The sequence below is a fragment of the Anopheles ziemanni genome, chromosome 2 (genome assembly GCF_943734765.1).
Source record: "Anopheles ziemanni chromosome 2, idAnoZiCoDA_A2_x.2, whole genome shotgun sequence".
Classification (NCBI taxonomy): Eukaryota; Metazoa; Arthropoda; class Insecta; order Diptera; family Culicidae; genus Anopheles; species Anopheles ziemanni.
In genome coordinates, this window is record NC_080705.1 from 68,720,646 (window position 1) to 68,861,639 (window position 140,994).

Consider the following 140,994-nt stretch of genomic DNA (forward strand, 5'->3'; position numbering starts at 1 on the left):
GTGACGTAGAGAGCAACTAGGAACCGACGGGGAACAGTATTTTGGGAAAGTCACTTTCGTTAGACAGTCAAATGGCCCACCCCAGGCTCCGGGAAGGATGAGGCTGCCTGTTTTTCACTTCCTACACTAGCAGGATATGCGAACCCTGTTTCATCGTTTTGCTTTATGGAAGTCATTGATCGGCGGTATTAACGGCGCGGTCAAAGTCCGGAAGCTGGGAGGAGGAAAAAAACACATCGCCGTCGGAGGGTAAATAAAACCGACCGAAAGAACCCGAAGGGGTCACGCGTTATGAGTCCATGAACCCATCAACCCCTGTTTATTATGTTCATTTATCTGTTTATGCTTTCCGCAAAAGGATATATTCCCTCTTGCTGCACGCTTCTCTGCATGCGGTTGCTTCCACCGATCTCGGTCTTCGGTAAGGATACGGTAGGGGTTTTTAAAATGTATGTTTCAGTTTTTCCTCCACCACTCTTTCCGGAACAAGTAACAGTTTAAAAACACATTCCCGCTTCGCTCCGGCCCCGGCCAGCCACCTTGGGTATTGTTAGCGGAACCTGTGCGAGCATTTTCCAGTCGGGGTTAGGAAAAACCCTCATTCTAGAATGGATCTTCTCGCAACGGAGGGCGCGGACGACCACATCAAATTAGTCAAATTGAAATATTTCAATAAAAATCGCTGATTAACGCTTTAATTTGATTGCCTTTCCTTCCTCCATTCCGTGGCGGAAAAGGAATCCTTTGCCGAGAACAACTGTTCCGATTTTGGGTAGAAGATGATGAACTTTCTAATTGTGTCCTGCCATACTTTCCTTTTTTGTGTACTTCAACTGCGACATGCACTACTCTTCGCAGTGAAAATCATATCTGTCCTTTGCAGCCGGTGCCAACATCAGTCTGTCAAGTTTCATCTACCAAGCTCCATTTGCAACTGACACATTCGAACTGGCCCAACTATCCTTCGTTTCGGTTTGCTTGGGGCATCACCGTCGCTCCCCGTCAAAACGCCCGACGACAAATGTGCCAAAAGTTCTAATTTGTTGCGGCATGTTGTCACCGATTCGTCTCGGTTCGGTTTCACGCTATTCCGGCCACGGAAAGGGTTTGCCCGGAGGATCCGTCCAGCCCGTGGGCTGTGTGATTTACCCCGGGCGGGTAGGACTTTGAATTCGTAATGAAACCGAACGAACGAGCACCTGAAAGGGGGAATACCCCTTCACAAAAGGGGTTTGCTACAGCATCTGACGGCTTGGTCCGGTGTGTGGTTTGGTTTTCCGGGAAAATCGGAGTCACTTGTCATTCGATAATGGACTGCTAATTGGTGGTTGCCATCTGTACGGGGGAGGAGTTTGATGTAACAATGGAAGAATACTTTACTCAATAGATGTTTCATACACAAAGTAGTGAGGAATTTACTGGTGAAGTTTTCTAAAATGTGTCCCGATTTCATATAGTGCATCAGAAAGAAGAAATTTATTTGAATATTTCGTTATATTCATTTAGAAAAGATTCATGCAACAAATTCAAATCGTGATACTAATCCTGATTATGAAAATAAGAAGTTAAAATAATTTCAGAGCGACTAATTATTGATAACGTAATTCAAAAATATATGGTAATCTACATAAAGTAAATGAAAGTTGGATTGTCTCTCTGCAATAATTGTTAAAGTGATATATTTTCACAAGCTGCGATTACGCCTAAATTACTAGTTCATACTATTTTATAACTTACTTCCTTCTCAAAACGGTAGAAGCTGCACCATCAACTTCTTGTGAAAATTAGAAAATAATGTTATAGCGTCAAAATTATAAAATTATGTTAGAAATACAAACTTCTCTGAGCTTTAAATCGATGCAACAAGATCATCCTTCAACTACTCCTGTAAACCAAATTTTGACTGAGACGATTTTCCTTCAAAATGATTTTCGTGGTGAGTTTTTTTTCCTACAATATTCTCAAGTTTTTTTTGCTCTCTAACTCGAAACAATATTGATCATTGTCTCAATCGATAAAAGTCAAAAGTCAAGCTGTTTGTGTCAAACGCGAACCGACGGCAGGCGGAAAACCATCCCCCAAGGGTGGGAAATTCACGCCGCTCGAAGGCAACAGATTTTCGCAAACAATCACACAATGCCTGGAAAGTGCGTAGCTTAGCGATAGAACCAAAAAAAAATAACCAAACAAACCGTTGAAGCAACAGCGTATTCGTTTGGACAGTGTCAATAAGGAAAAAATAAAACACCCGGGAAGAGACAAAAAAAAAGGCGAGCGGAAATACAAAATTTGCATAATTTCTTAACGCACGACTGGCGCAATTCTGTCACCATGATCGTTCCTTCTGTCTTTGTTCGGCCAGCGAAACCATACGAGCCGCATTTCAGCACCCCCTCACACACCCCGTTTTCCCACCCCTCAGCTGTTTAAGCTCATTTTTAAATCGACGACAGAACGGAACGACAAAAAAGCAATAAATTTGTTTCAAACCGTCGCGGGACCGCAACGATTTTTCCGGATGTTTGTCCACTCGGTCCGACCCGTCGGCGGCGTCCCTCCCGTCGCCGTTTGAAAGTCCTTTTCACGAGTTTCCTTACCGTGATGGTAGACTTTTGGTGGACGGTTTTTCGGCCCACCTCGGGTCGGGTTTTCGGCGGTGCAATTTAAAGCGTTGTGGCTTTTTTCCGCTCCTTCTCGGCCGTTCTTTCCTCCGAAAACCGGCGGCTTCAACAAAATCAATGCATTATTAGCATATTTAATTGAAATAACGAAATCCATGACACTTTAAGGGAATATGAAAAATCGTGCAAACAATGAAAGTCCATCCTACCGCCCGCGACGTTAGCGAATGAAAATGGGAAAAAAAACTCCGAAAAAAACGAAAAACAAACCCCGGGTCGCCGGGAAAAGGAGCGCTTTTCGGTTCATGTTTATCCAGGGGCCTTTCGAAAAGGGTGAGTTTTCGGCCGGATAATCGTCTTCCATTCGATGTCGCCGTCCTGTTTCCGACAGTCGAGGCTACCGAAAGCCTTTCAATCAACCGTACAAATCGCTGACTAAGCTGCCCGGTGCCGACCGGCGGAACAGGCCAGTGCTGCCTATTCAAATTCATCGCCCAGAACGGTGGTGACCGTGTGCAGGGTTTGTTGAAAATTTTCCCCGATTCTAAATACCGGAACCTAAAAAGTCGTCCCGTCCGTTGGTTTGTCCGAATGAATGCTCGGTTGAAGATCAGTAATTTTCACTCGATTCAAACGACACCGACTCTAGAGCCAGGAGGTATTTTAATTTCAATATTTTTCTCCCTTAACCTTCTTCCCACCACATCGTAAAGTCCACGGAAGCACGAGTCCTCCAACCGGGGGAGGGAAAAAAACCCTTTCCATCCCGCTGCAAAGAAGTCTGGTAACACCGAACAGATTATTATCAATTTTCCGCCAATTTGAAAAGCTGAATAACGGTTCGTCAAGTCGCGCGAAAGGCGCCACCAGCACGCGTTCGTCCAAATCACGACAAATCCTTCCAAAGAGGATGTCGAAGGACAATACATTTGCGTAGAACTTGCAACCCGTTGCCCGAAGGTACATGAAAACCCGGTACCGGGTTTTGCTTGCGCTGACAAGTTCGTCCATTCCCAGCGTGACAGGGAAATTCCACGCTCGAGGGCCCATTCTGAATGCCGTTACACGAAAATCCATCGTTGAGTGGTCGAAAAATGTTTCCCTTGTGACGGGAGGGTTTGGTTTTTATTTTCACTCCTGCTTGTGAATGCCGCAGCAATTTCGAGTGCGTGGATTTACGTATTCTAATCAACCCCTCCAATGCCCTTTGATGTGTGCTGGAGTGGCAACACTTGGATCCGCGGTGCTATACGGGAAAATTAAAATAAAAAGCGATTTAAAAATCATAAACGCGTGGTGCTTTTTTGTCGCAAAAAAACTACTCCCCGTTTAATGACGGCTCTTTCGGAAAGAATCCTTGGTAGCAAATTGCTTCCCATTCGACCGAGTTCCATCGCGTCCCATGCTCGGAGGCGGTTCTATCGAGTGGCCCATCGTGTTTGTCAACTCGAAGTCACCCTCACACCATCACCCGCGGGTAGATGGTGATTAATTTCACTCATTATCCAACGCATCGGGTTTCGGTCCGATGCTCCGGCTAAGTGCTCTCCAGCTCTGGTCCCGCCCAATCCCGGCTCATTATTCGTCCGGCGGACGATTTTCCCCCTCTATACGTGATTACACGGCGTATGGCCAGCGGTTCGAATGCGGCTTTATCGGCTCGTACATCCGGCTATGACGACAGACGAGCATTGCGATGCAGCAATTATCCGTCACCGAGGGCGTCAGCCGCGTTTGTCGATTGTCATCCGTCGCGGGGCTCGAAGCATGGAGTGCATACTTTCCGTCGAGTGTCTCATTAGGTGCCCGGACCGGATCCGGACGAGTGCCTCCAGCCATTATGATTTTTCTCCATCTTGGCTTCGATTGTTCGCCACTCATTTGCGACGGTTTGCGTACAAAATGGTTCCGCGTTTTCCACCAGCTTCGTTTTTCAAGCTTCGATTGAAATCGACATTTGACATAAAGTCCACATTTTTTCTACCTTCTATCTTTTGTTTTTCTTTTGTACATACTTGCACACGATTAATTTAAAAGCATGAATTTTCATTTTTATATTACTTTTCAAACGTTGTTTTAAGGTGCTAGATCATCAATTAATTTTATTATTGCATCTATACAAGTACTATGCATGAAAAACAACATTTTCCTCTTTCATCTCGACCGACGCCATTTTGTCACAGTATCCACACTCGATCCAGGATACAAGATGTTTCTTCTCAGGTTCTCTAGCTCTCTCTTTCTCTTTCTATTAATGAAATGAATTCATGGGAAATATATGCTCCAAAGAATCCAATCAATCTCCCTTAATAGATGGATTGCGGTTTTCTACCCGAAACCGTCATCATTTCACCGTCCCTTTGCCTACACGAAACAGAAGGTCGTGAGTATAAGTATGTATGTTTTCTTGATTTCTACGCTCCACCAGTGTTGCCCTCTACCGATGCCCCATAGCCAAGTAGGAACAAAAAACGACGAACGCCACCGGTAAGACGCTCTGGTTCGTGTTTTATTATCCTAGCAAAATGAAAGAAACGATAGATAAATTGGATTCTGACGGCAATCCCGAGCCCTTCGCTCAATTGGGGAAGTGGAGCAGGAAGGGTCGGAGATAACGAACGATTTCAAATTGATAGCGATATCGAGAACGTGTGGTTTTGCTGCGGGGTTTTTCTTCGCCCATTTTTGCCCTTCTACACGATAAATAACAAGCACCAGATCGAAAGATATCGAACCACGAACGCGATCTAGATTCCCGGTGGCCAGAAGCTAATGGGGGAAGGATCGGGGCAGCGGAAAAGATTAAAAAAAATACACGAAACCATCTTGTTGGTTTTCAATTCATTTTTTAAATATAAATGCAGATGAAGCTGCAAATTTGTTCCGCCAACTGGCTTAAGAAGCAAGTACAGCGTCGTCGCTTCGTGTTCCAATATCCTTGGCATCCCGCGCGGGGATGCTATTCCTCGACCAAACCGAACCCAATTCGTTCGGGTTTAGTGGAAATTTGACATTCCCGTCCGCCTACAATGTAAGGCTTTCCCGTGCCGCAAATCACCCGCAAACGCGTTCGCGGACGAACGAGATGGTAATTTTCCACTTTCACGGAGATAAGAAAAAAGTATGCAGAATTATTCCAGGTAAAGAAAAATTTCGCAATTTCCTATCACCATGTGAGTGTCTGCATTTGAAAGTTTATTTACTCAGCTTCGATGCACGGCCAGAATATACGTACGTACGTAACGGTTGATAGGTAAGCTGTGCCGAAACCGTCCCCTAACCTACTCGCTATAGGGTTTTTCCTTACCATTTCCCGTTCTCACCCAGCGCGACCATTTTCAATACATCATTATTCCGCCCGAACAGCAGCATAATGAAACTTCTGATGAGCTGACGCGCTCCGAGGTGCGCTTCGAGGATAAAGGTTCGATGCCGCCGAGGCCGGCGTTTGAAGGCTGCCGCAAATTTGAATGTATGCTGGCGCCATGCGCGATCGGGAAAGTCTCGCTTGCGTGTTCCGTGCTCCTCGACACTCGATCGACACTTTTCCCAACCCACCGGGTACAGGGCTTTTCTTGAGCCACCCCAACACCTTCTCCAGCTCGTCACGTTGACACTTGCGGGGGCGATGGAAAAATTTGCAATCTAAATCATTGTTTGGTCCGCCACACACACACGCACACATTGCACATGGTAAATGTTATCTTGCAGCATTTTTTTCCTCTACGATTTACATATTATTGAACTACGAAAGATGACACGTTCCGGTGCCGCGCCTGGCTGAACGAGATCAAACGATGGAGCTACTGTGGCGGCGATGTCGGCAAAGTAAAGAAAATAACGGCACAAAGCTTTGAAGAAAGCGGGTAAACTAGAAGGTAAAGTATGCCGACAAACCGGATCAAGCGTTTGCGCCGCTCGCTAGTCAATTCTTTCACCCAAGAACGAACGGTAGTATTACACATGCAAGCACCTGTTATGAAACTCTAGTTGAAGGCTCTAAGCATGGGTTATAAGACAAATTAAAAATAATGCAAGTCAGTTATTAAACATATCCAGTCAAAAACCATTTCTCAAATTCCACTTATCTGATAGCGAAATTACGGTGTGTCAAGCTTTTTTCCATGTACGTAGACAAATTCTTTGTTATTTGTTACTTTTTCCAACAAAAAATTGCCAGTACCGAAAGCAGAATTAGATCACGCTAGTGCTTTATAAATAGGAAGTCGAAGTTAAACTTGGTGAATGCACTATATAATCACTTACTAAACCTATATTACTAAAATCATTTACAGAAAACCTAAGTCTTTCAAAATAAATGTCTTAAAAACGTACTAAACTTGCCTCCAAGATACAGTATATATGATATCCGCAAAAGAACCTCAATGAAACAAGTAGCAAGTAAAAAATGCACTGTGAAACGAGCCAGAATAATCCAATACATTATTTGCTTAATAACGGCTAAGAGCATATAATAGTCAGTAAGTTTATTATTCCTGTTTTGTTAATTGCTGTAAAATATAGTTCACAACACCTTACAACAATTTTATCTCCTCGTTATGTCAACGTTAGGGTTAAAAAGACAAACCTTTGATGATCTTTTTTGCCCCTCTTCCTTAAATAAACAACCAAAACAATTGCAAAACATTTATGAATATAATCATTGGTCAAGACAAACCAGTAATATTTTGAGTTAAAAATTCAGTATCGATGGATACGTTATTAAACATTATTACTACTTAATAAACACAACACACAAACAATTCTGAAACAGGGTTTCGTTTTTTTCTGAATGTACCTTTTTTTCTATCAAGTCCCTAGTTTATTTTTAAGCCAAAAAGCAAACGTATGCTTTTTCCCATACCAAGTACATAATTTCGCTTTAAAGTACCATTGACTAATCTACTCATTAGATTCTTGTTATTTCGGCTCGAGATGTTTATTTTGTACCACGGAAGTATAGACGGCTAACACTTACGCTATTTCTTTTGGCAAAACCTACCTTCCTCACGCAATACGTGTTGTGAGAATCCCCATCATCTATTTTATCAGCTCCTAATGATGCACATTTTAGCTTCATTTCATTAACATAAGTCCATTTGACCTCAAGCGCGCTCCTGTGAGTCTGATCTTCTCGTTGCATAACTCTGTTCCCTGTTCCCGTTTTTTTGTGTACGGCATATGGCTTGGTGGAGTTGGCTCGTGTTTTTCTCCCAACCTGGGGGATCTTCCAACACGTCCTCCTAGAGGCAAACACGATGCCGTTCCCAACGCAAGAAGGTACGCTCCCAGCGGCATTGTTAGCTTCTGTCGGCAAGTGTCGGCGTTACCGGTCTAGCTTTTTATTTTCTTATTTTTTCACCTGGCAGCCTGTTTTGCTCGCAGATTGTCGACGGCGACGGCGGCGGCAGCGGCGGGATGAAAGGTTGGAAAAAATTAATTTATTCCACTGTATGTTTTGTCCACAGTGGCCGTGTTGCACTTAAACGCTTTCGGTATCGCAAGCAGTTTTTCTTGCCCTTATTGTTGAGCCCTTTTATCTGTGTCTACGCTTCACCGTAGCAGTTTTCCTTTCGCCTGCCTTCGATCCTGAGGAAGTGTTTGGTTTGGGGTACTTATGGCTCAACACTTCATCCCTTGAGGCGCCGGCTCGATTTGGGGTTTGGCGGAAAACAGTACGCAAGACACTGCAGTTTTATCTAACACCGGAAGAAACGTTCATTGCAGGAGCAAAGGAATTCGGTAAAGACACATTAAACGTGACAAACTAAGGCTATTACGGTAGAACATATAGACTGGGGACAAAACATTCGCTTGGCAACCACATAGAGTTGCCCAAGACACTGAATTAATTGTGCAGTATCCTACGACTTTCGTTGACACTTCTTGCGGTACAAAATAAACAATCACACAAACACTCACACCGCACAGGACGCATAAATTTGTACGAGAATTCATTTCCTACATACGTTTTGTGATACCAAACAGGGTACCACTTCCTGCTACGACTCCATTTATAAAGCCACCCGACTTCCTAGCGCAACCTGTGAAGTTTGCTAATGACTTTGGCATCATGTCAGCTCCCATTAGCACAACACCCATCCCTTGCCGCCCCGTTTGATTCTGAACTGGACTACATTATCTCACCTTTTTTTTCGTTTCGGTTTTTCTCCGTCCCGAATCCTGTTTTAATTTTAATTATTCCTCGATGCTCATTTGCAAATCCCGTGACCATCCCCGCTCCGAATGGGCTGAGTCGTCGGGGAAAATGGCCAAGTATCAGGACTGACTGCCGAGGATTTACGGTCCCCAGGGTCCCTAACGGGAAACCGTGAGGCCCGTCTAACGTACAACTTGACCTGGACGGTGCGCCAAAGGTCGCTATAATCTCGGGTGCTTATGCTTTCCCAGGAGCATACCTTGTGTTCGATGTGTATGTTTGGTTTATTTATTGCACGGATGTCCGGAAGTGTTTGCAAAGGCCGAAAACAAATTAGATAACATCGTACGGCTTCGTGCTGGTATGCGAAGTGTAGTTGTAGTAAATTTGTTCACCGCTATCAGGATGCATTCGAAACGAAGTTGTTGCGCAGCTTATCTTGTTCCTGGAACATTTCCTACCTTTAGCCATTTGCTTTTCTGCTCAATTGCATACGTAGATCATTTCATTCGGCACAATTGAAATTTTTTTTTTAATTTTGCCGGTAAACCGTAAGTTTTCATAAGAGCATTTACTTTTAGTTTGTTTTGAACAGGTTTTATTCATTTTGTTAAAAATCACAATATATTGAAGCACACTTTACCATTCTTCTTATTTGGATTATTTACCTAATTCGTTTAATTATTAATAATGTTCTTATGTTTTCTTATTTGCTCAACCAAATTGTTAAACATTGTTACTGAAAATCATGAAACATTGAGTTGCAGGAGAGTTTAAAAGACTAGTTCGGATCTAACTATTGATTGAAATAGAGTCTAAAGCTGAATGTTTCAGAGGCAAAATTAAGCAGAAACGATTAAGGTAATAAAGGCAACCAACATGTCCATAGTTATGCTACTGAATCGTGACATTTGCAGCGAGCCGTGAGGGCAGCAAACGCGAACTTTAACCACCAACAGTCCCCACCAAAGTCGTGAACGAAACCAGTTTAAGGAGTATAAATAGACATCACGTCCGCGACGCCGTGAGGCGTTCGTAACGGCGCACGACATTCGCTCGGTCCGTTCGCCATGGACCATGGCAGTTACTTTCACAATTTTACAGGTAGAGGGGCTTGGGTTGTGTTTAAAAATCGGCACAAATAGCATGAAAAGCCGATGCTTTCCAACCAGGGGGTGTAGCTCAAATGGTAGAGCGCTCGCTTAGCATGTGAGAGGTACCGGGATCGATACCCGGCATCTCCAACTCGGAAAAACTCTTTTGCTACATAGCCTGGGAATAACATTAAAAATACGTTTCTTCAAAAACCCTGGCAATGACTCTTTCGAAGACATCGGCGCATCAAATCAAAATGGTTACCCTCGTCAACTTTGTCGTGTATCTTGTGTTTGTGGCACCCGAAAGAGAAAACCTGTGCCGCCTCCCACCGAATAAACGAAACACACCCGTCTCGATGAATCATTCCTAGAATAGATAGAATGATAATATTTTCTTATCATCATCATCATCATCGTCTTCGCTGTCGTCGTCTTTGTCGACGAGCGCGTAGAGTCGCTGCGGATAAACATCAAAACCGCAACTCATCGCACCGACACATAAAACACAAGCGTGCGGACGCAAAAAGATCATTTGGTCCATCCGTTGAAGCACGGTGGAAGAAAAATAGACAGTGACACTAACAAACTTTCCTCCTTCCTCTCCCTCGTTTGGCGGTGGCACTGAACCCCGGGGGCGGTACGATGTCCTGCCTGCCGCTGATGGGAGCGATAAAAAAGTCCTTGTTGCGGTTTGTGCAGGTTATTTTTTCCATCGCTCGGTGTCATCATTTTGTTGGCTCGGCGTGGCTTTCGGGGCGTGAGGCTGGCAGTCGCATCGTTGAGAGGGTAACATCAATTTACGCCACAAACGATTTATCTCCCACCGGGGCCAAACAAGACGGAAAGACCAGCCACCGTTAAGAAGAAGAAAAAAACCAACACACACACCGAGACTGACTAACGGTTTCCATTCGACATCGTGCTACTCCCTGGTGGTGGCGCTATCGGCACCGGTTTGATCTTACACCGAAACGACGTGGACATGGACTGTATCAACGGACGTCATCATCCTTGCCCCTAATCCCAGGGATCGAAGCTTCCCCAATCCCTCTCTTCACAGTCCGTGAAGAAGCGATGAGTTTTGATTTATTTTCCATTGACCACCACGAACGCCGCCCGCCGTTACTGTCATAAAAATACAATTTTCCGAATCCCTGCGACCTGCGAGATCCAAGCACGCCAAGACGAACGGGAACGTCGGCAGACCACGGGAGGGCCACGAGGTGTCTTATGATGTGTCAATGACTTTGACTTGCGGTGCGGGAAAACTTCTGGCCAAGGGAAGATCAAACACAAACCCCTCAGAAAGAAAAAAAAAGTTTCGGAAACTTTTGCAACAGAATCGAACGCACGGTGTGGGTTCAGGGCGTACCGAAATCCTTCTCGGTTGGATCAACACCACTGGAAAAGTCTTCAAAAAAAAAGGAAACCAGGCAAGAAAAAAACACACTATCCATCCCCCTAGCGATGACATAGACTGGTCGTCCGTGTTGTCCGTGGGGCGTCGCAATGTGTCATCTTATTTTATTGACATCATATATAATCGGTCGTGTTTGCTGACAGTCTTGCTCCCCCACCTTCCTGCCTCCAGTTCGAACCGATCCGTTAACGAACGGCAGAAGAACCGTCCCTGTACGCTTCATTAAACTTTTGTCATGTAAACTGTCGCCTGCAAACAAAGTGAGACGTTTGAAAGTGATTTGAAGTAATGATCCTTAAAATGATCGCCGATTAAACAGTCAACGTGGTGGAATAGGAAAATGGCGTTGCAAGCGGAAGCCTTGGAAAATTGTTGGAGCGAAATGGAAAGCCTTTATAAATCGTGAAATTATTACAGCATGTTTTAATACACAGATTTTTAGAAAAAGATAATTCCCTCTTAAAAGTCCCGACCTTCACTTCGGGGCCATTGTCTCTTTTGCAAACACGTGGTAGAAAACATTTCACGCACAACTGGCGCCCGTTTACAAACACAAACAGCACCGCAATGGCACCGGCTCGGATGTTCATTTCCCAGCGGCGCTTTTCCATCTGGCGTCGGTCCTGCCAATCCTTTTGCCCCCACCCCTCTCCCCAGGATCGCGGATTGATGGATCGGTGCATGAATGCCCAAACGGATTTTCCCGAGCGCGAGGGCGCGTAATTTAGACCATCAATTCGCACATGCACAAAACCAGACCGTTTCAGTGGGGGAAGAGCGAAGGGAGATGGAGAGAGAATCCACGGCAAATCGTGTGTAACATAAACCGAATCACTTACGCACCACTGGCAAAATGCTTGCGTGCCAGCGGTGCGCTTCCGAAATTCCGCACGGCCATGATTTTCCATCGCGCGAGCGCGCCTCGGTGCGTTACAATAACTAAACCTCGAACGCCGCCACTGTCGGAAAATATGGCGGTGGGAAAATATATGAAATTTTGCAGCATAACAACACACCATTTTACACATCATCAAATCGCGGGCGATATCCTTTTTTTCCCCGCGTGTTCGTGGCGGTTTCGCTTGGAAGGAATAAAAACATACGTTTTTCGCATCATGATTCAAATCAATCTTACACGCACGCTTGCCTTTTTAAGCTGGGGAGGGTGGGGGATAATTTTCCCCCCGGGGTGGAGTACCGATTTTTCCTCCCTCCCGTAAATAGGAAAATATTCGATATCACTCAACCAAACGTTTCAACCCCATCACCTGCTCATCATTGACATTAGCCATTCGGGCGTGGGAAATGCTAAAGAAACAACATTAGAAATTCCATGCTCCACAAAACCTTCTGGCCGAGGGCATATGAATACCGCACGTTCATCGTTCACCGTTCGACGTCATGAAATTTGAACACCCGACCGTTCAACGTTGGCCTGATCGAATTAGAAACCCATCCTGCTGCTCATTTGGTTCTACACGCAATCGAAATGCCGCTTGCCGCTTCCGGGTCTAATTATTTCGACCCGATCGAGCGTGACGTTCGGTTCATCGTCCTTGGGCAAGATTTTCCGCATCTCGATGTGGGTGCAGATCGAGATTCAGCTTTTCGAAGGATGCTATTTTTCCGCCGGCGCTGTGAGATTTCTCCGCAAACGCTCCCCTGTTGCCGGTGGAGTGAATTTTAATTTCAACGCAGGTGTTCTTCGAATGGCAAGACATGTATTGAAGTTCCTATGAGAGCCTCTGTTATCTTCCATTCGAATGTTATCAATGTAAACAATTTTTCTCCCAAAACGAGAAGAGTTTACCATACGCATCTCATTACTGTAGCCTGTTCTACATTGTCCAAAAAATATTGAAAGCACAGGAAGAGTATGTCGAAGGTTGTTTTTTATTTACCAATTCATCTATTTGTTTCAAACACTGAGCAACAGTTTGATGTATCGAGAAAAAATAGGGTCGAAAGCAAAACATCATTTTTAGAGTTAACTATGACTGAAGAATCATTTACAAATTGAAAGGTAAATGCTATAGCATTTGTAATAATAAATTAAAGTCAAAGATGTAAAACTACAACTCAAGCAATATGAAGCAATATTCAAACAATAGATATATTCAGAATCTATCCATCACGAGTTGAACTCTAAATGAAAGCTTGAATGAATGCAGAAGAAGCAAAAAAATACATGAGAACTTTAGCTATCCACATTTGCCAAATTTTAGTATCAAGTTTAAATTACAACACAGTATAATGTTGCCAATCAACAACATCCTCGGGCACGCTGAGTTTCACTGAACTGTGGCGAAGAACTTTAGAATTTAAAATGAGCCCAGCATGGATATTAATTTAATCTCTAATTTTCACCATTCCCGATGAACGCCACCAGCGTTTCGTTTGTGCTTTGGACATCTTGATAAAGAACAATTCTTTTACGCTTAGAAACTTCAGGGCCTCGGATCGTGAGAGCATTGGGCAGAGAGGATCTAGGTCAGGCTCGAACCAATAAATTAATGGTAATCACTAATAAAAGATCATTTTATGGTAATGTTGGACCATTTGCTGTACGTGGAACGCAAATCAACTTCAACAAAGGAGTGTTTCAACTACACGATACTTTACAAGATAAGCAATCGAAAGCGTTTCATCAACTGTTTAAGATCAACCACTTGCAACTCAAATTTCAATTACCCAGATCAAGATGTCTGCACGGATAATCTTTCCGTGCACAAATCACGAAATTGGCCAACCTAATGGCACCAGTTCGGTCAAGCATTCGGATAAGACAACATTGCCGGAATTGCAGACGGCCCTAACGGCGATCGGTCCCGGGCAACAACGGGCTCTGCCCATCAGCATCCACCCCATCGAAAGGAAACCACCCCTGGCAGCGCAAAATGTCATGTGTCCGGACGTAACCGAGGCAAAAAAAAATTAAATAAATAAATAGAAACACATTGTGATCCACTTCAAAGCACCGGCACACTTGTCCGGAAGGCAAGATTTATCTTTCAACAACTTGCAGGCATCGGGTGGAAATTTATGTCTCCTGCGGTGCGCATTGTGTGTGTGTGTGTGGGTTTGTCTTTCGGCGGGGGAATGTGTTTTTCCGCCATACGAGGATGAGCTGAAAAACTAACAAAATAAAAGCAGAACTAAATCCCATTCGTTTCTGTGTTGTGCTCCACCATTGCCATCGTCGGGTTGGCGGACAAAGAGAAGTTACTATAGTGAGTTTATTTAACAACTCGTCCGCAAGATTAAAACCCCGCCATCCTCGGGCGGCCAGTTTCGGGGGAAAACTTGAGCTGCTGGGTGGAATACTTTTTTGGCCAGTTGTTGTTTTCCCGGGCTGATGCATGCCCGGGTGCTCTCTCATGCTCACGGTGGATGAATGTTCTTTTCCTTCGCTATCTGCAGATGCCGGAGTCCCGGGTTGTTTTCTTATTTTTTATGTTCGTCCAGCTACAAAGCCCTCCCGTAAACCTTGGTGCACAAGGGGAAGTAATCCTTGCGGGCGGCAAAATGGGTACTTCTTCGAATGGGGAAATTTATACACCCAAGGCAGGGCAGAAAGCTACTTGGCACCGAATGGAAACCGAAAACCCACATGATCCCCCACACACACCCACACATCCTTGTGACGCGACCACTCATAAACAAACAAAGAAGGTTGGGTTTTTTTTGGTTGGCCCAAAGGCCCGAAGGATAAGACGGTCCGGAAAAATTGTCACACAGCGGGAGCGGAAACGGGGACTTGGTCAATCGGAGCCATTGCTTTTAGCGGTTATTTTTTTGCCCCCCTCTTCCGTCCAAACCGTTTCCCGAAAACCGAACCCGAAGCGAAGCAAAACAATTTCAAAGAAGATGCCCCTTTTGGAAGGTGCAGGGAAGGCAAAAAAAAAACCGGCAACACTCGGAAAAACCGAGAAAAAGTAACGACTCTTGCTACCAGCGACAGAAAGAGGACCTAACATAAAATAAACGCAAACATTTGCCCACAGCGAAGGATCCAATATTGCCCTCGGATTGGAAACCAGAAACCCGAACAAACCTAAAGTGAGAACCTGTGAGACCAGACACACACACACACATACACACACGCACACAAAGGGGTTACGCCTGACCAGATCCGGTTGTCCGGTTTGCTCGACTTCCGAATGGAACGGGAGTGGGAGTAACGATAGGCAACGTGAAGGAATCCTAATGGGATGGAAATAAAAACTAGGAAATAATAAAATTCCCATGACTCTCCAGAGGACCTTCCGCCATTCTTCGTTGCAGTTTTTCCGCATTTTTTTTCTTTCAGTGTCTGAGTCCATCCAACCACAACCGGTGTTCGGAAAAACTGGCGAGAATCCTTGGAGACAGCGGTCAGGGCAGCACGAGGACTGGGAAAATTCAAACAATTACCTTCCTGAGGGGCCACCGAACACCGAACGGCCATTGGTTTTCCCTCGGTTCGTTGAGGGTGGAGGCGAGGGTGTTCGGGAACCATTTCCGTCGACTGGGTTCTCGGACCACACCCCATTTTTTCCTTGCACCCGAAGGTGGAGACATGGACGAAACGTCCACATCCGGTGGCAACAGTTCCTTCATCCTGTTCGCTCCAGTTCAGAGCGCGGGTGACCATTTCTTGCGCAACATCCTTTTTTTCCCCCCGGAGAACGAGCACGAGAGAACGTGGAACATAAATTTTCCCATTTTCATCACGCGCATTATTTCCAACTATCACCGGTCCCCTCCCGGGGTCCGTCATCCTTTACCGTTGGTCCACACACAACGAACTATTCGGTTCGTTCTTTTTCCTCCCAGACCTCATCTATTTATCGGCTACAGGACACACACACCCAGAGAGACGGTCCTCTCCCCAGTTAGCGCCATTAGATGGTGGCTATTTTCATTTTATTTATCTCCATTCGTGCACTTTCGGACGCGAGAGATGGCAGCGTTGGCGAGCAATTTTCGTAGGTGGTCTCACCGAGGGCAATCTTCGCTTTAATCTACGAAAAAGGTAATCAACTACAGTGTCGTCCGTCTCCGCCATTTGTCCATAGCCGTGAACGGGGTATGGAAGACAAACCCGTTTGTTTATTGGAATTGTTTCGCATAAAAACGATGGCAAACAAACGGAATTGCGCAATGCTTTTTTATCCTTATGGTGGGGCAGTCGAGTGGAAGGTAATTGTAGTGTTGCGACCAAATGTGTGGACAGTATAAGTTTTGTTTCGCCAAAGAAAGCCCGAAGCCCAACTCCCTCTATAAAATGTCCCGTCGCATACTTTTATTGGTTTTCGGCCGTTTTTGCTAACATTTCCTCAAAGTGCTTCATGTTAAAAGCATACGCAGAGAAAAGAAATTAATGCAATTTTCCATCCGAAGCTTTATCGAATAAGCGAAGTACTTTTTCATACCCAACAGGAAAAGTCCTTTTCCCGCGCGTTTTTTCGTTCAATCTCGTAATAATCGTAAAGGTGAAGGTACAACAAACACCGATTGTTCGTTTCATTACGGCGTCCGGCGTTCGGGTCGAGTTCTCCAAGGCGAATGTCACCGGTAATCACTGGTTCGTCGAACGTAAATCAACCTGCCCGCTCATTTCCGCCCCGCGGCCGCGGCAGGATAATTGGCTAATCCCTTCCGGCAAACCACCGCCTCCACCACCACTAATCATCTGTCGATGGGTTAACCTGCAAACCTGCCCGAAACCCCTCGTCTCCGTGCGGCCTTTCTTCGAGGGGCGATTGTTTATAACTATTATTTTGTATTTACGATCAAAATCTATTTATTATTCATTTATTAGTGGGCCAACTTTCCCGGGCTCTTCCGTGGTGTGTATTTAACACTCTCTTACACCTGAAGGTGGGGAAAAAGGAACCCGGAATGGCGGACTGCGGGAACTAGGCACAGGACACTGTCGACTGTGGTGGAAAGTTTTAGAAGAAAGTGAGAGCATAAATAAATTATGCAAATTTAATTACTCTATTTCGGGGCATGCCGGACGCTTTCTGCCGATGGGCCAGCTCCACTTTTTCCGGACAGGGAAATGGCTTTCTTTCATCCAGGTGACGAATGAGGAATTAAGCTATCGGGGGAAACGGAAAAAAAATGTCAGCTGCTCAAGGGCAGGGGTTAGCAACAACTGGGAAATCTCAACCCGTGAACCTTGCAATCGAAGATAATCAATATTTGAACAAACATTTGCGAAACATATTTTAATTGAATTAAAATAAGAGTCGTCATTAAAGCGAGTTAGCTTTTCTTACATTATTCAATTAATAAAGTTTGACAACCCCTAACTAAGGTTAAAGCAATGGGCACAGAAGGAAATGTTTTAAAGAAAAGTTAAAGTAAAATTTACCAAACAGAAACAAGAAACTTAAAGGAGTACATAATATTTAACCTCAACGCACAATAAATACATTCACAAAATTGCATTAGTACTTTCGCAATCTCTTTTTGAAAGCAAACCACCAAATACAAAATTTAAATATTGTAAACACTCTAGCGCTAGTTCTCGTCCATATCCGGACGGATCGTGCCTCAAAAACCTGAAACAAGAAATTATGTTGAAACATGGTACCGGTATTTGATTAGATGAGCCCAAAGTCGGTAACTGCGGATTTTCCCTCCATCCTTCGCCTTTCCATGCCGCTTGATTCCTCCAAAAACGGTCATCGAACTGCAGCACCCGGCGTTCTAATTGTCGCGGGAAAATCATGGTACGATTCATAACGCCCCGCGTGGCTCGGCATCTCCTCCGACTGTTTCCTTATTGCCGGGCGTTTATAATCATAGACCACCGAGGTAAATAAAACTGGGCAGAAAACATCGCAATCGTGGCCGTGGCCATTAACCGCGAACTCCACCGCGCGGGAAAGTGAGGAGTTGAGCTTATGTTGTGTCGCATTTTCCACCGTCCACCGGTTGGCGCAAGATTGTTTTGGGTGGCTTTCCTGGCCCACAACCCAACCCTTGCCGGGTCGAAACGTGTACATATTTTGACGCCCGGTTCGGTTCGCGGGGCGGCGTTTGTAACCCATAACCCATCATTAACCCCGAACTGACGCGAGTGGACCGCAAGGAAAAGAAAAGTGTTATGACGAGAGAAAATGGTACCCTCTACCATCGGCCATTCGGTGGTGGGTAGTTTTGCCCTTTGCCTGCCCCCAACAAACGGTTTCCTTTCACCTCGATTCGTTAGTTAGGATTAATGATGGAAAACCCACCGGACGTTGTTCGCGTCCCCATGCGCTCGGCACAGCACACAATTGTGCTCCCCAGAAAAAGTGGTTTCTTTAATTTTTTTGGAACCACCAAAAAAACGGCCTTTGGAAAAACTGCGCAACTAGAGGGCTGGGAGGCTAAGAAAATCATCAAAGGAAAATGGTACCCGCCTAACCTCTTAAACGTGGTGATTAGATTTAATTGGATAACAGATAGTGTTGTACCATATGCTACGCCAAGGTATGTGGAATACTTGTTTTCCCTCTTTGCTATTTTGTCTTTAAAAACTTTCTTATAAATAATTTATTAGAATTTTTAAGATATTAGCTGCCGTCGAAGTGATACACTGTGAGTCGCGTTGTAACTTACTAGATAGAAGTTTCTTTTGGGTTTTGATTTTGAAAGTATAGCCATATCCGGGGAGCCTTTTGATGTTGGCTTCTTTTTCAATTATTTAACACCTTCAAGATTAACTTTTACTTCGTTTTGGCTTGAAATAGATCCTACATTTCAGAGTTGTTTTAATTTTTCGATTGGTTTCACTGCAAATCCTCATGAGATCTGAAAAAAGAACCGTCTTTAGGAACTTTGTGCATTTTCTTGCTGTCTCGCGGTTCTAATTTATGGCATAACATTTGTCCATGAGTGACTGACTACTAAAAAAAAAATATGTACTCGTCGGATACGAACTGTTTAGTTATCCCGTTAGTTCAAAAATTAAATTCTTGGTGTTTGTATTGAAATCATTCAAATCTGGCCCTTTTTTCATTAATATGGCAGTAACAACACTAAGTTCAAAAGCGTCTGCTAGATCCAGTATTAGTAAACTTATTATTATAAGAAAATGGGAAAAAGATTATTCCTAGCATGTTTTTGGCTAAATAACAAAATTTTAAAATGTTTGAACTAATGGAATATGTCTATAAATCCTAAGAGAATTTAACGACTCTGGATTACAAGTTAAGAAAGAAAACTAAATAAATATAATGAAGGCTGAAATCATGTAATATTTTACTTGCATAGTTTTTAAACATGGCAAGAGTTGCAATTAGCAATCTTCATATCTCAATCAATGATGCTCAATTTTAACTTAACTAAATTAAAGAGTTATCTTTTGAATCTTGATAACAGCTAGTTGGCTAGTAACAATCTAAGAGCTTTTAATGTTTTTTTATTACTTTTTTGGTCATAGAAGAGATGTTACAAAACGGGTCTGTGAAAATTTGGAGTTCTTTTCTTCAATGGACTGTGAAAAAATAATGTTGTTCACGTAATGTATCGTGCACCTAACAATAATGTAAATACAAAAATCTTAATCCTTCCCGTAGTCTAGACGTCTACCGTCGTATTCGACGTTGAGATTGATGCATCAAACGAATGATTTGATGCATCGTTGCATTTATTTGTGCTACATGTTCAAGAAAAACTCTACCAATGCAAAAACCATTGCTGTCACCCTGTCGCCGGGCGTGACACCTTGAATTTACGGTCGATTTGCGAATTGTCTGCAACATTTCACACTTCGCACTCGCACAATAATCAGGTGCATTAATCTATAGAAAACTAGGGAGTCCCTTTGGAACAGCACATCGATACTATCGCGAACAAATGTACAACAAATAAAATGTCCTGCAAATGTATTTAAACCTGACTTCAATCCAATTGCAACATGTCCATGCAGCCAGCGAGGGCAAAGTAAAAAACGAACAACAGGTAGGGCTGATCATGGATTACTTGATTTGATTTTCGGTTCCTCGCTAACATATACTAACAAGCAACCCCCCGGGGGGTGGGTTTGGGGCACAACGCCGACTAAGTACACCATTATCCGGCGCGTTAAAGTGACACAAATATAAGCACAACGGAAAGGAAAAAAAGGAAACGGTGCCGACGAGCGAAAACCCCGGAAGATGTTTTGTTGACGACAGCTAGGAACACTTTGCCGCGTTGGCGTGGCATGAAGTAAAAAACTGGAATCGGAATCAAGACAGCAAGTAGTACAACTACGCTGGGGAACACATTTCCACTTCCATCCACAACCCCAAAAGGGACGAGAAATCAGACAGCGAAATCAGCAGACAAATAAATAAAATTTTAAAGCTTTTTCTGTACCCTCTCCCCGCCTTTCGGCTCAACATCCGCGCTTCCCGGCGTTACGGTGGACGTCTTGATCCTCCTCGATGTCACGAGCAGCATGGGGCGCGGAATTTGACGTACACTAGAAGTGGGGAAAACCGTCACGGTTTCGCGGCTCTGACCCTCTGACAAAAAATGAAGGCGAAACCAATCTGCCACACCAGCCGCAAACGCGTGCAAGAAACGGTAACAAACTGTCTAAAGGACTACGGCGCAGTCCAAAAGGACTAAAGGACTACGGCATCTGCGCCGGGAGTTTGTCTGAGTGTCCACGGCAGACGGATGAAAAACGAACGGGGGTCGAGGCGAAAAGACACAACCCCCTGGTAAGCGAGAGGAAAAACTTCCATTTCCTAAGCGTATTCAAATTTTATGCAGATCCAATACGATTTAGAAACATACTTTAAGTATTTTCTATCTTTAGTCCTGCTCCCGGTGCAAGTCTTCCGTCAGCGCCGCTTGGTTGGCCGAAGAATGTTCTCACGATTTTTGCGCCCAGGTTGTATCTGTCCCAGGAAAAAGGGAAGACTTCCCCCCACTCTCTCCAATGCTGCTTTTTTAACACTTACAACAACCGCCAACCGACAAAACCTTGCATTTTGTGCGAGGTGAACGCGGAAGGAAAGTCCCATTCGCACTCACCTGAATTCCGGGGTTAGTTGGTGCTAAAAATCGACAGTGGGTGAAGGAAAAAATACACTCTAAATGAAGACATTGATGTACGCTTTTTATCGTGCTCGATTCAATCCTACCAGCATGCAAAACTGGGAACGAATCCCAACCTTCCACGATAAGCTTGACTGTAAAGAGGAAACCCCATTTCGGCACTTGATTTTATGAACCTCCTCGATAAACCTTTCTCCTGTGCAAAGGATGTAGTATTTTCGGGGAATGTTAAGCCATGAACTTAATACCATAATATGTTTATCTTTTTGCTGGCGTCTACTGATTCGGACATTTCTTGTTGGATGAACTGGTTGTTGTTGGCCATGTGCAGTTGCGTGCCATTAAATAGGAAAAATATATTCGAACTATCGATTATGGTACCAATCAATGCTTCCGGGCAAAACTATTGAATACAGAAAACGAGCGATGCATCGAGCAATGTAGCAGGATAGTTAATCAAAACGGACCCTCTCGAGCTAATCGATTGTAGCCTACGCATTCCTTCTTAAATAAACATGATCGCGTTATAAAATCAACCTTAAATGCAGTTGAAATATCATGTGTAACAGTTAGAAATACTACTGCTGCTGTTATGATATCATCTGAAAATCCCTCTATTACAATGAATAACGTTTCAGTTTCAACGGCTTCAGTTAACTGTCATTTTAAATACAGCGCCATCTGCTGGAAAGACTAATAAATGGTGCATATCTTTGCCGGCTTGTATAGCTTTTCCAAAAACCTTGGCCAGTGAATTTGAAATGAAGAAAAAGGAACAATCTAAAACGTTGTAAAAGTTGTTTGTTTTAAGAAGCCCATTCATTTGAGGGATCACTTGTACAATTTGGGCGAGGTACTACAAAGTTATTCACAAATAAGTTGTTTTAGTTCAAATTGATTGTTTGGAACCACACATTCCAAGATGGCGCTTTGTTTACCTGTCAGTGATCGCACTAGTGATGGGGAAACTGAATCCCTACAGGGATTCGAATCTTTCGATTCAAATCCTTTCTGAGATCCGGATCTTCGAATCCGAATCCCAATCCGTCATATCATACATGCTGTTGCCGTGGGCAAACAAACTAAAAACAGGCGGGCCAGCTGTTCCCTCACGGTTATAAAATAAACGTAAAACTCACCAGCATCATGAGCTCAAGTAATACCGAGGGAATGTTTTCCAATCCTTCGCAATGGAAGAGACCGGAGGATATTCTGAAGATGCAACGATTGAAAAGAAAGCAAAAAGCTTTACAGGATCGCATCAACAATCAGTCCAAAAGTGTAACCACGACGCAGTCGAGTAAAGCTCCCGAGGATCCCATTGCAAGTCGATTCGAAAGCAACACCAAACGGAAGAATCCTTTCTCAAGGTAAGCCCTTTAACTCCATAAGAAATCCTCACGGTAACCTGTGACTCTTTCACCTCCTAGGGCTACCGAAAACAATGCAAAACGACCGAAAGGAGACGTACTGGAAGATCTTACAGCGACCGGGGAAGATTCCGTGTTTGAGCTGCTAAGTAAAACAAGTGCTCCAGTTGTGCCACAACTCGAGGCGCCCGTAGTGAAGCCCTTGGTTGAACAGCAGTTCCTCCAACAGCAATGTCCCGTCGAGCAAACGCTACCCGAGTTGGTGGAAGAACCGCCGAAAACGAGCAAACAAGCACCAATCCACTGGAGCATCAAAAGCAAACTACGTATCATCTGTCGAACACCGATTCCAGGTACCAACTTAAAAACCAACCAGGAAGCCAGCGGGCTAACGTCCTTCGTTCGATGCATCGACCCGAAGGAATCATCTACCGGGTTGGACATATCCCCCGGTGCCCGGTTTTATCAGGCCACCCTGTACTGGCAACATCCGTATCTACCCTGGTTCACCTTGTTCCCACGGAATTCACGAAACAACAACACGCAAACACCACTCGATGAATCGGTCCGGACGGTGCTGGCCAAGGAGTGGGTCACAAGTTTTCGCAATCTGTTCCAGCTAGTCCGGGCACGCCAGTGTCCGTATTTCTACCTCTGTGCAAATTCCTTCACCGTGCTCTTCCGTGCCGCTGGTATCGGTGGAAGAGTGGAAACACACGCCATCATGACGCCAACCTCGAGAGGAATGCGTGCCGCGCTCAAACAAGAGGAGATTGAGTTCACCATGCCACTGAAAAAGTCCTCCAACACCCAGGAAACACTGAACCGCTCGGCAGAGTCGGGGATTGGTAATGGAAGCTTTTCCAACTCGTCCGAGGAACAGTCGCAGACGGCTGCCACCGAGGATGCGTCGGGTGATCGTCTCTCGGACGAAGACGATGACGACGATTTGGATGGCGAACAGTGGTTGGAAAGTCTCGGTGTGGATGCGGCCGAAATCCGCAAGATAAGCGACAACCACACGAAAAAGGTGCAGAAGAGTGAATGCGGTGGAGACTATAGCGATCAATCGCTGGTCCTCATCGAGGGATCCGAGTGTCAGGCATTCTTCAATTTTCTTCTCAACGCCAAGAGTACCATCGCCAAGGTAGGTCGGCTGAGTGGCATTCCGCCAACGCTTCTTGCACCGGTTTCGTTCGTTGGTGCAACGCTCCGTTCGCTGCAAAGCCGATCGACGAAAATTCGCATGGATGGACAGGATTATCACAGTACCGAGCTGCATGGCGTCATCCTGCCACACATCCTACCGTATCTGACCGATTTGTTGTGTGAAAGTAAGGATAAATATAGCGTAACACTGGCTACCGTCCCCAATACTGCCGCTCTTTGTGAAGCATCCCGGAAACTTATCAACGATTCCGATAAAGAGAACGATGCATCTGCCCTGGCAGATCCGGTGTTTGGCAAGGAGAATCTGTCCGATTGTGGCATTAACATGCGCATCGTCGAAACCATGTGCCGTGCGACAAAGGATTCCGTTTTTGATACGGAGCGCCTTCTTTACAACCAAGAAGAGGGTGGGTTTTCGTGGAGCTAACAGTAAAAAGGGATTACGAAATACATTTTTTCTCACCAAAGCATTGAGTTCGTGTGTTTTGGTTAGGGGTCTATATTTTAGTGATAACTTTAACTTAATGATCAATTATGATGAGCTCGTCGATGCTCCAATCTTCGTACGACGAGTCCGGAAGGTAGCGGCGTATAATTATGGGAATTTTCCGTTGTTTCAATTCTTTCATGGCAATTTGCAGCGGATCCGTTTCGCCTTCCAGTTCGACCATGATCGGGGCGCACATGGCAATCTGTAGTGCACGGGTTCCGAGGACTCGCGCTCGCTCGTACTTGGTCATGTACTTGGTGGTAATGCGCTTGTTTTTCGGTACACCGCCACCTGCCTGTCCGGGATTGATGATTTCTATATTATCCCCGTCTTCTTCCTGGTTCAGTTCGTCGATGTTGTCGTCGTCCTCGACATCGTCGAAATCATCCCCGCCGACACTGGTTCGTAAGAAATCAAACGTTAGTTAAGGCTCCACACCTCGAAATAACACCAGCCAGTGATACTTACTCATCATTATCGAAATCTCCATCATCCATTGTGGAGTGTTTCTATTATTTCACAAAATCCGCAAACAAAACTGACCGGATCTACAAAAGCGATTTCAACACATGGAACGCGCAAGAAAATGACGCACAATTTGACATTTTATGTAGAATCGAACTATCGGTTATAAACGTATGTTGTTGTTTATTTCAGGGTTGGCCATAACCCTTCCGGCTATTTTGATAAATTCATGCATAAAATGCCAAAGTTAACTATTACAAACATCAAAAATATAGCAAATATAAAAAGAACCATTTGACCTCATATAGCCCTCCATTTGTTCGTATTTGCCTATTCAAAATAAACATATTTTGAATCTAGTTTGGATAACACAATATACAACACTGCACTGTAAACGTAACACCCGGTCTGTTTTGATCGACTGGGGCTATCAAAACCGCATGTTCGCATGATTTTTTCGTGCAATTTCGGTGATACTAAATAAAATCACTCGTTTTGCTTGTTTGTGATCGTATAAATCAACAATTATGGGTGAGGATGGAGAACACTCCGAGAGCAAGAAAGCTCACAAAAAGCGGCACTCAGGTAAGTTGGATTGTGTTTTAGTAATCGCGTAATTACCACTGAACACAACAATCCACATTGATCCGCAGGAGTGAAAGCGGACAAGAAAAAGGCAAAGAATAAACCGACTGATCGCACCAAAAACCCAAAAGCGTTTGCCATCACCAAGGCCCGGTCGGCCGAAAAGCGTTTCCGGCGCAAAGAGGATATTATTACCAAGAAGCAGCACATTCCGCTGGTCGATAAGACCCCGGAAGAACCACCGCCGGTGCTGATCGCTGTCGTCGGTCCACCAAAGGTTGGCAAGACCACGCTGATTATGAATATGATCAAAAATTTCACCAAAACCAACGTGACCAACATCAAGGGGCCGATCACGGTGGTGACGTCGAAGAAGCGACGAATTACCCTGATCGAATGCAACAACGACATCAACAGCATGATCGACATCGCCAAGTGTGCCGACCTGGTGCTGCTCATGGTCGATGCCAGCTTTGGCTTTGAGATGGAAATATTCGAATTCCTCAACATCTGCCAGGTGCACGGAATGCCAAAGATTATGGGCATCCTCAACCACCTGGACATGATCAAAAACGCCAGTGCGTTGAAGATACAGAAAAAGGTATTAAAACATCGTTTCTGGAAGGAGGTTTACGATGGGGCGAAGCTTTTCTATCTATCCGGGCTGATACACGGTGAATATCTGAAGAACGAGATAAGAAACTTGGGACGGTTCATTTCGGTAATGAAGTTCCGCCCGCTAACGTGGCGCGGTGCGCACAGTTACATTGTCGCCGATCGTATAGAGGACATTACGAATGCGGAGCAGATTCGTCTCAACGCCAAGTGTGACCGCGATGTAGTGCTGTACGGTTACGTTCGGGGTGTGCCTTTGAAGAAGGAAAATATGGTACATATTGCCGGGCTGGGTGATCTACACATCGACGAGCTCAACACGTTGACCGATCCATGTCCACTGCCGTCGGGAGAGAAGAAAAGAAGCCTCCTCGAAAAAGAGCGGCTACTTTACGCTCCCATGTCTGGCGTCGGTGGCATTGTGTACGATAAGGATGCAGTGTATATCGAACTGCAGGGTTCGCACAGTCACAAGAAGGGAGTAGTTAAAAATGCCGAGCAAGAGCAGATCGTTAACTCGTTCATCGAGAAGAAGGAAACGTTCGATGTTACGATCGAGAACCAAGAATTCCGTCTATTCAGTGGAGGGGATGTGATCAAGTCGGGCGATTTTGTCGATGAATCACGAAAGGCAGCCCAAGAGTCGAGTGACGACGATGAAGATGACGATGACGAGGAGGGAGATGATCGAAGTGATGAGGATTCGGGTGTCGAAGAGTCCGAAGATGAAAAGGATTACGTAAAAGGTGCCCGATTAGGCTGGATGCCTGATGAGGACGGTGATGACGATGAGAATGAAGCCGATTCCGATGGCGACGAAGATGAGGACGATGACGATGTGAACGAAGTCGACGCAAGGTCCGCGGGAACGAAGCGCTCCAGTGGATACCTTTCCTCGGACGACGAGGAGGCATCGACTGGCAATAACACAATGTCCTGGAAAGAAGGTCTTGCGAAAAGGGCCCGAAACGAGTACCTGGAGCGTCAGGCAACGAACAAAAGCCTCATGAAAATTGTGTACGGAGTTTTCAGCAAGTTTCACAAACGTCAACAGGGGGAAGCAGCTGCCGAGGACGAAAACGACGAAGACGACGACGATGGGTTGCTCGGTGGCATTTTTAAATCCCTCGCGCAAAAGCAAGCCGAAGCACAGAAGAAAAAATCCGTCCTCGATGTGGACGAATGCAGCTTCTTCGAAGAGTACGGCGATGGGGTGCGCGATTGGACGACGGAGGAGAACAAAGATCTAATCAAGAACTGCTTCGTGACGGGCAAGTGGAAAGCGTCGGAAGATGCGGAGGAATTGCTGAAACTGGACGACATGAGCGATGGGGACAGCGAAGTTTACGGTGACTTTGAAGACCTCGAAACTGGTGAGAAACATCAAGCGTCTAAACCATCCGGTGAAGAATCCGATGGGGAAGTGGAAAAGGAGGAAGACATTAATCGGGGCAAGAGGAAAATTTCAAGAATTGAAGAACAAAACATGTCCCGAGCGGAGCTGATGGCCAAAAAGATGAAGCTGAAGGCAAAGTTCGACTCGGAGTACGACAATCCGGCCAAGGACGACCATCAAATCGAGGGTGATCATCATTACTATGAAAAGCTAAAAGCAGACGCGCTGAGGCAGTCGGAGTTGAATAAGAAAGAATTTGCAAACCTAGACGAGGACGTGCGACTAAATATTGAAGGCCATCGGGCGGGTTTGTACGTGCGGATGAACTTCAAGAACGTTCCGGCAGAGTTTGTCGAGCATTTCGACGCAAGCTATCCGGTCCTGATCGGGGGATTGAACATGGCCGAGGAGAATGTGGGCTTCGTGAACTGCAAGGTGAAGAAGCACCGGTGGTATAAGAAAACGCTCAAGACGGGTGATCCACTGATCATTTCGCTCGGCTGGCGCCGGTTTCAGACGTGCCCGATTTACGCCAAGGTGGAGGACGATTTCAAACATCGCTACCTGAAGTATACCCCGGATCATGTGACCTGCAGTATGAGCTTCTTCGGGCCGGTAACACCCCAAAACACGGGCTTTATGGCTATCCAGTCGGTGGCTTACGACCAGAAGGAGATGCGCAAGTTGGGCTTCCGGGTGGCGGCCACCGGCTCCGTCAGCGAGACGGACAAGAGTGTGGACATTATGAAGAAGCTCAAGCTGATCGGTACACCGTACAAAATCTATCAGAAAACAACCTACGTGAAGGGCATGTTCAACACGACGCTCGAGGTGGCCAAGTTCGAGGGTGCCAAGGTTCGAACCGTGTCCGGCATTCGGGGGCAGATTAAGAAAGCCGTACCTCCGGAGGGATCGTTCCGTGCTACGTTCGAAGATCGCATCATGTTGAGCGATATCGTGTTCTGTCGGACGTGGTTCAAGGTTCCCGTGCCCACGTTCTACGCGCCGGTGACCAACTTACTGCTGCCCCCGGAAAAGAAAAGCCATTGGGTGGGCATGAAAACGCTGGGCCAGCTGAAGCGCGAGAAGAATCTACAGTTTGAGGCAAAGGAGGACAGTACGTACAAGCCGATCGTGCGTGAAAAACTCGCCTTCCGGCCGCTGACGATACCGAAAAGCCTCCAGAAAGCTCTTCCCTATAAAGACAAACCGAAACTTGGGCCTATCAATCCGAGAAAACCGTTCGAAAGTACCCGAGTGGCAGTGGTGCTTTCTCCGCACGAGCAAAAGGTATGCACCTCGCAATGGTGTTGTGTTGATGGTGTTCTAATGTTCTATTTTACTCAATCCACAGGTTGCTAAAATGATGAATATGATAAAAACGAACTTTAACAGCAAACAAGCGAAACAGCATCGTGCGATGCAGGAAAGGTCGAAGAAGTATAAGCAACAGTTGACGGATGAAAACTACAAAAGGCTGCAGCGTCAGAAGGACTTGAAGAAGAAAGTTTTCAAAGCAATTAGCAAAATGGACACGAAGACGGACGAGAAACTAAAAACCGGTAGAAAGTGAACCTCGTCTGTGTATGTTGCATCTTTCTTTTCATGAAATAAAATAATTTTATGATCAAACTTGGTTTTTGTGTTGAAACGTACTTACCAAAAGATTTTAAACCATTCGAATTCATTTTCGAAACGTATTTTCGAAACTAGTCGCCCGATTCTTCAATTTTCCAAAAAAAAACCAACAACTCGTAACCATGGAAACGCCGCAAAACAAATACTTGGCTTTACTTCAACAGCTGAAATTTTCTTTTCCACATTCAGTCCAGTGAGTTGCAGGACCGACGACGTGCTCGCGTGGTTTTTCTCCGAGCTTCCCCATTTGCAGGGTGTTTTTTTTTCAATCGTGTCCGAAGTGAAGCTATTTACCAGCAGCAGCACAGTTGGGAAATCGTTTCGTAAAAGCGCTGGGGAATTTTGAAAGAGTGACCAACTATGTCGACCGCTTTGCGTACTTCGTGAGTATTCGAGAACATCCTGACGTTAATGAAAAATTGAATACATCCTCCAAACGATGAGCAGAGCAAGCTTTGCAAAGGATATTTTCAACGAAACAACTGCTCTTCAAGCTGTTTAATTGTACGTGGTGGATGATAAAATCCACCCTGTGGTGAGTGGTAGATCCAGCGAGGATAATCTTAACATATAGAATGATTAGAAAAACCATCATACCACACGCCTTTCAAACAATCGTCGAATCATGCGTCGCTAAAAAAAAGGGCTCGCTTTTCATGCAACCCATTTAGTGCAGCCAAACCTTCACTTTCCCCTGGTAACGGAAAACTTCCTAACTCACACCATTCTCGCACGTGGTCACACTAACTATCGTCGGGCTCCCGGTAACGACGGGGAGCTTTTATTATTTAGCAGCAGCACAATATGTTAGCGATTGGATGGCAACTGGCGGAGGTTTATTTATCCAAGTAAACATTGCCCTGGTCAGGAGCGTCATTGTCGCACCGACGTTATGATTTCGTTACTTTCACTTATTCAGTCACCGGATGTCTCACTATTTAATCCACCCACCATTCGCAACGGAACCAGCAAATGGCGAAACATGTAGTCTTAATTATGCTCTTGCCACGCGCGTTTTATTTTTAAATATAACGGTTTCGGAAAACGTGAAACTTATTACTAATCTTTGATCCCAGATTTTCTATGCAGAGTATGGAAAGCCTCTATTCGAATAACAGCTCCAAGTTTTCGGCGCTCCATCGACGCAAAGCTGCTGCTAGGCAACCGGCCATCGTACTGACTTCAAATAGCGATGTGCGACACCGGGTGATGTCAGCGCGCATGCTGCGCTTCAAGCAGCTTCAAAATCAGCTCGAGGTGGCGAATCTTCATATTGCGGTAAGCCATGGCTCCTATTACCGTATGCGGATAGGAGCTAATCGTTTCCAACTTGGCCTCCTCGATTTAACAGGAACTGACGAAAGATAATCGCTTGCTGAAGGCTTTGCAAAAGCGACAAGATTCCGCCTTATCGAAGTACGAAAATTCCAACGCTGAGCTGCCCAAACTGCTACATTCACATGCGGAAGAGATTCGCACTTGGCAAACCAAGTATCGGAATCTGCAGAACCAGAACAAAGAGTTGAACAGCAAGCTGAAGGCTAAGGATGCACATATACTCACCGTTACGGACCAGAATAAGCACCTAGTGCAGCTCAATAAGGATAAGTACGTCCTTTTGTCTTTTCAGTTTAATAGGAATGTACATCAAACGATCGCAATATTTTATTTTGCTTTTAGACATCTTGAAGAACGCGAAAGACTGGCAGATAGGGTACGCTATTTAGAAAACCGTATGATGGAAAAAGATAACGATGCCAAACTACTCGCTAGAAGACTCCAGCTGGAGACGAAAAATTTTAAAGCACAACTGCAGCAAGAAGTTCTAAAGCAGCGTGAGATGGCGCAAAAATTGGAACGGGCACATCTCGAGATTAATCGTCTGAATTCTGTTATTGAGGTAATGTGGTAGGATTTGATGTACTACGACAGTTGAACTCATCCGTGAGGAGCTTTCGTTGTTCTGATTTAGATTTACGAGAAACGCACACCATCTACTTTGTTGAAGAATAGTAGCTTTCTGTTGAAGACGCCAAAACCATCATCGGGGCAGCAGCAACAACAGCTGCAGCAGCAACAGCCTCTTGTGCGTTACAGCAATGGAAGTAGTAACAAATCTACTTTTCCGGTAAGTAATCGTTAACGAATGGTATCGAATGACCTCTCATCATGTGGCTTGATTTGTAGAACTTTTCTGAACCTGCTCCTGTGACCAATATGGACGTTACCCCGAAGGCAAAACCACTCCATGAAGGCGAAGGGGATAACGAAGCACCCATTCCAAGCCCACGGATTTTGCAACCGATCTCTCCGCAGGAGGAGTCACCGCCGGTACCACAAAACTCGTCGAAGCCGAGAAAGCGCCACAGTTCGAAAAAGCGGGTCGAACTGCAGGCCGAAGAAGGCGAGGCGAATGAAAAACCACCGGAGGAAGACCAGCACACGTATGATGAGGGCATGTGCTCAGATTTCAATCAGTACGCGTTGGAACAGGAAGCTGAATTCGACAAGGCCATCGCTTCGGAGCTGTTTCGCATGCAGACTGAAATGACCACTGCCGGCTCGACGAAGCTACTGAAGAGCCGGTCCGTTAAAGCGTACAGTGCCACCACCGAGACATCCTACGAGGATGACTACGAGACGGACCAATCGCCGGAGAAAGCGGTCCCCCATTTGAGCGAGATCTTTGAGCACAAGGCACGCATCAAGGAGATCGAGGAGCAGTACAGTCACCTGAGTTCGTCCTCACCTGCAACCACCACCAACGGATATTCACCGCCAAAACCGAGGGTCAGCGTGCGCGGTGGCAAGAAACAACGGTCCACAAACACTTCCGACCTGAACGATACGGACTCAGCGGACAGCGGGGAGCGATCGTCGGCGAAAGATCTGGAGGCGATGAAACAGGAAATGCACCAGAGCATATTGAAGAAGGAAGCTCTGCTGGACACGTTTTGCGAAGACCTTCACGGCAAAGAGCCGATCAAGCCACAGCTGAATCGTCCGAAGCTGGACAACTCGAAGCGAATACAGATCGATCCGAAAAAGAAACAAAACTTGTTGGAAGTGCTGAAGGCAATCGATGGCGACAGTTTTGACAAATGAAATTTCTCCCGGATCGTATTGGATGGTCGAGTGCAGTTCGGGCGCGCCGTTTGAAGACAAATTTGCAGTTCATCCGGCAGCCACAATCCTATTTATAGGCAGCCATACGGAACAGTGTACGAGTATATTTTTAACGCCACAATAAAGGTACTTTTATACGGAAAGTTGTCGAATGATCGTGCATTAAATTTATGGAACACCTTCAGTTGTTTGGCGTTTGGAACATTTTGAGCCATAAAACCTTTGTCAATAGTGATAGTGATATTTTTTATTTTCGGTTACTATTTAGTTTTGTTTCCGACGTACCATTTAGATGTGATACAACTTTTTAGCTTATATTTCCTAGATCTCAAAAGGCACCACCCTCATCTTCCAAATAATCATCATCCCCGTTGTTGGTCTTTCGAGCGGTAAAAAAATCTTCCTTAATAAGAGCACCCTTCCGATTGTTGGGTCGCTTGGAGGAAGAAGCTTCGAACTGTTCGGCCGTCCGTTTCCGCAGTTCGTCCACACCGTCTTCCGGTGCGGCCCATTCCAGCACCAACCGACGACCGTAGAGATGCGTACTGCGGCTGAGCGTATCGAATGCTCGCTTCGCATCCGGTTCTTGGACGAATTCGACAAAGCAGAAACCACGGTGGCTTTCATCTGCACCGGCAGCCATCTTCCTTGGAAGACGCAGCGATTGAATGTCTCCAAACACCCTGAGAATGAACAGCAGGTTAGCAACAACTAAATGGTTAAATGCAAGCTTTTACGCTGTACTTACTTGAACAAATCTCGTATTTCCCGCACGTTCGCCTGGAACGGTATGTTGCGCACCAGAATTTTGCTGCCAGTCTGTTTCTGTGCCTTCTTTGACTTTCGTCCATCCTGGGCTTCGTGGGCCGACTTGAGCGTACGATCGCTCCGGGCCAGTTCCACCGTGCGGCCATCGATTTGCGCGAACTGTAGATTCTTCAGCGCGTGGTCGGCCGATTTGCGAAGCTTGAACTGGACGAACCCATACCCGCGGCTTTCGTTTTGACCCGTACCGGAGAGGTCCTTGCTGCGAACTATCTGCACCGAATGGATTGCGCCCACATTACGGAACCGCTCCCGGATGGCATCTTCGTTGGTGGTGAAGCTAAGGTTCTTGATAAACAGCGTGGTGCCCTCTTCCGGTTCAGTATCGTCCTCCGGGGTTTCAATCGCCGCAGCAGCCTTCGTTTTAGTAGGCTCCGAAGGTGCGGGTGTTTCTTCGAGGCGCTTGAGTTCGTCTTGCGTGGCGGCAGATTTGAACGTGTTCTCCGGAGCCCATTCGAGATAGAGTGGCAACGATTGGAAGACCGTATATGCAAGCTTTTTAAATGCTTTGCGCGCCTCACTGGGATCGAGAAACTCAATAACAGCTGAAAACGTTGGAAACGAAAAACCATTCAAATCAATTGATCAAGATTTACTCTTTCCATCTTACCTGTTACTGCGCTCGGTGGCATCACAACACGTCCAAGAATGCCAAATGGGGCAAAAAGTCGACGCAAATCCTGTACCGTACAGCCTGGGGCAAGATTTTTGGCCAGTATCACCGTGTTCGATCGTTTCCCATTCCCCGCTTCGAAGGAATCCAACCGTATGCCATTTTCCTCCAAAAACTTTTGCATCTCCAGCACAATCTCCGTCTCGCCGAGGGCGAGCCGGACCGCGGCACTCGTGGAGCCGGTACCGTCTGCTGAGATAAGAACCTGTTCCTTCGTCGTGTCGTACTTTCGGGCCACCGCCTCGGCTACAGCATTCTCGCCCATGAATAGTGTGTTCCAGTTGTGGCTGGATTGGGCCGTTTTCTTCAAAAGCTGTTCTTTCTTCTTTTTGAAGTTGCTCCCGTCGGTCGCATCACCCTCCGCTTCTTCATCGTTCTTCACCATTGCGGGAAGAAGATGAAACATCCGACCTTGCAGAAACGTGCCGTTTAACTCATTATAAGCCACAACGGCGTGTTCCGGCATCAGGAACGTAGCTGTGCCGAACCCCTGGAAGGTTAACAGAATGATTAAAGCAAACCCCAACGGAAAGCAGGTTGAAATTATTCTTACCTTCACTCTCCGCGTGACGCTATCGATCGGGACATCGATTTCCACAACAGGACCATACTTTTCAAGCAGCTCTCGTATGTCTTCCTCCTTTACGGAATAGGCTAGGTTCCGGAAGAACAGTTTGCCCGACTCACATATGGTTTCACTGGATTGGTTCATTTTCTGGCGCTCCCATTTGGCTTCTTTGTCTCGTTTCTCCTTGATCTGACTGACATCTCCATTTTGCGCGGTGAAATCGTAAATTTTTACCTGATTTCCACCGAGGAAACTTTTATTCATCAGAAGTGCCTTTTTGAGCTCGGACTCGGTCTTGAACCCTGCATACGCAAAACCCTTGTTGTTCCGAGGGATGCGCACCGAGTATGGTTTGGTGGTTTTGAAGAATCGAATCAAATCCTGCCGCTTCGTGTTGATCGGTATGTTGTGCACTTTGGCAACAAACAGCGGAATCAGATCCTTTTTGGGCTTATCCTTCGAGTCCTTCGACTTCTTCGACTTGGTCGCTGGTAACTCGTCCGCTTCTATGGCCGAGTCTTCGCTGGAAGACTTCCGTTGCGTTGCTGCCGGTTGCGATTCCGGTTCGGCATGCTGGAACTGATTGTCCCATACGGCCTTGCCGGGACGTTTGTGTGCGTCGAGATACTCCTGGAACAACGGATCGTTCTCGTGCTTTCCGAGCACATCCTTTCCCGTCAACGGTTTTGACTTTTCTTTCTCCGGTACTTCGGCTGGTTCCTCTTCGTTTTTCACTTTTTCTGCTTGCTGCTTGGAGTGTTTGCTCCACACTTTCAGGTTCTTCGTTTCGCTCAACGCAACACACGGTTCGACGGAGATTTTGGACGTCCGGATGAAGGTGTTGTTGAAGTGTTTGATCGCTTTGGTCGCCTGGTCTTCATTCTCGTACCCGATGAAACCAAAGTTACGAAATTTGCCCTCCGGTGTGTACTTCAGCTGCACGTCGGTGACGATACCGCATGTGCTGAAAAGATTGCGGAGTTTTGCCTCGTCGAACTGCAAGTGTAGGGAAAGGATACGGGTGAAAGTAGTAGCCACCAAAAGCCACAACGCAGCTATCACCGATACGTACCCCGTTTGGTATATTCTTGATGATAATTCGCGACATTTTTCCAAAACTACATAGAACTACGTGTAACAGCGAAACAACACTTTTTACGCAGTGTCAATAGGCCAAGTTTGACATGAAAACATGCGGTATCCCGGGTCAAGGTTCGTCGTGAGAACTATGTGTGTTTAAAGTGTAGACCAGACAGTTTGACATTTACATACAATTTGACATTTATTTTTACAATTTCTTTATGTTTTATTCAATTGAGTTATGAAAACGAATTGCTGTAAGTCCAAAAGCTATACAAATGAAGCTAAGATTTAATCAACTATTTATGTGGAACGATTGATTCAATTTACATTAGCATATTTTTGTGTGTTTTTAAAATCCAGATCGAGAGGTTTCCAATTGCTACAAATATTTCAACTAAAGGCCAAAGCAAAGCTTCTCTTTGAGTAAGTCTTCTAAGTTTCAGTAAGTTAGAAACAATTAAAAATTACAAGTTTTTTCCTTTCTATTTTTTGTCAGTGTGTCAGGCATGCATGCGCCTGAAAAGTTGTTGCACCGCGAAACAGCTGTCAAACGCCACTTGGATAACATATTTGCATTGTTTCTTCCAACGTTGACGGTTTCGGACGTGCGAACGGTCCGAGTTCGCGGACCGTAGTTTTTCCTTCCCCCAGTTTTACGCTCGTCGTTCGCCTTTATTAGCAGTGTGCAGTGTGTAGAGTAGGTTTGTGTTTGCTATGTTGGGTTACTGTTATTTCGGTTAGCAGCGGCTCGGGAAAATCACCACCCATCGCTCGATTCCCCATCCGACAACGTTCGTATTTGCGGGCTGGCCGTGAAAGAAGTGGTGTGGTGTGTCGCGTGGTAGGTTCTGCCTGTTCTGCTTTTTTATCGCGTTGACGAGAAAAACCATTTCACAAAGTGGAAGGAATCTAGTAAGGGAGCGGGAGCCGTGTGTAGTGCATTCCGAAAGGGCATTTGCCACACAGTACGCGAGAATCGGTGCGGGGTTTATTGTGCAATACTTTGAAGGTGAGATCGCAGCTCGTGGCGCCCTATCGTTTGTGTGCATTATTTTGCAAACACTTACCTCGCCTTTGGGTTACTCGGGAAAACATCTTCATCAGCAACATCGTGCAAGTGCAGCGTGTCTTGTGGAGATGTTCTAATGCTTTTTGTCCTACCCCACAGAGTTAAAGGGAGTGAATTGAAGTAGTGAAAAAAGAAGGCAAGCATGTTGTAAGTGGCACAAAGTGGCACGGGGAATAGTCGTTCGGCCAGCATAATGCGATGGGCCCTCGAGCACTAACTACTTCCGTTCGGTATTAATTTGTGTAGCTTCGATTCTCGGTGTCGAGTGCCAACGCATTTCAATATTACTTCACCTCCTTTCAGTGTATCATTTTTTTTTCGCGTGCGTGGCGCTAAGGACATTTGTGCCGCCACCTCGTAGTAGTGCCAAGAAGAAGTGGAATTCCAAGGGTTTCTGCGATTCGTGTTGAATCGATTGTTATCTGTCAAGCGGGCGAGCAGGCCACGGGTGCCGTAAGCGGTAGTCCTGCAGTCAACCATACAAACGGCTGGCCGTGCGATCCGGTGGGGAGTCTGCCAAATTGTTTACACCTTCCCTGTTCTCATACCAACCGGCTTGAATCATCATGGCTCGGCTCACGGAGGAAATGGTGATTGCCCGATCGAAGCAGTCCGACCTGGCCGCCATCAAGAAGCTAAACTGCTGGTAAGTGGTGGAAGTCCAACGTCATCCCTACTTGAACGATACGTTTTGTTTACATTTCAATCTACCTATCAACTTCATCGGCTTCGTCGAAGTGGCTCTTGTTACGGCCGAGCGTCTCCGAACGCTCGTGCAAGAGTGGAGTCTAATTTTCTATCATCGTAGCAAAGGTTTTTACCCCAAAACCCACCATCAACGCACCCTGGAGCGAGTTAGAAGGAACGGTTCCATGCGCTCTAACGCGCCGAACATTTCGAGACACAGTTCCCGTTACAATCCGGCACGGGGAACGTCGTCAGGAAAATGGAAACGGAACCACAACACAAACACCGATAATCTCACGCGGGAAGTTCATTGGTCGCGGGCAGCGAGTGTGTGGCGCGGGGCGGGGCGATTGCCATTCGCAACAGATGTGCCTGCGCCCTCCCCCCGGGGAGGAGGAGAAGAGGTTTTCTTCGCTTCTCTAGATGGATAGACCAATCATTTCATCATTTTCTATCAATATGGGAGATTTTTGTACAAGGGAATGCGTTTCTTTAATGGTAAGATATGCTTTAGGTGCTCCAAAGGGAATGGTTTTCATTTAAAATCATTATACACGTGAATTTTATTATAGAAATGCAGCATGCCAGGAGCCGGTTTTCATTTCCGTTCAGTTGCTGATCGATATCTAAATCGATCGTAAAATCATAGACTAATTTATTGCAAACATGATTTCACTTCGTGGCTCTTTTTTTGTTCGGGCAATATTCATCACGGTGCTCTTTCTGCAGAGCCGCGGTGTCCAACTACCTCACGTTGGTATCGTAGGTTCGTTGAATCAAATATCAACTTACAACCAATGCAAACCAACCGGTTTGAGACAAGATTTCGCCGACGATACGCCTCCGAGAAAAAACCATTCGCGTTTAGAGCGTTCCGTTCGCGTCCCACGGACCAACGATTTTCCAGTGGCGTACCTTCCCCGTCCCGGGCTTGGTAAGCGCGCTCGAAGGAAGGCAGCGAATGTCCGATCCCATTCCGACTCCGTAGCCCGAGGCGATGGATGAATGACCGGTGGCGGTTTGAATTCTATGCTTGATTGCGGGGATGAAGTAATCCTACACCCTCGAGCGCTGGTTCGCTTCTCGTTCGAGTGTTGATCTTTGGCGAACTTTGTACTGGTTTCCATTCGAATGGTCGATCTACCTACAAGATCGTTCGTTTACGGTGTGTGAGTCATTCATTTCACCGGTTTTGATTGGAGCTACAAAAAATATGTATAACTCCATTTTGATTTGATTGTGTTTGAAATTATGATTTGAATAATCTCTACAATTTCCTCCTTTTTTGTATTAAAATGTTGTCTGTTTGGAAAATGGATATGCCTTCCCTCAATCAACCACTAGCATCAATTAACACAAGTGACTCGAATCGGTCATGTCGTAGTATTGTTCTACATGGAAGTGAAACCGTAAACACAACCCACTTCGTCCGCATCTTTATCAGCTCAGGTCTTCCACCGTGGGTGCTTTATCTTGCCAAAGCCCTTCAAACTACAAGCGCCCTCGTCGGCGTTGTCTTAAGCTGCCGTCGTTCAACGTTCCACTTCAGAAAAACGCTACCGCTTTTACATCGACGTCTTCGACTTTCGCGGATTTTGCAGCGTTCGCTTATCAACGCACAAGCATCGATAATTTAAATCACCCCTAATCACGGTTTCTTTCATTTTCTTCTTTCAGGGGCAGTGAATTGAGCGACGTTTCCATCATTCGGCGCATGCGTGGAGTGGAAGTGCTTGCCTTCAGGTAGGTTTTGGCGCCGCATCCATTTTTTTTTTGGTGGAGAATTTCTTCGTTATCATAACGATTTCGCTTAAGAAGGATGTTCATGCCGCAACCTTTCCGGAAACCGATTCGTGGCCTAGCGGAGGCATTTCGCTACGTGCGTGAAAATTGCCAACAAATTTGTCGTGCCTGGTGTGTAGGGTATTTAAACGGCAAGGTCCAAGGGCATCGGGGATGTTTCAGCAGGTTGGTGGGCAGGTTAACGCCAACACCGGCCGTCTCCGCACCCACAATGGGAGGGAAACTTTTGCGATAAGCGACGAGTGCCACCAAGCCTATCAAGTCACGCAACGCGATTGGAGGCGGACGGGCACCGGGTTCTGCACGGGGCACGGTGTGGAGGTCCGCGTGACGCTTTCGAGGCGCGATTGCTGACGATTTTTAATGGTCCAGTGGCATACCTAAATAAAAACAGTGCATACCTGTGCGAGGTAAGGCTTCGGTCGCTTTGGATCTAATGAGAATCGTACGGGCACTCGAGCATAGCTGACTCTCCTTTCGTGTGGCGTACCGTACGGAATCCCCCAACTTTTTCATTTGATGCATATTTTTAACGCCTCGAATGAGTCGACGAACCAACGCAATCCCGTCTGACGTCTCGAATTCAGCCCGAAACGGTAAACTAATGCGCGGGGTGAAGGAAACGGGGAACTTACGAAATAATTCTGCACGTTAGATGACGTGTTTGGGTTGTTCCTTGCGTTGGCGTTGGTGGGGTTGGTACAAGAACAATGAAACATTTCGTTAATAACGAACAAACACGGCGTGCTTCAGTTACTTATATGAATATTGAGCTAATGAGACTTAAGTGGTCTTATGGTGAATCCTGTGTGTTCCCTTGTTTCCGGAATGCGAAATTGGCACAAGAGTGGTAGTTTGAGCGCTTCTTGGCGAATGAAACTATACTTTTTTAATGATATTATTTATGCTTGTAGTTCACGCATGGGGCGTGTGAGAGTTAGCCTCTGTTTGATGCACACTTTTTATTGCTAATGGCACGGGATGAAGAGGTAAGAAATCACGTAGGTTTACACTTGCTGGAATTGGTATGAGAAGACAAAAATAATGGGGATGTGTCATGATCCTTGACACCATTCATATTTTTGCATTGCTTTCGCCTACGGTTAATTGTGTCTAAAGTTTGACGTGGTCGTCCAGATTGACTCGTTATTATGGAACGATACTTTGCAAACCATCCGAATCTCGTGCGTCCGCAAACTCGAACTCTGTAGGCATGTCCTTTTTTACCTTTCCGAATACTTGGACCCCCAAAACTGGTGGAGTTTACGTTGGCGTTCTTTTGACGGAGGCAAGTGCTGTAGTGGCCACCGAGCAAGACATTGGCTACCCAGTTTGGGCGTGCAGATATTCCCACGAACGAATCATTAGACCTTCTTACATCGAGGTGGGAATGAAGTATAAACATAACGTGGTACGCTTTTGCAAACCCGTCAAATCAAGTACGCCCATATAAGAGGTAACACCTTCAATAAAACGCGATCGATATTGGGAATGCTGGAGTGTATAAACTCGCATCGAATGATCTCACCACGGTGGTGGCGCGTGGATTAAAGTCTAGAGAAAAGAGTTTGCCTCTCGTTGTGTCACCATTTTCAGCATCAGCTCTTTTGTCATACATCATCATACTTCTCGTCATCCGCCGGGGGTGGGTCTTACCATCATGGGCCATGCCGACCAACTGCGGACATCAGGAAGTGTTGGAATGATGTCACCCTCATGCTCTCACACTTGTCCACGCCGTTTGCAACACGGCAGGGGCACGCTAATGGCGCAGGTCTCGCGACACGAGTCAAGGCTCGCAGGGCTCGCGGAAATTGCTTCCGGACAAAAGGGCAACTTTCTCCCAGCCCCACGGTTTGCTGGGCAATATTTGTGTTCTGGGCGGAAAGAGAGAGATTAAAAAAATAAAAAATAAAATATAAAATAAAATATACATAAAAAATCAACTGCATTTCATGCATCCAATAACTGTAGGTTCAATTTGGGAAAAAAGAACTACAAGCTTTTTCCGCATTCGTTTTATTCAAACAAATTGGGCTAACGACCACTGTTTTGTCTTTCCAAAATAAGCAATCCAAAGTCCAAATTGTACTTGGTTAGCTCAGAACTCGTCATTCCATCCAGAGTCTGGCGTAAGGTGGCTGATATCTGACTTTCATTTTATTAGACAATTATTTCCAAAGGTATTTCTTCATTTTACATTTACTTTAAAATGCCCCAAGGCTCGCCGTGTAATATAAAAAAATGTAAGTGGTAACAAATTTGAGAACATGACAATGTTTTTATTATTAATGAAAGATCTGTCATTCCAGTTAAGTTGGAATATTTTTTGCTGTCTAAATGGGACTTTTTTTAAACAATCTCCTCAACAACTAAATCATTGATCGAGTTCCTTTTAGAGGTGACCTATGTGAAATTGATAAAAAATTTTAAATTTCATTTACCAAAGATCATCACGACAAGCCTTACTGGAAACCACACTTGAATGACACACTCGATTGTCCTGGGAAGGATTGAAGTGGACCCCTTCCTGGGCGGATCGATATTGTGTTTCATTTTTCCCTTGTTTTTTTTTTCTTTATACGAATGAAAAACCATGAAAATCTTCCACTTCTCCCGAGTGTGTGCGGCCGGTTTGAGGAAAAGAACGTTTATCCGACAGGCCTGTAAAGCTGTTCTGCGTCGTTTGTTTGCCTGGCTAAACGATGGCCAAACGATGGCACGCCCTTTCGGTGCCATCGGACGTCATCGGTTTGGGCAGCACTCCCGTACATATTAAAGGAGGCCTGCGGACTCGCCATATTTAAAAGGTCCCTTCTGGGAATTGTAATTATGACTACACAGTGTTTGCCGGTAAAGGAAGAACAAATCTTGTCTCGCACCTATAGCATTATTGGTTCAATTTCACAATATTTGCTTTTTTGGGGTCTCCTTAAAGCAATGTTGCCTTGAAAAGGTACAGTTAACAAAAAAAAAAAGAGGAAAACACGTGTAAATTGAAAATTAGCATTACATTGCCCCACAAATCATCGACACGGCCAGAAATGAAACCAAGGCCACACGAGTCGAACGGATTCGGCGTCGTATTTTCGTCCGGTATAAATGTGTGGCTCCCTGGACTCCAACCGGGGCTTTTGGGCGCCAAATGTCGACCGCACGAACCTGCAATTAGGGTTAGTGTTTGCCCATCGGAGGGAACAGCTGTGCGCGTCGCCATGTAATGGAAAACCGTGTCAAACGGACCGACGTTTCCTTCTCCGCTGGGCGATCAATGCTGGGAAGGGCCAGCACGTCGTTACAAACATATTTGCAGCAGAACTGTGTTTCTAGTATCATTTTCTTTCGATCGCGAAATTCCTAGCCGAAGGGAAACAAAGAAACAACACCTCATTTCCTTTTCATCACAAATCATACGTTGTCCCGCGGCGCTCAAAGGAAAGTATGTTGCGGTAGGAAAAACAGACCTAGTCATGCAAGGTGTAATCGCTTCATTTTTTGCACCCTTGTTCCTGATGTGTATGTGTGTGTGTCTATTCTGTGTCTAAGAAAGCTCGAACATTACAAGCTTCAAATACAATGTTTCTCGATAAACCAAGGGATGCAAAATGCATCCTCCCAGCACCTTCGTTGTTGTACAAACAGCGTTTACTCATTGCAACACATCGTCAGTTAAATGCTTTTCCTTTGTGTGAAAAGCTCGCTGTGTTTTCCGTCCGCTTGAAAAGTGTTCATGCTTGGATTAGACTCAACATGGATTTTTTTCTATTTATTAAACGGGCGATTCTCTTCTCGTGCGCATCGAAACGAGAAAAGAACTTTTCATCCATCTCTGCATACTCCGTTCCACCCCCAGGGTTGTAATCTAACCGGAGGACAGTCCCGCGCATGGTGTTGAATTCCTTTTGGCTCTCCTTGTATCATCAACAACGGCATCAGCACTTTGAAGCGTTACGCTACGCTCCGCGGTGCAGATTACGATAAAAAATTCAGAAAAACAGCCCGTCTTGGCTCCTCGCCGGTGGTGAAGCTTTTGATAATGATAATTAGGACTCGGGCGATCTAAAGGAAAGGGGGAGGGAGATGTGACTTTCACGCTAGTGAAAGAAGCATTCGTATTCGTGGTGCGGTTCCTCGGTTAGTTCCTATGCTGAGGAATCGCTCAAGCGCATTCCACTATCGGTGCTGTGAATCTCGAAATTTAAAAGGAGATAAAAAAACCCGCCCTTAAGGAAAACCGGGGAGGCCCTCTGATAAACTTGGGGCCCCGAGGAAAGTGCTGTTAATGAAGACGAAGCTATCTTTGGGGAGGGCGGGACAGAGAGAAACCCGGCAAGATGTGGCCGGTTTTTGGTTGTTAATTAATGGAGTTAAACATAATTGATGGGTTGAGATGGTGGGTGGGTGGGTGTCTCGGGTGGGATTGCAGGTGATAAGAGTGGCTATTTGAACAGCTGGCATAATTAGCGCTGTGCTGTTGATTTTGATCGATTTGATACGCACTCATTCGATGAGCGTTTATTTGGCTTGCTAAAAACCAGCTGCATGAGGTGTGTTTTCTAAATTAAACAACGATAATTTATACATCATGAGTGAAATAAACAATTCCTTATGACCAAACAGTTAAACAAAAACATTGTAAGATAATGAATCGATAATTGATACGTACATAAAACTACTTAACATCTCAATGGACTATTTTGATTTTATTCCAAGCGCTCGAAAAAAGGTAGTAATTGATAGATTTTTAAGAAATTCCAAAGCAGTTAGTAATACATTTTGCTGAATTTAATTGCTTCTCGGTTTAAAAGCACTTGAAAAGAGTTAAGGTATTTCTTTCTTTATTTTTACGTTTTTAAAACGAAAAACGATTCGATTTAATAAAAGATCCTCATGAAGGGTGCTGTTGGAAAGTGTCCCATTTAGAGTTGTGTAGCTCAGTTTCAGATTCATGAATCTGAATGGTTCTTTGCTGTTTAGAGATTCATGAATCTTTTAATGAAAGATTCATGAATCTCAAAGATTCATCAGCTGATGAAAAATGATGAGCAAAAAAGGTGCGTAGAAGGACCTCCTATTTTTTGGTCGCATCATCCAGACCTATGAAACAATCATGGAGATTCGTGATATATCTATGAAAGATTCATGAAGATTCATTAGGGTTTCGAAAGATATTCATAAACGTCTGAAGATTCGAATCCCGAAAGATTTATGAATCCATCTGAATTAATCTTAGGTAAAAGATTCATAGGAATGAATCGCGCCGAAAGATTCATAACGCACGACACTAGTCCCATTGCTATAAAGTTGCATATACAAGTTGCCAAAAACCGAGATCAAGTTGAATTTTAATTTTATAAAGTCTTAATCTACGCAAGGTTATTTTGTCAGGGGCTAGACTTTGCTAGAACTTTGCTAGGGCACTAAACATCCACTATGAGTAAAACGTAAGTCTAATATTGTTAGCTTTCGTTGACACTAACATACAACGGCGTACTGCTTTTGCTCTTGTCGATCTCCGACGAACCAACCTAATTTCCCTCTACAAAGACGTGAATGCATAAATGAATAGACAACGAACATTAACCGGAGAATTAAGATTACGATCATCGCAACTGCTCCACGTTCGGTCGTTTCCTTGCTCGCTCAGGAGGGGCAGAGAAATGGCGAAGACTTTCACGACCACCTCAACCAGTTGTGACTCGTTTTGGGGACAGCATAAATACAGGAACTCGCTAGCTTCTGGTGAAGTCAGATACGATTGCGTGGCGTTTGCTGGAGGTTGCTTGCTGTGCTCACACTTTCTGAAGATAGTGAAAGTGTCGATTGCGTCTTGCGGTGGGACTATCGTCGGGGAACTGGTCGAAATAAAAAGCACCCCGAGTAACGGCTCGCTCGTGGTTTGAAGCATTTTTCTTCGTTTTATTGAACCGGTTCGTTTCCGTGGTCGGTAATAGTTGTCGCTTTTTTTTTGTTTTGTAAAATCAACATCGTTCAACCGGGACAAGTTGTCCACCCGTCCGGCTGTGTCATGGCAGCCGAGGGAACACCTCGACGCTGAAACTAGGAACTACCATAGCCGTCACCGCGGCGCAACTAATGCCTAGTCACCTTTCCATAGCTACAGCCCATGTCAATCCACCAACAGCGTGCCTAACAAACTCAATCGCTCCGACGAACTTCAAACCCTCCGTCGTCCCCCGGGTCGGGTGGACACCCACGCAAAAAACGCAAATATCACCAAAGGTTGTTGCTGTGACAATCGTCTGTGGGGGGAAAAGGGAGTAGGGAAGGGGGTAGGTTGGTTTGGTTAGAGAATTCCGGTTGCGACCGACCCGCAAGATCTCGCACTCGCTCAAACACGCACCTCCGCGACTCCTTGTGGCAACCTTGATTTTGAAACTGATGCTTCCACAACCTTTCCTTTTTTGGCTTGGCTCGCCGGGAGTCGCCGGAGTTGGAGTGTGTGTTGGCTGGGAACAGGTTTTTGGCCCCAAGTTAAGGTTGGCTCGCAAAAGGCGGCGAGGTGTTGGATCCTTCCTTCTTGGACGAAGGCGTCGGTTGGGTTTCATCTCGCTCGCTGTCCGAGCAATTTATTTTAACAGGTAATATCGCTCGGTATCTACGGAAGGGTACGTCACGACCCATAGAAGAAATGGTCATTATCATGAGGTTTTGGCCATCTTGATGGTTCTAGTTCCCTCACGTCCGGGCTGTGTATTATGTTGCATATCGCAAATTTTGTTGTCTAGGATAGATTTGATGAGGGTCTCTTACAAAAAAACTTTTTTTCTCTACATGTTTATGTTTCTTTGAGTAGTTTCCTAAACAAAGGATAAATTGTTTTGAAAACTCTCATAGATCACTAAATTCCAGGGCCGACATCAACCACCAGTCGTTTATCCGAAATACGTGTGGAAATCTCGTGGGAATCATTTAATGAGATTTAGCAGCAATGGCCCATGCATTAAGGTGACTTTATTTTAGCTCCTCTTTCGTGCGTCTCACGATTCCCTTCCCCTTGGGCAGAAGCACGAAGCATAAAACAATTCAATTACGAAACGAACCACACGAGCATAGAAATGAAGTGGAAGCCCCGGTGTGGGTCTCGGGTGTCGATTGCAAAAGATCCATTAAACATGCTTCAAACTTTGTCCTATGCTGTGCGTTGAATTTTTCCCTTCTATTCCATCCACATAGTTTTTTGGTCTTTTTTGGTTTTGGGCGCGGGCAAAGTTGGAGTTTTTCTTGTTGTTTCCTTTGCGCGCCATAGATCGGTCGTAATTCAATTTGTTTCACCCAAAACATTTGACACCACGTTCGGCGGGTGGTCGGTCGACACGCTCGTGTTGTAACATCGTTGCTTAGATGCGTGCGGAGTTGTTAAAATAGTTCAGTTGAGCCGTATGTTAAAGTATCTATATAAAAAAACCCCTTCACGAAAGAATGGGACCGCAACATAACGAACCCGCGGGCAACGGTTAACGACCAATTTGTGGTTCATTATGGAAACGGAATTAGAAAGACTCATCACCGACGAGCTCAACGGCACCGGTCCGGGTGTCGTAGGAAAAGTTTGTGAATGAAACATACCAGATGGGTTGGTTTCGTTTGTTGCCCTCCCTCTTGTGACCACATGTGCCCCAAGCTTCCCGCCAATCAATCAAACATTACACTTCCGTCGATCATAAACATTCAGCGCGCAATTGAATGCTTTTTTGTGTGCGTTCATCTTCGACATCGCGTGTCGGGGATGATCGCGATCGCGATCGTGCGGCTTGGTGTTGTTTTGTTTTCCCCCATAGCCTCTTGAGTCAGTGAGTTTCGTCGTTTCGCGCGTCTCTTTGGCATGCAAAGGCGGTGTTAATCGCGACTGTTTATTACGCCGCAACACTTGACCGTTAGTGTCCAACCCCCTCGCGGACTCGACCAAAGGCAGCACCAGTGCTCTTAGGTCATCCCTCGTACCTACTCTACGCTGCACTACTTTATATGGCAGAGGCGACCTTGAGTGTGCGAGGAGATACATATGAAATGAATTTGGCGCACGTAGGAGTATGTTTATTTCCTGCACGACGCGAGCAGGATGCATTTTGAAAGGGGTAATTTGATCTTACACTAAAGGGATGTTTGAATATGGTAGAGAGGTTTGCTTTTTTCCTTTTAAGGCTACCGAAGGTCAGTTTTGGGTGTCGGTTATTGGTTTGAGTGTGTTCAAATGTGAATAATTGCTCTACGATATATTTAACTTATTAATGATTGATCGAATCTCCTTGAGAAGGATATAAAATAAATAAATAAAGAATAACTGATTGGAAATAATTGTTTAACAGTATTAAATTAATACTGTTAATATTATTAATAGATGTTATGTGCGGACTATTGTCGCTCGTAGTTAATATGTGTATTTTTCATTAATGTTAATATAAAAAAAAAACATAATTTTACAAAACGGGTTTTCGGTATCTGGCATGTACTTTAAAAATTTTTTTTAGAATATTCTCGATTGTAAGAACCTGTTTTAGACCACAAATTACACACACAGCTCCACTTTCCACCAAGCCTAGGGCTTGAAAGGGTTAACACAAGATAATAAATTTTTTAACCACGGGTTTTCAGAAAAATTAAGCTCAAAAAACTTGTAACTCCAAATGGTCCCTCCATTACGAGTCACTTTGCAAATGGCTATAATAGTTTCCAATCCTTTCTGGAACACATTTGATTCGTTTCAGCTGGGCAAAAGGAAGTAAAAGTGCTGAATATGATAAATCACCCACACGTTGCATGCAAATCGAAGCAAATGATGGTAACACTTCCGAACTCCGATATCCCCGCATGCATGGGTCTTCGTCATTCGCGTGAAATGTTCGGTAGCGTCAATTTATTAAATGATGAGTTTTCCCGGCAAACATTCAGCCCCGGCGAGTCGCTTGTCATCCGGTTCAATCCTTAGTCATCAATCAGTGTCTATCGCCTTTGGTCGGTCATCATGGGACCAGCTATATTCCATCGAACGCGACTGTTTGCCGTGGCTTATATTCGACATTTCGTTTATGACCCTGCATGTGTGTCGATCTCGACGGATTCCTAGGCAAAGCGTGAAACAACCAGCGTTTTATCCAGTCCCGGGTCCCCGGTGGAGACCGCGGTCGAGTCCTCACGCACACTCGCGACCACGGCCAGGAAAATATTGATTCAACTAATGAATTATGAATATCAAATTAAGGTTACTTACATCGATTTCGAGTGAAGGGACCTACGGAATGGTAGTTGCTTCAGTAGATGGAAGCAAAGGCAGGGAAATATGAAGGGAAAACATTCTCTTGAATGAAACAGAAAGGCTACAATAAAACACCCTCGTTAAACACACGCATACACAAACACATCGCGGGTCGGCGGTACACAAAGTTATCTGATAATGGTGCTTTCGAGTTCCGCGCGAGTTCCGTTTTTCCTGGCGAGGTTCCTTGTTATGTGTATGTTCGTTTTTGATGTGAATGGGGATGCGTTTTTTTGCTTCCTGTCAAATGGATTACATTTAGTTTAGCAATGAGAAAGAATTCTGGACTGGCTCACGAAGCGCTAGAACGTGCGCCAAGTGGAGAAAATTGTGTACCATGTCACTGACCTCCGCCCATTGGATGGTATTTCCGTAAATAGTAGCGTTTCCCTAAGCACTTACGACAGCAACGCGAATGTCTTTCCTTTTGCCAACTTTTAAAGTCCTACGACCACTTTCGAAGTAGGACCCCCGGTTTTTTTTTTTACTATTTGTCTAACCTTGAGCTGAAACTAGTTTCTTTTGGCCCCAAAGTGCGGCGCGATGGCACGCGAAAAGCACCGAGCCCGCCGCGAGTCCTGTGATTTAGTGGGTGTTTACGTTCCCAATAGTGCAAACATACAATTACCGCGAGTGTGCCGGAGAAGGTCATACCCGTTCGTGTCCGCAGTTGGAAACTTGGGCAGTTGTAAACATTAAAAGACTGGCAAAGGTTGACCGGAATTGGAAGCTCCAAATTTGTGGCGAACGCCAGAGTGGTATGCTGTATTTTGTGGTGCCTCGAAAGTGTGTGGTAACTCGTCTCCGGCCAACGACGGGTCGTGGCCGGCTGGCTGCGATGTGGGCTAATCGTATGCAGCGTTGTTAAACAGCTGATATGTTAATTCAATAACCCTTTCCGGCAGGTTGCCTGAGAGGATCGAGAAGCCCATTCAGAGGAAGGGGAGGGGGGACTTATGGGGCTTTTTGTGGCGGTCCATCCGGTGTGGCAAGTTAAGCCGCGGTCCGGATGAGAAAGTTGCCTCATTTGCGCTTCAAGGGCTCGATCTTCTAGCAAGAGTTGTTGAACCGATGTGAACATTAATTTTTATACAATCATTCGGGACAAGATTATCTTTCGATTTAGTCGTTCTAGTTTCTTTTTCTTCATCATCTATTGGTCTCTGCTCTAATATTGAATACAAGCATATTCCACTCAGGCTTACAATAGATCCATAACTCAGGAAAATAATAAAAAAGGTGTTAAAATTTGACAAATAAATCTCTTCAAAGATAATAGTGTTGAGATTTGACAAAAAAAAAAATCTTAAACTTGTATTGTTGATCCTCGATGCAAAAAAGTACATTAAACTTATATTCTTCTGTTTTAGAGTATTAAAAATGTACTTTTTGTAAGTTTTTGTAGTAACACTAGAATTACCGCGATTTTGACGATTGAAGCTTTACCGCCATATTAAAGGGTGTCCCCGAAAGTATAAGCACGATTTCTAAATTACGTTTCTGGAAAACGGATGACGCCAAACAGTTGATTCTTCGGGTGTTTGATTGTTTACATTCAAACCTACTAGATAATGCATCGAAACTAATTTTTTCAACCGTTTCTGTTAAAACGCGAGTCATTTCCGTCAAATAGCGCAAAAGCGTTCTGCACAAATGGTGCTCGACTCCTAACATTTCGCTAAGGCAATTAGCGAAATCGGTAGGTGTGAGTATCGGAGCCGTACGAACCGCCATCCAAAAGTTTCGGGAGGAAGATACGCCGAAAAGTGGTCAAAAACCTGGTCCTATCGACCAACAGTTGAACCGGGAAAGAGCAAAAGCATTCAAGCAAAAATAGGAAAGTTCCATTCGCGATGTGTCTCAACAAATGGGTACCTCAAAAAGTAACGTCCAATGAGACAAGGCAAGATTGAATTTAAAATGGTACAAAAACCAAAAGAAATCGAAAGGGAGGGCAAATCAGGCTGCATGCATTAAACATCGGGCCCGGAAGCTGTACGACAAGCTGCTGTGTGGTCAACCCTCATGCATCAGTTCGACGAAGAGTCGCCCAAGACCAAACCGATTGAGATGTTTTGGGCGCTAACGAAGGCACACTTGATAAAACATGTTAAAGCTGCGGAAAACATCAACAGTTTTCAAAAAAACTGTTAAACCCTTCAAAATTGTCGAAAACCGTTCACGACAAGTCTGTGCCGAGCCATATCAGAGGCGACAGATCTAATGTAGCATACGATTAAATTTTTTAAATTTTTGTTTTTCACAAATAGTCCAGAACAGAACCCAAACACAGTTTATGAAACAAAACTTCAGTTTCTGGCACAGGTTTTATTTTTTACCTAGTTTTTAAATCGTGCTCATACTTTCGGGGACACCCTTTATTATCAATATTGAAAAGAAATTATTTTTGAATTATTTGTTGATACATAAAAACTACCATTTCATTGGATGGCAATGCATTTCATGCATTAAATACATTTGATAGAATTGTTCAACCTTAAGAAGCAAATATGTAAATATTTATTTCATAAACATTTGTGGTCTGGCATTAGTAACTATGAAAAATATTTTGTATATTGAAAACACATAAAATTATTATTTTAATTCTTGGTATAAGAGAGTCTTAGTTCAAGAAGGTGAATAATAATAATCTCATCGCATTTTATTTTGCAATTAAATATTTCAAATTTCGTGTGGTCAATCATCAGTCGGAAAAGCTATCGATGCTGAGAAATTTATTCATACACATTTCACTGAAATTAAGACGATTTATGTTGATTGAGTTTTTCTTGTGTTTCTAATCTTATTGGCACACACAGGCAACTCTTATTACCACCTTGAAGATATAAAAAACGAAAGCGATTAAATAAAAATGAGCCGTGTTTGTGGCTTCTGTATGTCACGATGCACTCAGCCAGCGAGCATAACGAGAGCAACAGTGCCAACAGCCAACATAAAACAAACCTTCCCCCGCCCCCCACTCCGTCTTCCAGCCACGGAAGTTTCCCATTGTCTGCAACGTATGTTATACATAATTTATTCGAGCGCTCGAAACAAAGACCGTAGCAGCAAAACCGTGCTGAGAGCCACTCGACCCCGACCACACATTGTGGGCAGATCAGATACGGCACGGGTTCTCGGTCACGGTGCATCGGCACCGACGGGCAGCACTAGAACGCGGAAACAGTCCGTTTGGCACCGATGCATCCGGAAAATGGTTCCGCCTGGAAATCAACCGGAGTCTGATGGAGTCTGTGTCGATACGTGCGAGTGGCAGAAAATGGCCCCGCAGTGGAAATGCAATGTACCGCGGGAAATGTAAGTGCAGTTGCAATTGCTGTTCGCTCCATCGATGCACCGTAGGTTCTTCTTCCCTCCACGGGATCATAAAGTGGTCTCTTTAATAAACGTTTCTATGACATAGTGCACTTTCCCGGCAGGGCCATCGTTTATACGACACTCAGTGCCTCCAGCCGGCGTTTTCAAACCCGGCAACCCCTCTGCAGTTTCGCGATCCTGGCGATAAATTTGTAATAGGCCAGATAATGACGCTTGCCGCTATTATGTGTGTACGTTGACCATAAATAAACTCCCGGGACCAGTTTGGAAAGCGAAGAGGAAAGAGGGAAAAATCATCAACCATGGCGGGGTAGGCAAATGTTCCGACGAGGGAAATGGTGAAAGCACCACATATATCCACTTTAGGAACGCTGCCAACCGTTGCTGTCATCATCGCCGGTGTCTACATTCGGTTGCCCTTTTTTGTTCCTTTCGGGTCCTTTGGGCGCTTCGATTGTGGATAATTTTCAATAAACTACCACTTATCTTGAGGGGAACGCGTTCCCGCGCGAGTCGTTGTACGGGAAAGTAATCAGTTCTGTCGAACTAATCAAAAGGAAGTTACCGTTGCCTTGGACGAGCTGGGACTTTCTTTAACGTTTCATGTTTTTTTTGTTGTGATGTTTTGCTTTGCCGCGTTTCCGAGCGATTGCAATTTTCCTTAAAAGGAGCGCTGCGAATTGATTGCAAACGTTGTCCAATATTGTTGGGTTGATTGAGCAACGACATACCGTGCGATTCTCTTCCTACATCCGGTGGTGGGGATTACAGGAGGATGTAGTTATTTTATTACCAGCACATGGTGAGATTTATAAGCAAGAGCCACATTAGTCCTGTTCATAAAGGTTATGTCTTCGGATTCGGTTGAGGGTGGGCATTGCGTTACGACACACACACGTCGATCGTTTTTAGGACCGCTTGTGGAAAACAATTTCTTTCCGCCTCACGTCGTATCAATGCGGTGCGTTAAGAAATGGACATTAGTTGCTGAATGGGTGGTTTTTCGCCCACCTCGGTGGGTGGAAAAGATGTGCGTTTCGCCCGATTTCATATGCTTTGTGATGCGGGGTAGGTTATGTTACACCGTGATTCGACTTTCGAGCCGTACGTATGAAGACGTAAACGTTAAGATTACGACACCGAAACTTGGACTTAATTGTTAGCGATGGTTGAAATGTATCGATAGTTGAAAATGTTCAGAAAACCGAAATGTTCACCCCTTTACGCCCAATTACGAAAAAAGTTAGTTTTCGTTGTTGGTAGTTATTTAAATTTTATCAAATTCATTCATCAAATACTTTTGGTTTCGCTCGGAATGTTTATATCCCCTTGATTTTTTTTCTCCCAAAAGAATGCCATCACTTTGGGGTCGTTCAATAAATCTTTGCACTTCCACCTGGCGTCGTTCGTACGGGAAAATTAATTAGATTAAACCGGCGCTTGCATAATGAGACTTGAAATTGATACAAGCTTAGCGGAAAAGTAAGAGCATTAGGTATCCATTTCCCCAATCCGCTAGCCATGTCGTAAGAAAATAAAAAAAGGGACCAGTTTGTCGGAAAACGGGTCGGAAGACTGGGAGAGTTGGCCCGACGAACAGTGAAATGAATTCGACATTGCTAATACTTCCTTCCGTCGCCGAGACAGTGTGGAACGGTTCGCTCCGGTGCGCAGAAATCCAGTTATTAATTATTTCAATCCTTTTATGCTTCGAGGGAGGGAGAGAGAGAGAATGACCAGAAAAGGTCTCGCAACGCTTGTTCACAATTAACGCGACACGCGGGACCGCAAGGTACGACACTTCCGGGTTTTAGTAAATCGGCGTGTCGCCGGACGACGCCTTAGTAGAAAACCAATTATGCTCTGGTTGGGGACCGGCCTGGTCTCGAAAGCCTGGTCAATTGGTGTTGGTTCTGTTGCACACAACTCCACGGCTCGTGCCTCAAAAAAGAGTTGACTTGGAGCATATTGTGCAACAGTATTATGGTCCATTGACCCCAAGGGAGTCTATAGGTTTTGACGTAGTTTCGCCGTGAACCTTAAGAACAGTTTTCCATTGCGTGCTTGCTTGAAACAGTTAATTGTGCAGTGAATTTGTATGCAACGAACCATAAGAGGCGCATCTTTTCAGGTTCAGCAACTGATTTCCACCGTTTTCGCGCAGGGTTAGGAAACTATAGTTCAAACCCAGATAATGTAGATTATATCTGATCGATCGCCGTAATCGCTTTATTGGCATCGTAGGTTATATCACCTACTCTATATCGGGCACCATTCATTACCTCCCCGGCCGATAGTACCGTTGTTGGATCAATTCGACCATTTTAGAGTCGAAAACTCGGCCGTTGGTTCCCCGGATCTCCGGAAGCGATCGCTCAAACTGAACCGGTTTAGTTTGTTGCTGATCTTTCGGTTGATGCTTCCGATAATAAATCTTTGTTGGCCGCTGCTGATCGTCGTGGTTTTGGGGCTTCATTCGCCATAAACTTTCCTGCTGTAGTTTATTGTGGAAAAATTGCACCGCTCAACTTAACATTGCGTCTATTCCGCGATCCTACTTTTCGGGACTAAACAAAAGTTACTTCGTTGATAATGTATTGGAAAAAAAGAGTGTAGTAATTGATAAAGTTTTTTGTATTCGATTTGATTTCATGCTTTAATGAGGATACACTTTGCAAACATTCAATAGGGTTCCTCATACGTTAGGGGCAGAAATTGATCTGTCTTGGTAAAATGTAAAGCGTCTCGGACATTTTCCACTCGTCTGTATTGGAGCTGCATTTTACTTTCACCTCGTTTAGCGCCCAATGACGATCAATCATTCACAGGAAACTACTCTATCTTCTACGTGATCATCGAACGGCGCTGCTATCTTCTCCCTCCCAGATGTCTGGAACTCGACTTTTAACGCCACAATTTAGGGCTCGCTCCACAACTAAGCGTTCGCATGGTTAGCAAACATTAAAGCCCTTCGTCGGCGTCGCGCGGCCCGGGAAGTGCCGGGAAGTCCGGGCAAAGGCTATCAAGTCTTTCGGGACTTTCCATTCCCTTGATGGTTGCGGATTGCTTGCATCGTTCGCGCCAAGAAGTTGAAAGAAGCGGTTAATTGATTCCCAAACGTCGTGTATAATGCTCCACGTGGATTTTGGTCTCGCTCGAATACCGTAGGGAGAAGGGTCGATTTAATTTTCGTGCATCGAGAAGAAAGGAAACGGTGGGCAATAATGGTGCGTCTTTTGTTGTATCGCATTTCCCGCAGGAAAGTGAAGAAATGTAATTGACTAATAGTGTGAAAGGAAAACACAAAGGTTTTCAGTAGCAATCAATGAGAAAAAGTAAGTGTTAATACTCGACACATTTCAAACGAACGTACAGAACTCATTAGTATCATATCTCCAATGAGTTCTTCCAAGTTTTCCTCATTTTCTTAGCATCAATCAGCTGTCTTTTGTATATTCCGGCCAACTGTTTGATGGTGATGATGATGATGGGAAAACAATTTTCTTAATTGCTCTCATTGTTTGTACTCTTTAGGACATGTTTTATTGTGGAAATAGAGAATACTGCAAAAATAGTAGTTTATCCGTGACTCGTTGTTTGGATCTTTTTGTTTTCTTTCTGCCCCATGATTCAACCAACCTGTGGGACGTTTCCCACTGGACATTTTTCCTACCTTTTCTTAAGTCACATTTGACATTAATGTGTTATTATTTGAAACAAGTTTGGACAGGTTTAGATCCTCAAGCAAAATTCTCAGGCAGACCACCCATTAATTGCTTTTTCGTAATGGATTTATTCAACGCTAATCATAGAATCCATCCGTGGACAAATTTCCCAACCAACTCTACATGCCGAGGGTCAATTTGTTCGAATTCCCCGAATTATTTGCAGTAAAAATGAAAAATAACCTGTGAGAAAAACGATTCTAGTCAACATTTAACGACTCGTGCGGAAGTCGCCAGTGCGATCCATCCATTGAACTTGGGTGATTTTTCCGACCGGCGCTTGCTGTCTGAAGATCGTGGAAAACCCACTCTCCGTCTACGGGTCGTTTGTATTTCTTTTTTATTTACCTATTTTGTTCCATTCCGATGCGTTTGCCTGTCCGCCTGCAAGCGCCTTGTTGTGGCTCGATCATGAATAATGCAGAACTTACGCCGATTGAACCGCGACGATCTTGCCGGGGCCGGACAAAGAAACGCACACGCCAGTGGTGGGTTTTCGGTGCGGCCTCTATAAAGAAAATGCACAACTTGGTTTGTGCGAGCAACCTCGCTTCTTGTGCTGCTCTCGGTAATTTCCGGTGATTCGGGTTCTTGGGCAAAGAAAAATGCATGTTTCCTGTAAACGTTGGATGTTTCGAACTATTTCGACTAAAGCCTTACTTATTTGTTTGTGTCTATTTTTTTCCTCCTTTCCGCAGTGTGAATCGAATCAGTACGCTGGCGGATTTTGAAAACTGCATAAATCTACAGGAGCTGTACCTCAGGAAGAATAATCTAACCGACATCGACGAGCTGGTGTATTTGCAGGTGAGTTTTCCCCCTTATCATGGATCTTTAGACAAATCGAGTTTATTTACCTAAATGTTTGCTTACAGAACCTTCCCAAACTGAAACAACTTTGGCTGGAGGAAAACCCACTGGTGGAAAGTGCCGGTCCAAACTACCGCCAGATAGTGTTGCGCGCGTTGCCAAATCTAAAGAAGCTGGACAATGTGGAAGTGACGCCGGAGGAGGTTGCCGAGGCGATGCGGGCGCCGGTCGCTCAACCTCGGCACGAACCGGTTTACGATGATCCTTCGCCACCACCGCCCCCGCAGCAGCATCGTCAGCAGAGTCCTGTTATAGAGGTTTGTAAAGAAACCGCATCCTGTGTCCCATCGACGCCATTAACAGTAAAACAGATCCGGGCAGGAATGTGGAGCCACAGTTCTAATATGATTAACAGCGTCGTAAAAATCCTCGCAGACCCACTCGCCATGCAATTTTTTTTTAATTTGTGTTCCGTTTCCAATCTCACGTGTCTTGTTCATGTTTCTTCCATGTCCACTAACCATCACCGATCTTGCCTCATCATGTCGCCTGCGCCCGTCTCCCACTGTGTTTGTGTCCGTATCTAACCTCAAACCCTGGGAACGACTCTTTTGCCACTAACCTACGGGTCTGCTAATAACCTTCCACTTCTACCATCACCATCACCATCACCATGGCTGGCCGGCTGCGGGCTCCGGGACTCCGTGCAGCAGATGAGCCCGGAAAATACGGAATCCGAGTGCATCAGTGATCCGGCGGACCGTGCCTCGATTCCGTCTTCACCGTTGCAGGTAATAAAGTGCATCTCCGAATGAAGATTATTCTTCCGTTTTTCCCCCCATCGAAAAGTAGGATCCACGTCCCCCCCTGGGAATCGGGGAGCTGTGAATGGATGGGTTTCCATTTTCCGTGTATTTTTTTTATTTCTGAATGGCTTTGAGTTACCGAAGGAAATGTTCCTCTTCACGAATGCATCCTGTGTGCAGTTTGAATATCCGCTAGCAACACTCCAAACATGGTTCACTCATTCCATGCATGTTCAGTAGGGCCCGAAAGTACGCCAGACGTTGGCAAAAAGCTCCGGTACGGTAGCTCACGGAATGGCTGCGGTTTCCATTCGAAGGGCTGTAAATTTTGCCAGTTTATGTTGAGCCAGTGCTTTTTTATGTCTCACTCCTTTTTTCATGTGCACTTCTGCCGTTCGTTACAACTTCATTCACTTCATTCGGGCATCTTTAGTAAGTGTTGGGGAACGTTGGGTAGTTAGAGGACTTGTATCCTGCTTGTTGCATGCATCCTTCCTTTTTTCGTTTCGTTTGTTCCTCCCTGTCACTGGCGCACCACTATTCTATCGATCTTTCCTACACATTGCCGTTACACTGTTGTAGTCACAAATGCTTCACTTCTTCGTCCCTTTTTCTCGTCGTTTAACGTCGACACTACTCACAACACCAGTTTTCTTCCGGTTCTTCCGTTCCATTGTCCGTATTCCACTTTTTATTATATTTTACAGCGAACTCCCCCGAATCGGGACTGCTATTCACCACCGACACACCAACCACAGCATTCGCATGCTTCTTCGCACTACAACACAAACAACCACCGCGGTTCTTACCAGCAGTACGATGTAAGGAAAAACACTGGTAGTTTATATATTAGTTATCCTGCCTATCTGTGCGCTTTATCTGTCCAACCACTTTTCCAATCAGCTTGAATACGACATTACGTTACTTAAGGGATAAGTCTTTCACTTGATCAGTCGTTGGTTTTCGCCACCGAAAGAAGCAAAACGAGAGAGTCATTTGTTTTTTTTACGTTTATTCAACTCACTTACGTTTATGTATGAATAATCCAATAATCCAACTTTCTCTCTGTACGATCGCGCATTTTTGCACCACTATCATGGACACCACCATCACCACCACTACCTTCAACCACAAAAAAAAAACAATAACCATCCTTGGATGAAATTTATCCGTGCACCAACAACATCCACCAATCACCAACAAAAAATAACAGAGATCGCCAGGCTCGGACCAGGACAGCCCGGTGTCGGGTTACCGAGAGCGGGTCCCGATTGCACCGAGCATGTCAACGCACTCGATGAAGGTGAGCATTAAAATGCACTTAAAGAAAGGAATAAAAACAAAACCCATCAGAAATGCATCGATTGATTGCGCGTCTCCCTGCGTTAATCGTTACAACTTTCGATCGGTCAACCAAGCGTGGACAATGCTTCCGGTGTGTGGCTTTCAATAGGGGCCCTTCTTTCCTGTTTTACACTTACGCCCTATCTTTTTCACCCTCATTAATGCCGGATCCGACTATCGCCGCTTTATCGAAAGAAGAAATGGTTCGGTTGGGTTTTCCTCTTTCGACGGGAAATTAATCGGTCCAGTACATGTGTGTACACGTACACATTACTATGGTGTAATTATTTTGCTCGAGCTGAGGAAGCTTTCCGAGTCTGCGCCGCAAGGAAACCCTATTGCGATGTGGAATCGACCATGGTGAAGGGTGGAAGCGTTAAATAAATATTACCCTGTTAACGTTTTGTTTGCGATCGGTGATACGCACCGCCAATGCAACAGGTGCATCTATCGAAGAGTTAAACCCGGTGATCATGAGAAGAAGGAAAGTCTGGCACCGAAGTTGAACGTATGTATAAACACAGTGCCTGGGTTTTCCTCTCCGTACCAACTGACCGTAAAATAGAAGAGCGCCCATTATGCGCTTGTTAACGCACAGAAAGTGATTAATGGGAAGAATTAGACCGCGTTGTAAATAAACCGTAACAAAACGTGGACAGCAAAAGCAGGCAGCAACAACAGCGTTGCTCTTTGGGTGGTCAGCTGGAGATGTTTTATTTATTATTACCGCATCGTAATTGCATCAAAGGTTTTTCAGCTGCGCACCGAACCGATAAAAGTAGTTTTGTGACGTTATGTCTTATGTTTTGTTTTAATTTTAGAAAAATATGATTTATGTAATTAAAATGGTTGTTGATTGCCAAAGCCTTCATTCACGTTATTCTAGTTTTGATCAACACCTAATATTTCATGGAAAAATGCACTTAAAGATGCACTCAACGATGCACTAACCGGTTTTATGTATTTATGATTAGTTGAGTCAATGTGTTGAAATTAGTTTCCAATAACAATCCTCCAATGGAAGAAATTTCGGATTATCAGTCGTAAGCTGCAGATTGAACATTGTCTGTCTAAACCGCATCCGAATCAGATAGAATACTAAATTAAACTCCGGATGCTCAGGTGAATCCGGAATGCTTCGGTGAATCTGAAATGCTCCGGTGAATCCGTAATGTTCCGGTGAATCCGGAATGTTCCGGTTGAATCCATTTGAATCCGGATGGATCCGCTTGAATCCAGATGGATTCGGTTGAATCCAGATGGATACGATTGAATCCAGATGAATCCGGTTAAAACCCCGGATAGATCCGGTTGAATCCGCATGGCTTCAGTTGAATTCGGGTGGATCCAGTTGAATACATAAGGCTTCGGTTGAATCTGCTTGAATCCGGATGGATCTGGTTGAATTCGTATGGTCCGGTTGAATCCGGAAGGGCTCCGGTTGAACCCGGGTGAATTCGGTTGAATCCGGATGGATCCGGTTGAATCCGGGTGGATGCAGTTGAATCCATATGGCTCCAGTTGAATCTGGTTGAATACGGATGGATCTGGTTGAATCCGTATGGTTCCGGTTGAATCCGGATGGACCCGGTTAAATGCGAATGGGTCCGGTTGAATCCGGATGGATCCGGTTGACTCCGGATGGCTTCACTTGAATCAATCATATGGATCCGGTTGAATCCGGATGGTTGCAGTTGAATTTGGATGGCTCCGGTTGAATCCTATCGATTATGGTGCCAATGAATGCTTCCGAGTAACACTGTTAAATACAGCACACGAGCAATAACCATAATCGATAGGAGCAACCCAGAAACAAATCTTCTTAGCAAACTAACATATACAAGACACATGTTCAACGAGATTCGTTTCGCCTTCCCGCCCAGGAATACTATCAATCGGACTATCAGCGTCAGAATCCGCCCGCCCACTATCGCCACAGCCAGATGGATCTGACCGAGTGGGACGAGTCGTCGCCGGCCGCACACAATAACAACAACGGTGGACAGCATTCGACCAACAGCCACCATTCCCAGCAACACCCGCAGCAGCAACAGTCGGCACAGCATGGCCAATCGAACTATCAGCAGAATCGGCGCAGCATTGCCGGCAGTACGGTGAACGAGCGGGAACTGTATCAGTACAGGAATGGCAACGGTAACGGCAAGGGTCCGGACTCGCGAGACGAATGGGAGGATGTCGATCGGCGACGGAATGAAAATAGGTATCGTTTCGTTTTCATACTTTTTACTCCGTGATGAGATGAAATGATATTGAGACTTTGAGACTAACTATTTCCCGCTTTTCTTTTAGGAGATCTGACTCTCGGTTCAACGATAGTGCTAGTGTTATCTCCAATGCACTTCTTAACCACTTTGCTGGCGTTCATCGAAGGCCTGTCAGTAGGGTTTGTGTTCTCCCGCACATTGGACACCACTGAGCAATTGTTTAATATTATGTTCCTTTTTTTCTAGAACTCAAATCTCCTGTCGGCCACCCTTTGCCTGGTGAAAGAGCTCGACTACCCGAGTCTGGAGGTTGTGGAGCACGCCGTACGGTGTCGCATCGACGAGTTGGCCGAGTAAAACGACCGCAGACGACATTTTCATCTGCCCGTAGCCGTGTAGAATTAATATTCCTCCCTTACTTCCTCAATCGGTACAATTTCCGTACACTCACCATTGTTTTATTCTAATCTTCCCCGTTTAGTTAATCATGTTTAGTTCTAATGTAAGAGCCCTTCTCTTTGTTCTGGTTCAGATTCGTTCGATCTGTTATCGTTTATGCGATCTTGGCATATTCAGTGAAATGTAAATAAAGTAGCTGAGTCCAAGAGCTTTTTTTAACAATGGAAGCCATCCCTAGCTAGGCATTTGTTTTAGGGAGAATCAACGACACTTCAGGACAACAAAACCAATTAAAATTGCTTTCAACCTCAATGGTCTGAAAATATTTGTTTCAAATTTTGTACCGATTGCCAACAACCTTTAGGCAGACTCATTCCATTCATGTGATTCAATCAATGAGAAATGTAGTAGGAAAACAAAATAGAACAAAGAACATTTTAATGAATCGAAGACATACAGAACAAATTCTATAATCCAGCAGCTCCGGTCATGTATGTTGTGCAGGTGTTTTACTATCCTGTTACTCTTCAACTCTCAGCTATTTCTCCCGTTTCTTGTGAGTGTTCTCAAGCAATAATACGATAAGATATTCCATTTCTCGAGCACAGCGAAACGGTGTAAGGAAAGGGTTTCTAAACATCAAAATTCCAGTAAAAATCCGCTTCCAAGTGACGCTAACAAAAAAGTCAGGAAAGATTCACCTACCCATAACTCTAAACCGTAAACCGTTCGAACTAAAGCGCTCGCGGTCACGGTTACAATAACTTTCACTAATGTTTGTGATGAAAACTACTGCACACAGCAGTATAACAAGTAAACGCAGGAACAGTTTTTGCGTACGTGTAATGCACGCGTACGCGTTTATGTGTTCTTTTGTACGAGTATACCCGAGTAGGAAAAAAAGACTTAATAACATAACTGATTGTAACTTATGGGTGAAGCAGGAGAAGTGAAAAAAATCAAACGAAAGCGTTTAACGAATTCGGCCGGCAATTTAGGGAGGGAGCAGCACGTCAAAAGGTGTGTGGGTGTGGGCGTGTAAGGGACAGCGGTAAGGTACCACTATTTGCCAACAATAAAAAGTAGATGATATTAAACAATAGAGAGCAAGCAACAAGAAAAAGATAGACAAATATGAAATTACTAAATTTGTAAAGTATTCCCATGGACGAAAATAGTTTGGAGATAGGAAGAGGGTAGTTGTAACCGATTGTGGAAAGACGGAATGGGGAAAAGATTCCTTGTTTCTCAGAAAGCTCACCCTGACCCGTCTTGTGTAGAAACACTACCCTACCGCAAGCCGCTTCTCGTTTGTTACTTAAGTTTGCTTTATCAGCTCTTTAAGCGTAAGCTAGAAGAAAACGGAAAAACGCTTTAGCTTGTTGCCTTCTTATGTTAATTGTTGGAGTGGAAAGATAGCAGGAGTGGTCGTAACGTTAGATAAACGGAATGAATGTATGAGTTTTATAGCTAGAAAAGGATGCGAGGTGATGAATGTTGCTTCAATGAGATGCATTTTAGGGGTAAGTTTAACGAATGCTGCAGTTAGGTTACGAGCGTATGTATATTTCAATACCCCCCTTTCCCAACCGCTGCTAAGGTTCAGTTCCGTTACGGCATGCGAACGGCAATGGCAAGTCCAGTTCTACGAGGCAGTACAAATTTGGTTAAAAAAAGCACAGGATCAACTCTCCATCCACGGTACACAAGCACGTCGATTCACGCAAAAGAAGGTTCCCGGTGTGAAAGAAGTATAAATAAGCGATTTTCGGATGATACGGTGACCAACAACGGCGTGTCTAACGTTGGCTGGGGTCGTCAGTCGTGGAATGAGTTTGGCAGAGCCGTCCTTATCGTCCATATCGGTGTAGCGAATGTTTGTGCAATTACTAACGGCGTCCGTAGCCACCTGCTGGACAGCTTTAGAGAGTGAAAAAGCGTTTCATTTACATCACTGATAAACGTAGCCTTTTTAGTACAGAATTTATTTTGCAAAGCAAAATTTTGTTACAACCGGATCGTCCCTTGCTTGCTGTGCACCGTTTGTGGACGGGAATTCGTACGTTACCCTCAGCAGGCGGTAATGGTTTACCAGGCGGCCGTGTATATTATTTTTAAGTGGCAGATAAGTAGATTATTACACCTAGGTATTGATTAAAAGTAAGAAAGGGAAGGAGGTGAAACGAAAACAGAGAACAGATTGACAAAAAGGGAACCATTTCTTAGAAAACTGAAAACAAAATTAATAAACGGAACAGCGGACGGTCGTGTAACATATACTATTAATAAAATACTAATAGAATAACAAAAAAGTGGCGTTGATTCAATGTGTACTAAAATTTGAAGAAAGAATCAATACTTGCCTTTTAAATTTCATCGCGTGAAAACATCGCGCAATGTCTATTGCATACCGCGCATGCCTCAGTTTGATTCACGGAAGGAAATTCAAACTAACAGTTAAATATAGAATAAATCAAGATATTCCGTTATGATACTGACACTTTGATAAGATGATTGCCTCCCATTCCATTCCAAATTCCTTTCAAATCCATGCTACGATAAGGATATGTAATTTTTGACACATACAGCGCATCGTATTAAGTTTGAAAATCAGTGGCGAAAACCATAGCAAAGTGAAGTATTGCTTCTCTTTTATATTTACATATTGTTGTCGTTAAAGACTTTAAAAAGAATAGCTAAATTACTTAAATAAATAGGTTTTTTCGGGAGCGCATTAATACACAATAAAATGTAGCCTGTTTATGAGTGCGCAAAGTGTCATACACGCATTGAACTTTTTCGAACATCATTTAAAAAAAAAAAACTGTAGAAAGTTTTGTATACACATTTATTGAAACACCGTCTACACTACAATCAGTGCTGTAACGTGTCACTCCTTGCTACAGATTTGCGTACAGTAATAGCCACTGCGCTCTCCTCCAGCCCGCTCGCCGATCCTAAAGCAACACAAAACCCATACCGTTTAACTCGTGGCCGCTAAGACGGCCGAAAGCAACGCACGCTTAAAACACATCGATTATCCAAACATTAATATCTGCGTCGTCGTCGCAGTTCAGTTGAGCGACATCGGCACCCGGCATAAAATTTAAAACTGTCTGATGAGAACGACCGAGAGCAACGCTCGGATCTTCGTGTCGGTGTTTAAATGAAACGTTCCACCCTTGCCTCATTCAGCATGGACTACATCGCAAAACGTCGTACAATATTTGATAACATTCATAAATACACGTTGTGTACACGCAGCAGGGAAATTGGAATACACGCATATTTGTATTATGTGGGTGAAAGCGAAGGATTTGTTTTCCGATTCAATTTAGTTATACTGGTTAGGTTACGTTTGTTAATTTATTTTTTATCTCCCTCCGTTTCTCTTTCATTCCAAATAGTTTTATTTGGTTGTTTATTGTCTTTCACAGCAATGAGCAAATCTGCATTTGCTTGCTTCGAATTTCGAACGAAATCGAAAATTTCTTCTACTCCTACCCCATTTCGCCAATGATTGGATGAATGATGACTGATCTCCTCCTGTATGATGCCAAATGTGTGAGTGTTTTCTTTTACGAATAAGTCTTTGGAAGCGGTTGGAGTGGAAGGATTCGGGAAGCGGGAACGGGTGCTGGATATAGGACATTTTGAGGAAAACCCAGTTCTCAACTAACTAATTTTGATCGTTTTCCTCTTAATGGCAAGTAAAACCTAGCGCACCGCTGTTACGTCGCGTAAAATCGCCGCTCGCAGAAAACAGGGTTCGTAACAGGGGAATTAATCCTAAACAAATTGACACGTTGGAAGGGTAGTCAACGCCAGGTCGCTCCGAGCTTCGGTGCTCAACCGAGGGCGTTTGTATGTAATTTTTAAGGAAATATAAATGAAAACACCAACTAACGACGAGCGTGAAAAAACATCGAACTCCTACTATATCGTGTGAGTTTATCGATGGATTCGCTCGAAGTTAGGGTCGCATCTTGCAGATTTTATGTAAAAAAAAAAACAGAAGTAAAACTGCTAATTGAAAGCCTCTAACTAGACTAAGATGTACTAGAAACGGATTGCACTAGATAACTTTTATGTTGCTCAACCTTCGCTAACTTTACATCATTCGGATTGTTGGTTGTTACTCTCGTTTGGAAGCCCTTTGAGTGATCTTTGTCATTGCGTGTGGGTGTGTCGATCACATTTGGAAGTGGTCTATTCCCCTTTCAAACGTCTCGTCTAGCAGTTGAGCTGACAAAGGAACTTAGAGCGAAAAAGAAGGATCGTGTGGCGAGTGGTTCACTCTGCCTCACAGAACCTGCGATATGTTACGATAAAATTTTCTCTCATTCCGTTCATCATCTTTTTTCCCATTGTTTCTTTCTAGTTTACTACTTTTCTCTCCCTCCCTCTCGCCATGTCCTTGACCATGCGGTAAGGACTTCGATTTGTACTGCAAAGGATATTGTTGGTGTGAATTTCTATTGCACGCTCCACTGGAAGGTTGTATGTCCACCAGACAACCTGGTCCAAATCATAAACGAAACAAATGCTTTGCTCTCAGATCTGTTGCGTTTCTATATTGTGGATGTGCGGTTTGCGCCGTGGATGGCGTTCGGTTTAGAAGAACGGTGGCAAGTCGCAGTTGCACAGTGTTCCACCGTCTCCCATCTTGCAGAACACCGAACACAGCTCGTCCCAGTTGGGCGTGGTGGTCTCCACCGCCTGCATGAAACTTTCGTCACCCTTCGTTCCGTCGCAACGACTGCATCCGTTCAGCTGGATCTTCATCGCGCTGCAGAACGCCTGGCAGACGAGATTCTGATTGAACTGGACCTTCGGTTTGAAGCTTTTGCAGCTGCACTTCGATACACCTAAAGTTGTAAGTCAAGGGAAAGAGTTGAAAGAGTTGTCCATTAATCGCTATCCTATGGCTTAATTTACTGGCTTATATTCTTTTCGTTTTGTTTAAAACTTTCATCATTTTTTTTCTAATTAAATCTTTTTGTTTAATCGCTTAGTCGAGCCCTCCGTTTTTCGCAATCTTTAACGTCATAGTCCTAATCCCCCTTCTCTCTGTTCCCGATAAAGCGCACCCTGACGTTACCTCGACAAGCACGTGCTAGCAAGTTAATTAAATGATTCGTTTGCCAATTTTTGTTATCGTTTATCGGCAATGATTACTAATCGTGCGGTATTTAGAAATGATTCTTTTTGACAAATTGTTTTCCTCCTCCTGTCTGATTTACGCTAAAGTCCAATCGGAAGGTAGGATTACTTTATATCGGTTAATCCCATTGTAAGCCTTCAATGAGCCGCAATAGGCTGCTTCGGCATACGGACGACTGGCGTTCTTATCGAAATTGTTGTAAATTAACCTTTGCCCGGCCTGTTGGCGTCACTCGGTTGACCTTTCGAATTGTAGGACCATGTACGATTTTTTATGTTCGTATTTTAAGAAAATTTAAATTTACATCGCGATTTTTTCATTTTCTTTTCGTTTATCGTGTTTCGTTTCATTTCAATATTTAAAATATTGATTAATTCTTTACTTACCCAAACCATTGGCGCACAATGAAGGACACACTCCCTCTAGTGTTGCATTGTCCACCACAAGTGTGCTACTTTCGGTAGTTGTGGACCGTAGCCAGGATGCCCCGCAGCTGGGCCCGCCAAGCCCTGCACTGTGAGAAAAGGAAGAGAACAACCAAACAATTAGGACATCAATAAAAATTTCCTATCTAGAATATGAAAATCTGCCCAGGATGTTTAACTTCCCCGTCACCTGCTGGCCAAAAAGTGTTCAGTCATTGATAGATATTTTTGTTTTGTTTTATCAGCGAGTCACAGTTAATGTTGTATGTCCATCTCGCTGCGGGAAAAACACGACAACCAAACCAACCGTTTGTCTACAATCGCGAACTAATTGGCATCTTTTTTATGGTGGCTACCGGCAGTTGTAATTGCGTTCAAATCGTTATTGCTCTCCGATAGATAACAGGGCGATTGTGGATGGCCGAAAGAGAAACGACACGGTTTAACAGCAAATCAATCGTGAAACATTTCACACCGGAACGCAATGCGTAAATGTTTGTGGAAAAACGGTGTATAATCTAACAAATGATGAAACAGTTATTCGAATCAAATAAGACAAAGCAAGGATTAACATTACATATTAATTTTATCGTGTAACGATGGTCTATTATTTGTTAGACTTCCGTACCAATTTCCGTCGGGATTTCCTCTTTAACTCGATTCTACCTTTGCAAGCCTTCACCCTAATTCTGAACAACATCAAATCTATTCGTATTATCCGTAAAGCATGCGGCTTCTCAACAAAGCACTCGATTCAATTTGTCAAGCATCAGAGTCATCAATCATCTTCAGACATTCTTTGGTCGTGACACATTTCGTAGCTTCTCTCGACTCATACAATCAATTTGAATGATAATGTGTGGTAGAGCTATCTAAATTGGTTTAATTTTCCCCATATGATACACATCACAAAGCACTTGATTGTTGGATAATCACAATGGAAGCGAGGGGGACCTGTTCCAATCTAAAACGGTGGCTTTTAATGTGCGGCCTGGCGGAAAACGCCAGCGGCTCGACTTCTCCCATCGACACTAGAACTTTCTGGGTTCCGTTATCTTGTTGGGAAATCGTTTATCATTTCACGCACGCGGACACTATTTCACACTCAGCCCACTTTACGTATGTAAATCACCCCACTTTCAGCATGCACACGGGATGGTGAAGGTGGAAGGTTGGAAGAACTCCATGGACAACCCTGCCCGATACCGTCACTTGAACCGTTTCCTCCAACGCGAGCCGGAGCTCCCGTACTTACCTGCAGAGCTGTTCGCAGGCCAGCTTCCAGTTCACAACTACGCTTTTTCCGGCGTTGTCGTCCGTTTTAGCATCCTCCGGCGGAGGCAGCTTCTGGGATTTATCCTTGAATTTCGTGACACCGGACGCGGTCGGCAGGGCGGCGAGCGGGACGGTCTGATCCTGCGCCGTACCGTCCGCCAGCAGTTCGGCATGGGCATGCGTGGAAAGTGCCAGGGCGAGGATCTCCAATCCCAGGACGATGCGAACGGCTGCCAGCAACTGAAACAGATGGGGTGGGAAAATCGGGGAAAAACCAGCAGGTTAACCGAAGGCACCGTAAAAGATTGGGCGTGGATAATTTGATTCAATTAACCGGGATCCCACCCGGGCGGGTGGCCAGTGCGGGGAGTAAATAAAATAAATTTTCCCTATATACTACCGACGACACCTTCATACATTTGAAGAAGATTTTCCATGGGAAAGATCAACGATTTTTCGCCAAACATCTTTCCTTTTGCGTGGTTGTTTGTTGTTTGCGACGAAGCAAACTTTCGCTGGATTGATTTTATTTGTTCACAAGCTTTTTATTTTTGTTTTGTGGGGAAAACATTCCGTTCTGAGAAGAGGACAGCTCGTTCGTCTGCCAGCAAATGCAGCTTCATTTGCGTGGAAATGATTGTTCTCGGGCAAACGACAAGTTCATTCTTCATCATGTTTGTACTTGGTTGATTTCGATGAGAAAAAGTGGTTTGTTTGTGGTGTAGCAAACAAGATGCCAACAAAATAGAGCATGGAGACATTTTATTAGGAGTTGTGAAAAAAATGTTATGCAAAAGAGTATATTTAGGAATCACGAGGTAGTAATTTTCGAAAAAAAATGAGTCAACTGGATCACAATAGCAAAATGGAAATTTAATACTGTCAATAAATTCACTACACGCATGCAAACATAACTCTTGCATAGTATCACTCCACAAGTGCCTAGCTCGGTCAATCCTTTGGTAAACAGAACGGTCTTGTATTTCCTTCTAATCATTTGCACCATTTGTCGATGATGATTTTACCTCGGACTACTTTGATTTATTGTCCGATTTATTTGTCGCCACAATCACACCGTCGACAGGTCTTATCCTCAATTGCGACACTTAGGCCAGAAGTACTCGAGACGCAGTTTTTTTTGTACTCTACACAAGGTTACGTTAGACACCACACCGGTTTTATTACGGCATCCCAATTTCCTTTTCCGGGACAAATCGATGCTACTTTCAACTGTTCCGACTGACCGTTGTTAGGTGGTGGTTTGCTTTTGACCTTTTTCTTTGTCACACTAAAATCAATTTTGCGACGTGCGAAATATTTCACCCGTTTTTCGTTCCACTGTTCCAATCCACAGCCCAATCAAATCGTGACAAAATAGGCTGAGATAAGTTTATTAACTTACTTTCATTTTATTTTTTCAAACAGAAGATGAAACGATCAAAACGATAGTCGATTTCGTACAGCTTGCAAACCAGTGCAGCTACTTTACACAAACACTCAATTGGTCCACGGTGGATTGTGGCAAGCAAATCTTTCGCATGCAAACGATTAGTAAAGCCGATCGGCACTGCTCGAGTCGCACGCCGTGGGGCTGATTTTTGTACCGTCCCTTGTGGTGGATTAGCAGTGGCCACAATCTCCATCGGCTTATCAGGCCGATAATGGAGGTCCGGATTGCCATTATCGACCCTATCGGCTTCACGTTACGCCGATTCGAGCGCTGATAGCGCCGATAACAGAGCGGGTTCTCACCTGCACGGTTATACGGCCTGCGAATCCCATATGGCTGGAAAGGTCTACAACAGGCTGATGAGTGGTCGTCAAAACATTTGATGGAGTGTACGGAGAACACGGTACAGTCGACTAAGCTTCCTTATCGTTTCGTAGTGTGGGAGGCCGGTGGAGCTTTTCGAGCACTTACCTAGCACAATATTGCCCAGCGAGGTAAATCTGTGGCCACTGAGGCGCGCACTCTGGTCATCCAATAAAATCGAAAAGGGTAATAAAATAGAACAAATTTCCTTGTTTTTACTTTACTTTGTTTTATGTGACTAACTTTAAGCTTTACATGAAAATGGTTCCTTGCTTGGGTTAACTTTTGTTTTAAACTTCTTTGTCGTTGACGTGTATTGTTACTAAGTAAACATAACTTGAGTATTATGCTTAGAAAATAGTCGCACACACCCACTTTTTGCAATCGCGCTTATTATCGATTTTGCAACCATCACTCCCCACGCTCCACTGAAAAGACGACGTTACAACGGAATCTACGCCACTTGCGTCATTGAAAAGTGGTAAACATTAAACGCACATAATTTTTTATTTCTAAACCACTTTATCGATTTTATAGACCGTGTGGCTTGGAGGCTCTCAGCTACAAGCTTGCAGCGGTGGATCACTTACAATACCGTGGTTATCGTGCTCGTCTGAACAGAACGTTTTTTAATCCTAATCCGATCTGACATCTGGCGTGTGTTTGTTCATGACAAATTTTATAGATACAGCATGCGCACGGCAAACTTGCATTGCTTCGGAAAATGGGTTAATTTGCAGCAGGAATTTAAAGGCACGTGACGCCAATGAAAATTGAATGACGCAAGCGATGGCATTATGGGTTTGGAAGTAAATGTATTACACAATTAAGTTGAGAATTTATTTTATAGGATGCTTCATTTGTTATAGCAAAATTGAGAAAATGTACAGTTTTTGGAATTAGAACGAAAGTAAATGTGAATGAAATAACATTAAAAGTAAAATAAGAAATAGAAAATGCTATTACACTCATGAAAGGCAAATTAGCCTTATAAATGGAGAAATACAAAAAAAAATATATCTTGTAACACAATTGATAATTTAACTGGGTGTTGATAAAATGCCAAGCACTTCATATAAAGCAACACTTCGAATGGTTAGCAAAAGGATGTGACGAAAAAATACTGTTCCAAACCATTTTCAGCTCGTCTGACGTCATCTAGTGGTTTCTTTTTCATCAAACCTCGGCATGATTGCCAGCAGAAAAAGATGTGACTCCACTTCACGCGGTGACCGAAAAAAAGCGGCCGAAAACCTCACAAAGTGGTTCATTTACGTTGAAGCATCCTTCCTTTTGTCCTTCAACCAGGCTTTTCCTCCTCTTGCGTGGGGTTCGTTTCTTTTTTCTTCTCACGAAGATGTTGTTGCCGGAAGGCAGCAGTTTGCATAAATCGCTCCTTTTTAGACTAGCGTCAGTTCCCCAAACACCTGCAGCCATAAACAGACACAAAGCCGTTCTTTCCGCGAATTTTAGTTTTCATCCGAAAAGGGATTTCTGAACACTAGTTTTTCCCTTGCTTTGCCTTTTTTCAATTTTTTCCGAAATGTCACGGCATCAGTGGTCGACGTCCACCGGAATCCATGCTGGATTTTCCATACCAGTGTCGCTTTCCTCCATTCCCCCTCTCCCAACAAAAGGCATCGAACAATCCCACACAAATTCCCCACAATCCCGAATGGAGCGTACATAAAATATTCATTTTCCCCAGCGTGCGGTGGAAACTCGGTCAGCCAGTCCCATTTCGGGGTACGGCCACCACCACAACGATAGCGTGCTCCTTAGCTCCGCCTTATCCATGATGGCGGCGGCGTCAGCGTCGGAAATGGATGTGAATGTCCTGACAGTTGTGGGGTGGCAAGAGCGGGCGCGCGTTGGTTCTCGACCCGAGTCGTTCTCTCGTGGTGCGAAAAACGATGACGTAATCGAAACGAAAACCCCTCGAAAAGGGGATGCATTCTCCCGTGGGCTCCGTGTGGGAGGTCGCTTCGGAGAATCAGGGAATTCCTGAAGTCTGGCGCTTTGCTCGGTCGGAAAATTCTTCCCAGCGTCACAGCTCGTGAGTACGTCGGACAGTACGGTTTTGTCTCGAGAAGATCAGTTCTGGTCCGTCCGGATACAGTGCAGAACGTGCGTGCAGCTAGTGCTTTATGCCTTCATGTGTTAGTGTCGTGCAACCAACACCTACTTTCCAGTTCCTTGGGCTCAAGGAATTGTGAGCCTTTTCGTCTGCGAAGCTCGTCTGCAGGGGTCAGTTAGGGGTGAACCGTATCCAGCGACGGATCCACGTTTGTTCGACGCGTGTTCGACTTGTGATCGATGTGCTAGGCAAACACTGTTACATAATCGTTACGCCCTCCGGTACAACTGGAGTGTCGCTCTTTGTGGAGAGTTTAGTACAAACTGTTAAAAATCGCATCGTAAGGAACGAATCTAATTCGTCCCCTTCTATCACTATTTAAGGAGTAAAAACAACTACACTCAGGTAAGTCGTACCTTTTCCGTGCAGCTTGCTGCATCACAAAGGTTTTAAGTATAACCGTTTTCATGGTTGCAATATTATATTTATCTAGAACACACTTCCAACATGACGTCGATAAACGTGGAAAAGTACAAACTGTCCGACAAAACGGCGAAACTCACGGCCAAAGGTAAGTGACGTAGGTGGTTATGTAATGTTCGTTATGCAAGACATTATGAGGTCGGTTATTCCTAAGAATTTTGTTCTAAAATCCTTTTTTCATGAGTAATTTGTTAGTAAACTTCCTAAGTTTAGTTTTGAAGCAATGGATTTACACACTTTATTCGTTTTAACAACATTGGTATGATATAACAACCTTGATGGAAACAGTTTTCGTAAGAGCCTCTAACCATTTGTATTTTTATATCTGTTAATTCTAACCAAAGATATAAAATATACTTAATACTACAAACCCTATTGTTCTACTGCTGAGTAAAGTTGTTAATTCTACTTTGAAGCATCACTGCAAAGCTTTGTTTGTAAATGAAAACCTTCTTTATAGTCATCCCTCCATAATTGGCCAATAATAAAAGAGGACCCGAACTGGGCCGCTTCGCTAAGATTCGCCATTAATTTTACTCTCCCGGCACATTTCCTTTGATGACCATTCATTAGGGCAGGATGGTTACAAAGTACGCCATTTGTAACATTGGCAGCTTTATCGCTCCTATTCTTTCGGTTCGTAGAAAAGACGAAAAGCTGTAGAAGGGAGCAGCATGGCTTGGGGCAAGAATTTTTCCGAGGACCCTGGGCTGGCGCGCAGAATTTTCGGCGCGGTGCATGCGCCATAAGATCGACTGCCTAGCTGTGTGGGATCGAATCGGAAACGGAAATGGAGCTTTCCTTCTTTCGATATCATTCGTTCTCTACGGTATGGGTTGATTAGCGCGTGTCGCCTTCAGCGATGGAAAGCAGGCTTCAGCTTTGATAGTCTAAAATTAGGACACAACAGGGCACCGTTTTGCTCGACGATGACGTCATAGGTTGTTGTTTATGGAGACATATTTGAGGGGGTGGTTTTTTGTGGTCACAAATGTTACATAACAGAGAATCCGTTAGACTGCCGTTGCGCATGTGTACATATTTGTGATACTTTTAGATCCCACTTTCACAAAACTATACATTTTCAAACCATATACAATTTATCTCACATCAACAAGAAGACTATTAATGCATGCTAGTTTTTTTAAATTTTACTTAGTGGATGTGTTTTTCATCAAACATTATTCGTACATATATAACTGAAAAAATGATGTCCCTTAATTTAAAGTTTTAAAAGTTTTTCAAAACGTTGAAATCCATTTCAATATTTAAAATATAGTACATTAAGAAACACAAATTAAAATACAAGCTCAAAAGAATGGCAAGCAAACAAAATGCTATTCTTTACAATTATACTAGTAAAAAGTGCAAAATTTGACATAACTTGAGTTTTGCATTAACAAGAACTGAATTGTTTGGTATACAGAATAATTCAATGTAAACAAAATCAGACGTTAGCAAACATCTACCTTGTGGGGCACACAGACAGTGTATATATTCTATTCTTTTGTGTGGTGACATCAATGCCGAGATTTCGTCTCCAAATGGCAACAACTGATGCTCTTTTACGTGTTGGAAATGAAAAAAAAAAACAACCCTCAACACTGACGCACTCCCGCACCACAAGTGCTACTTCCGTTCCGTCATCAACAGATTGCGCCTTCCGCTTCCATCGTATCTTGACAATATGTTTGAGATATTAAAATGTTTGCCAACGCCTGACGTAGCCAGAGGGGTTTGCTTCTCCCTGCCTTATAGTGTTTGGTTGCGTTGACACCCTAGGACGACGAGTGAGCCCGAGATATGACACGATATTGACACAAAAAAAGGGTCTCCCTGTTCGGGTGGGAGGACTTTTCCGCAGTGAAAAGAAAATGTTCCTCCGGGTGATGAGTTTTGAAAGTATGTTATGGCCTGTAAGTTTTATTTTTTTCATGTGAGTTAAAATGTTGAACCTTTTCGGGTGCGATTTGTGACCGTTGATTAAACTGCACGGGATGGAGGGAGTTTTAATTTGTGGATGCTATTTATCTTTGTGGACCTTGTGGAAAAAATGAATAACTTTTCGTACAAGCGAAAAGCAATCCCGTAAGAAGAACAGCGCAGAGGAATTTGAAGAATGTGGTCGTTTATTAAATTCTCCCCTCAAAAACCGATGCGAAAGGTAGGATTCCCCCATCCCAGCCACATTCCGGTGCCAGGAGAGGAAAGAAAAATAGTTTAGCTCTTGCTTGTCGCCTTCCGGTGGCGCAAACGCGCACAGGCACAGGGAAAACAGGCACCAAAAAACATGCATTGTCAGTACGCTTTCCTCCCTCAGTCGAAGGGTGCTACTGTATGTCACTGGCGTGTCCTGGTCCACCCTCGGCCAACGTGTGCAGGAAGCAAATATTTGGCTACGATATAAAACCGATTATCTACACTTTAACGGATCGTTAGTTGCAGACATAATTGAACTCCACTCGTGCGCGACACCCGAGAGGCGGTCGGCACTGTTGGCGATTTTACTTTTGTTTGGCCGGAATGGTTTAGGAAAAACCTGCGCTTTGACCTGTCAGGAAAATGCAGGACACGCGTGGTACCCCTGTAACGGACGCGCTCGCTGGACCGCGCGAGCTTATCACATCTTGGGATGTTGTTTTCTCGGTGGAAAGTTCTATGAAGAAATGCTTCCGGTTCGTGGTATGATTTCGATGATTTCCGGTTTTGACAGCGCACACGATAAGAGCCCTTGTATTGTTCTCTGTTTATTCAAACAGAAACTTTTGTCAACAATCAAGATTGAAGACGTTGGTAGAGATAAAAATTTCAGATAAAGCGAATAAGAAAACAAAAGTCCCATTTCCATACATCGTAGAAAGAATTAAGTTTATTTCAAAAACAGAAATTCATATGTGAAGAACATTTTCTTAACATCAAGATCTTTTAAATACGATGAAAAAGATCAAAGCATTGGCTCTTTAATGCAACTACCGAATAAAAAGGTTTTATCACATTCCCAGTAGAAAGGAAAACTCTCAATAAATTTATCATACTCAGGTTTATCTTGCAAGTTATGACAATGGTTGGACGTCTTTCATCCTAAAGCATTCTACCTTCGTAAACCGCCAAACTCCATTGGAACGCATCGAACCATGAAAGAGAACAAAGAACAACCATAAGAGCATAAGAATTCCTGGTCATTCGTTGGCTGAGGGTCACGAGGGCAAGTTATCACCTATCCCTGGTGCGAACCATCGTTCCCGTTTTCTTTTCGACAGCATGCTCCAATCGTGCAAACAACGTTGCACTTTTCGGTCAGACGAGGGGGAGAAAATCAATTTCCTATTCATTCGCCATCGGATTAGGCCAATGATGAATAGATAGAATTCGGCTCGGAATCACAAGACAACCGCACTGAGCCCTCTTCACGGACCAAGGGTGTGGGCCCGCTTCAGTTGGCTATGGTCTAGTCTATAAAAATCGTTTTTCGCCATTTTCCCCAGAGGCCCATCGTTGGGGAGGGGGTGGGTGGATGGATTCACCTGTCAATACTGTTCATTTTTTATCTAACCCTCCCGACGATGGTGATGGGTCCCCGGGGGATCATCCTGTGGCCGAGGTGCGGCTTAAAGAGGATGATGGTTTTGTGCTGAATTTTTGTTTGCATTTCACCATCATGTTTTTATCCGCCCTTCTCGATTCAGTAGAAAAATCTCTCTCCCATTCGCTTGACCTCGCAGACATTCGCTTACTTCCAGCGAAGCATCCCGTGGAATCCTTAATTAAAACGATATCAACACTAATTGTTCAAACGAAGCACATTCTTCCTCAATGTTCCTAGGTGGAGGGTGGAAAGCGGTTGCCCGGCATGAAAGGGCATGTAGAACTCTCCCGCTGCGCTGTTGTAGCAAATTGATAGACGAAAATGGGGAAATAAACGGCATCGAAATGTCACGAAGGGGTCGCGTCAGTCGAAGGCAAAGGTTTGCAATAAGAGGAGTACAGGAAGAGATCGCAAGCTCGGGAGGTAAGGAGGATTTAATATTAAAAATCCCTTCGAGGATGAATTGTTGCATTAAACCTACCCTTGACGTCGCAGCTTGGGCGAGTACTTCGAGGGAAAACAGACAATCCACTCCTACGGCTGATTCAGGGACGTTCTATTCCCTCTCAGACGGATAGGGGTTGCGATTTTCTACCGTTGGCACGTTGATACTCTGCAACGCGTGGAGGGGATTTCCGTCGAAAATAGGTGGAACAAGAATAATTGCTAATTGAGGATTTTCCGAATAGTTTTTAAAGCCACCTGAGTTGATGGAATCATTTTTTTTCCCGAAATTATATTACTCTTGTTCTGGGGAGAGTATACCACAATCATGTTTATAGCACCGGATGAGTATCTTAAAATTGAATCTTATCTCGTAACGTCACAATGCTGTTCAAACAAAGATGATGAAACAAAAAAAAAGAAAATACTCCCACCAACATTCCACTATACGATTGTCAGTGCGTTATTTTTAGAGCTAAAGCAAAACAATGTAAGGTATTTTTATAACACTGCTGTATGGAAGGCACCTTGGCATGAAGTTTGCGTACGCGATGCCTTACGCAGCACCTTTCACTATCGCACACCTGATGGGGACAATCGCGGGTATTATTCGTCCCGCTACCGTCTTGTCACCGGGCCAGCTGAGGCGGCCACCACATTTCTGGTGGTGGTGGCAATCGGGTCGTTAATCGGATCGGGCTGTTAAAACCAGTTCACGTTTCACGCTGATACCGATGGTGGTGGTGGATGTAAGGTATGCAGTTCTGCTAAAAAATTGTGCCGCGCGTAGCATTTTGGCCGGTTTCAATAACCAACATTCAACCAGGGGGTGTAGCTCAAATGGTAGAGCGCTCGCTTAGCATGTGAGAGGTACCGGGATCGATACCCGGCATCTCCAAGTAGAAAATATTTTTTCTGTAGGGAAAGAGGATAGAAGAAAATATATAATGGTAATGGAAATGTAAAAAATAGTGTGTGTACTTTACGGTAATCTTAAAAAACTTTGGTACACAAGTACTGTGTTGATTTTACAATTTCAAGTCCAAGAGGGTTTTTGGTTGGATATTGTCCGCAGAATGGTTTTAGACGAATAATTTTTAGTTTTTAAGTATTTTTATACATTTATATGGTGTTTTAATTTGTCAAAGTGAAATTAGACACCACGTAATTGCAAATAATCAACTCTACCAAAGGCAGAATTTCTTTGGATGGTTGTAAAATGAATAAGTTAGGAATAAACTAAACAATTTAATGCTCGAAAAAAATCTAACCAAATTTAATTGTATAAATTTGCTTCCCCTTTAAAGACATCATTCCGTGCGTCCAGTCCTCGGATTCGGCGGAGACGCGCGAGTTTCTGCACAAAATCGCCGAGCTGCTGGTCGACTACGTGAACGTGCAGAACGATCGGAAGGAGAAGATCCTCGACTTCCATCATCCGGAGGACATGAAGAAGCTGCTGTCGTTGGACATCCCGGAGGATGCGGTCACGCTGCAACAGCTGGTGAAGGACTGTGCCATGACGCTGAAGTACCAAGTGAAGACAGGTAAGAGGTCGAGGCGAAAGCATTAAACAATGGAAGGTCACCGAAGCGGGACCCGAAAAACGAAACGCAATCCCAAAAGTGTTCATCGTCCAGAAAAGTTTCAAAGTCCAATATGGCGCTAATGTGGGCACCGAGCTGCGCTGCCCGAAATGGGAAAATAACTGGAAACAGACGTAAATCCGGATCAACATCAGACCTCGACCGCCTACCCAAACCTTCCGGGGAAACGCATTTTTGGCCAACAAATGTGTGCCAAATTGGGCAGCGTTTTATTTTCGACCGTGTTGTGCGATTTATTCCGAGCCGGAAACGGTGGGTGCTTAGGGCCTAATGCGTGTTCTGTGGGGCGGGATTCTCAAGGCAAGATGTCAGAACAGCTTGCAGCTACTTATAGCGTGTCGTAAGACTTTAACCGGATAGGAACCGTTTTGCTACGAAGAAAACAATCCTCGCCCGGGACAGTCAAGCACTTGGGGGGGAGCCATCATTTATCAAAAAGATACTTCTAGGGTTCCTTGGAGGATGAGAAAGAAGTGGACCTTAGGTTGAAGTAGAGATTTACCTTCTTGTACAGGAAGACGTGCTAGAACTTGCTCATTAGGCTGACCATTTAGAAGCAATTAACTTCACCTCGAAACACTCGAGCGTGCAAGAGTGCGTTCACCCACTTATTTGTTGCCTGAAGTATCAAGTTTCCGATACATTTTCCTACATTTCTGTTACAAACGGATCCCTAAATCTTGACAGTTTTCCTAACGAAAAATCCCTGCAAACGTTCCATGAGATTTCTTGTTTTCTTTTGGGAATAGATTTTTCCCCGGAAATTGCCGTCCTTATCTTGTGGGCTGGTGGCATTTCGCTCCCTAGCTTCGGGTGCTTCCTGTCATAATCGTCTATTTTGGTGAGATAAGGACCCACTCTTGGGCGCTCCAGGGTGCGATGGGCTGGAGATGAAATTCGACACCCCTTCAACGGGCATAAATCTCTCGCCACAAGAGTCATAATCTGGTTGATTTCTTTTTTACCTTTTCGATACGGGATAAAAGGTTGCTGGAGGTGAAACCTTGCATCAATCACCCTAGAGGACGAAGGCGAACAGAGTTCGTAGAATTTGGAAATAAGTATTCTTCAAGCGCCTTCGGCATCAAGCTAGTTTTAACGAAAGGTTTTAGTTTTAAACTAGGCTAGGAAAATTGAATATCAAGAAATTTATTAAAAAATTTCTTCAACGTTCGTTGGGAATAGTTAAATGGTTCACCCCACGAGAGAAGATTGTTTTTCCCACCCAACGGTACCGTACGTCGCCTTCGTGCCAGTCGTCAAAAAGCCACTCTCCGGCTCCCGGACACGTGCCCAAGATTAGATCAATAAACAGCAATAAATAGAAGGGAAAACGCAAGCCGACATTTCCTGCTACATGCAGCGAGCGGATGTGGCGAGGGTTTTCCGTCCTTCCTTTTACACAGCGAAAGTGTCGTAAGCCGACCGGAGGCTGTATTTTTTTTTCTCTCCAACGATCCGTATGACGAGGATGTCAGACGCAGTCCACGCCGAGGTCGCCCTGAAGCAAGCACGTAAAATATGTTAATGCACGATGAATGAGGATTAAATTTCGACGCGGAAGTTTGTTCCATCCTTCGTGGTGAGGGGATGGTAGCAGATTGAATGCATTTTATTACCACCTAATTCCATTATCCTTGAACCGACGAAGGATGGAGTCGGTGGAAAACGACGGAAGTTGGGTGTTTTCTATACACCGCGAACGGCCCCGCCTTACGTCTCCCGCAGTCTGGCCGGCTGAAGAGTGTCATGGAAATCAATTGTGGCTCGGTTATTGTAGCGGTGTGATTGATTGCGCCTTTTTGTTATCACCTCTCGAACACTCCGCTATTAATTAATTGATACTGCGGGACAGACGTGTGAATTTTGTGGTTTTATAAATTAAATTTAAATTTAAAACGGTTGCCTCGTGCCCTATCTAAGCTTTTGTAACGATTTTTCGAGGAAATACTAAAAAATATAATATTGAAACAGCAGACACCTATAATAAAACAACAATCTATCTAAACATGTGGCCTTCAACCACAAAATAGCTCAATTTCCCGACCGGTTCGAACTATCGAATTGCGCAATTCAATTACACTTCCAAACTCTTACGGTTCGTGTCCCCCAAGAGTGTGGTCTGCGGAGTTGCTATCGAGCGTTCAAGCCGTTCGGACGTGTTTGCCGGAACTCTGCAACGAAGCAACTAAGAAAGAAAGTGCTAGAAGGAAAAAACCGAGTGTGCCTATAGTGTATTGTAATAAGGCAAACGGACTGTCCGCCTCGTGCGAAACGCATCGAAAGAACGGAAAGGCACGAGAAAGAAGGAAGGAAGGGTTCCGAGAATGCCCGTGCACTGAGGTGCTACGGGCCGTTATACGGGCCAGACGGAGCGTGGCCTTGATACAGCAGACCCGGACTAGCACCCGAGGAGGTCTGTGTTGGGGAAAACAAAAAAAAAAACAACACAAAACGGAACCAAAAAACAAAACCGTGACAAAAACTCAGTGCGCGCGTGTGTGCACCATCCGCCGCTGGTTTATTTTGCTTGTGGCAGTAGGGTTATGGCTTGCAACTGAAAGAAGAAGGGAATGACCCCGAAAAAAGCTGACCATCCCCTCTCCCACCAACTGGCAACGCGAATATGAACATCGAGATCGGGGCAGAGACGCCCAAGCGCGGGGTTGTCGCAAAGAGGATGTCGCTGCGCACCCGCGAAGAAATGTCAAAAGAAGGGCAGACAAAGGAGGAGGTGACGCGAGTGTTGCGGTCTCATTCGCACCCAATCTCCGGCCCCGCCGAGCGGTCCCTCTATCAGAAGATCGGGGGTACCAAGCGGGGGGAGCTGATGCGGCCCTTGCCGGCGCTTTCGCAATCACCGGTAATGACAGCGACGTCATTGACGCCCACGAAGTCATCGGCGCCAGCGGGGGCGCGAGAGCCAGCAACAGCAGCGTTGGTTAGCGCAATGGACAAGCCAGCACCCGTTCTCCCGGAGTCGCCCTGCACACGACACGAACTCCCCACGAAAGAGGATGGGGCGGAAGAGAATGGCCAGACACCTGAAATCGAGAACCACCAAGCACTGCTGAAAATGCTACCCCACATTATAGCGTCAGCACTATGCAAGACTCAACAAGACCTTTCGCGGTAATCCAGGTCAACCTGAGGAGGAGCCCGGCGGCCCAGGATCTGTTTGCCCAGAACGCACGTGAGTTGGGAGCCGACATTGCTTTGCTGTCGGATTACAACCGCGTGCCGCAAAACAACAGCAACTGGGTAGCAGACCCTGCCACGAGAACGGCGGTCGTTGCGCTCGGGCGACACCCTGTGCAGAGGGTAGCAAACGTAACGGAAGGGATGGTCGCAGTAGTTATCAACGGTGTACTTTACATCAGCTGCTATGCACCTCCATCATGGGATTTCGCCAGGTTTCGGACCTTGATGGAATCCATCGTGGCGACGGCACACGGCCATCCAAGAATAGTCCTGGGGGGTGACTTCAACGCGGCTTCTGTGGCGTGGGGAGGACGCAGGAACAGCCAGCGTGGGACGGAGTTACTCGCAACGGCAGAGCACCTCGGTCTCAGATTGCTCAATACGGGGACTCTCTCGACATTTATGGGGAACGGGGTCGCTCGGAGCTCTATAATAGATGTTACATTCGCGAGTCCAAACATCGCTGGGCCAGGGGACTGGAGGGTGGTCACGGAGTTCAACTTTAGTGATCACAGGGCGCTCCTCTACTCCATCGGCGCGCCAACCACCCAGCAGCAGCGCGAAGGATATCGAGCGCCCCAAAGCCGGCGATGGGATGCCTCGTATTTTTCGGCGGACCTCTTTGCAAACGCGCTTGTGAACCTCCGATTCTCTGAACAGGCGGTTGACCCTCGAAGCCTCACAAAAATAATGACCAAAGCGTGCGACGAGACGATGCCGAGGCACACAGCGGGACACAGCCGGACAAGGACTAGTGTTTACTGGTGGACGGAAGAAATAGCAGGGCTGCGCACGTCGTGCAAGCGTGCCCAAGCTACTCTTCGGGGAACACGGTCCGCGGCGCTCAGGTCTGTCCGGGCCGATACATTCCGGCGGGCCAAGAAAACGCTACGCAAGGCGATAAACACCAGTAAACGCAGATGCGCGGAGGAGCTCGTAGCAACTCTGGAGGACAACCTTTGGGGAGATGCGTACAGGGTCGCCATGAAGTGGGTCCGCGGCGCACGAATACCACCAGAGCGAGACCCGCAGCTCTTGGGGGAGATTGTCGAAGAACTGTTTCCCACACATCCACCGATGGAATGGCCGGAGCCAGCCGATGAGCCCATCGAAGCCGGCCCACCCATCACGGAGGAGGAGCTCCTGAGGATTGCAGCGAGCCTGAACCCCCACAAGGCCCCAGGACCAGACGGCATTCCAAACGCCGCCGTCACCGCAGCAGTTCGTGCCTTCCCGGGCGTCTACCGAAGGGTGCTTCAGGACTGCCTTGATCGTGGAGTTTTCCCCGACATCTGGAAGCACCAGCGACTGGTCCTACTCCCGAAGCCAGGAAAGCCACCGGGCCGGCCGTCATCTTACCGCCCACTATGCATGCTCGACACCGTCGGCAAAGTGCTCGAGCGCATAATCCTCGATCGCCTCAACGCTCACCTGGAGGAAGATCCAGAAGGTCCGCGACTCTCTCCCCGCCAGTTCGGGTTCCGAAAGGGGAGGTCGACGATGCAGGCGATCGAGGAGGTGGTGACCCGCGGCAGGGAAGCAATGGCTTTCGGTCGAACCAACGCCAGAGACCGAAGATGCTGTATGGTCGTAACGCTCGATGTCCGCAACGCGTTTAACTCCGCGAGCTGGACAGAGATCGGGGCCGCTCTCAGGGGAAAAAGAACACCGGAGTTATTGATGCAGATCTTGCGAAGCTATTTTGAGGGGCGTGTTCTGCACTACTCTACGGAAGCTGGTACCTCGTCGCGCAACATCACCGCGGGCGTTCTGCAGGGGTCTATCTTAGGGCCCACCTTGTGGAACGTCATGTACGACGGGGTGCTGGACGTCGAGCTTCCCGAGGGTGCAAGCATCGTTGGATTTGCGGACGACCTCGTACTTACGGTGGCAGGGCGAACCCCAGAGGAGGCGGCGGAAGGGGCGAGTGCTGCTATCATCGCGGTCCAGCAATGGCTCGATCGCCACTCATTGTCCTTAGCTCTGGACAAAACCGAGATTGTAATGGTCAGCAGCCTCCGAAGGGGACACCCGTCAATCCCGGTACGAGTCGGTGACACCATCATCCGGTCGCAGCGGAGCATTCGATATCTGGGCGTGAGGCTTGAAGATCACCTGTCATGGACTCCCCACGTGAAGAGTGTGACGGAGAAAGCGATGAAGGTGACGAGGGCCTTGTCATACCTTCTGAGGAACCATGGTGGCCCGTCCAGTATCCGGAGGAAGACTCTCGCCAATGTCGCAACCTCAACGTTGCGATACGCGGGACCGGCGTGGAGCGGCGCACTGCGAGTGCAGAGCAATCGCCGGCTCCTTAAGCGCGTCGACCGGGCCTCAGCCAAAATGGTCTGCAGCAGTTTCCGGACGGTCCGGTACGAGGTCGGGAACGTAGTAGCGGGCATGCCGCCAGTATGCTTGCTGCTCGACGAAGACGCTCGGTGCCACCGGATAAGAATGCAGACGGGAAGACCGACGAGGGAGTCCCGGCCGGAGCAGCGAACGGTCACACACTCGGAATGGCAGGCCGAGTGGGACGATCTCGCCGCCCAACCCTCCGCTAGTCGTTTTGTGAGGTGGGCCCACCGGGTATTACCAGCAGTCGAGCCTTGGGCGGTCCGGAAGCATGGATGGGTGAATTTTCACTTGACCCAGGTCTTAACGGGACATGGATTCTTCCGTGAGTACCTGTTCGTCAAGGGGTTCACCCAGTCCCCGGATTGCCCCTGCTGCCCCGGAACAGTTGAATCGGCCGAGCATGTAATGTTCCACTGCCCCCGGTTCGACGAAGTACGGGCCAGGCTGCTGGGTGGTCACGGAATGGCGCCTGCGGAGGCGGACAACCTGGAGCAGTTCATGCTAAACAGCGTGGAGGCCTGGAATCGCGTGGTGGCTGCCGCTGGGGAGATCACGCGCCACCTTCAACAGAAATGGCGCGAGGAACAACATCGGCTCTCCACAGCAGCGGCGGAGGCGACCAGGGAGCGGGCGGCCGAGGCGGCCGCTAGGCGGGCACGCAACCGGGCGCGGCGACGGCGCCCTGAACTGACGGCCAGGTTGAACGCATTAACACCTGCGGCGAGGTCTGAGTGGGTCAGGGTGCAGAGAAACATCCGGCAGCGCATCCGGTTGCTGGGCAACCGAACGGTCCGTAGGGCCAACCACAACATCCTGGAGAGGCGCAACGAGGCGTTTCTCCGAGAACACGAAGCCGTAACTGAGGAGGAACTTCTCGCGGCCCGACGAGACATCACCGCTGCCAATGCTGAGCTAACAGAGGCCAGACGCCTCCAACGCAACGTGATGCAGCAGCGACGGCGGAGGCGGTAAAAGAATAAATACCCAGGCGGGAACTTTTAAACGGGAATTCGAAACAATTCCAGAGTAGGGCCGCGACCGGCACGATGCTCGCTCCAGCAAACTCTGCCGCAAAGGAGTGCGTTTGGTGGGGCAAATACATGGGCTTGGGAGGGAATAGGTTAGATTTCGTTTCAGCTGTGATACTAGGTTAAGAGAAGACAAAAGAAACGGAATAAAACTGAACCCTATATAAAAAAAAAAAAAAAAAGAGTGTGGTCTGCCTGGATTTCCTAACCGGAAGTACTATTGTCGCATTCACCCTACGAAACGAAAATTTGTGGCAAGCGAGCCTGATGATGACGATGATGGTAGAAACTTCTGATGATGAGAAAAAGAATCGATGGCATGCTTTGATTTCCCCCGATACTCGATTTGGCTGAATGAAATACTAATCAGGAATGTAGGATTTACGGAATCCGAGGGAAAATTCTCTTGCACCGAGGGATGCTCCCTGGTAGTTCCGTTGTTCGGATGTATGTAGGAAATTGAAACGGGAACGTTCGTGGTCGTGGTCCGAAAAGGGGTTTTCCCTGTCCAACATCGTAATCCAAGCGAGAGGAAAAACCCTCTGCTGTGTGCCAGGGATGTCTAGGGGTGTGAATGTCCGTGTTACCCCCTGGGGAGGTTTTCATTGATTGTTGACATTATTTTCGATGCTACTCCGTCAATAGTGCAACTTATAGATTAGGCCCTTCTGGGCAGCGCGTCCGGTGCTTCGTGTTGTATAATTTTAATCCTTTTCACAAACAAACAAACAAACAATCGGTTGGCCTCTTTGGGATGTGTGCCTACTATATCTCTGGCTCGCACATCAGGGAAACAGAAGCATCTGTTCTCGGTCCGATAGTGGTTGAGTAAGATTTACATAAGCCCTGTGTGGCGGAGGTAACAGAATTCTTCCATTTGGCTGTGGTTTCGATCTCGCACCGGATATCCTCGATACGGCTAGCCTATGATGGAGCGAATGGCAGGTTGGATTATTACGCAACATTTAGCACGGAAAGTGATTGTCTAGAAGGCTTCATTGGGGGGAGAGTAAGCATTGTCTACTGCGAGGCACTTTGAGGGACGCGAGCCGGTAAGCCCGCTCCGAGCAAGGGCATTTACTCCCATAATTAATGATCCAGATTAGGCCTTAAAGCTCGTGGATCTAGTGCCTCGTCGTCGTGATGGATTGGACGAGTCTGTTAAAGTCTAACTCGTGGTTGGGTTTCTCTCTCCCTCCGTTCCCTAGGACATCCACACTTCTTCAACCAGCTGTCGTGCGGTCTGGACGTGGTATCGATGGCCGGCGAGTGGCTCACGGCGACCGCCAACACCAACATGTTCACGTACGAGATTGCGCCGGTCTTTATCCTGATGGAGAATGTGGTGCTGTCGAAGATGCGCAAGATTATCGGCTGGGACGGCGGTGACTCGATTCTCGCCCCCGGCGGCTCCATCTCGAACCTTTACGCCTTCCTGGCCGCCCGGCACAAGATGTTCCCGAACTACAAGGAGCACGGAGCGCGCGCCCTGCCCGGTGAGCTGGTGATGTTCACCTCGGACCAGTGCCACTACTCGGTGAAGTCGTGCGCCGCCGTGTGCGGGCTCGGCACGGACAACTGCGTGATGGTGCCGTCGGACGAACACGGTCGCATCATTCCGGCCGAACTGGAGCGGCTTATCCTGGAGCGGAAGGCGCGGGGCCATATTCCATTCTTCGTAAACGCGACCGCCGGCACGACCGTGCTCGGTGCGTTCGATCCGATCAATGCCATCGCGGACATTTGCCAGAAGTACAACTGTTGGTTCCATGTTGATGTAAGTAGGCAAGCGATTTAGTACAATCTCTGAAAGTGTTTCATTAGTAAAACAAGTTAGAAATGGTTGTCTTCCTCTTCCTTAATTTGTTTTTCTTTTGTTTTGTTTTTCTTTTGTTGTTGATGAAATGTTTGCGGGATGTTTTTTTTGTTTCTTACCCGATTTTATTTCTTACTTTTCTAACCTTAAAGTATACAATAATCAAACAAGATGCTATGACAATGAACTGATTTATAGTCTTCAATCGGTGAAACATAATGCTTAATTTTTTTCCTGTTTTTCTGTTGTAATGTGTTCTCTATATTGTATTCTTATATCATTCCATTTGTCTCAAAACTAAATTTGATTTTTTTTATACAAATGCCTTTTTTCTTTTTATCTGTCCAGGCTGCTTGGGGCGGAGGACTGCTGTTGTCCAACAAGTACCGTCATCCACGGTTCACCGGCATCGAAAGGTACGTTCTCTAATGTGCAACCGAACTGCATGTCCTTCCACGGTGGAAAACGATTCACGCAGTTTCAACCCAAACCAAACCAGCATAACATCGCCCGTCAAGGACTGCAATTACACAAACAACGCGCTTTAATCTTTTTTCCGCCCTCCCGTCGTACAATAAACGCCCGACTGGAGTCAAACAATCGCCTTTTGAAAGCGGACGCCATATTGGAGAAGGTTTGCAATCTTGCCTCAGCTGTTCCTTTAACCTGCCCGGATGGAGTGAGCGAGTTGGTGGCGGGGATGTGACTTTAATCACTCACTCGACTGTCACAATGCTATCAGTTGGGGTCGGGTCTTTTCCTCACCTTCGCCACGTGAAGCCTACAGACATTGTGTCCGTCAATGGTGCCTTCGAATTGGAGTAGGTTTAACATCCGCTTTCTTATCCAAGACCGTGTATGCTAAGTTGTTCCTGCGGATCGGGGTGGAACACGCAGAGGCGGAAGGACTCTGTACTTGAGCTATTTTTCTGCACTTTTCAAAACGGAAAAAGACTGTGCATCCATCCACTGTTCTCAATGTTTCCCCTCTGCTCTATTTCTTTGTGTGCTGCGGAAGAATTTTCCTCACAAAGAAAACAGAATCCAAACAATCATCCACAACCTTGGCAGGGAAAATTAAAATACCGTACCGTGAAAAGTCAGGCAGTTATTTCCTGCCACACTGCCAGGCTGGTCACAACTGGCAACATCCGGTCGCCGTCGGCGGCAGCCGGTGCCGGGGCTCGGCAAGAATTCCAAGCCCAAAGACCCTTTCCCGTCCTGAGCCTGCACGAGATGGTTATTGATTTTCGTTCGTCCACAACCACTTCGCTGGCGATGCTGCGGAACGGAACGAAACGGATCGGAGACTGCTGTAACTAATTGTTACGAAATTAAATTCCTACGAGCTCGGTGCTGACTTGGGGTAGGAGGGATTACTAGTAAGGAGGGGTTGCAGCAGCCGGCCAGACATGTGCAAGTGACGGTACAATTTGCTGGATTTTGAGAAATGGTTGAAAAAGTAGCGAATTTATTGGAAAACCAGGCGCACTTCTTTTTCCGTTTTATGGCTTTTATTTCATTAGTTTCCTAGAGTTTCTCAAAGCATCTTTTTGCTGCTACCAAACATGGTATATTTAATCTAAGGTGTGCTCTGTTTTCTAGTAAAAAAAACATGATTTCGAAGCTTCAAACTCAATTAACGATCGCAGTGCGGCACGCTTTCCATTACTGCATAATTAATCATTAGCCGCAAAATCATGCCCAAACTAACACTTTACCGAAAATCTGTCCAATCATTAACATAACCGCCGGCTTAGGGCCAACGTTGGCTGATGGTGCTGCCAAAAACGCTGCGAATGAAAGTGTCATTAGGTTAAAAGCGTTTCGTGATTGACAAACACAAAAACTCACCGAACTCCGTTCTACGACCGTGCACGGAAAACGATGGTAAAAAGTTAACTGAAAATGAATTGTAATTTTATGATAATCCCACACCGGGTGCACCGCAACCAAACCGAATCTTTTAAGCGACCGGTTTTTCGGTGCTCGAGTAGAAAATCTATTTTGAGGCTTATTTTGCGCACTTTGCGTTGAAATTTTCTAAACCAATTGGGGAGCAATTAAAAAGAAAATTCTCTGAACATGAAAAAAGATAGATGCGTGTTGAATTATGATACGATTATGTTCATGCCATTGTGGTATCTAAAGATTTCATTAATTTGTGTAATTATTGGTAAGCTACCAAAGCAATTGCTTTTGTAAAGCTATAGTTAAATGGAAAATAATTCAATTGCTTGCCTTTTCCTAAACGATTAAAGGGATCACTTAGGCATCTTATAACTCACATCGTATATGTTGTAGAATGAGGAAATTAATTTCATGACTAAAAGGGCGCCTCCATTAAACAACTTTTTGTGCTTTAGGGATTAATGAAAATCTCGGAAGGATTATAATCCAGAAGCATGCCTCACATGGGTCCGACTCTGTTGGATAGGAAAAAAAATTCCTAAATAAAACAGGTTGACTTGTTTAATCCCTCCTAGAGTGAAAGCAGCACCTGTGCCTTTTTCCTGTAAAGTGTGTTTATATTTTTGCCGCAACGCATTTCTACTGTTCTGCAACCTTGGGTGTGTTTTATCTGCAAAACTCTGTTGAAACACCTTGTGGCAGATTAAAGTTCAAAATTGATAAAATAACCGACTATTTATGTTCATGGATACTCACTCTGAACCACGCCCGAAGTGATTCAATTCGCAAAAAAACCCATTTTACGTAAATATTCTCCTCAATGTAAATATTTAGTTTTACCACAATCCTTCCCCACAGAAAAGGTCATTCACAATTTTTCAATCTGTGCAAACATCGATAGGAAAACCCGACGATCGAAGCACGAGCATCATGCAAATTCGGTTACCACAAGGCGGAAGGTCCATATTGCCTGACACGGAAGAAGGTTTCAAAAAAACGAGCATTAGCTGTGTACATAAAATTAATGCTTAAACACTCCTCTGGGTGTTCGTGTGTGCGATGAGGTTATGAGGACGCTGGGGGAAAATTTGTCACCACTGCGCGGTTTTCCCAACGGTTGCCGGGGTGAATCCGGTGAACCCCTTTATTTTTCCTTCAATTTCGTCCCCTGTTTTAAAGCTGACCGTGCCTTCACGACACTGGTGTCGGTGCTTTGATTGGTGGAGGGTTCGTTTCCCAGTTTGCCCTTACCTAAACGCCTTTATCTGTTTCTCACTTTCAGATGTGACTCGATCACGTGGAACCCTCACAAGCTGATGGGAGCGCTGCTGCAGTGTTCGACGATTCACTTCAAGGAAGATGTAAGTAGTGCCGCATTACATTTACGGTGATTGAAACAACACACACCCACACGGAGGGCGCCCGGAATGATGGGCGCTCGTAAATCAAGCGGATTTAATTTGTGCAATACGTTACCCATCGTTATGACGTGCGCGCAGTGTGCGAATAAATGGTCGACTTTTTGAAACAAAAATAACAGCATCTCTATCAGGAGGCTTTGCTTCTCGGAACAAGAGTTTGTCCAAGAAAACAAAAAGTAGCCCTCACCGATTGGAAAATTTGCGGAAGGAGTTTATTTTTCAATGGATAAAACTTTTCCCCTGGCTACGACAAGGGCCTGCGTTCTTTGGTAAAAGTTTATTCGAGTAATCCGTAAATCCCTACCGCTCAAGTGTTTCGGGCGAATCAATTTGATGAGCTCATCGGGGGCAAAGTGTCAGTAAATTGATGAACCATGTTCGGAACAGTGCGTGGTAGTGGAACATGCCTGCCGTTGGTTGCAGCTGTGCCAATTTCCATGGGCTTAAATGAAGAACACAGGGAAAATCTATAGCATGCTATCGGGAACTGTGTATGATTTGGGGAATACTGCGAAGGTACTCAGGCAAAAGCATAGGACTTTACAATGAGTTTAATGTTTCATCTTCTCGAAGGTGTATGATTGATTGATTTTAAACGTTGTCGAATAAACGTAATGTAATATTGGACACTTTTAAAGAACAAAAAGTTCTGCCCACAAGTCGTAGTATAGTAGATAACTGAAGTAATGCGTAGAGAAGAAAAGCTTATTGGAAATGGTATTCGTCTTTACAGGGTCTCCTGATCAGCTGCAACCAGATGTCGGCCGAGTACCTGTTCATGACGGACAAGCTGTACGACATCAGCTACGACACCGGCGACAAGGTGATCCAGTGCGGCCGGCACAACGACATCTTCAAGCTGTGGCTCCAGTGGCGCTCGAAAGGCACGGAAGGGTTCGCTAAGCACATGGACCACCTGATGGAGCTGGCCGAGTACGAGGTGAAGCGCATCCGCCAGCAGTCGGACAAGTTCCACCTGATCATGGAGCCGGAGTGCGTCAACGTGTCGTTCTGGTACATCCCGAAGCGCCTGCGGGGCGTTCCGCACGACGCCAAGAAGGAGCAGGAGCTGGGCAAGATCTGTCCGATCATCAAGTCGCGCATGATGCAGTCGGGCACGCTGATGGTCGGCTACCAGCCGGACGACCGTCGTCCGAACTTCTTCCGCTCGATCATCTCGTCGGTCGCCGTCACGGAGGCGGACGTTGATTTTATGCTGAACGAAATCGATCGTCTCGGCCAGGACTTGTAAGCTGGATTGTAGCTGAGCGATATCGCGCGTAGTAAGTATATGTAGAACCCTATGAACTCCCGGGATAACGCTTCCATCACGACGACTGCCACACGGTAACGAAGCGCGATCCTGGGACGCTGCACACCGAACCCCGGCTGTCGGGAACGGTTCACTGCGGTGGAGAATTTTAAATCGAATCAACCAATGAGTATCAGTTATGAAGACATATCAATATATCTTCAACCAATTGTTGTGTTTTATCGCCAAACGAAACAAAACAAAAACAAAGAGAGAACCAATGCTTTATTTACCAACAATCTGTGAGATTTTTATCGCAATGTTCAGAGACGTTGATTGCGTTGTTTAATGCTGTGTTAGCTCGATCCCTAGATGCATAATACGTTATTTACTATGTCAAAGACATATCAGATTGTTTGTTTAACTTTTGTTAACTATCTCACGAGACTGTTAATCTTCTTGTGACATAACCGTTTATTATTCATCTCTGTTATTCGCTTCGTGTACTGTCCGGGCTTCGTGTACCGCGATTTTGAAAATGAAACAACATTTGAACAAAAAAACAACCCCTATTTACTAAAACCCCCCCCTCTAACTGACTGTTGCATCCCCGCCACGACGCCGTGGGAAACAAAATTATATATACAACCAAAAACTACAAAAAAAAAATCGCTAGAGATATATATACATACTTATATATACAAGCCGTATATACACGAAATAACCCTTATGCGGTAGCATATTATACACACTCGAGAAGAAAGGAAACATTTGAAGACACATCCAACAGGACTTCCTAAATCCAAGCCATCGCGAAGCTAGCGAGTTGCATACAGCATACAGCGAATTCCAGTTAACTAGATGTTGTTTAGTTTACTTTAGATCAGTTACAGCGAGACTTCTTGTTCGGTCGTTGAACGCAATGGAGGCGCACGGTCCGTGTGGATGATGGAAATGTATTGCTAATTTGAACGATTTCATTGCCTACGAAATAAGTACTAACGCTCAAGATGTACCTACGCGAAAGAAAAGATAGCACATAACGATTGACGACCCAAAAACGTCACACAAGCTGGCTCACAGGAGGTGCTTATGCTCTTGAGCTTCGTTGAACCTTTAGGGCGGACGGAAGTGGACAAACGAAACCAATGCATTTGAACAATACTGAAATTGGGGTATGTGTAGCTGTCGCAATAATAGAAGTCGGCTTCGGAGTGTCAGGTAGACAGTGTGAGTAGTAAGATACTTTAACATAATTACCCGTTCACACCGGACGATCACTGAAACCAGAAGCATTTATGAGGCACCCTAAAGTAACGAGCTAGCATATACCTTTTATGTCATTTCACGAGCTTTTAGTTGCTTGTCGAATGCGACAAAACAGTTTTTGTTTTACAAGTTCACCAACACTGCTGTGGGTGGTTGTAGATTGTAACAATGTGTAAATATTAGGCTTTTAGGTACGTTAACGCTTGATGTCTCCTACCGTGGGAAGGAATATAAAACCAAGTGAAAGCAGGCTCATAACAATCCGGACCGGCTGAGACAAGATCTGTAATCGTGACTGAGAGAATGTTATCGCCAGGCGAATGTTGTTGAAAGCTGTGTGTATGTGTGTAGGATGCACATTGTAGTTTATGGATGAGGAGAAAGACGCTGGGAACGGTGGTGGTACATTTGGCCCAAGTATACCTAGGACGAAAGTGAGGTTATTTAAATGTTGCAAAGAATCTATAAAAAACGATCGGACAACGTGGAGCGACCGGAAGGTTGCGCAATGATGTGTCAAAGTCGCGGTAAGGGACGAAAAGCACACTTGATTTGCAAAACACTGGAATTGGTTTGAATTAAAAATAGTTAAAACCCTAGGTTGGCCACTTTTTCCTCCTTTGCAGCTAACCACGTGACCACGTGACCACGTGCTTCGTTACTTTGCGCCAAAGAGTTTTCAAATACCAAAAACATGCAAGCATTTACGTGTGTTACGTCAACGGCATACGCTGTAGAATCTAACTGGACTATTTAGATTGGGGATTCCAGCAGAAGCTCAACCGTGAACGTGAACGAACATAGTTGGTATGATTTTAGTAGTACTCTAATTTTAAGGACTAGTGCTCTGTGAACATTGACCACAGGCTCGACCGAGGTTGTGCAGTGAGCAGAGGAGGAGAAGAGTGCTAGTAAGAAAAAACGAAGTAAATTGCAAACAAGCAAACAAACGACAAAATCACAAAGTCTTCCTTCAAATGAAATGTTAATTAATCAACGATTCATGCTCACTCTCAGATACTCTCGTTTGATGGCGGTGGGATGGCGTGGTGGCTTGCGCGAGGAGCAGGAGGGCTAGTGGGGTACGCGGCTAACCGAAGCATGCCCGGCCCTCCATCCACCATCCGGCCAGCCCATCGTCCTGTCTGTATATTTCATCTCGAAAGTGATGTGAATCGTTTATGTAATGTAATGGTCAGTGAATTTAAAGAAAAGCATACGCTACACAAAAAGAAGAAAAAAAAAACAATCGTATATTAAAATGTACAATTACACAAAAAAAGTTAGTCAAGACGAACGACACTCTATATAGAAGAAAACCAGAAAATCATCCGCAACTATAACGCATTAGTTCGCTTCAGTTGTTGTCGGAAAAGCACTCAACAAGCGCGTGTACTCAGCAATTAGTTCTTCTAGCTGCAGATGCGAACACAAAGCATAGCCAAATGTGAGGAAAACTCTGCCATCGCTAGCACAAATGGAAAAAGTTGTAGAAATTTTCACCCGCATTTCCTCTACTCTGATCTGAAAGGTACGAGTCGAGTTTCCCAGCACCGAAACACCTTTTAAATGGCGCTCCAATTCAATCTGGACCTGGACGCAATGCCGCTGTGCCGTTGCGGCGTTCAGCTTAACTGAGCAAAATGAAATCGAAACTTAAGGAATGGCAAGCAGAATCCACACATCATTTAAAGCAGTCAGACAAAAAACTAGAACACACAAACGTAACAAACAATGAAAGCATAAACAAACTCCCTACCTAGATGTTATGTGTTGTTGAAAAGAAATAAAATAAATGCGATGTCGAAGGAGAAAAACGGCTAACCCGAGATTCATTCGAGCGAACGTGCGTATGCGATGGTCACAACATGATTAAATAAAGCGTATCATATCTAACGGAAACCGGTTTTGTTAAACTTCTTTTTTTTTTCGAATAAACTCAAACGAATCGATTTATTTTTGCATGCAATAATCAACAGATTGGGAGTGGAATATATTTCGTGAGCGCACTACTCGAACGGTGTCGCCGGAAGCACCACTCCGGTACAGGAACCGAACCCGATGCGCAAACCCTCCGTGCTGCAGTGTCCGCGGATGGTAACTTCGTCGTTGTCCTGCAGAAATTTGCGCGTCTCACCGCCCGCCAACGGAACCTGTTTGGTGCCCTTCCAGCTTAGCTCCAGCATCGAACCGAACGAGTCGGACGCATCGCCACTGATCGTTCCCGACGCCATCAGGTCGCCCGGTTTTAGATTACACCCGGTAACAGTGTGATGCGCGATCTGCTGCAGCGCCGTCCAGTACAGGTTTCGGTAGTTCGACCGGCAGACCGTCGTTGCTACGCCCGTTGCCTTCGCTGATGTGTCGCCCGTTGGGAGGAGAAACGACAAACAAAAACAGGAAAAGAGGAATGTCAGAAAGAATGTATTCTAATGCACGAACGAGTCGTATTGAAAACAGGTTTCACTTTCGTTGAGCACCAGAACCGGATCGCGCCTCGGCGATCGTCGGCTATCATTCGAATTTGACTTACGCTTAATGTCGACCTCCAGTTTGATGTCGAAGTTAAACTTTTGCTCGTGCTGAAGATAGGGGAACGGTGTCGGGTCCTGGGGGAAGTTATCCACCAGAAACGGCTCAAGGGCGGCCACCGGGACAACCCAGGGTGAGATGGTGGTACCGAGATTCTTCGCCGTGAACGGCCCCAACGGTACGTACTCCCACTTTTGGATGTCCCGTGCGCTCCAATCGTTCATCAGCACCATGCCGAAGACACGGTTCGCTGCGTCACGGACAGAAACTCGCTCTCCCAGTGCCGTCGGAGGGCCACCGACGAAGAAGGCCATTTCCAGCTCGAAATCGAACAACCGGCAGGGTCCGAAAGCTGGATTCGCTCCATCGACCGGCAGCGTTTGACCGTACGGACGACGGATCGGAGTTCCGGAGACGACGACCGAGCTGGCTCGACCATGATAACCGACCGGTAGGTGCTTCCAGTTGGGCATCAGGGCATTCTCTTTGCCGCGGAACATCACACCGACGTTGGTGGCATGATGGATCGACGAGTAGAAGTCCGTATAGTCGCCGATGTTGGCCGGAAGGTGCATTTTCGCATCGGATTGCAAAACCAACGCCTGGGCTTGCAGATCGGCATCCTTGTGTAGCGCGGAACCTTCCAGCAGGAGCTCCTTGGTAATGCGTCTCACTTCCGACCACGCATCACAGCCCAGGGACATTAAGTCATTAAGGACGGTGGCGCCAAGAGCGGCCTAGTGAGGGAAAATACAAATGATTTGACGTGAAATAACTGGCAAGTTAAACAATGTTCTTCGTACTTACACGAACATTTTCTGGGTAAAATTGTTTCACGGCAGAAAGATCGAGGATTTGATCGCCAATCGCCACACCAATCCTGGCCGTTGGCTGCGCAGAGAGAAGCGAGAGAAAAGGTTAAAGCAAACGATAATCTTAGCGCGTTCAGATACACCTTACATTAGCCGCGGTACTGAAGACGCCATATGGAAGATTTTCGATCGGGAAGTCGCTTCCCTGTGGAACGTTGACAAACGACATGGTTCTGCGATGATGGTACGATCGTTGCGGTGAGTAAAGAATCGAACTGAAGACACAAACCACGCTGAACAACGTTAACCACAACCGAACTATGATTACACTCCACACGGCCTATCGCGGGCGTTCTCCGTAGATAACTAAATTCCTAATCCGGTACTGCCGGTATACGAGGCGATCGACGCAAGTTGTTTACGTCCAGTTCAGTCTAACGACACTGCGCGGATGTGGTTGTTAGCTTAGCAGCCCCACGATGTTCGCGTCTAACGCTGTTCTAATGTGTGCGTTTGTTGTCGAGCAACGCATGGGAACAGTTTTGGAGCCGGTTCCAGCATTGTAGGCATCCATGCGCGGAGATAAGCTCATTTACATTCTCGTTTGTGGCCTGATCTGAGGTAGATCGCCGGATGGTTTGTTACAAAGTATCGTGGAGGGTGGCTTATTTTTATCCACGAACTATTCCACATAAGCCAAACTAAATTGAAATCTCATTACAAAATTTATTATATTTTGAGTAAACACAAATTGAGTTGTATTAGCTGTAGAAATATTTGTTCAAGTAAGGATGATATAAAACAATTTTATTTACAATTTTACATAAATTATAACAATTACAAATTGTGTTGTATACACAATGTGAGTAAAATATGTCTAGGATAAAACAAATTATGAATTTTGTGGCAAAACAAACTTAGCTGTATTTTCGTATATTGAATCCGTGATATAAAGAACACATTTAGTTTTTCTTTGAATTATTTTCAAAAATAGCTCTTAAACCAGAAACATCGTTCATGTATTATAGTTTTAAGATTTAGAAAAAACATTGTACCTTAATGATTAATCAGCCTTCTCAAGCATTTTTGTGACGTGATGCTGCTTCGCGTATTCCCACATGAAAATGGCACCAGTTACGTGGACGTTTAGGGAACGTACCACACCAAACTGTGGAATCTCACCGATTAAATCTAGATGTCGTATGATTTCCGCAGGAAGACCATTTTTCTCGTGCCTATAAATAAACGGGACCACAGAAATAAGTCAAATGTTTATCAACCGATGAGTGTTTAGGACTTACCCTAGGACGAGAATGCACTTTTTAGGAAATTCAAGTTGTTGAATCGGTTTACTGCCAGTCGTTTGTTCAGCGCCAACAATCGAATATCCTTTATCCTTCATCTCCTGTAGGTACTCGACCAGCTTGTGTGCTTTCAGCTCGCCAACGTTTAACCACTTTTCTGCGGTCATACTGTACAAATGAGCATGGGAAGTAGACAATCAGTAACAATAGTTTTCCTCGGTTTATCCTGAATTACCTCAATGCTTGAAATTCCTTATTGTCGATATCTTGGAGGGAATTGATGACGAACTGTTTCACTGCGAAAATTTCGCTCGTTCTGGCCAACCCTCCGAGATTTGGTGCCCGATTAACCAGACTCGCCACAACTATCAGACCTTCCGTGTAGTCCTTTGAATAGAAAAGGCGATTAACGGTTGAGGAAAAAATCCATGCACCTTCATCCACTTACCATCTTCTTGAGACACAAATTCTCCGGCAACCCAAGCAGTAGTTCCTGGCTCGGCTCTAGGTTCTTTAAGGGTACAATTTTTCGCTGCACAAAATCGGCACCCCCAACCGATTGGGCCAGGAAAAGATTTTCGCGCTTTTCGATCGATAACTCATCGAACTCGAGAGGCTGCCCAAGGTGACTCTCCCCGAGGCCCAACATTTGGAGGCAATCTTTCAGTATTGCCGTCCCGACGACGTCCTCCGGTGGCGCCATGGAAACCTTCGGTATGTTGTGAAAGATATTTTCCATCGTCAACAGATTCCCGTAATCGAAAACACTGTTGAAACGGAAATCTTTCATACATTTCTCTATGTTACGCTCCACGTTACCCTGCCGGAGGTAGCTGTTCACGGCTGCATAGATCTCCCCGAAAGGACCCTCTTCGATGGGTTGCGGGGAGAACTTTGCGATCAGCTTCGTGATTGTTATCTGTGCGTACAGGCGGGTGGAGAAGTTTTGCGCCATCGTCCAGGGCAGCAGCAGATAGATATACTTTTCGTTGAGCGTCGAGGTCTGGCAGCAGCGCAGCCAAAGTATGACGAACACCGACTGTATGCCGGATACTTTAACCTTTTCGTTACGGAGCGAATTGGCGATAGTGAGTGTATCGATCGTGCTATCGGCCACGATCAGTTCGATCAGATAGTTGATGTTCGGTTGATTCGTTTCGTACAGCATGACCTCCAGTAGTGGGTATGGTTTCGTACCGGTCAGCTTGAGAACAACGCAAAGGGCTTGAATGATGCGTAGCTTCTGCCGGTGCGTAATAGAATCGGCATAATATCGTTCCTTTGCCTTCGTTATTTGCACAAAACGTTCCATCAGCATTCGTTCCAGTTTAAGGAGAAACAGAACCGCGTCGGGGTGATTTGCCTGAACGATTCGGTACAGGAACAGGACGCATAGTACGCGAACACGTGCGTCCGCTTGGGCAACATATCGGGGATGCTGATTTAACCTAAAATTAATCATCAACAACCTTATTCAAAAAGAAAATTCTGGAAGGTAAATTTATTGATACTGGTACTTACGATACTTCAAAAGCGCAATGATCAATTACTTCATTTTCTATCCTAAAAATAGAAAAAAACAAATCATCTACTGACTGTTAACACAAGAATGGCGTTCACAACTCAACTCACTTTTGATCTCGCTTTTGAACATCTCCTAAAGTAATTCCCTGCAACAGCAGCTTCCCGAAGGCGCTCCAGTTGAGGATGATCGGTATGGGAAGTTGGAAGATGTTCTCGAATACGATGTTTGCCAACCCATAGATGGTGCTCGCTTGCTCGAGAAACAATTCTATATAGGCAGTTTCTTTTGGGTCGATTTGTACGTCGTATGGATCAATTTCCGCTACATCGTTCAGCCTTGTGTAGGGTATTAGTAACATGGCAATGAACTTTTTGATCAGTTTCATAAAATGATCTGATTTACGGTAGTTCAATATCTCCTTATAACATCGATTAACTACAACGAGACGTGCTTTATGGTGCGATTGTGAGTGTAGTATCTCGAGCACATTCATCAAGACGTCGATGTTTCCGACGTCAAGAAGACTGATTAGTTTCAACCAATCGTCTTCAGAACGAAGCCCATTTTCATGGCAGTAGAGTAAAAAGATTTCCGACATCATGACATACAGTTGGTCGATCGATAGCTTTGCTGATTGCTGACGCTGGAGGTTGTTTTTGAACATTATGTGGAAAATTGATTCCAATATGTTTGACGCGCTGCAAACATCCCCCATATGTATGATGCATAGATGAGCAATTTGAATCGTTTCAACTGCCACCGCGTCGGTATTGTCGAATAGGATCAAACGATCGTGGAGTTGGTTCCGAAGATCATTGAGGATTTCATTCCATCCATTGCTGCATGGAGCCGATACTTTCTTCGCTAATCGTACAGATTTCGACACTTCTCTAAGTGTGGAGAACATAGTAGGCGAAATTGGTATCTTCGATTGTATTGCTTGTTTTATTTCAAGCATTTGAGGGGGTGTGGCATCTGGTAAGGTCTTTAAAATGCGTATGTGAACCGTTTCTGGTAATTGATGAAGAATGTTCCAAAAAATGACATGATTTGATTGTGAAAGAGTCTTCATCAGCTTATCCTGCTTGACCGGTTGTGCATTGACGATCCATTTGACCAGTATGTTTTTTATGAAAAACGTGTCGGTGACGGTGACCATTGGCAGGTGCGCCAATAATGCTTCTTCCGTTATAGCGTCACAAAACGTTGTACCTGATTCATCCTGAACATGTTCCGGCAATATGGTAAACACCGATGAAAGTTTCTCAATCTCGCATACAAGCACCAGAAGCTGATTTGATCTCGTAACCTTCCGACATCGGTTCACGTATCGCGTGATAGTTTTCAACAGCAATACAACTGTGATGTACCGAAGCGATACGTTTTTCACTTCGTGACATACTTTTACGCAATTGCTGAGGCTTTTTAGCGAGATAAAGCATCCAGCTTCGTCTGTTTTTAACAGGTCTGATTGTTCATGTATCACGTTTACGATGCAATAGTACGGTACTGAGTTCCAACTTATATCCTGGATGGAATTCGTCAAGTATGACAATGCTTCAGCATTGTTGTAGTACTGTTTCAGGGCATGAATGATTTCAGCAACGTTGTCGAACAGTGTCATTCGGTTGAATGCTTCTAAGAATTGATTTTCCAGCACCGTATCAGAAGGATCAAAGGATCTTTGCTTCAGAAAGTGCTGTATCCCGCTATTTGCAACACGTGGGTTATCGTGCAGCAAAATTAACCGTAGAAGCAAATTTTTCCATGCCACGTGCAGGGGATCTACCTTCTCAAGCAACTCCAATGCTGGCAGAATCAGATGAGTTTGTGTTTCGTTCAATGCTTCGGCAATGACTACAAACGACTGCCAGGCGTTGTTTAGTATCTCCGATCGTGTTTTGTCCTGGAACCAGTTGAAATATGTACTGGACAAATCTTGCTGAAACTGCTTTGCATAACCGATGGCGTACTGTACGAAGGCCAAGGCTTCTTTCCGACATACCGCTACTTTTCCAGTGAGGCTTTCCATCACGATGGGCCAAACATGATCGCACTGTATGACTGACAATATTTCCGCTTGTTTGTCCTCCAATCGAAGTAAAGTTTCCATCAACTGATGAAGCATAAATGACCTATTTTCGGTGATTAGTTTTGTATCTTGAAGCATTCGCAGCCACACGTCGAATAGTTTGGGATAGAATTCCATTAGCGTTTGCAAGCATGCGAGCGCCTTCATTCTCACCACTTTTGATTCCGAAGCAAGCCTTCTTATCATTTCTTCGCCTTCAAACGCATTAAATAATGAACATAATTCCGGGCGTTCTTTTGCCAAGATGAGTAACGTTCTCAGCACATCGTAGTAGACGGGTAGCTCGATGTATTCCGTTCCAAACATTTTCACCAGTAATTCCAATTCTGATCGTATGGCTCCAACATCTTCTTCGACCAGTATCGTCAGAGTAAGGGCACTCAAGATCCATCCGAATGTTTCACTGTCGGCTTGCAAGCGTAAATAGTTTTCATGAATGATGGCTATTATTTCCTGCACGGTCAGTTGGATAACTTGCAGGGACTTGGGAAGTTTGCCACGTTTTTTCATCAGCAATACGTAAACAAATGCTTCGAGTGACGATTTACGCAAGTTACGGACATTTTGAAAGAAAGCTTTCTCGTTGAGTGCGAACTGTATCACTTCCTCGTGAATTTCCGTACTAGTTGTGCACAAATCATGGACGAATTTCGTTTTGTAAACCATTTTACCACGTTCGGGGAAATTTTAGATTTAGCCGGCACTGTTTTGTTTACGTTTGCCATATGAGAAATGCCAAAACTAAACATGTGTGCGTGAAGTCCATTTCCCAAGGAGTGGAACCTTTCAGGTAGAGTGAAATTGTGTGTTATATCTGACATATTACAGGGGTTTTCAGATGATATCATTACAACAGCACCAGATTCTACTGAATTCAACTGGATTCAACTGGATTCAACTGGATTCAACCGGATTTAAAAAGGATTCAACCGGATTGAACTAGACACCGGATTAAACCAGACACAACCGGAAGATTCAACCAGATTCTACGAAATTCAACCGGATTCAACCGGATGCAACCGCATTCAACTGGATTCAATTGAATTCAAACCAGATTTAAACCGGATTCAACCGGATTCAAACGGATTCAACCGGATTCAACTAGATTCAACTGGATTAAAACCTGTTTCAACTGAATTCAACCGGATACAAACTGGACTCAACTGGATTCAAACCAGATTTAAACCGAATTCAACCGGATTCAACCAGATTCACTGGATTCAAACCTGATTCAACCGGATTCAAACGAATTCAACCTAATTCAAACGGGTTTAACCTAATTCAAACCAGATTCAAACCGGATTCAACCAGATTCAACCGGATTCATACCGAACTTAACCGGATTCACTGGATTCTGGACACTGGATTGATGATTTTCAACCAATTGTTCAAGTGAACAAAGATTTATTTCTTCATTTAATAAAAAATGGGTCCGCGACAGCCGAGCGGTAGCGCCGGTTAGAAAATCGGCCCATGAGCGCCGGGGCTCACCACCTCGACGGCTTGGGTTCGAATCCCAACCGAGACCGGACCCTCCCCTGTACGAGAGGACTGACTATCCACGTACTCAAAGGGAAAAAGTCTTGTAATCCCTTCATGAGACAGGCATGACTAACAAGATCGATACGCCAAGAAGAAGAAATAGAAGAATAAAAAAAAGATCGTCACTGAAACCAACTTCAACAACAAATAGGTTTGATAACTGTCAAAAAAATGTCTACATCATGCACCTTGGTATTTGGCACCTTGGTCAGAATTGATTTAGACAGGAAAACAAATATTAGAAAGTATCGTCTTGCAAATTCTCTTGCATTGTCTCGCAGCAGGATTTTTGCAAGCATTGAAAAGCGCCATGCAGCAGACCGGGGTCGAAATTCAAGATTTAACGTAACTACATCTCGTTCCAAGTGGAGTGATTGCAAAGTATACTAACATCCTGTTTTGATTGTTTTACAGTGTCACCAGCAGTGATGGTACCAATCCACAAGCAACTCCTGCAGGCGAAGAAGGAAGCAATCCGGGAGCAACAGTACCAATCGATGAATGGACGGACATCACGACCGATTTTTTCGATTGTGTAAAAGGTAAGGCACCCGCGTAGAACAATTCATTGTTGCAAAGAAACTAATATCGATGATTTACAGATCTAAAGCTCGGAGAACTTGTGCATGACTCGCTGTTCGGGTTGCTCGAGGCAATGTCCGCTATCGAAATGATGGACCCGAAAATGGATGCCGGAATGTGCTGCAACAGGGAAGCCACACCGTTAACATTTGATACTGCAGTCGAGGTAATGCGATCGTAAAAGATATATTTACGAAATAATTCCTTTCTTCTTCCCTTCCCCTTAGACGGGTCAGCTTAAGTTGGTCAACTTGGAGCCAAAGGAATGCATTGGCATCATCGATGCAGTTTACTCGTGTACCGTTTCATGGCTGGAGGGACACTCGATGGCACAAACCGTACTCACCTGCCTCTATCTTCATAAACCGAACCGCGTCGAGTGTAAAACGATGAAATCGTTTTCCATTGCAATACAGAAGATTATTAACTTGATAAGAAATTTCATCTTCAGGTAACTTGTGTTCTACTGCTCAAGTCTTCACTGTTATAAATTATGATTTTATTCGTAGGGCTCATGTTTTCGAAGAGGAAGACTTCCAACTTGGCACATTCGACAACAACCTGTGCTCAGAAATAACGGAGGCTAAAGCATTGAATATGTTGAAAACTGCAGAGGACGATCTGATCAAAAAGGCTAAGGATGTTGAAGACGAGACGGAAAAAGATGCAATACAAGCATTGCTGACAAGAATGCGTTTTACCAGGCTGTTTCTGCAATGTTTGGTCTCGCTTTACCCAGTGAAAGTATGTCTAACCCAAGGGTTAAAGATTAAGATGCATAACTAATCCTTTTTAAATTGTAGCAAAGTACGACATGGCAGCTAGGGCAAGAAATAACGGTGGTAAGGATGGAAAGGGATGATATTTTTTAAATTTAGATATTAATCTGTTTTACTGTTTTTCAGCAAAGCGTTTCACCGACGAAAAATGAGATGGTCGACATTGTGAAATCGTTGAACGGTGCATTGGAGCTGGCACAGACCATGGAGAAGACAATCGATCTCGGCACGCAACCGGAGGAAGGATGTAAGCATGAAACGTGTGGCGATTTTTCTTCGTTTTGGTACATTGTCTTCATTTTAGCCGACGCACCGAATCCGATGGGCTTTTCCATGATGGTGAACCAACGGTTGCTTCCTCCGACCTTTCCCAGGAGCACCAAAATCAAGGACCGCAAATCGAGCATCCAGTATCTGGTAGAATTGATACAGCGCATAAAGCATGCCTGCAAAATAGTGAACTGTACCAACTTTCACGCCGCTTTGGTAATTTCTCGTGATCCTTTCTTCCTATGTTTGGCGGTTAAAAATTGTTCCAGAAATAATTTTTCTCGCGTAGAATTTTCTTATGGATTTCAGCAAAAAGTTCGGACCATGTCTACTGTCTCGGAGCATCCCGCAAACCTTGTATCTGCCTGCCCGTGGCAAGGTGTTCGGGGTGAAACCGCTGACGGAGGTGCTCAAAGAGTCTGCCAGGGCGTTCATTGCCCCTCCCGTTCTGCTTCCCGATAATCCACTGTTTAACCATGTGGGCGTATGTTTCGTTGTGTGGTTGACCGTACACGACTATTTTCATTTGATTTCATCTTCGATTTTTTTTTTTCGCAGGCCGTAATGTGCGTCAATTCGTTTTTCGAGTACAACGAACCGACGTTTAGTACACTGTTTGCAATCTGCGGATACAATCGCGCCCGGCAACGGGACCGGCTGGGCATGATAATGTCAAGCTTCGCACACCTGCAGGACGAAGCGGAACGGGTCGACGTTTACCTGCACTCGCTGTCGCTGAAGAATGAAAACTCGCGTCAGCATCTGGCGTGCTTCGGCACGTGGGTGTTCTACCATTGTCTGCGGGCGATGTCCTTCTACCTGCTGGCGGGGTTAGAGCTGGAGCTTTACAGTGTGCACGAGTATTTGTACATTTTCTGGTACCTCTACCAGTATCTGTTCTGCTGGATCGGGTCCGCCCTGACGCGGGCCGAAACGTTCCTGGCCGAGCAGGAGTACATGGCCGACATGAAGGCGGCGGCAACGAAGGGTGCCAATCAGAAGAAACCGAAGGCGAAGAAACGGAAGAGCAAGTCCGACGCAAAGGAGATCATCTTCAATCACGCCATTCAAACGTTGTGCGGCGGGTACTACAAGGCGCTGGCCGGGTTCATTAAGGAGGATAGAATCCCGGAACCGCTGCCAACGTTTGATAACGAGCAGGTTCGCTTCGAGCATCGTTTTGCCCCGTTTGCCACGCTCGCGACGCCACCGCCGATGCCGTACTCCGAGTTTAAGCAGATGAAAATTTTCCTGCTACAATCGCCCGCGACGGAGCTGTATGCGGCCGCTGCCAAGCACTTCCACGAGGCTCGGACGCTGCTGGAAACGTTCCCCAATCCGGACGACGATGTACGTTTCTTTTTCCCCAACTTGCACCGGTTCTATTTCAATTTACGGTCAACAATTGTTTCCACCCTTTTCTTCCTTTTGCAGTGGTCCGAAGTCGTGAAGGTGGCCAAAATGAATTTCGTCATGATGAATCTGCTCGCCAGCGGGCACAGCAGGCAGTCGAAATTGCCGCCCGAGTTCGATTTCTCCTGCCATCGGTACTTTCCGATCATTAAGCAAAGGAAATAGCATCGCGCAGAAACGAACCCGCATGAACCTGCGGTCAAAGCCGTGGGTACGGTCGCGCTCCGTACCATTCCACTGGTCGTCGGGGAATGCTGTCGCTAATTTATTCTAGCTGGAAGTTGTATATTGTACCATGAATAAATATTTTGTGTGCAGAAAAACGTATACGACAGTTCGAGTTCGTTTTAAAAGATACATCACATAAAGAGGAATTAATCTATGTTGCTAATTTGAATGCTTGTGAGTGCGTACATAAGAAAATGTAATTTTCCAAACAGATAATATGCTACCAGTATCCTTACAGCTTCCGAGAGGAATGATAATTCTCCCAGCCATTCGATGTAACGGCTGAAGTAGGTCATCCCCGCTCCAGCCGGGAGTGCGTTTTAACGGCATCCAGAAAGTCAGGGGCACATAATTCAATCACCCTGGAACGATCCCTGTACTCGCGCGTTTATGGGTGAAAGTTTGCCATTCCCATCCCCCATGCCGCGTGGTAGATGTACCATTTTATTAGCTTTCGGATGATCCGCCACTGGCATTCGGCAGCAACCCTCAGGAGTGTGTCGGTCTCGTGTCGTAAAGTTTTGGGATGACTAGGACTGTTTCACATGCGCCGACGGACCGCATGCCCTCTCCGAAACCCACTCTCCGGGGAGCGAAACGTTTCGAGGGATTATGCTGTATCGGTTTCTTCGTCAGCGCTCGTGCATACGAGAAACATGGTAATCGGTTTCGTTTTATGACCATTAACGGGTGGTGTCAAGCCCGGGCCTCCCCGGTCGTGGGTCGTGGCACGCGACCCAGGGTTCGTTTGCCTTGGGGTATGTTAATCAACCAAAGTCGTTTTAATAGCAAGAAAGCGGATGATTCCCAGTCGTTGCCGAGCGTGTTCATAAAGTATGCTGGTTTAACACTTCCACATTTGAGATTGTGGTGCTAATGCATGCGTTTTGGATAAATTATTCCATCAGAGAGCACTACAGCCACGACTGACTCTACTAAATAACACTATATTAGATTAGCTGGAACGAGCTTAAGGAAAAGTTTTCCTTAAAAATGCTTAACATTTACTCCCTCCCCCACATACCGCGATGAAAAGTGTGTCCGACGCACGAAAGAAGCACCACATACGGGTACAGGTGTCGCCGTTCGGTACGCCTGATTAGTTTTATGGTTCCCGAAAACATGCTAATATCACTTTCGCTTACATGGGAAAACTTTGCAAAGACCCATTTTGGTGGGCAGAAAGCAAAACAAGTTTAGCATTACGATGAACGATAATTGCTTTCCCGTAGGGTCCCCCCCCCCCCCTCCCCCAGCTGGAGCCAGCTCTCTCGCGGCTGGGTAAGTGAAAATTACTATGGCAACACGCATTTCCGCGCACTTTACGTAATCGGTCACAACAGAGATGGTATCGATTGAGATAGCGTGTTCGATGGCAAAGTGGAAGAGCAATTTAAAGCTTGTTATGTTTCCGAAAGTGATGAATAATATTCAATAAACTCGACGAGTAACGAAATTGGTTTCGGTGATTCCATTCTGTTGTATCTCTATTATCGGTTTACAATTAATTTTGTTATTAATTTCGCATGAAATGTTCGCTTGAACGGTAGCTTAATTCCGTATCTACTAATAACCGATCGGATGAAGCAAGTTACAAATGGAACCACTTAGGATGGGCAACGGCGTACCTACGCTGGACATGCCTATGCGAATGACCTTCCGCCGCAACGGACGGAAGTGACCTACGGTTCCATATGGCGTCTACAATGTTTTTATATTTATACTATCTAATTATTTAATGCACATGTTTGTAACGGTTCCATTCGAATGATGCTGCGCCTTGGAAGTCGATGATAAGCGGAAACGGTTCGCTTTCTGCGACAACTACCCTGGAGCCAGCGGTCATAAAAACCACGCACCGGTCCGGCCTCCAGGCTCGAAGGACTCCAGCAATCACCTTTTATCACCTCCGGCAAGCCTTTACAACGTCCGCACTGGATGGATTTATGATGATAAATTAATTAGACTTGTTCCGCGACGGTGCGCGATGGCCGACCACGGGTCCGGGTCGATTTAATGATACGGCGCGTTGGCTGACCGGAAACGCCGTCCAGTTTAATCCGCTCGGGCTAGAAAGTAGAGGGGGGGGGATGGGGCAGAAAGATAGAGGGTGCGTAAAAATCGATCGGCTCAACACCTGATCGCGGTTCCGGGGCGAAGGCAAACAAATTCGTGAACACGCTCGAATGTCACAGCAGTGGCCACGTAACCACCCGGTCGGATTTGGGCCGATGATTTTCAATCCCTTTTCGATTTGTAATTGCCAGTGTTCCACGGCGCGGACGATTGTCCGGCGAATCGATAAATCTTCGCACCCGCCCCGGATCCGCTGGTGACTCTGGTGTCCAATAAAAAGGCCTCAGGATCCCGGCCGAATGGCTTGGTCGCGTAACCCGGGAAGCGAACGTTTTTGCAATTAATTTCGTGCGTTTTTCGAGCGGCCACCCGTCCCGCCCGGGGTTGGCGTGTAATTAAGGCTAAACGGGATTTCCCATGGCTCATTAACGGACAAAATAGTTCCGGTGGCCGGTGGCCTGGGTGGTTGCACATGGCGTTGGCGGTGTGACCACGGTTGTGGGTAGGTGTGTATGTGTGTTTGCCAAAAAGTTGAACGCTTGCACCCGACCGATTGGTCGGCCGATTCGGAATGCCGATCTGACCAATTTTCAATTTACGACCGACGGCGGTGTCCGGTGCATTCCGCTTCTCGGTTGGTTCCGGTCGGTGGTTTTGCATTCAATTTTAACCGCCGTCTCGTTTGGACGGCAAATCGACAGCAACGAAACTTTTCCAATCGCTACCGAATGGCGTTGTGCAATCGTTGGGACGATGGTACAATTTTCCAAATTAGTGACAAAGTGTGGATTTTAATCGCACTGCTCCGTGAATCATTGAAGCTCCTTCCAAGCTTTTCTACATACACCCATTTCGGCGATCAATTTATTGAAATCTAATCCGTGTCGTAAATTATACTTTTTAAGCATGTCTTCAGTTATATATGTTTTCAATAGTTTGTCTGTTTTTCATGTTTTTTTACATCAAAAATAAAACTTCGAAAAATATCAAACAACCAACATGGAAAACTTTAGATATATTTTAATAGTTCATTATGTGTATCATGTTGGCGTATTCTTTTACCCATTTTAAAAAGTCTTCATTTTCATAATATAACTTTATATGAAAAATTAATCATTTCTTTTCTATTCCTATTTATAACATTTATGTTCTATTGTTTAACACTGGAGAGTTAGTAAGTGAGTACACAAAATTAAGAAAATCGTGATAATTTATTTATTTAATGTACCGAGCCGAAAAAGATGTCAATTGACCAATGTTTTATGAAAACTAAAACGAATTGGAAGGTTTCAAACAATAGAATTAACATTATAATACCCAACAATTTCGATTCCATTCGAATCTTAACGTTTGCCCTTAATTTAGTCGGACCACTATTGTGGAAACACGATACTTTACAACTTTAAAAATTATACATAAGTTGAGTATGTAAGAATCGAACCCCAACATAAACATAGAGAAAAAAAATTCGAGTAAGCCCTTAAAGGGCAGGCATAACCAAACCGGTCGTTACGCCAAGAAGAAGTGTAAGAATCACTCAATACACTGGTTCAAAGTTAAAATCTTTACGTACGCTGTAAGAACTCAAAAGTATTTTAATATCGTTAAAGATGCGAACGTATTTTCCATGGCTTTGAATTTTCATTCCGTTAAAGCAATGGAGATTGCTTTGTAAACTCTATCAAATGTGATAAAACTCTTGCAAAAAGTAGTAAAAACACATATGGACACTAGAAAAAAAGTCACTTTAAACGAAGAAAATGTGCTGCGATTTGTAGTGAACTCAAAATAGCCAAAAAGCGTTAACAAAGAATGTAGTCTAGTACATAGTTGTCGATAGTCCATCCGATCCCATTTTCCAGATGGAACGATTAAAGTTGCCATTCGCATCTTCGCAGATTCCCGGTGGCTGGTATTCGTTTACTTCCCACGAGGATGATAACTCCCACTAGCCTGCCAGGATACCATCCCCCCCTCACTTCTAACCCGGCTGGTACCCACACGAGCCACACTTTAGTTGGCGGTCGGTCGCGCGTCGCTTGTTCCGGCACCGCAACTTTACGATCCACGCGCCAACCAAACACCCGCCGATAGTTGGGTTGGCTGGGGAGCGGGTTGAGGGGAGGATAAAATGGGAAATGACATTTCCCATATGCCATACCTCGACCTCACTCTCTCTCCCTCGGGTGCATCGTGCGCCAGTCTGAGTTAGTTTATATCTAATTGTGATGCAAATGCGGAAATGTTCGCGGCTCTTCCGCGACGTTGAAGGAAAAGCTCGGAAGCGGTGGAGAGCCGGGCAGTTATCCCCCCCCATCGGTCCGGTGAGACTAGGAATGTGAGCAACAAAGTGTCCGAAGTGAAACACTCGAGCGGATGTGGGAACTGGCCGGACGAGGCAAGGACGCGCGAAGATGGCGATGGAGGAAATCGTTGTGCAAACACGCTCACACTCGACTTGCTCGACTTCTGGTTGCGACCAGTTTCTGGCCAGTCTGACCGAAGTTCGTACAATGCAACCGGTTATGGTTGGCTGTGTCCGCGTTGCATGGCTAGGCGAGCTGGCTATTTTATGCAAATATTTGTCAGCTTCCGGACGGCGTTTTCCAAACGCGGACCGAAGAGATGCTTTCAATTGCTATTATTACGCACAACCGTTTTCCCACTGTTCGGTTTGTTGATGGAGTGTACACCGAACCGAACCACGTTGGCCACGTTCCAACGCCGAAAGCGTTTCAGATAGCTTGAGCGCGGAGGGTGCAAGGAGAAGGTCGGAAAGACGGGAGGGTAGAAACCCCAAAACGTTACGCATATCGAATTATTATCATTATCTGATAAAGCGTTTAGCTATTGACACATAACGCGGTGCGTTCTATGCTTCTGCTCTACGGTTGTCGTATAACATTTCGCATTTTCCTTCCACAAACAGCCATTCGTTACACGGAAGGGAAGTCACAAGGATAAATACATAATTTGGAGCACCACATGAATCGGAGCCCGTTGCGCTTTGGCCGGCGAGTTATGCGACCGCGTGGTGGATAACTATATTTTCTGACAATTGATGGTCGCTATCGCCAACTGTACGTTACTAGCTACCACCCCTTTTTTGGCCCCACAACCCCATTTGGGAACTGGAAAATGCAGTGCAATGAATGGAATGCTATTTGAGTTCGTAATGATGTCGACAGGATGTGTAACATGGTGTGGCGTTTGGGATACGTGAGAGACAAAAAAAGGAGGTTCAACTGAGTGGTTTATATAATTGGAAAAGTGTAGATATTTCATTGTGGTTGGATTAACACGCGATGCTGCTCGGAAACGGGGCACTATTTGGTGTGACTATTTAATGGACTATTCGATGCTTTTATGATAGCTTCAGCCAACCCCTGCACAATAGCAGCGAAATCGAATTGTCAAATCATTCTTTTCATCCTTTCTAAATAGACTGGAAATGGTTTATTGTGACTTAAAACGATTGCGAACACATGATCATGATACATGATATATGATCTGCAGTTGCAGATACAAAAGCGTTCTGTTTCATAGAAAATAACAATAAATTCCTGTATTTAAATCAACTGGTGTTGATAGATTGAAGCTAAAAAAAAGCATTCAAATGAAAAAAAAAAATAAATGGGATGTTTGAACAAGTTTTGATTAAACATATAAGTCGCTGCATTGTATTGCTTTAGTTTAATTTTATTTATTAAAAAATAATAACTACAAGATCTCGTTTTACATGTCGTTTTGGGTCCTAAGAAGTGTAAAACTCGGATATTTTGCCATCTTTTACACTCTTGAGATTAGAAAATGCGAATGTTGCATCCCAACAAAATAAATATCATTCTTCTTCCTACTTTCATTGAGACATTTTTTTATTTTGTAGCTCGGTGGTTCAAACAATTTTCATGTTTAGTTTCTAATAATTTCCTTGAAACAAAAAGAAACACCGGTATGAATAAAACAAATTACATATCAACGATAAGCAAATAATGTTTAGGATGGGATAAAAAATCATCGTTTGCGTGTTTGAAAAACCTCAATTCAATCATGTCTATTATAAATGAGGCTTCTCGTGATTTAGAATAGATCAGAATCATTTTACATGAACATAAAGGCTTCTCGTGTTTTGAAAAGGCTTCTCGTGAGCTCTCACACAGTAATAATAATTAAAAATTAAACTTAAGAATTGCTCGAATTGTCAATGATATTTCCTGGAGATTTCACGGAATTAAAAATTAAGTGTTTAAGTTTGAATTTAATATTCCCTACCACGATCCAAAACGCTGCGAAGTTTCGAATTTAGGATAAAAAACAGAAATATTACATTAGTTCATATGAACTTAGCACAGATAATGTGTTCAATTCAGATAATGTTTCATAAGTTCAATTTTAAAGCGTGAAAAACTCTCTATGCAACACGAAGTCAATTACTAAATGCGATGAACCTTCTTCGAGAGAAATTCTTCCACAGCACAATCGTGAACTACAACCCCAATTAGTTTTGGTCGTTTTCAAAAGCATTGTTTATGTCACTCTCCTCCAAAACAACTCGCCGGGAAAATCAAACAATGCACTTGATGTTTCGTTTTCCTTCATCGTCGCTGCAGAACGTTAAGCAGTCGGTCGGAGTAATGAGCGAAACTCCTGGAATCCTCGCCAGCTCCCGTTGTTATCATGTGAAATCAAATCATTACTGGGCCCTTTTCTCGAAGTAACCCAATAGTCCCGCTTCCTCCCCAACCACCTCCGCCGGCCCCACATTCCTGGCCTTCGGCGGCACGGGCAGGGATATAAATTGCAATTAGTGTAGATGTCTGATTGCGCGTACCACTAATGCGATTAGGTACACGACAGTAACGATCGACATGCATATCAGGTATCATCCTCCTGCCGGAGCTTTCCATATGCGCACACACACTGCCATCCATTAACAGGGAGTAAAGGGCGGGAAAGTTCAACAAAGAAAGGGGGGGAGGGTGGTTAGGGATATGAGCTCATCCTAGGTTGTTGTGGGAGAACGGTGGTAACTTTAAGATGGATGGAGCTGGTCGGGTTTACATTAGCTCACGCAGCATGAAGTGAGAAATACGATACGACAGGATTCTTTCTGGTTTAAAGTTATCATACGATTCTGAGACCTGTCGTCGAGCTGATGTTACTTAGCTGGATTAATTAGTCCAACGAGTTATTTGTGTAAATTATGCAATGAGCACCAGCTGCGTCATCTTTCGGGCGGGCAAACAGGATCAATCAACTGTGTATGCAACACGGTCGGTGCACTCAAGCGATCCCCATCGGCACTCTGTAACCAATTACGTTCGCCTGGTCGAACCTGTTTAAACGTCTTCGCACGACTAAGACAAACCCGACGGAGAAGCAGCTACCGGATGACGTTTGTACCTGACTACAACGCCAGACAAAAGCCAACCCGACACAACAAGTGAAGAAGGCAAACAGAAGCACCTCACGCCGGGGGATCGGTGTAATGGCACGCCGATTCTCCCTCACCCCCTCGCCTAGAAAGCCGACACAGACACATGAACGTGCATAATCGGCGCTCATGCGAATGTTAAATAAATATTGTGCGGAAATAAATTACAAGTACACAAGCGTATTGTAGCGTAGAATTCTTCCTCTTGTGTCCCTGCAGTCACATAAAGCAAGCAGCTCGTGTTCTTGTCCAGGCAACGGTTCGGCGCGTGCCGGGTGGGTCGACGGAAACTTGAGGGTAACTCCATAATCAGTCCGCTTCTGCGGAAAAACGCTTTGTGCCCGGGTACGGAATGGATCAAGAAGAGTTGTGTTGTGGGAGGATAAAGATTTCTTCATCTTGCCTTGTCGTCTCTACGCTCTCGTGCTTCCGGTGGCCGTGCGCTCGTGTGTGCGTACTTGTTCCATTTTTAATGCCACACAAGTGTTTGTCGAGTTATTTTCGTTCCATTGCGGGAGCGTTTCCGGGCAAAAGGATGCTGCAAGACGCGCGGGGGCCGGACCCGGGCCGGAGGTTCGTTTTGAAGGTCCCTTTGGTTTGAATGGTTCGTTATTGTTGTTGTTTTTGTTTTCCCTCACTTTTTCGATTCCGGAACCGGAACCCTGGTGGCGTACTCACGCAAGCTGCGCAACACTTCCAAGCCGTATTTCGGTCGGTGTGTGTGTGTGTATGTTTGCTCGGTCGTATATTAAACGGGTAAAACCGCTGTATTCCGCGATCCGTGAAGGCTTACCAGCCAGAGCATCATCGTAATATCCCTTTATCCGCAGCCCACCGGGTGCTTGGCGCGGGGGTTTTCTTCGCGTTTATCGCCGAGCGGTATGAAATATTCGTCCGCTAATGCTGTATGCGCCTTTTTATGGCGCTGGCATAAGAATAATGCGAGTTTAAAGTTGCGAAAAGCTAAGAAGCACGTTCGGAGGGATGCGTTTCCTCTTAGTTTTGGCACCTGAAGCTCGGCAAACATTGTTCGCTCAACCATATTAAATTTCGTTTCCGATGGGAAACGTATCATATTCCTCGATGGAGGCGCCTGGTGGTTTGTTCGAAAGCGGGAGTTTTTTTCTGGGCCTATAATGAAGCAATCTACTCTTCGTTTAGTGGAACTGCTCTTTATTTAAAAAAAAAAGTATTAATGATGTATACAAAAATCATGACACAAGCTCATTTTTGTCTGTATACATGCACAAAGATTAACTTCGAGCCAAGAGTTAAAGATTTATTTTCATGTGGTGTGTTATGCAGACAAGATGTTACAAACGCCAAATGGTTTTCAAGACTTTAGGTTTAACTTGGATAAGTGGTCACATAGTGGTCACATAGCAAGAAATAAACACTTTTTTCGTGTATTTTTTATGGTGTACTGTGAAACTAGATGATTTTCAGAAGAGTAATCGTGTTTCAGTCATAAGTTATATAAATATGTAAAATCATTACCCCCCAAAATTAATATAATTCAAATGATAGAAACCATTCTACTCGATTTCAATAAGTTGTACTACAATAAACCCACTAAAAAACAGAAAACCGTAATTTTGGAAGGTATAAAAATAACAAAATTCAAAATTTATTTTATGTTACATGATAACATAAAATTCCATGTTTTTTACCTACAACATATTCCATGTTTTATAATGGAATCTGTTAATTTTATCCTTTCAATGTGTTTTTAACTCAACATTCGTTTATCAACGCTAGTTATAAAGAGTGTACAAAAATGCTCACTAATTCAAACATCAAACACAAAATGTGCAGTTTTTATACACAATGCACACATTGAAGATTTCCTACGAGTATACCACATCAGAATATCTCTCGGAGGTATGACGAGAAAGTGACGCGCGGCTGATAAGATTACAAAGCGAGGCGAAAATAAAAATGATTTAAAAAACAAGGTAAAAATCATTGGTCGGACAAAGAATCATGTAAAAGTTGAAAAAAAATCCCATCATATTTCAACCCACTGCACGCTCGGTGCAAGAAAGCAGCGGATCAAGCACCGGAAGTCGTCCAATTTCTTTGTCCCCAAATGGTTTGCGGAAGTGATATGGGATTTTTTGCCATGCCGGATTACTGCGAACGAGCGGCTTAGCCTTTCGTTAGTTGCATAGCCGTTGGCCTCTTCAATACTTGGACAGCTGGAGCGCTATCTGCTGCCAACCGTTGTCGCGGCTCTGGTATGTTTCGTTTTTCTTTTCTATTTTTCTATATTTGTTCCATCGGTCAGCGGCAACACACCAGGGTTTCGCTTTGCAGAAGCTTCTCTGTTCCACGCCGGAGCAATTTTTCGTTTGTATCCCATCTCCACCATGATTTGATACAAAAAAAAGCATCCTCGAGAAGGACCATGAAGCACCCTGCGATGGGGAACCCCGGGTGTCGCAAAACACCGGAAAGTGTAACACATCCCGCGAAGCGTGAACTCGTCGGCCCCAATGCCATTTCGGCCCTGCACGACGTACCGGCCCGACACCCGCACAATATGGTGCACCTGGCAAAGTTTGAATCCTGTTTTTCCGGCAGTCACATCCGGCCGCATCGGAATCCTTCAGCGAAAAACACCTGAGAGTGTCGTGCTGACCGTCAGCATAAGGACCTTTGCAGGAGGGTGTGAAGCGTACGCGCGTGCAATCGTGAAACCAGCGCTTACTCTTGCTCCTCTTCTTTCGGTCTCGGTCTAGCCTAGCCCTAGTGTGTTCGCAAAATCATTTGTTGTCTGATCCGATCCATCCGACACGGAGAACCTGTAAGCACACGCACACAAACGCTCGCTGGGGCTCAGTATTCGTTGTCAAAATTCGGTGCGTTAGTGTTGGTAGCAAGACGGCAGGACACGATTTCCCCTTACCTTTTTCTTCCTCTAGTGTTTTGGTGCAATCTCTTCCATTCGCGGTTTCTCGGAGAGATAGAGAGACAGAGAGAGAGAGAGTATCTATCGTTCACAGGAGAGTGTTTCTAGGGGAGGGCAAAAATTGTTATTATATCTCCCGATGGCGTGGAGCATCTCGAAGGATGCGTTGATGCGCATGAGCCACGCACAAGCAATCGCCTATAATCACCTCTGGTGTGGAATTACATCGATAAAGTTCAAAGAAAGGGATTGCATCTACTTTAAACTTCATCGAAAAGTTAAGAAACAAAAAGAAGGGCGAATATAAAAAATGGTGTAATGTAGATTCCTGCGTACCTACAGTCTACTAAGTAACTTTTGTACATTTATTGGAAAAAAGGACTTGTTTTAGAAGTTTCTAGCATGATGTCTGGAGAGCTACCGTGAAATACAACCATCCTATTAACGAGCGTGACATACAATTCAGCCTACTCCTTTGTTGCAGTGTGGCCAAAACTAAAACATCGCGCAGCTAGGGATAAAACATCGCCACGCTTATGAAGCTGCGTGTAAAACAGTAAAACAACAGCAGAAACATCATCTCTCGGTACTGCATGGGACACTGACGGTGGGAGATCTTTGGCCTCGGCGGGAGAGCGTAAAAACTGCACGGGGAAAACACCGTTGCACGGCGCGTCCGTACCGTCCGGTGTGTGCGTGTGCGTGCGTGGAAAACCACGCAGCAACCACGGGACGACGAGGCTCAGCGCGAGCCAGCAGCACAACCAGTCCTGGTTTGTCTCTCCGCCATCGCGGAGGCTGCGTGGTGAGCCGAACGTCCTCCCCGGAAACCAAAAAGCGCTGCTTCCCTGATCTACTCAGTCTCCTGGCTGTCCAGCATCAAACTTTCACTGGTAGTGTGTGGTGTGTGTAAAAAAACCTTTTCTAAGGCCTGCAGGAAAGATGGAGTCTTCATCCACGCGAGCCAAAGCCGGTGAAGCGTAGGGAAATGTGAGTGCGTAGGTGAAAATCGAATGCAAATGTTGTGTGATTGTGGTGGCAGAGAGTGAACCCGGAAAAAATCCAGTGGAAAATCTGCCGGAGAGATTCCGGTTTCCGAGGGGGGAGGTGGTATGAGCGCCTTCCCGACGTTTTCCTTATGTGTCGCAAGAAACAAACTCCGGCGAGACAGAGGCAGTCGGATCGGGTGGATGGAATGGAAACCTAAAGAAAAAACCCTCCTCCCCCTCACGTCGCCCTCGGTGACCGAGAGGAAATGTTTCACCGCCGGTCAGGAGCCTATCATCGGCAAAACGTTCGCGATCATCTCCTTCCTAGCGACGATAGGTCGCTTCTAGTTGACGAAGTTTTGTGGGAAAACTTTATCCAAACCGTTGATCTTGAGTTGAAGTGCGTGACGAGGTGATACAAGGAGGAGACCTCTACCTTCTCGCCTATCTGCAGCCTCTTTGTGTGTGGGTGTCCCTTTTTTTCCCCGAGTATTCAGCGCTTCTCCTCTCTCGCTCTCTCCCACACAAGCGTCGTAGGTCGACGGATCACAAAGCTTTCGCGTTGAGCTCGAAACTGTTGACGGTTCAAATCTTTGTTGTCCTCCTGTCACCTTCCCCCTTGTGTCCGCGTCAGAGGTGTGTGTGTGTGTGCGCGTGTGTTTGTGTGGCTCGTGCTGCAGCGATAAGAAAAATTGGAACACTTTCAAAGCGTCGACCAAAGTCACCTCTGGTGTGCCACGGCTCAAAAGCAAAGGACGAAGTGTGTCCACCGAACCGAAGACGTCTCGAATTTCTCCTTGAAGAAGGCGAACTAAAAACCCCGTTGTGGCTTGTTGGGGGGAGAAGGAAAGGAGGGCAGTGGGGCGAAAAATAAAACCAAACCTTATAAACAAACACCCATCCATTCCAGCCGCGCACAAACACACAAACACGCAGCATTTCGGGCACGGTGCGGCCACACAAGCCGTTAAACACAATGCTTTCGACACGTTCGCCTGTTTTTTTTGTGTTTTGTTTTTGGAGTAAGGGGGAACGACAGGATTCGAAGCTTTGGAACCGCTCTCCGGATGCTCCAGTTGGTCCGCCGTTTGGTGGCTCCATTGTTTGCCATTTGGTTACGGTTCCGCTAAACCCGCAGAGCCGTGGCCAGGGTCGTGTCGGTGTGTTTGTGCTGGAAATTGTTGGAAAAGCAATGAAAGGAAAGGGAGTGAAAAAGCGGCTAAGGAGCCCGCTGGTGGGAATCGTTCGTTCGTTCGGTGGGACGATTTTTCTCGATCACCTCGCATCCGGAGCCGCTCGTTGGTCACCGTGCCGCCACCCTCCCCTCCTTCTGTTTCCTCTCCTTCTCGTAGGTCAACACCGTTCCGATGCGTACCGGACCATTATTTTGATAGGAAAGGATAATAAGAATAATGAAGTATCATCATTGCATCATTAATGTCAAACAAACCTGACCGCTTCGAGTGTCCGTGTAGCTGTGTGTATGTGTGTGTGTGTACTGATGTGTTTGTGTACCAACAACAGCAACAATGAGTGGCCACACAAGAACACAATGGCAGCCAAGTGGTGGAGAGTGTATGTGTGTGTGTGTGTGTGCAAGTGGTAGCTGTGTGTATGTGTGTGTGTGTACTGATGTGTTTGTGTACCAACAACAGCAACAATGAGTGGCCACACAAGAACACAATGGCAGCCAAGTGGTGGAGAGTGTTATCCGAGTGTTCCAACGTGCACTTCTGTGTATGTGTGTTTGTGTGTGTGTGTGCGTGTCGGTGAGACAAGGAACACGAGATCGAAGTACACTTAATTGATTTTATCTCGATAACAATGACCTCGGGAAGGGCGGACGAGAAGAACGAATTGGTTTTGGGGAGATCGTGACAAAGAGCATAGGCAAAAGGCACGTCAAGGGATGGAAAAGCGCGGGGGAGGGGGGGGGGTAGAACATCCAGCGTTGGCCATCTATTTTCATCGGGTGCGAGATAGCTCGCCGATCGGTGTAATCGATTTAATTACACAGAGAAAACACTAACCCCGGGGGCCAAACGGTGGTCACGCTATGCTGCTGAAGAGAACCGCGTACGGTAAGACTACTCCGAATTTGAGCTGTTCGTTGCGGTTGTTCCATTTCAAACATTCGGAGCCATCCGGACAGATTGGACGCATTGCTTTTCGTCGGAAAAGGTTTTCCATCTCAGTTCGATCAACTTTAATCCAATTAAAATCAATGCTGGTAATTTTTTAAATTTATCTTGTTCGAAAGCATTTTCTTATTTCTTGGTCGTCCTGAGCGTGTCCTAATGAGCAGTAGTGACTAGCAGCTAGCACGACTTAAGATAGTCCATCCTAAAACCGCAGGACCTCGCTATCTTCGAAACGCCACCAGAATGTTGATGGCCTCTCCAAAGGCGATTGTTTTACAACATCCAACCAAAATACTTACCCAGTCCGTTTGTGCCCGAGCATGTGTGTGTGTGTGTGTGTTTGTCTATGTCCCGGTCGACACGCTAGCTGCGGACAAAAGCCAACCCAAGTGACGGACGCACCGAGCTGGTGGAGGCTAAGAAGCTAAGCAACCAAAAGACGCAGACACGGGTGCCCGCACGTTGACGGGAAAAAATTAGAAAACCATTCGCCTTGCGCCCGGCGAGCTGATGTTTTATTCAAAAGGTTTTGCACGCCACGGCGACCATCACCACCACCACCACCACGATGGTCGGTGTCTTTGTTGCGGAGATGCGCGACCGCTAGCAGAAGCGAGGGGGTAAGTGTGTGTGTCTTAAAGGACGACTTTAACGCCGAACCATGGCTGGAACAGTTGGAGCGAGGAGCGAGAAAATAAACGCGTGTTCGACGGTGGGTTGGAGCGGGTAGAGGGATGTGCTTAGCGATGTGTCACCGTCGAAGTCGAACCGCCACGAGAGCAGAGCGTGAACGATCGCAGGCACACGGAGCACAAACAATATTCAATAATCCAAGGGCAATGGAAAAGTCGTCAGCTCCTGTGTGCCATCAAGCGAAGGCGCGGTCGACGGCGGGCGGGTGGAGAAATTAGAGGGGATAAGTATCGCCAGCAAGTGTGACGGTAGATTTGTACAACAACCCGTGGCACAAGCGCGTGAAGGTTGATTGCCAAGCCAGTCTAACGAGCTTCGTTTGCAAACTCATGGATGACTTGATCATCCACTGGCAAACAAGCAGCCGTGTATATATGTACCTGTCTAGATCGGTCGGTGTGTGTGTGTGTTCGTGTTTGTGGGGAGTCAATTTCCTCCATCTGGGTTAAAAATTCCAACTTCATCCACGACCGAGACACGTCTAATGCACTTCGAAACGCCACGGAAAATGCGCACCTGGAATTGAGCGTGAATAAAACCGAATCGGAAGAAAGGCGGAAAAAGAAAAATCATCACACAAATTGCTTACCTTTGGGTTTGGCAAGCCTCCTCCACACGCTGCGGGTGAAAGTTTTGGAGAAGTATTTCGAGTTTTCGTCCTTTTCGCTTCCCTGCTCTATCCATCCGTCGCCAAACACACCCTATATGCCGAGGGTGGTGAAACATTCTACGGGCCATGTGGGACTTCTCACGTAAAACCTTTGCGAGTGGCTTTTTCACTGACATAAGTTTGCTCCCGGGGAGTTGCCGACCCGTCGACGGCTCTCGAAAGTAGGCACCTAGGGCCCGCACCCCGGCGTTTGGGGATGCCGAGGCAATGGTGTGGATTAAAAATAAAATGTTCAATTTCATGCAACCAGGCGCTGGAAAATTTTAATTGAAAAAGTTGCCACGTTCCCATAATCGGTAAGGTGCGTGCCGTACGGTCTCGATTATCCCTGCTCGGTATTCTGAAGGGGCGCATCCTTTTGTTTACCTCAAACCTTCCACTTGAGATGAGAAAAAGTGCTTTTATATATTATTGCCTACTTTGCGTACCTTTTTACTAACTTTCTTACAACCTCCACCTTTTTGGAGAACGATTTGGTGTTTTGTTCCATTGCGCGAGTTTATGAAGCATATCAATAGGACACCGACGGATAGACATGTTGATTTGCGACGCCTATGGCCCACAAATAGCCGACATACGTCCCATGATACAATGGTGAGACGCATTAACGCTTAGTAATATTTTAGAGTACCCACATAATAACCCTCCAAAGCCACTCGAGAGGGTGCTCCACTTGGTCTGGAGGTGTTTGCGATTCCCGGTACCATTGGCACGCGGTGTTGGTGTTGGTGAGCAGGATTTCGGCATTTGTAACACAATATTACATTAATTTGCTTAGGCTCCACGGTGTGGTGGTAAAGGTGGCAGAGAGTGTCAAGTTTTGTTCAACATGGGTTTTAATCGTTGTCGAATGAAGTGGATCTTATTGGGCACTAGAAGGCTCGAGCTGTTGAAAGTTTAGCGTGTCAGACAAACTACTCGGATGTTATTTGGCCAATACTATTAATTTGGAAGAAATTTAACTTTTTATCCAGTCGAATCAGTACAAATTTTAATTGGGAATTCTCAATAACCGTAATTTGCAGATTACAGTGCGTAGGCAACTTTAGCCACAAATTACTTTCCAAAGCGTTTGTCCCATTATTGTTGTACCATCGAATGTCACCTTTTATTATGTAACGGTCTAATATTATTGATTATTCACTTTAAATTTATCTGATTACTAACGATACCCTCATTAAGTAATACCTAGTTCACATAAAATGTACACACCATATTAAATTAATAAAAGTTTCACTAATTCAGAACCAAGATATTTTCGTAGAAACAAAATTTTTCATCCTAGGTTGAATGATACAATTTTACAAAATAAACCGAAATTCTAATTAATTTTAACAGTTCAGTTTACAGTTCAGTTAACAGATCAGTTTTGATAAGCGTATGATTTTATTTCGCTTTTGAATATTAAATGCAAAAGCAAAGAAACACTGAATAAGGCTGGAATAAATAGATTCAAACAATTTATGACATGCTTGTGGTGGTCGACTTATAGTGATTATTTGAAGGTTTATATAACTTTTATAGGAAAAGATTCCCGTTCAATTTGATCAATACCGTACCTTGAGTTTTTTTGCAAATCAACCCTAAAGGTTACCGCAAAAAAAAAAAATACTAAGTGGACACTTTTTGGAAAGATTGCTTCCATGTGTTAATGTGTGTTCCGATGTAATGCTTCCCGAACCCTTTAACGAAACATCATACATCTCTGCCAGCTAATGGAGCAAAGCGCCCGGGAAAGTGTGACCGCAATCATCCATCAATTTCTGCGTGAAGTAAAAGGAAGTCTGGAGAGATTGTTGTCGGGAGGAAAGTGACCGACAAAAAAAAAAAGGAAAGAAAACAAGGTCCTAGAAATGGCCTCAAGAGACCGGACCATTAACATGGATTGCGAATGAGTGGGTTCTTACACACGAAGCACCCTTTTTGCGTGAGTAAACTGCAACAGGGCGTAAGAATTAGCGGGAAAGCATCCCTTTAGAGCAGTGAGAACGAAAAAATCTCGCCAAAAAGGGCCAGCACCTAATCTACTGTGTCACGCTCGACCAGAAATCGTGGGACAGAGCCATTTAGCACTTTTCCAGCTGGTGGCTTGGGCGGGGTGAGGGGATCCTTTTGTTTTGCTCACCCGAAGTTGACCGTCCTGGTGCTGTATCTTGAACGACGATTTCCGGGGGGTTTCCGGCTGCCGAGCAGCGCCTATTGCCCGGTCTACGACTCTGTTCCGACGCTCGCCGCTGGGCTTTTGGGCACCGATGCGCACGAACCTGATGCCGGCAGACCCGATAGTGCCTCCCGCGTGCAGTAGATGAAGCAAATTATCACATTCGAACATCAATCATTGCTGGAGCTCCTGCCTTCCCGTATCTTGGCGGATGCTCGCGCTCTTTACACCGAACGTTCCACGTCTCACGACCACTTCTCCTTCTGGCCAAGGCGAGAAACGGAGGAAAGTTCTCCAGCGAAAAAATTGTTGCGGTAATTAATCACATTCCACCGTTTGGCCGGTCGGGACCCTGAAAGGGCCCTGGGCCCGCGAATAGTTCCCACGCTCTACCGGTATAGTTTGCCGACTGGTACTCTAAACTTTGATGGCCAACTCGAGGTGTCCTAGGAAGGGGGTCTGCCAGCTACCTGGGGCTGACAGCTTTAATGAGCCCTTAATGACCCCCGGCCGGGCGGTGCTTGGGAACTTTAAGAATTGAAATGAAATATGCATCACATCGTGCGCTTCGTGGGCTTTCCGGTTTGCGAGCTGCGGGGAGATAGTTTTATAGCCGAGGCACATCAAATTGAATTATAAAGTTTTAAACCACTCTGAAAGGGCCGCACGGGGAGGGGATCGGGATTGATTTTCCTAGAGGGTTTGTATAGGTAAATATAGGCATCATTACAGGTGATTTGAGATCCCTCCGTTGGTGTTCGCGTTCGGAAAGGTCTGACGTTTGGGAATGATCTGCTTGAAGAATTATTATTTTATTTCCTGACATGCATCACTTTAACATGTTCACTGCCAAGCCTTTTTAGCACACTTTTTTAGTACAATTATTTTCAATATAATATGTTTATATAAGTTATTAAACCGACGGTTTTTGAAGGCTAAACAAAAACTTAGCTTCCCAGAGAATTGATATTAAATATTATCAATCTCAATTTTTATCGCATTTGTTCACAATGTCAGGTTTGTGTTCTTCCCAAAAATGAAGATAAAAATGGTTGAACGAGGTGTTCCTTATTAAATGGTGAACAAATCAAAGGAAAATAAGTGTGAAAATGTTCAAAAAATGTTAATGCTAAAATTTTATCTTTTACTACTTTTAATGTAACCTTACTGTTTAGAAAGTTGATACTCCATATAAAAGTGTAATGCTTTGGAATCATTCAATCATTGTTTAAGGTATTCGGTTGCGCTTTCGGTTCCCTTTTAATCATCTGGTCCTTTCTAGGAAATGTATGCCGACCCCTGGTTCTCAGCATTAATAAAACATGATATACACAACGAGTCAACACGTTACACGCTAGGGATGTTTGGAATTTGTTTGGTTTCCGATAAGATGATCTTGTCTTTTGAGTTGTTAGAGTAAAATATTTCCACCAAATTTGCTCAGCCATACGCACCAAAGTGGATCGCTGCGCTGTTGCATCGTGGGGCGAAAAAGTAATAATAAATTTATTTGTCTCACGTCAGTGTTAATAAAAGGCAACGCAGAAGCTGTAGCCGGAACAGCGGGCGACCAACGCCACCACGCCGACGATGATTGCTGAAGGGGAATCCGGGGGGATGGGAGACACCGTGGAAATTCATTGCTCAACGCCACGCGGGCACAATGTGACCCACGAGGGGGTAAAAAATCATTCACCGAGCAATCGTCCGTCCGCTCGTGTTGATGAGAAAAAACCGTAACGATTGTTACGTGAACCTATTTCAATTTTCCCGCCCCGTGCGCGTTGGGAACGTGCTTTTGGCCAGCGCTTCGTTTCGTTTACGTTCCGAGCGCTTCGCTTTGACGCACGCTGAGGCAGACCCGGGTCGGTTCAAGAATGGACAGATAAATTAAAGAACTAAAAGTCCCGTGATTTATGTGTCAGCCCAGCGTTCGTCCGCCCAAAGCGAACGAGAGCTGCCTCTCCGGCGGAGGAATCTTGTTTCGGTCCGACGTCCGACGTCGATGTTGCCGGCCAACCCCGAGCCCGCCACGTCACTTCAGCCGCCAGCCGTTCGGTCGCAATGCTAACGCGGTACGTGATGGGCACATCTTACAGCCATCCTCCCCTTTTCCCTCACTCCCCTCCCCGTTAGCAAGCATCTTTGCTTCTTTTTATCACTCTTCCGAGTGGGATTTTTAATATCGTTTTTATTGTTTTCCTCGTGCGCGAGGGATTTACCCGGTGCCTTTCCAACGGAGGGCCCGTACCACGCTGTCCGTTTTTTCCCTTCTTGGGACAATGTCGGCACGTGTGTGGTGGCAAGTACTCCGGTCGGTTGGATGGCTACGAAATCGGAAGGAATTTATTGTTCGGTGCAATATTTTTGAACGGAACAAAAAGTGAAGTTATAGGCAGAAGAAAATGTAGATGAAAAAAAGAAAAGAATCGCTTAAACGATAGAGCTACATGGATTGAAGATGCTTGGCATCGTCTCGCTGCGCGCGAGCACATTCGTGCGATACACAGACATACATTTCCCACCATTGCCCATCGTCGATCCCATTATTTTTTTGTTTCTAGGTCAAGTCGCTTCGTTGCACAGCAGCGTATAAGCAGCGTCGACCCCGAACCAGCTTACACCACCAATGCATGCGCATCGAGAATGATCCTTCGAGGTGATGGTTTAGTTTCGAACAAGAGCCAAGCATGGCGTGGCGTGAACGACCATGCGCCTCCATCGATCATCGGCGGCGTGCCTCCAGTGCGGGCTGTCCCTAGCTGTCTGCACTCGACGGCAAACCGAAGTGTCTGAAAACAAGGGGAAACAAACAGAGCGCAAGCACACGCGGTGGCACGGGCTTTCCGGAAGATACTGGAATCCGCTCGGATTGGGATGGACGCAATGGAGACGCCTGGTAGTTTATTGTACGTTTTCACACACAATGTCCACGTATGTTATCTTTTTTTGAGGGGTGATAAGGATGCCAACATATACACTCACTCACACACACACGCTCTCTAACAAACTTGCCAGTGGGGAAGGATCTTCCCGTCCCTCTGTCTTCTCACCCAATTAAGAAAACCACATTGTAAAAGTTTTATTGCTTTTGGAGGGTTTTTTCCCCTCCGACGACATGTGTGTGTGTGTGTGGGTACTTTTTTGTGGGACGTTGTTTCTTCTACTTGAGACTTTGATGATGGTATCTGCAATGACTCTTTACTGAAGTGAGTGGAGTTCCCTTCGGTTCCCTTCCCGTTCTCGATGAACGTTGGAACGCTTTCAGGCGTTTCAACATTTCACGACACACACACACAAACGCGCGCACCATTTGGTACACGTTGTTCAAAACCTTGCGTTTCCCCGAGTGCGGTGCGACATTTCCTCCCCCCCCGCCCCCCTCCATCCCAACGTGGTCAACGCCAAACGGGTCGAAGAGGTAAGTGTTCCGGATGAAATGGCACCCGGAACGGAACCGAGGGCGAAAGGAATGGCGAGAAGTGGTTTGGTGGGAAATTGGATACCGAAGAAAAGCGGTTATCGTAAAGATGTCCGCATGCCAACCTTTTTCTTTGCCTTTCGCGCGCAACGGTGGCGGTGGGCAAAGGGAATTTATTTCATGTACCACAGCGAAAGGCGGCAGCGCTTTTACGCATGATGATGTATAGCGCGTGAGTTATGGAAACGAGTTGAATAAATCTTCCGGCCGGGGGAGGGACGAGTGCCAGGGTAATGCTGCCGGCGGCCGAGCGATGTGCGCCGAGGTTTTCCCGCAATGGGAACGAAGTTTCCGCCGTGACGTAGAATGATGCAATGAAGAATGATTATGAGAGTGGGAACGAGGATGCGAGCAACGGACGCCTTCTCCTTCCCGATGGAGATGGCTCGTTGTCTTTGATTAAATTAGCATGGTTTCCGGGGTTTGGCTGGAAACCGCTTCTCGCTACCCCAGATTCCTGCCCGCGGCAGCGAGAGCGGAAAATGTGCGACGAGATTTTCTTGTCCCGGACGAAGGTGTCATTAATATCGCCCGCTAAGTACAATTAAAACCAGCTCGATGGTTGACAAGAAGCCTTGGCTAAGAAAAACACATCTTCTGAAGAGGTTTTGGGGAGTATACAGCTTCTCAACCAACTATCAGTGTATTGGTTGTGTTGGTGGTAGATACTGGCTTAGGAGGAGACTTCCTGTTTCCTTTTTCTTTTTGGCGTAGAAAGTTTTATTTTAATAACCGCACAAGCTTTGTTATTTATTGTATAATCCACATTTCCAAAAGTCACAATCTTTATTATTATTTTTTTTAATTTAGAGCGTCACTTCTGCACTGTAAAATACTGCTTATACCAACACCAACGCCAGCTATGATTTACCAAAATGATATGACCCAAATGACCAATTTCAGATCAAATAAAAAATTAAATTGTAACGGTTATAGGTTAGTAAAAGAATATCAATAAAAATATTGGAAAGTTGGAAAACTATCCCCTTACATTATACAATTATATATAAAATATTACAAAATATTTATGAAACCTGTAAGGCTTATAAGATTTCATATTTATAACATTTGTGGACTTTGTTCTGCACAAAAACCGGCCCACAGGACGAGAAGTTTGAATTTGCTGGCTCGTCATTTGGCCTATTTTGAAGAATTGTGTAATTCCGATTCAGATTAATGAATCTGAATGACGTTTTCGCGATTCACGAAGCCCAAAGAATTATTAATGCTAAAAGAACAGCAAAGTAAAGCCCGAAAAAATGTGAAGAGACACTCTGTTTTTCTCTGTTCTTTGTGTTCGCTAAGTCTACGCTAATATTCGTAAAGATTCATTAAGGTTTCGAAAGATTTATCAATTTTCCAAGATACAATCCCCAAAGGATTCATGAACCAATCAGAATGAATCTTAGATGAAAGATTCATTTGATTGACTCTCGCCTGAAGATTCATAAGGCACAACACCACAATTTTGTAATTTGACGTTAAACTTTAGCTTTATGGATACTTCATCGAATCGTTTTATGTTTAAATAAACACTTTAACTTCCTTTGAGGTTTGTTGTCTAACTGAAAGCGTACGGCTTATTATTTGGTTTATTGTAAACAAAGTGAACCTTTCCAATTACGTGCCACTACTGTGCAAACTAATTGCCAATGACGCACGGTCCGCTTTCCTTTCCGATCCGATTTGGTAACCTTGCCGGATCCAGCTCTCGACTTTATGAACCGTGATTTGTTAATGCAGCCACGCCAGTGGAATGAGATTAGAAAGGGATATTGGTAAACGTTAAGCCCGTGTTTGTCACGTGAATTATGATGCGACATTATTATTGATATTTGAACTGAGATGATTCAATGTTGTTTGTACGACAGAGCAGCTTTAGCGTGAATTGCTACGATGGAAATGAGTTACAATAATCCATAATGGAAAATTGTGTTTGCGAGACTGGCATGCAAATAAAATCAATGCTCGATTGCGTTGCCACCGAACCCGCTGCGTTCGTTATTGAACATTTATCAGTAAGATCAAATAGTCCCCTTTAATGCGACTGTGTTTTAGTATGTTCTGTTCAGAATATCAAATTTCAATTGGATTTGATTTGCCCAAATTGTTGGCTTGTGAAAGCGTTATTTACAAAGCACCGAGAAAATGTCCACCCGGTTGCGTCACAAATGTTGAGCTATAGTTTTAATGGAGTCTGTATGGTCTCAGGTCGGTTTGGCGGTGAACGTAGCTTTAATAACCACCTCCACCTAGCCCTAGGTGTCAGCATGATAAATTGAGTTCCCACTAATAGTGTACCGGAGTCTGCTGGATGGAATGGTAAATTTTCCACTCGGTGCATTCAGTTTTCGTGCGCTGTTTTGTCATCGGACCGAAAATGCTTGCCAGAAAGGACGCCCCGAAACTGCCACGAAATGTTTGCCCAAACGATCCTCTGCTTGTATCACCGTTAACTCCACAAACACACACATACACACATACACACACTCACCGTCACGGTTCGGAAAGGGCGGTGTAATAAATTATTTAACTTACAAAAACTAAGGTCGAAAAGTTGTGCCCTCTGGTGTGAAATTGGATTGGGGGTTTCATGGGGGTCCTGGGACAAACATTATGCGACAGACGCTGCCGCACGGTGCGCACACAGGCGCACCGACCGATGGGGGAAAAATAAATATCAACACATCAGAGGCAGTGGCAACGCAGTCCACGTGGTACGATCAAGTCGCAACGCGGTTCTCGCCGGTTCCCGGTATTCCTTGTGGACGGCATAATTCTATTAGCTGCGCCATTGAAGGCGCGCGCCTTCTAAAGCGAAGCAAAGAAGAAGTTCGTGCGGTCCAAAAACTCGATTCTGCCGAACGTCTGGGTCTGGGGCCGCTTTCAACGAACTCGCAAGCCGCCCAATCGTTTACTTAATGCTTTCCAAGTTTTAAGTAATGTTTCGTGAAAATGGGCCAGCTTCTATTGGAAAAGAAAAGAGGAAAAGGCAGCTAAATGATCAAACCGCTGGGGGGATAGAAGCAAATAGAAAAGCATAAAACATAAAGACACATCAAAGTACTTAGAAGAATCGCAATGATGCTCCAAGAAGCCATCAGCCAGCTCGACAATAATCGGTTCTCTGGGTGTCACTTAACTTTGGCTTGTTTCCCCGAACCGCTCGCGTTTGATCGGGGACCGATTTTCCTTTCGTCTCAGTGCCCGGAAAATTATATCCGCCCTTCCTTTCGGTCGCGGTCAGCACGCCGAACTGCCGGGCACGGGAAACGGGTTTCGTGTGGATCCGGGAAGAGATTAAACGATAATGTTGGTGAATTTTTAAAACAAAGCAAATTAAATTGCTCTCCCCAGACGGGGTTGGTTTGTTTTTTCTTGGGTTGACGCTGGGGCTGTAGGAAAATGGAACACATTTTCCCTCAACGAAAAGTGACATTTACCTGCTATGGTGTGATGTTTTTCGTCCCCCTCTACTCCTCTTCCTCCGAATGCGACACTGAAACGAGGAAGAAACAAAGTACAAAATGGTAGGATTAAGTTTCGTTGTTTCGTGAATTTGTTTTCTTGGGTGGTTTTTATTTTTCTTTCCCACACGGGAGGTTGTTATTTTACGTTACATTCGCTCCATCCTTTATTATAGTTTATTGTCCCGCACCGTCGGGCGCGAAAGTTCCGGTGGCAAAAGGTGTGAAATATGTTCCGGTTCAAGAGCGGAAAACCAACCGGATACGACGTTCTCAAATTATACACTTTCCGGGGTCGGTACGGTCCGATATTTTCGCGGCAAGACGTCATTTACCGCCACGTTGGACTCCGCCAAGAACCCCCCGTTTTTTCCGTGCGGGGTGCATGGATTTCACTGAAAGGTTGACGCACCCCGTAAATGAAAAGAAAAACTCAAAACAAAAGGGTGAATGGTGAGGGACGGTCGGTTGCCATTTACCCTCCGACCCCGTCGTGAATTGTACTACTGCTTGCCAGTTTCATCTCGCCTTCCTTTCTTTTTGTTGCCCACTTTTGATGAAAAAAAAAAACACACACACATTAAACATACATTTATAGTTTGTACTGAGATACCGAGTTGAATAGGGTTTTTGTTTGTTTTTTTGCGTATGGGCATGTATGTTTGCGACAGCATATTCATCTCCGGTTTCGTTTCACGCTTGCACGCCCCACTGCGTTCGGGACAATGTTGTCGCAGTTTTCACGAACGGTTTAATCTCTAGGAGCGAAAATGGATAACTTTCCCTTACCCAACCGTTTGCGGCATGAAAAAAGGTCTGTTTTACCGTAGGGTCGAACGTTAATTTCAGACGTATGTTTCGGGAGAAGTGTATATTTAGTTTTTTAGTATGTCGTTTTAAAGTGGCGACGAAATTTATCAACCTTGATCCGATGAAAATAGTATTGTGTTTGGAGAAAAAGGAACATAATGGCCAACGATTGCTTGAGACTAATTTCATAAACAAGTTTCTTTATCTATTCTAATGTATGGACCAGCGGAGTAAAATCCCTATCATGTTGGATTTGGATAAAATGATGCTGTGCAGTATAGTGTTGTCGAAATACTAAATAAACATAAAATTACATTTATCAAAATGGAAATTTTGAACAGAGGAAAAGAATTATTGCATTATTTAAATACATCGGCCTTCCTGTAGCAAATTTAATATACTATGGAAAGGATCAACCACAATAGTTAATTAAACGATTTCAAGCGGCGTTCTCTTTCCGGAGCGCTAGCAATATTTTTTTGGGTTTCCAAGAAGAGTCTCTCATTTAATATACTAACATTTTGGGAAATTCATGTAGATTGTGGAAACTAAGCATTATATTTTGCTGCAATATCGGAACCATGGAACCTAAATGGAAAATTATAATTGACATGATAGAATGAGAATATTTGAATGAAAATATTACTTACTTTTCTCGTCTCAACAGGTTTTGAAATGTGTGTCAATCTTATAATTGTGAAAATAATTCATCTCATGCTTAGATTACCTTTAACATACACTCCAGCATTTCCTGCAGAAGAACTGCAACGCGGAAGCATAATTGAATCCCATCGAACCGTGTCACTAGAACTCGTGTTCATGTTGCAACACTCCGTGTGGCCTGTTTTCTTCCAACCGTCGAACCTTATTAACGTTTCTCGTTTTTTTTCGGCGCACTCGACGTAACATTTAATATTGCTCGATACCGCATCGCATTGCCGAAAAAGGGTCAAACGTATCGCTCACGTTGAGAACGCTGTGGAAAACCAACGAGAGCAAAAACAAAGGAGAAGAAAACCCTGCTTCCAGTTCCCTCCCCGCCCCACAAAGCGGATGCTGGCTTGCACGATTAGCTGTGTAAGGAACGTGTCCTTGTTACGCTCGGATGGAGACACCAGTTTTATTTTTCTTTTGCTCGTTGCTCCTCCGCCACCAATTATCAATCAACTGGAAGTGGAGACAAGGCGAGTGATACAAATGGCTATCGGGGTGGGCGAATCGGGAAAAAAACGAGAAATTCCTGGAAACTGTATCAATCTAGGGAATCTTTTTTTTTAACCCCTCACAACGTTTTGCGTTTCCTTACGTCCGGCTCTTTTGCACCGCATTTTCCATACAGTGGCCCGCCTGTTAAGGATAAGTTTTCGCCTCCTACACTTTGTTCCTTTTTCTTTTGCTGCAACAGCAGGGAATTGAAATTCCGTTCCAGTTTTGCCGATGTTGAGGGAATAATCCTTCCTTCGAAGACGAAGAGGGAGAAGATTGAAACATTCTTTTCAGCAATATCCTAACCGACATCCGGGGCTGAAGAGTGGAGTGGAGGTGGATGGCGTTATGGGGAAAAGGGAACACATTTTTAAATCGACAATTTACACCCTCACGTAGGGAGCTCGCCCTGTGGGTCGATTTATTTCCTTAGTTTAACCGCTCGCTAATCAGTCGTTGCTCGTTGCTCGGGAATCCTCAGGCGTACCGAGCGCCTTTCCCGAGGAAAGGATATGCTGGCTCGTGTTTTGGTGCTGCCTTGTTCAGTAGTGTGCCCTACATACAAACATTATGACGCTGGTTGGGATCAGTTTTGACGTCATTGAACCGGCGCTTCGGCGGCCGATGCCGAAAGGAGCGGAAAGGTGGCCCCGAAGTGGCCGATGGCCGTAACCGTTTTGCTACGTGTATCGGATATTTAGTCCACTCGGGTTCTCGAGCCTTCCGTGCACGTTTCGTCGCTTATGTTCTTACCCACTTCACCCCCTCACCAAGAAACCGTTGCATATGAAAGATGCCCGCTGGGACTTTTCCGAGCAACTTTTTGGCTAACGAGCAGCCAGAGCCGGCCATTGCTACCGGTGGCTTTTCTCTCCGACTCCTTCAAAAGCATGCCATTGGGATTCTTCTCCCTCCATCCGCAGATGGCTAGTGGAAGCAATTGCAAGTAAAGCAACGATTTCTCCCCCAACCAAAACCCTCCTCAAAGCTCACCTAAGTGCCGCGCGTACGAAAAAAAACTCGATTTTTCTTCGGCACGGTCTCGGGACTCTCCGGGGCTACTTTTTGCTCCCTTTTAACCCAAATGCCAACACATGAGGGGGACCGGGGTGGAGAGAGACAGAGAGAGGGGAAATTGAAGAAAATGGAAACAGAATAAACGGACATCTGCATGGTCTGCTGCAAATACTGCAAACGTTGAGTAACGGTCCGGTGCGTGGAAATGGAATGCAAGAAGAAAGAAAATAAGTGGAAAATACACCAATGTGGAAGGGGGGGTCGGTGGGTGGTGGATATGAACGGGAAAAATAATATCAAACCGTATGGAACTTACTGGCAAGTTAAGCTTCATTCCGGACGAGCGCTTTCGGCGTAAAAAACGTCGTCTCACCTCACGAATCTACACGTTGCAAACGGGAATGGCATTGGAAATCGGATGAATTCGATTTCGGAAAAAGTTGTTTTTCCCATCCCGCTGACCCCACTGCCGGACTTAGCAGCTACTGGGGGGAGGACGCTGTTTCCACCGTTACTTTCACTTCTCGGCTCGGTAATAAGTGCCGGCTCGAACCGTACATGCCAATCGAACGGAAAGGCAGCGTTCCGATATGAAAGGAACATTATGTAACGCCTCCCACCGTCGCCGATGGTGATGGTAATGGATGAAACATTTTCATGTCAATCGGGGTAACTAGGAGGAGCAGCAAAGTGGTCCAAAGCAGTCACTGTCGATAATTCATTCGAAACCCGATTCGTGTTGTTTTGCGGCAAACCTGTTCGAGATCGCTTTTGGATTTCGCACGGAAAATGTTAGTGGAGAATGAGTTTCCCGAACCGTCATGACGAACCGTTGCACCACGCTTTAACGAGCAACAGGATCCATTCTGACACAACTCCGGATCACTCCGAAGTGGGGTCCGAATGAGAGCAAAAAAGATCCTCGTTCCACACTTGTGCCACATGTACCCCAAATACGTTCGTTTTCTTTACCGTCCCCTGGCGAGGGTTCTCTACGTTGGCTGTTCGACTCTCCAAAAATTCATCCATCCTCTGTGACAGCTTTTGCCAGTCCAATTTAAACGAGCTGCTGCGTCTCTTTGAAGGAAGTCGCTGAAACCGACGGGGCGCTCTCGCGCTCTTTTCGCCAATCCGAGCCCTTCGCAAGAGTACAGATTATCGTTGCGAAGACGTTGTGGTAGTTTATTTTGCCGCAGTTTTCCCGCTGGCTGGTGCGAGGCTTACGGTATCATCTTCAGAGGTGACATTTTGGTTGCACGAAGCATGGGAAACCCTCGAAAAGTACCACTTCCAGATAGTCAACCTCAGCAGGGTCATCAATTAAACATATCCAGATCAGCTTCCCCGAATTAGCCGGCTTCGGGGAAAATTCTGTGTCAAGTCTGCCGGCGATAATTGTCCTCGGAATGCCACACTGTTTGGTGTTTGTTTCCGAATCGCGGTCGGGTTGCCTTTTCGGTATGGCTGGTCAGGTGTTACGGCTGGAAAACAGTTGTCGGCGACATTCTGCGGTTGGCCCGATTCTGGCGGTTTCGAAGAAAGTGGCATGCGGCTGCTGGATAAGGTGGGAGGGGGGGGGGGGGAGAAAGTTTCAAGGTCACCCTAAACCGCGTGCCTTGTCGCACACAATCTGCTTTCACTCCTCATTGTGTAGCCCAACGTTTTTTCCGCGATTTTCTCCGAGATAGATTCTTCCCAAAATGGAATGGAAAACACTTACGCGAACGGGCATTCTCGGTTTGGTTTGTAGTCCGATTAAATATTGTGGCGTAGAGAAAGGACACGCTTCCTTTTTTTGTGAACCATGCGTCGTCGATGAAGTACGGTTCGGATCGCACTCACACTCCTTCAAGCGCCCCCGTATCGGTGCGAGAGTGTGAAAACCGTGGCCTGCTGCGCGTCGTCTAATCTCGCCGAAGGAGAAAACATGGAGAGGCTGCTCTCGCAGTCGCCATGGTGGCGCCGTCTCCTTGCTCACGACTCCCGTTTTCTGCGACTCGCCGTCGGGGCTGGCTCGGTGTGTCAACATCGGTGTGCGCTCAGCATCTCAGTCGGCTCCCAGGATCGCGAGCTGTCGGTGGCTGCCTGCTGGGCGCACGGATGCTGGGAAACTTCGCGAGCATTTCCACGCGCCAATCTTCGTGCCGTCGGTCCTACGCCACCGTGCGCTTTCCTCTTTGATCCACGGCGTGTCAGTGTTTGCGTGTGTGTGAGTGTGTGTATGTGTGACTGGCGCGACCAGCTCCCCGCAGCTTTTCTTCCTTCCTGGCTTCCTTTGGTTCACGGTGTACGCCGCCTTTCGGCCTAGTTGACATTTGCAGTTTGCTTTCGTGTCAGGCTCGAGCCGCCGCAACCGTGGCGTATGCGGCTGTGTACGTGTGTGTGTGTGTGTATGCGTGTAACCGGTGGATAGTTTTCCATCGCAATTCGTTGTTGCTGACACCAAGCACAATTTGTGCGTCCTGTGGACGGATTTCGGTCGGCATCGATTTGCGTTTGGAAAACTCCTTTCCCGTTCCTTTTGAATTTGTGCCAACGGACAAACAAACATTGATGATAAAAGATCGTACTCGTTTTAAAGTGTACACAGTTGTGTGTGTGTTTTGTGAGTAAAGTGTTTATTATAAAAGGGACAAATAATGCGGTTAGATCGTGCAATATCTCAATCAAACGTTTTTCTTACCTTTCAAGACATAAATGCTGCTGTTTTCTTTTTTTCGACAATCAAATTGAAAACTTTCGTCTCGCAACCGTAAAACCCGTAAATCCCATTAAAAAAATTGAGTCGTGCTTTACCATCTTTAATTCAAGCCGCGTAATGCTCTAATGAAAGCAATCGGTATCGTCATAAATCTCTTAATCCTTTCTTCAATGTCATTTCCAGGGCAACCGTCGCCAAGGACGCGTCAGGATAAACTTCTTGCTTCTTCAACTAGACGGATTAAAAAGCCAAGCGGCAGCGAAAGGAGTATAAATCAAGGCTAGAACAGGGTCAGAGGCTAGATGTCGTTAAATATAGCACGCGGCTATAAATAGGGCCAGTGACGAAGGCAGAAAAGTTTACAGCATGCTGCAGTTGGTATTGCATTGTTCGATCGCTTAGTTCTTAGCTGGAAACTATTTCTTCAACGAGCTTTTCGAATAATGTGCATTTTCTTCCATCAAACTACTTACACCGTTGAAAGATTCCTAAGACGATTCAAGCGCACGTTCGTTCTCATTTATTTTTAATTGTTCCTCCCTTCACAGTGTACGTCTTACAAGCGGACCGTTTCGAGAGGTTTCCAATGTGCGTAACGATTCTGCAGATTCGCTCTGCCAACTGACCGGACGATCGGCCAACACTACCGCGTGCGTACAGCGACAAACGAAACGAACGACCGGAAGTGGGGCATTCGTGATTCGGTGTACATAAAGTATGTAGTTACGTAATTTACTCTACGGTTCGGGGTTGAAAAAGCCAAGCATGCGGTTTTGTCGCAGTGAGGTGCACGGGCTAAGATGTAGCTGGGCAAACATGCCAAACGAAGACGTGTTGTGTTGAGTGCGGTGAAAGTTGTTGTGTAGAGTGTCCGGCCGCGAATGCATCTTTAGCTTTAAGAAGTGGAGAAGGCAAAAAATATTACGAAACCCGTACGAACGGGGTTGGGAAAAAGTTTCGGCCCTAAGTCGAAGTGTAACGTGAAGCTGTCGGGTTAGTGATTCCTCGGGTACAAGTTTCCCTGCAACACTTCTTCTCGGAATGCAGCTTCGAGCGCTACGGTGAAGTGTGTCTAAGAGAAAAGTAGTGGTCGAGGGTCACTGTGAGGATCCGTCGGTGTGTCAGTGTCTATTCTGTAGAATGAAAAGTTACCGAAAGTGTAATTCGTTGAGCCTGTGAATTTCAGCAATCGCTACGACAGATAAAATGTGAAGTGAAAATGGCACGGCAAGGGTGAAAATTTGATAAAAAAAAAAACTCCTAAATCTGAACCTGATAATCCTCCTTCGGTGCTTGAGAGGCACTTCAGTATCGATCGTGTTGTGCATGGTGCTGCAGTGAGCGATGATGTGAACGTCCCGATGCAGATCGGCAGAAGGCTCGTCCACGCATTAGCAAGTTTGTGTTCCCAGGGTGGACTGGAAACCGGCGTGGAAAAGGTGGAAAATGCTCTGCTTGTTACGCCTCGAAGCCGCCCGTCGAACAGTAACTAGTGGACGTAATCATCGCTTCGAGAGGTAAGCAATCCGTTGCTTTGTGACACATCGTACACAGCATCCGCAGTTCATTAGTGTTGAGCCTGTATGTCCTGTGAGGGTTCAGGGTGGAAGGAGCACAAGGCCAATATAAGAAAGGTCATGTGAAGATAGAGCGATAGCAATCTGGTCCCTCTTTGCGAGGATCAAGTAGTCCGAGTTTACTGGAGTCCTTTCGCGCGCTGGAAATGTTCAACCCGGGAAAACTACTCCAGGTGAACGATGCCCGTGCGAGTTGTGCTCTCTAATTAACCGCTTTTTGCACACCAGCCACACCGTGACCACCGGGTACGTTGAGTTGAGTTTTCTTCGTCGACCTTTTGCAATATACCCATGCGATTGCGACGCATTCCCAACGAACGATGATGTGATAGGCTGATGTGGATGGGAAAAAAAGAGTAGGCTACTTTTTTACTCGCCTTCGCCATCGTTCGTCCACCTTCCATCAAACGGAACCGTGTGTAGCAATATGTTGATATGTAAACCAGGGGCAACTGCTGCATGTGCTCGTTCCATCCGTTAGCCGTTTTCGATGTAACGAGTTGAGAGCTAGTTTTTCCTTCAGCACCACTTACAATTTACCCAACTTTTTTTTTGCGTACGTTGTCCGACTCCTTTCCGGATGGTTTCGGCTGCCATCATCGCCGAGAGTTTGACGCTGGACGGAACTGCAACTCCGTTCGGGGTGCGCGTTTCGCAATTCCGCTTTTCCGGACAATTGCGAGCCCGGTTTTGCCGTGCCAGAATGTTGGTGCTGGTTTGTAATTAAGATGAACGGAGAATGGCAAATGGGGGGCCACGAATTTCGATCGTGAACCTGGACCCGTACCCCCCGGAGTCACTTTGGGGCCGGTTTTATGGCCCATGGACTACGAGTTTTTCGTTTTCCTTTCCTTTTACGGATCATCCCGATGATCATCCCGAGTTTTCACGCTGGTTTTGAGGAGCTGAAGGAGGGTTTTCGCTCGATGTTTTGCAGGCGGTGAACTAGAGACTCAACCATATGCTACTTCCACGGGGCGTTGTGGTTAGATAAACATCGATTTTCTGGTTGTTGAGAAGGCTTCGAAACCGTCCCAGCGGTTCCTGGAAGTAGGTTACGTTGTTAAGTACCGGAAATTAATCGTCTGTTGCTGCTTTATTGACCCTATCGAACGCTTGAATTAATCTATTAATTGAGGTTTATTGTAGGCAATCCTCGCGCCGTAAGAGATTGAGGTGACTAATTCAAATAAGCCAATATCCTGCATGCTTGTAATTGATTTTGTTTTCCACAGATTTTTTTTCAATATTCACATACGAAAAAAATCTCAAATGAATCACACATCATTTCCATTTTATGCACAAACTTTGAAAAAGAATCGTCAAGTATCGAACGGTGAAATTATGGCGTATTTTGACGCACGCGGTGGGGAAATTTATTCATCGGATTTAAATATGTTTACGACGCCACAGTTTCATCTGGTCGTTCGCTTTCCGCACACACACCGGATCATAAAATCCGCAATGTTTAAAAGCGATAATAATATTTTGCGCTCGTAAAATCGCTCACCCGAACCCGTCCCCCGGGTTAGGGGACAGCCCGAAACGAAATGGGCAAACCTTTAATGAATCGAAGCGAGGGGCAGCGAAGCGTAAATACTGTCACATTGATAACGTCCCATAATCCTCCCTTGATGCCGGGATCCATCCATCATCGTGCGATCGGTGCGAAAACCCGGTTCCTACGTCGATGGAAGGATCCTCCTTGCTGGCGTCGTTTCATCCTTTTGCACGCTGCAATTTTACTTTTCGAACCCTGCTGGCGGTGGTGGTGGTGGTGGTGGTGATGGTGCTCGACACCTCCCTGCCTCCGTCCTTCCCCCTCTCCCGGGATGATTCGCACACGTCGTCATCGTGCATCAGGTTGGACACTAAGTATCATTATCGACTGCGTCAACATCGCCGTAGCCATCGTCATCGTAAGCCCCCGGATCGAGCGGGTCCGACAGCTATATAGCAGCACCGGTCGGTGACCCAATCCGCTGACCCTTGCGGAAGGGCTCACCCGGCGCCCCGGTTAATGAATGGCATGGAGGGAATAAAAGTTTAATAACCCTTTTATGCTGCTGCCTTCGGTCGTTATGATTGATAATGCTGCTGATGCTGCTGATGCTGATGCTGCATGCACATTCGGCACCCATGCCACGAATGTTTATGTCCTTTTTCTTCGCCACCGGGGGGATGCCCGCTGATGACGATGCTTATTGTGGATCCACCGGTTCACCACCACCGGTTTGCCGTCCCGAATTGGGACGCAAGTGTCGAAGCTTATCGGGCTTTCCAACGTTTTCGTCCGGAGGGCTGTGAATTTTGCAAACCGGAAAGGATTTTGTAAAGGGATGCATGGCGCACGGAGTCAGCATTTTCATCCCAAAACTCATCGCCCAACCGCAGCTCCCATCAGCATCGGTTGGGGAGGGAGGTTTGGTTCGTAAGCTGTGCAGAAATGGAGGGAAATGGAGTAAAAGCTTGCTCCATTCGACTCCGATGATGTTAACGATGAAACCTTTCTTTGGAACACAGTTTTACACACACTTTCCATAACGGAAAAAGAAAGGGGTTGTGCTGGGAAAATCTGTACCTCAGCATGGTACAATCTCTGGGTAATCAATAGTGGTTGTAGCGCACTTTCAAAAATGAATAATTTCGTCAACGTTCCTTCCGCAGTGAGGCAGCTTCGTAAGGCATCGGATGACAACATATTTGGAGAGTTTGATATTTCCGATGTTCTTCCACATTCAGGTATTGTATGTTGCAAGCTTACGGACTTATTGGAAGTACTTTTTCAAAATGTTTAAAACGGAGATACGGTGTTTCCTGAGCAATACCGTGGTTGGGTTTTGCGGCCGCTCGATTGCATTTCCGGCCATTATATCTGCAAAGTAAAAACATTGCAAAAAGCAATAACCGCAATGGATACTGTTGTTAATAGGAATTTATATCCTACTCGTCCTTTGTAGTGCGGAACCACACGAACCCGACTGAAAATTGATTTAGCCAGATTTGAATTTGAAGCGTTCGTCGCTACACGCTCCGTAGTTCCGATGCGAAATTGCAGAACTACCCAGTTTCCCGCTCTTGCGCAAATGTCGCACCAGTTTAATGCGATTATGTGCTGCCTTTTTGGAGTTTTTCAGACGGCGTACGAACGAAACGACCGACTCCAACTGCGTGTTTTTATGCCACGGGGACACAAATGACGTAAAACAAACAAGCAAATTTTATCAACGGTTTTTGACATATCATGACGACCGTGAAATGACTTGAAGTGTATGCATAATTCATCCGTACGCCTCTCGCGGAAACGTTTGTTTCTTCTGCTTCGGCGGTGCTGCACGAGCGTTTTTGTTTTTAATGAAACCTGCACCCGGGGACGATGTCAAAACAAATTGAAGCTATAATTAAATGTTCGAATGTTTGCCCGCGCCAACTGTAGCCTGCCGCCGGCAGCCGGGGCCAATGGGAGGATATAAAAGCCCAACCATGTTGTGCCCGGCCGGGCGGGGTTTGTATGTTTCCTCGGAAAATTACCACCGAAGTGAAAACGGTTGGCCTAGCACACGTCGTCGTCGTCGTCGTCGTCGTCGTAGTCGTCGTCTCGGCGTGGCGTTCGGAGTCAGGTCGCCCACCCTGACTTGTTATGTTTATCCAATTTAGTAGCGTTATTTGAAAAACACTAGACAGTCATAACACGCTCGTAGCGAATTAGTCCCTTTTTGCTCGGCGCTCGGCGAGTGCGGGAATTATAAATTCATGCTCCGAACAACACAGCAGCGCTCGGCCGAGCCTGATCCAATCCTCGCGTACTACGAGGCAACCCTGCAGCATGGAGGCGAATAGAGAAAAATAACCAACAACAACAACAACAAAAAAAACTCTCCCACTAAATCTAGTTCATCTCAACATTGATGTTTGTTTAGGATGGCGTAAGGATGGCCCAACGAATAGCGCTGGTGTTGACCGGCCGAGGAGGAGGTAGGACGAACGTATGGGTAGCAGAGTGGGAAAAGAATGAATTCCTGTTGGAAATTCGATTTGCCTGAACAAACAAACCAATAGTGCCTGAATGGGTGGTGATGTGTTCGTTTGGGTACGTTTTCCATGTCTGATGGTTGGTACAAACGGGTGTGGAGGGGGGGGGGGGGGGGGGGCGGAGGTTTCCGAAAAGTCGAAGAAGAGTCCAGTCTGCACGAGGTTTATTTGTTGGCCCTCCACCGAAGCACGTTGTGAGTGACAGCTCCGTAATTGAAAAATTGTGCTCCACCGATCGAGTGATCATGCAGCCGATTCACGCTCAGCCGTGAGCGGATTAATCGTATTGATTGATATTGAAAGATTTCAATCGTATAAAACATAATTTCCTGCAGGTGGACGGCGTTACATAGTATGAATTTTATTCCATGTTCCTCCTGATTCGATTTGAAAGCTGTTTACAGCGAGAAACTTTCCCTTCGTTTCGAAATTACAAAAAATAATACCTAAACCTAGCAAGGCGCAAAGGATATGTTTCCAAATGGCACCATTGAGACACCACCGGATCGTCGAGTCCACTTTAAAGTTAAATCTGCGGTCTGCGGATTGGCGAACAGATTCCATAGAGAAAGCAAGATTAATTATACTACCCCTCCGTAATGTCTAT

At 45.3% G+C, this 140,994-nt stretch overlaps 11 protein-coding genes and 2 non-coding genes across 14 annotated transcripts; 8 read left to right on the forward strand and 5 right to left on the reverse strand.

Annotated features, from left to right (window-relative positions):
• Positions 1-9,952: 9,952 nt before the first annotated feature.
• Trnaa-agc (transfer RNA alanine (anticodon AGC)) lies at positions 9,953-10,025 on the forward strand. The gene has a single exon. It is a non-coding gene; the product is annotated as a tRNA-Ala (tRNA).
• A 12,383-nt stretch (positions 10,026-22,408) lies between these two features.
• LOC131286821 (protein downstream neighbor of son homolog) lies at positions 22,409-24,311 on the forward strand. Its single transcript, XM_058315826.1, has 2 exons — positions 22,409-22,697; positions 22,758-24,311. The coding sequence occupies exons 1-2, from the start codon at positions 22,474-22,476 to the stop codon at positions 24,292-24,294; spliced, it is 1,761 nt and encodes a 586-aa protein (XP_058171809.1). The 5' UTR covers positions 22,409-22,473; the 3' UTR covers positions 24,295-24,311.
• A 40-nt stretch (positions 24,312-24,351) lies between these two features.
• On the reverse strand, positions 24,352-24,948 carry LOC131281112 (DNA-directed RNA polymerases I, II, and III subunit RPABC2). The gene is made up of 2 exons (XM_058310364.1): positions 24,826-24,948; positions 24,352-24,755 (listed from the first exon to the last, which is right to left on the reverse strand). The coding sequence occupies exons 1-2, from the start codon at positions 24,852-24,854 to the stop codon at positions 24,389-24,391; spliced, it is 396 nt and encodes a 131-aa protein (XP_058166347.1). The 5' UTR covers positions 24,855-24,948; the 3' UTR covers positions 24,352-24,388.
• A 349-nt stretch (positions 24,949-25,297) lies between these two features.
• LOC131280991 (ribosome biogenesis protein BMS1 homolog) lies at positions 25,298-29,029 on the forward strand. The gene is made up of 3 exons (XM_058310245.1): positions 25,298-25,407; positions 25,476-28,708; positions 28,773-29,029. The coding sequence occupies exons 1-3, from the start codon at positions 25,350-25,352 to the stop codon at positions 28,989-28,991; spliced, it is 3,510 nt and encodes a 1,169-aa protein (XP_058166228.1). The 5' UTR covers positions 25,298-25,349; the 3' UTR covers positions 28,992-29,029.
• Positions 29,030-29,416: 387 nt separating this feature from the next.
• On the forward strand, positions 29,417-32,161 carry LOC131281906 (lebercilin). The gene is made up of 6 exons (XM_058311270.1): positions 29,417-29,439; positions 30,133-30,334; positions 30,408-30,664; positions 30,737-30,956; positions 31,029-31,184; positions 31,244-32,161. The coding sequence occupies exons 1-6, from the start codon at positions 29,417-29,419 to the stop codon at positions 32,159-32,161; spliced, it is 1,776 nt and encodes a 591-aa protein (XP_058167253.1).
• Positions 32,162-32,421: 260 nt separating this feature from the next.
• On the reverse strand, positions 32,422-35,356 carry LOC131284512 (probable RNA-binding protein 19). Its single transcript, XM_058313409.1, has 5 exons — positions 35,321-35,356; positions 34,234-35,244; positions 33,618-34,170; positions 32,931-33,552; positions 32,422-32,865 (listed from the first exon to the last, which is right to left on the reverse strand). The coding sequence occupies exons 1-5, from the start codon at positions 35,354-35,356 to the stop codon at positions 32,511-32,513; spliced, it is 2,577 nt and encodes an 858-aa protein (XP_058169392.1). The 3' UTR covers positions 32,422-32,510.
• A 569-nt stretch (positions 35,357-35,925) lies between these two features.
• On the forward strand, positions 35,926-60,893 carry LOC131294071 (uncharacterized). Of its 2 annotated transcripts, XM_058322120.1 has the most exons (11): positions 35,926-36,028; positions 36,704-37,046; positions 38,765-38,830; positions 55,930-56,038; positions 56,107-56,358; positions 56,752-56,832; positions 57,555-57,668; positions 58,061-58,150; positions 60,075-60,412; positions 60,502-60,595; positions 60,663-60,893. In XM_058322120.1, the coding sequence occupies exons 2-11, from the start codon at positions 36,967-36,969 to the stop codon at positions 60,771-60,773; spliced, it is 1,335 nt and encodes a 444-aa protein (XP_058178103.1). In that variant the 5' UTR covers positions 35,926-36,028; positions 36,704-36,966; the 3' UTR covers positions 60,774-60,893. The 2 variants fall into 2 exon arrangements, with proteins under 2 accessions (XP_058178103.1, XP_058178111.1); XM_058322128.1 differs by lacking the exon at positions 56,752-56,832 and having other exon boundaries at positions 60,502-60,586.
• Positions 60,894-64,084: 3,191 nt separating this feature from the next.
• LOC131294182 (uncharacterized) lies at positions 64,085-69,087 on the reverse strand. Its single transcript, XM_058322227.1, has 4 exons — positions 69,082-69,087; positions 67,660-67,919; positions 66,366-66,493; positions 64,085-65,683 (listed from the first exon to the last, which is right to left on the reverse strand). Exons 1-4 carry the CDS (start codon positions 69,085-69,087, stop codon positions 65,430-65,432), a joined length of 648 nt encoding a protein of 215 aa, XP_058178210.1. The 3' UTR covers positions 64,085-65,429.
• Positions 69,088-72,076: 2,989 nt separating this feature from the next.
• Positions 72,077-90,673, forward strand: LOC131289295 (glutamate decarboxylase). The gene is made up of 6 exons (XM_058318525.1): positions 72,077-72,140; positions 77,390-77,629; positions 85,482-86,050; positions 86,438-86,505; positions 89,283-89,361; positions 90,155-90,673. Exons 1-6 carry the CDS (start codon positions 72,077-72,079, stop codon positions 90,671-90,673), a joined length of 1,539 nt encoding a protein of 512 aa, XP_058174508.1.
• On the forward strand, positions 76,908-76,980 carry Trnaa-agc (transfer RNA alanine (anticodon AGC)). Its single transcript has one exon. It is a non-coding gene; the product is annotated as a tRNA-Ala (tRNA).
• A 3,236-nt stretch (positions 90,674-93,909) lies between the features above and the next one.
• LOC131288121 (fumarylacetoacetase) lies at positions 93,910-95,719 on the reverse strand. The gene is made up of 4 exons (XM_058317236.1): positions 95,435-95,719; positions 95,282-95,365; positions 94,476-95,211; positions 93,910-94,298 (listed from the first exon to the last, which is right to left on the reverse strand). The coding sequence occupies exons 1-4, from the start codon at positions 95,513-95,515 to the stop codon at positions 93,952-93,954; spliced, it is 1,248 nt and encodes a 415-aa protein (XP_058173219.1). The 5' UTR covers positions 95,516-95,719; the 3' UTR covers positions 93,910-93,951.
• A 625-nt stretch (positions 95,720-96,344) lies between these two features.
• On the reverse strand, positions 96,345-100,873 carry LOC131291825 (uncharacterized). The gene is made up of 6 exons (XM_058320749.1): positions 98,223-100,873; positions 98,112-98,153; positions 97,039-98,038; positions 96,826-96,977; positions 96,588-96,758; positions 96,345-96,521 (listed from the first exon to the last, which is right to left on the reverse strand). Exons 1-6 carry the CDS (start codon positions 100,871-100,873, stop codon positions 96,350-96,352), a joined length of 4,188 nt encoding a protein of 1,395 aa, XP_058176732.1. The 3' UTR covers positions 96,345-96,349.
• Positions 100,874-102,059: 1,186 nt separating this feature from the next.
• LOC131294183 (N-alpha-acetyltransferase 35, NatC auxiliary subunit) lies at positions 102,060-105,106 on the forward strand. Its single transcript, XM_058322228.1, has 11 exons — positions 102,060-102,094; positions 102,164-102,291; positions 102,352-102,497; positions 102,559-102,782; positions 102,841-103,075; positions 103,135-103,173; positions 103,237-103,357; positions 103,415-103,596; positions 103,670-103,864; positions 103,939-104,730; positions 104,815-105,106. Exons 1-11 carry the CDS (start codon positions 102,060-102,062, stop codon positions 104,956-104,958), a joined length of 2,241 nt encoding a protein of 746 aa, XP_058178211.1. The 3' UTR covers positions 104,959-105,106.
• Positions 105,107-140,994: the final 35,888 nt, after the last annotated feature.

Bases quoted from the DNA above. Each gene is read 5' to 3' on its own strand.
- LOC131280991 (XM_058310245.1), top strand. From the start codon at position 25,350: ATGGGTGAGGATGGAGAACACTCCGAGAGCAAGAAAGCTCACAAAAAG. The intron at 25,408-25,475 runs GTAAGTTGGATT...ATTGATCCGCAG, and splicing joins TCACAAAAAGCGGCACTCAG to GAGTGAAAGCGGACAAGAAA. The intron at 28,709-28,772 runs GTATGCACCTCG...CTCAATCCACAG, and splicing joins TTTCTCCGCACGAGCAAAAG to GTTGCTAAAATGATGAATAT.
- LOC131284512 (XM_058313409.1), bottom strand. From the start codon at position 35,356: ATGTCGCGAATTATCATCAAGAATATACCAAACGGG. The intron at 35,245-35,320 runs GTACGTATCGGT...CTACACTTGCAG, and splicing joins TCAAGAATATACCAAACGGG to TTCGACGAGGCAAAACTCCG. The intron at 32,866-32,930 runs GTAAGTACAGCG...GTTCATTCTCAG, and splicing joins GAAATACGAGATTTGTTCAA to GGTGTTTGGAGACATTCAAT.
- LOC131294071 (XM_058322120.1), top strand. From the start codon at position 36,967: ATGGCTCGGCTCACGGAGGAAATGGTGATTGCCCGATCGAAGCAGTCC. The intron at 57,669-58,060 runs GTAAGGAAAAAC...AAAAAATAACAG, and splicing joins GTTCTTACCAGCAGTACGAT to AGATCGCCAGGCTCGGACCA. The intron at 60,596-60,662 runs GTTTGTGTTCTC...CTTTTTTTCTAG, and splicing joins ATCGAAGGCCTGTCAGTAGG to AACTCAAATCTCCTGTCGGC.
- LOC131294182 (XM_058322227.1), bottom strand. The intron at 66,494-67,659 runs GTAAGTACGGGA...CTTTTCTCACAG, and splicing joins GCCTGCGAACAGCTCTGCAG to TGCAGGGCTTGGCGGGCCCA. The intron at 65,684-66,365 runs GTAAGTAAAGAA...TTACAACTTTAG, and splicing joins ATTGTGCGCCAATGGTTTGG to GTGTATCGAAGTGCAGCTGC.
- LOC131294183 (XM_058322228.1), top strand. From the start codon at position 102,060: ATGCAGCAGACCGGGGTCGAAATTCAAGATTTAAC. The intron at 102,292-102,351 runs GTAAGGCACCCG...GATGATTTACAG, and splicing joins TTTTTTCGATTGTGTAAAAG to ATCTAAAGCTCGGAGAACTT. The intron at 102,498-102,558 runs GTAATGCGATCG...CCTTCCCCTTAG, and splicing joins CATTTGATACTGCAGTCGAG to ACGGGTCAGCTTAAGTTGGT.
- LOC131289295 (XM_058318525.1), top strand. From the start codon at position 72,077: ATGACGTCGATAAACGTGGAAAAGTACAAACTGTCCGACAAAACGGCG. The intron at 77,630-85,481 runs GTAAGAGGTCGA...TCCGTTCCCTAG, and splicing joins GAAGTACCAAGTGAAGACAG to GACATCCACACTTCTTCAAC. The intron at 86,051-86,437 runs GTAAGTAGGCAA...TTATCTGTCCAG, and splicing joins ACTGTTGGTTCCATGTTGAT to GCTGCTTGGGGCGGAGGACT.
- LOC131288121 (XM_058317236.1), bottom strand. From the start codon at position 95,515: ATGTCGTTTGTCAACGTTCCACAGGGAAGCGACTTCCCGATCGAAAAT. The intron at 95,212-95,281 runs GTAAGTACGAAG...TTCCCTCACTAG, and splicing joins TTTACCCAGAAAATGTTCGT to GCCGCTCTTGGCGCCACCGT. The intron at 94,299-94,475 runs GTAAGTCAAATT...GCGACACATCAG, and splicing joins ACTGGAGGTCGACATTAAGC to CGAAGGCAACGGGCGTAGCA.
- LOC131291825 (XM_058320749.1), bottom strand. From the start codon at position 100,873: ATGGTTTACAAAACGAAATTCGTCCATGATTTGTGCACAACTAGTACG. The intron at 98,154-98,222 runs GTGAGTTGAGTT...TTCTATTTTTAG, and splicing joins GTTCAAAAGCGAGATCAAAA to GATAGAAAATGAAGTAATTG. The intron at 98,039-98,111 runs GTAAGTACCAGT...GATTAATTTTAG, and splicing joins CATTGCGCTTTTGAAGTATC to GTTAAATCAGCATCCCCGAT.
- LOC131286821 (XM_058315826.1), top strand. From the start codon at position 22,474: ATGAGCTCAAGTAATACCGAGGGAATGTTTTCCAATCCTTCGCAATGG. The intron at 22,698-22,757 runs GTAAGCCCTTTA...TTCACCTCCTAG, and splicing joins CGGAAGAATCCTTTCTCAAG to GGCTACCGAAAACAATGCAA.
- LOC131281112 (XM_058310364.1), bottom strand. From the start codon at position 24,854: ATGGATGATGGAGATTTCGATAATGATGA. The intron at 24,756-24,825 runs GTAAGTATCACT...CTTACGAACCAG, and splicing joins GGAGATTTCGATAATGATGA to TGTCGGCGGGGATGATTTCG.
- LOC131281906 (XM_058311270.1), top strand. From the start codon at position 29,417: ATGTCGACCGCTTTGCGTACTTC. The intron at 30,665-30,736 runs GTACGTCCTTTT...TTTTGCTTTTAG, and splicing joins GTGCAGCTCAATAAGGATAA to ACATCTTGAAGAACGCGAAA. The intron at 31,185-31,243 runs GTAAGTAATCGT...CTTGATTTGTAG, and splicing joins GTAACAAATCTACTTTTCCG to AACTTTTCTGAACCTGCTCC.